Source organism: Anastrepha obliqua, chromosome 4 (genome assembly GCF_027943255.1).
Source record: "Anastrepha obliqua isolate idAnaObli1 chromosome 4, idAnaObli1_1.0, whole genome shotgun sequence".
Classification (NCBI taxonomy): domain Eukaryota; kingdom Metazoa; phylum Arthropoda; class Insecta; order Diptera; family Tephritidae; genus Anastrepha; species Anastrepha obliqua.
The window spans coordinates 21599800-21743978 of NC_072895.1; the positions used below are offsets into that span (position 1 = coordinate 21599800).

The 144179-nt window shown below is 36.8% G+C and overlaps 1 long non-coding RNA gene across 1 annotated transcript; it reads left to right on the forward strand.

The window, feature by feature from the left end:
* The first annotated feature begins 23764 nt into the window (after positions 1 to 23764).
* LOC129243623 (uncharacterized) lies at positions 23765 to 89081 on the forward strand. The gene is made up of 3 exons (XR_008582330.1): positions 23765 to 23840; positions 32467 to 33222; positions 86989 to 89081. It is a non-coding gene; the product is annotated as an uncharacterized LOC129243623 (long non-coding RNA).
* Positions 89082 to 144179: the final 55098 nt, after the last annotated feature.

Here is a 144179-nt window from a genome sequence, read left to right on the forward strand (position 1 = left end):
TTCGTCAAAAATCACTTTTTACTTCAAACGACTACCAAATGGCTGAAAATGAAAATAAATCGTCAAAATAAACGTTGGGGGGAAGTTTAACTCATACTTTAACTAAATTATTCGATTTTTTTGATTTCAGATGATTCTACGCTGAGATATGCTGACTACTGCAAAATGTATTTTTGAAAAGACGTCTACGTAAATGTGCTCTCATTCGCTCATTTTACAATATTTTTACATGAAAATTTTATCAAATATTCTTGAAATATTACTTTATAATATGCAATAACTTTTAATAAACTGACTTGAACCGTTTCGCTACAATAAATTCATGAAAAAAGTGTTTTTTTTTAGCGTTTATCCCTTACCCCCCCCTTAAATTAATGAATTAACAAGGTATTTTTAAAAAATTTCGAGTATGCAGTTTTAAAGCACATTAAATTTTTGTATATAAAGGCAAAGTTTAAGTGACTGAGAAATCTTCTTGATTTTTAAGAATGTTTTTTTCTCATGCGACATCACATCATCACATCGCCTGATCTGAATTCAATGAACTGAATTCTAGTTAACAAAAAAAAAAAAAACCTCATAGGCATTAATTCTCTGGTTAGAAGTAAAAAGTCGACTTAAGAAAGGATCTCGAGTTATATAAAGGGTTTTTCAGTAAGAGCGCTTCAACTTTTGAACTTTTTTGAATAAAACACAAACGGTTTGACTTTTAACTAATTTTTTTTTATTATCGAGTTTGAACATATACATTTAAGTATGAAATTCGATTTCTTTTGCATGACCACCGCGTGCACGTTTTACGAAGTCCAATCGTTGAACCCAATTTTCGACCACTCTTTTGCATAAATCGGCCGAAATTCCAGCAATTTCGCGTTCAATATTGGCTCTGAGCTCACAAATCGTCGCCGGCTTGTTACTGTAGACCAATGACTTCACATAACCCCAAAACGGAACGGCTTGTTAAATGGACCGTAAAATGGCCGTAATGCTCTTAAAGTAGCAGCAACAGAACGATTATTTTCATAAAAAATTTGCACGATTTGCAATCGTTGCTCAAGTGTGTAGCGTTCCATGATGACATGTATACTAATGAAGTGTACAAATGACAAGCGAAAAGCGGCTAAAGCGTTCGCCCTCCCTATCGGAAAAAAGTTGAAGCGCACCTATTGAACAACCCATTACAAAGCATTTAATAACTATAGCACAAATGCATTGATGAGGTTGACTCAATTGCTTTAGGCGAAAAGTATGGTAAGACTGACTCTTTTAACCGAATTCGGCATAAAGATTAAATTAGTTAAATTGTCATTGAAGAAAAAAAAATAACAATAAATCATGAGTAATAGATTTTCCTATCTTATCGATGAGAAATGTATGTAAATACATATATAAGTACGCTACATGCATACATATTTTATATATTTATTAATAAAACTTGATTGTCAGGCCGGTTTCTATTACATATGTGTGCACATGCACAGCATACATACATACATACATACATACATACGTGCATGGGTATCGAAGTGATTAGATGCAATTGATTGTAATAAATTTAATTATTTTTTACTTAGTTCACAGTATGTCGACTGCGATAAAATTTGCTGGCTGTTACTGAACGAAATAGAGAGATGCCACAAAGATACGAAAAAAATTAGAATTTCCACTGCCATGCACTACTATTTATTATTATTACACCCTTTCTGGGTGTTTCGCCGAGCTCCTCCTTTTATTTGTGGCTTGTTTCTTGATGTTGTTTCTCAAATGGAGGACCTACAGTTTTAAGGGGGGAAGCTGGTCTAGAATTTTGAAAAAATCGAAAATTTTTTTTTGTCTTAAAAGGTGCTTTAGGGTCTTAGAAATAATATACCAAATGAGGGATGCCAGCAAAAATGTCTAAATGCCCAAATTTTTCATTCGACGGCAGTGCCTCGCAGGTATGCCCCGAACGCTATTTACAACTTTAAACGCGTTTTTCTCGAAATCACTTTTTTTAAACTGGCCGAAGACATAACTCGAACAAATCTTTACCGATTCTTACGAAATTTTGACAATACATTCGAAATACCTTTCTCCGGAGACGTACGTAGGATTTTTTATTTATATTACATAGTTTTTTTTTTAATCAACAATTTTATGTCGTTCTTTATAGTGAAAATTGTAACTTTTTGTTCAAACGTGCACCATTTCGCGAAAAAACAAAATATCGAAAAAATCCTACGTACGTCTCTTTCTGTTGTTATATAGAAACTAAAACAAATTTATTTTTTGATCCAGGACAAAAATTAAGGAGTTTACGTCTTCGGCAATGGACCCACTAGAAAAAAAGGCGCCTTAGGAGAACTGCTGGACAGCGGCCATTTTGAAATTAATTCAGACGAAAAATTTTGTATTTGTACCATGAAAGCTATATTATTAAACCTATTTCACAGATTTTCGATTGATTCCTTTGTTGAGTCAAAATAAATTCATAAAATATGCCCATTTTTTGCGCTCTAGATCAGCTTCCCCCCTTAAGCCGCCTTCGAACGGCAGATATTTTTATGAGGAGCTTTTTTATGTCAGAAATACACTCGTCGGAGGTTTGTAATTGCCTGCCGAGGGGTGACCACTATTAGAAAAAAAACATTTTCTATTATTTAGCGTCGCGTGCTCGAATGGTAGTCACGCACCAACCCATTCGTTTACGGCGGCCGTCATTACCTTCGCTAAAATGATATTGTCGCGTCATTGGTCCACATTTTCCTGTGATAATCAACAATAATTTACGATCCATGGTAAGTGGGTCCATTGAATGAAGGTGATTGAGAATCGTTTTATGATCGCAGTTCCTTTTTTCCATTTCCGTGCTGTAGACTCGCCTATGAAAACTTCTCCATACACGTCGCAGATGTCCCGGGCTGCTTCGGTAGCTTTTTAACCTCGATGAAAAGCAAAGACGAGCAAGTTTCGAAAATGTTGATTTTTGTCTCCTGGGTATTCCACTTCTAAGCCTCAAAACTAATAAAAAATTAAATAATTCAAAAAACAATTAACATAGTTTTGCAGAGCAGAAAGAGCTCTATCGAATGAATACTTACCCTTTGCCAAACAGCAAAAAAATCGTTGTAAAATATGAGAAAATATAAAAACGCTATACAATACATATATACAGGGTCCGGCACTCGGAGTGTAACCAACTTCAGACCACTCGCGGGCATCAGCTGTCTTTTAGTTAGCAAAATGACAGCCCAGAGTATTGTTTACAAGCGCGCGGAAGCATTTTGCCGAGAGTAAACGCGAAAAAAGAAAATCAGTAATGGATTTTAAACGAAATCTCCAATGAAGTGCCAATCAAATTGCGAAAGAACTGAAAATATCTGACCGTAGCATCCGCTGCATACTGAAAAATGATCGCAAAGTCAAGCTTTACAAGATCCAAAAGGCGCATGATCTCACACCAAAGCAGCAACAAGTCAGACTTGAGAAAATTTTTCAAATTGACCAATTCGTAAACTCACAAAACGATAGCGTTTACTTGACCGACCGTTCATACGAGAATGTTTGTAATCGATTGGCCACCAGGAGGCAGCACCCGCCACAGGTAATGGTTTGGGTCGCTGTAACCGTAGATGAGCGCTCTCCAATCGTTTTCATCGAGCCGTCAAGGTAAATGCGAAATATTATCGGGAAAGTATTTTGGAGGTTGCTTTGAAGCCGTGGGCAGACAAACATTTCGATGGCAAACCATGGACGTTTCAACAGGACTCGGCACCATCTCACCAAGCTCGAGTGAACCAAGAATGGTTAAAAAACAACTCTTTGGGACATTTTGGGGAGCAAAGTCCGAACTAAAAGATGCACCAGTCTCGAGGCGCTGGGCCAAAATTCCTGCCAGTCATATTCGGGCAGCTTGCGATTCCTTTCTGGACCGTCTCAAGACAAAAGATGGTCATATCGAGTAAAAGTAAACTGATTCTTAATTTTGTATTATTTTCCATACATTTTTTGCCTTGAATTGAATAAAAGTAATTTTCCAAGCTAAATTTATGGCCTTTTTAATTGGTTACACTTCGAGTGCCGGACCCTGTAGAAAACATATCACCTTGACCACCAGCTGTGTGTAAAAAATTCAAGGTGGTATCTATCAAAAATATCTCTTTAGATGAAAATGGGTCTATGCCCATTTACTTGGTGAGGCAAACGAGAGATTTCTGATCTCTTTTCGTTAAGCTGTTAGAAATGAACGTTTCGTGAATTATCGGAGTATAGCAAAAATACTCTCCTATATTATTTTCAGCTTCAAAAAAATGTGCTATCGTTTTACTAGACTTCAAAAGCTGTTTTTTTTTACCATCTGGTAACTCTTGTACGATTACCGTTGCGTGTTGGTACTGTGCAGCTTTGGTTTGAGCTGAAGGAAGAAAGAAATTATTAATTGAATTACATGAATTATCTTTTTTTTGTGTAAATGCTCGCTGTTTATTTGTGTCGTGGCCGGTGTGATAAATGCGATAATTTCCAAGTAAACATTTCTATGCCATGAGAAAATATTGCGAATGTGCTTCATTCAATACTTGTGAAGCATACGAGAGCATTTACTTAACTTGCAATTTACAATGCTGACTGTTGTTTTCTCACGAGAAGTTCACATTTAACTACTAACTAGCGTGAGTTGCAAGACACACATAATTAAAACACTACAAATAAATAAATGCACACTCGCTATGTTATTTGACAAAAGAGGACAACAGACCTAACAGTGATTATATTATTACGATTTATTTTTACTGTACGCACTTGGATGTAGAAAAAATGGGGCGCTGGAATGGAGAAGTATTTGGTTTAAATTTGTTTTAGTAAATTGAATTGATTTTTCTTCACACAATTATACGCAAAACTAGTTAATGAACCAATTTATATTGATTTGAATTTATTGTATGGATAAAAAAAGAAGTAAACATTCGCACAGTGTCATGAAAACAAAAAGAAAAATCAAGTAATGTTCAATTCTACCAGACTAGGTTTACTGAATGTTTTTAGGGTGGCTGGAGAAATTTTTGGTATGCAGTGCTGAATTAATTTTGATTATTAAATTTTAGTACAATAAAGTCCAAGTTAGAAGTTGCTAAAATCTTTCCTTAATTTTTTATAATTTTTTAGCCAATGGTGTAATGCACTTTTTTATTTTGCGAATGATAAGGTTTAAAATGTCTACAGGGTCCGCCACTCGAAGTGTATCCAGTTAAAAAAACCATACATTTAGTTTGGAAAATTACTTTTATTCAATTCAAAGTAAAAAATGTGTGGAAAATATTACAAAATTAAGAATAAATTGGCTTTTGCTCGATATGACCACCTTTTGCCTTGACTATGGCCTTGAGACGGTCCAGCAACGAATCGCAAGCTGTCCGAATGAGACTTGCAAGTATTTTGGCTCACTCGCGGACAATAATGGCTTTTTTCAGCGCCTCGAGACTGGTGAATCTTTTAGTTCGCACCTTACTCCGCAAAATAGCCCAAAGAGAATAAACCATCGGACTCGCGTCCGGTGAATTTTAGAGCCATTGTGTGGACGTTATGAAGCTCGGAACGTTGCTTTAAGTCATTCTTGATTCACTCGAGCTTTGTGAGACGGTGCCGAGTCCTGTTGAAGCGTCCATGGTCTGCGACCGAAATGTTTGTCTACCCACGACTTCAATGCAACCTCCGAGTACTTTCCCGATAATATTTCTTATTTACCTTGACGCCAGGCTCAATAAAAACGATTGAGGCGCGCCCATCTGCGGTTACAGCGACCCAAACCATTACCTGTGGCGGGTGCTGCCTGCTAGTAGCCAATCGGTGACTCAAATTCTCGTATGAACGGTGGGTCAAATAAACCCTATCGTTTTGGGAGTTTACGAATTGGTCAATTTGAAATATTTTCTCGTCAGAAAACACAATGTTCGGCCTTCGCTCTCTCAAGTCTGCCTCGTTGATGCTTTTGTGTGAGATCATGCGCCTTTTGATTCTTGTAAGGCTTGACTTTGAGATCATTTTTCAGTATGCGGCGGATGCTACGGTCAGATATTTTCAGTTCTTTCACCATTTGATTAGCACTTCGTCGGGGATTTCGTTCAAGTCACTTCTTCACTTTTCCAACCATTTCACGTGACATTGCAATCTTTTGATGACCACCTCCATGACGTTTCGCGATACTACCAGTAGCGAGTGATGCCTGTGTATCAGCTGCGTGAGCGGTCTGAAGTTGGTTACACTTCGAGTGCCGGACTCTGTAATGCATCACCAAAGTTGCCGTCGTAGGAAAGGTATGGCCCTCTCGTGTGGGACCATCGCCAACCCTAGGATCGCTTTCGCATTACATCAGAGTGACGTTCCGTCTTCCCCATTGCTAAGCCTATGCTTGTGTGCCTGCGTCCAGGTCCCGCTTTTTCATCCGGAGAATTTTTTCTGCGACACCACTGATGATTTCCCACGTTTCCTCGCAGCTTAACATCCCTATTTTGAATAGGCATTTCTGGAAATACCGGTGCCTCGAAAGCGTTTGGGTTGTACAAGGATTTACTTCACCGCAGTTTCTACTGTTCTTTTCCCTGGGAGGGATTTTTAAGTGGCGGGTCCAAGTGAATGGCGATCAGTAACTTTCCCCATTTGTGCGGACTTCTACATATGGAGCATCCGTTTTCTCTGTGGCTAATTTGAGGCCACGTGAATCTAGCCACGTTTGTGCCCGTATCATGACTTGGTTAAGTTTTCTATGAGCTTCTTCAAGGTTTCGTGCTGTGATGACTGCGGCGATATCGTTTGCGTATCTGGTGTTATGCACTTTGAATACCCAAAATATTATTCTAATAATTCTATCACCTGCAAACCCGTATCCCAGATATGGTACACTGATGGATCGAAATTGGAAGATGGTAGAACACGGACGGGAATCAATAGACCTAAATTCGAGAAATAGATTGCAATAGGTCTTTACACAACAATTTTCAGGCAATACATGCCATTGAGATATGTGTGAGGGAATGTCTCCCTAGAAAAATAAGAGGAACTCACATTTATATACTTTCAGATGTCCGGACGGCCTTGAAAAGGCTTCTATCAACTACAATCACATCAAAAATGGTACATGACTACCTGAATCTTCTTAACATGCTAGGGAACTTCAACACAGTATTATTAGGTTCGGTTCCTGGACACGTGCGGAATGAAATATCGGATCATTTAGTTAAAAAAGGGCAAACATGCCCCTAATTGGTCTGAAACCTTTCTGTGGACTTACAAAGGGCCACACCAACGAACTTCTCATGAGGTGGGAGGTGAAGAAATTCGTTGAAATTTGGCGAAACTCTATTGGTCAGCGACAAGCAAAACAATTACTAACGCCGGACAAGGGGAATTCCTGATAAGCGTCTTTCTCTTAGCAGAGCAGACTTAAGCCCTTTAACAGGTTACTTTATACGCCACTGTAGCTTGAGATATAACTTAAACAAAATTGGCCGCTCTGAGACCATCATCGGCCGATTCTGTAAAATGCCCTCTGAAAATTTAGAATATATTCTTTGTAAATATCCTGCATTAGGCAGAAAACGGCTACAGCACCTTGGGAGTAGTGCCGTGCGTCCATGTAAAGTACGGAACAATAAACCCCAGAATGTGCTAAAATTTCTAAAAGTCTTTAAATATATGTAGGATACCTCAGCAGGCTTTGCACAATCGATATATTTTGGGCGCAGTGCGCAGTATCCAGCAATCGAGCAATAATAATCAGTCCTATTATAGAATCCGTCGTAGACTGTTTTTCGTAGAAACTAAGATATTGTAATTGTAAGGAGGATTGGTTCCATGTGTAGAAGTCCACGCAAGTGGGGAAAGTTACTGATCGCCATTCACTTGGGAGTGGCCAGGACGATTCTTCTACATATGGTTCAAGCAGCTCACAACGTCCGGGATTAGCCCACGTATCCTCTGGTTAGCTTCCGAACACCCGTTCGGGAGTGAGCTAAAGTGAGAAGGCGAAGCATCCCAGCATAGCTGGTTGTGCGCTGGGTTTGGGACCCGCCACTTAAAACGCCCCCCCAATGAAAACAGCAACAAAGCCTCGGATGAGAACTTCCAACACTGATGACGACCCCTGCAAACAAAATAAGGAATACGATTTGAGGGCATGCACCTGGAATGTCCGGTCCCTTAATGGGGAAGGTGCCTCTGCCCGGCTGGTTGATGTCCTCGTGAGAGTAAAGGCTGACATCACTGCCATCCAAGAGATGCGATGGACGGGGCAAGGTAAGAAAAACATAGGACCTTGCGACGTCTACTACAGCTGCCATGTAAAGGAGCGCAAATTTGGTGTCGGATTTGTTGTGGGAGAGAGACTTCGTCGCCAAGTACTGTCGTTCACTCCGGTGGACGAGCGTCTCGCAACAATCCGCATCAAAGCGCGATTTTTTAACATCTCGCTAATTTGCGCCCACGCCCCGACGGAAGAGAAGGACGATGCGACCAAGGATTCTTTCTATGAGCGCTTGGAACGTTCCTATGAGCGCTGCCCCCGCCACGACATAAAAATCGTGCTTGGCGACTTCAACGCCAGGGTGGGCAAGGAGGGAATTTTTGGTCCCACAGTCGGAAAATTCAGCCTGCACAACGAAACATCCGGCAACGGACAGAGGCTGATCGACTTCGCCGGGGCCCGAAACATGGTAGTCTGTAGCACCAGATTCCAGCATAAGAAGATTCACCAAGCTACCTGGCTGTCTCCAGATCGAAAAACGCGAAACCAGATCGATCATGTTGTGATAGATGGAAGACACGCTTCTAGTGTATTAGATGTACGTACGATCCGAGGACCCAACATCGACTCGGATCATTACCTTGTTGCAGCCAAACTGCGCACACGCCTCTGTGCAGCAAAAAACGTACATCTACCTACGCAAAGAATGTTCGACATCGAAAAGCTGCAATCACAACAGACAGCCAGAAGATTCGCCACTCGACTCTCACTCCTGCTCTCGGAGAGCACTGCCCAACACATCGGCATGCGCGAGCAATGGAGCAACATTTCTCGTTCCCTACGTACCGCCGCCGAAGAAGAAATCGGATTCCGGCGAGCCCGAAAAAACAATTGGTACGACGAGGAATGTCATGCTGCCGCCGAAAGAAAAGATGCCGCCTATAGAGCCACGCTGCGATCGGGCGCAACGCGAGCCATGTGGGATCGCTACAGAGAGCTAAAAAAGGAAGAGAGACGTATTATCCGACAGAAGAAACGAGAGGCCGAAATACGTGAGTGCGAGGAGCTTGAGATGCTGGCCAATAGGAACAACGCCCGAAAATTTTACCAGAAAGTTCGGCGGCTTACAGAAGGTTTTAAGACCGGGGCGTTGTCCTGTAAGAACAAAGACGGCGATCTGGTGACTGACGTACAGAGCAATCTTAAATTATGGAGAGAACACTTCTCGAACCTGTTAAACGGTGACAGCTGCGCATGTCATAGAGAATGTGAAGATCCCGATACCCCAATCGTTGACGACGGAATTGTCGTTCCGTTACCCGACCATGACGAGGTGAGAATAGCAATATCACGGCTAAAGAACAACAAAGCCGCGGGCGCCGACGGACTGCCGGCTGAGCTATTCAAACATGGCGGCGAGGAGCTGGTAAGGTGCATGCATCAGCTCCTATGCAGAATATGGTCGGATGAAAGCATGCCTGCCGATTGGAATTTAAGTGTGCTCTGCCCAATCCATAAGAAGGGCGACCCTGCAATTTGTGCCAATTACCGCGGGATTAGTCTTCTAAATATCGCCTATAAGGTTCTAGCGAGCGTATTGTGTGAAAGGCTGAAGCCCACCGTCAACCAACTGATTGGACTTTATCAGTGTGGCTTCAGACCTGGAAAGTCTACCATCGACCAAATATTCTCAATACGCCAAATCTTGGAAAAGACCCATGAAAGGAGAATCGACACACACCACCTTTTCGTCGACTTCAAAGCTGCATTCGACAGTACGGAAAGGAGTTACCTGTATGCCGCTATGTCTGAATTTGGTATCCCCGCAAAACTAATACGGCTATGTAAGATGACGTTGCTCAACACCAGCAGCGCCGTCAGAATTGGGAAGGACCTCTCCGAGCCGTTTGATACCAAACGAGGTTTCAGACAGGGTGACTCGCTGTCGTGTGACTTCTTTAACCTGATGTTGGAGAGCATCGTACGAGCCGCAGAACTGAATCGCTCAGGCACAATTTTTTATAAGAGCGTACAATTGCTGGCGTATGCCGATGATATTGACATCATCGGCCTTAACAACCGCGCTGTTAGTTCTGCCTTCTCCAAACTGGATAAAGAGGCAAAGCGAATGGGTTTGGTGGTGAACGAGGACAAAACGAAGTACCTCCTGTCTTCAAACAAACAGTCGGCGCACTCGCGTATCGGCACCCACGTCACTGTTGACAGTTATAATTTTGAGGTTGTAAAAGACTTCGTGTATTTAGGAACCAGCATTAACACCGATAACAATGTCAGCCTTGAAATCCAACGTAGAATCTCTCTTGCCAACAAGTGCTACTTTGGACTAAGTAGGCAATTGAGCAGTAAAGTCCTCTCTCGACGAACTAAACTAACACTCTACAAGGCTCTCATCATGCCCGTCCTAACGTATGGCGCAGAAGCTTGGACGATGACAACATCCGATGAAGCGACGCTTGGAGTGTTCGAGAGAAAGATTCTGCGTAAGATTTTTGGACCTTTGCACGTTGGCAACGGCGAATATCGCAGACGATGGAACGATGAGCTGTATGAGCTTTACGACGACATAGGCATAGCGCAGCGAATAAAGATCCAGCGGCTTCGTTGGCTGGGTCATGTCGTCCGAATGGATACAAACGCTCCGGCTTTGAAAGTATTCGATGGGGTACCAGCTGGTGGTAGCAGAGGAAGAGGAAGGCCTCCTCTGCGTTGGAAAGATCAGGTGGAGAAGGACTTGACTTCACTTGGTGTGTCCAATTGGCGTCGGTTAGCACGAGAAAGAAACGACTGGCGCGCTTTGTTAATCTCGGCCAAAATCGCGTAAGCGGTTATCGCGCCAATTAAGAAGAAGAAGAAGATATTGTAATCATACAATTCGAAAAGCTCAGAACGTAAATTCGGAGCTCGTAGCATTCACTGAATACACTCATAACGTCAAATCTTACAGTTTCCTACAATTTTTCTGCGACAACGTTAGACTAACGGACAAAACTTAGAACGAGTAATAAAAAGACGATTTAAAAGGAAACAAATAAAAAAGTTGTAAAATGTACGTCCTATATTAACTAAACTATAAATAAAAAGAAATTTTTTAAGTATATGTACTTTTATGTGACTTCCACGGGAGTAAAGTTGTAAAAGCACGGCAGCTGTATTGCCCCTTTGTTTGAGCTAATAAAGGAGAAATCAATCATGGCATTGATACTGTAGTAGCCCTTCCGGTTGTAGTAGAGGATTTTTTCTTTAGTAGAGGAAATAATTTTTATGTGCGTCCCATCCACACACAAAATGATGCCAGGATGCCGTTTTTCATTAGCACTCATGTCGAGATTTATCCACTGAGGACACAATCGTGTTTGTAGTGACACCAATACGTCTTTTAGTGCATACTGTGGGCAAAAAGTAAGGTGAATTTATTTGCCAAACTTCGCGGGATTAAAATTTCGCTCTAGTTATTTTTTTATGAGTTGGCAGCACTGTTAATAACATCTGGGCCAACTTTCATGTGAATGTCATTATCAGTAATATATTTACGCTTGTGTTTACCAAACGACCAAGAGTGCATTTTTCAATTTTTACAATGTCTGATTTGATTGAGCAGAGAAGTGCCATCAAATTTTGTTTGCGGAATGAAATTTCGGCTGCGGAAACGTTTAGCATGTTGCAGAAGGCATTTGGTGATTCGACCATGTCGCAGAAAAATGTTTATAAGTGGTACAAAGACTTCAAAGAGGGTCGAGAACGTGTTGATGACTTGGAGCGCTCCGGACGACCATCGACGTCAACAGATGACCAACACGTCAATAACGTGAAGGAGTTAGTGCTCAAAAATCGTCGGTTGACTGTTAAAGACCTTACTGATATGATCGGGATATCAGAAGGATCTGTGAAAAGCATTTTGAAAGACCATTTGGGCCTACGAAAAGTCAAATCTCTTTTGGTACCGAAAACTCTCAATTTCTTGGAAAAAAGTCGTCGCATTGATGTGTGTGAAACAATGCTTTCAGACTATCAGGACAAGCTCAAATGCATCATTACGGGAGATGAGACTTGGATTTATGCTTACGACCCTGAAACAACTGACCAATCAAGCGAATATCGTGCTAAAGGCGAGGCCAGACCGAAAAGTCGTACAAAAATAAAGGTCATGATGACAGTTTTTTTCGATTTTCGTGGTGTGGTGCACTATGAATTCCTTCCACCTGGCCAAACTGTTAATAAGGAATATTATTTGAGCGTTATGCGTCGTTTACGTGAAGCAATTCGTTTAAAAAGACCAGAATTATGGGCCAACAACTCTTGGTTTTTGCATCACGATAATGCACCGTCTCACACTGCACTTGTTCTTCGTGACCATTTCGCCAAAAATTCCACGCATATCGTTCCGCAGCCACCGTATTCGCCTGATTTGGCTCCGTGTGACTTCTGGCTATTCCCAAAACTCAAGAGACCACTCCGGGGAACGCATTTCGAGTCGATTGAGGACATAAAAGCTGAATCGGAGAAGGTGCTGATGGCTATACCGCAAACGGACTATTTGGCATGTTTCGGGATTGGAAAAATCGTTGGCATAAGTGTATTTCATCGAGAGGGGATTGTTTTGAAGGGGATGAAATTGATTTACAAGAATAAATAAAGATTTTTTATTTTACAACCAAATTCACCTTACTTTTTGCCCACAGTAGTATGTAGCTAAATGCCGACTGGCCCATTGACGTAACGAAATCTTTGCCAACTCCGTACTGATAGCTTCCCTCCGCAAGAAACCGTAAAACAGAGGATAGTCGGAGAACTGTAGTTTTGGACGACGACCTCGCTGAGCTTCCGCTGTCTTCAATGAAACTCAAAACGTATGTAAAAGCAACTTTATTTAACCGGTAATTTTTGATAAACCTATTTTAAGCCAAATTTAAGTAAACTTTTTCTTTAATAGAAAGGCAAGCACTCACAATGGTTCGTCCATATCGAGAGGGTGGCTTGCATCTTTCAATCTTTTTCGCTCAACTGCGTTTGCTTCTCTCACTTTCGTCCTCCTTAACACAACCGCGCATGTCAACGTATACATTTTACTATGAAAATTCAGGTAACTTGACCAAAAACTTAAAGATTATTTGCCAAATTGTGTTGTTTACATTGAAGTGAGTTGTTGTCGAAATATCAAAATTTGACATTTGAGTTTGGCAGCACTTTTTTCGTGCCCACGATTACAGTTTTTTCGTATTCGTAGTAGACATTCGTATTCGTAGGTTTTCTACGAAGGATTCTATGAAAGGGCTGAATAATAATGTGGAAGAAAATGCTTAAATATTTTCTTGAAATTCTAATTGAAAACCGTGGAATTGTTATGAACAGTTTGTCGAATTTTTTTAATTTTTGTTTGAAATTTTAACTTATATATTGTTTATAAAAAAAAATTACGAAAATTCAAAGCAATAAAATAAAAATTGTCAAATCTAGTCAAAATGATGAGGTGCTATTCCTTTGTCGCGTGCTGTATATACACCCACATTAGGGAATTACTCGTAGAAGTACGCTACTGTTCAATAAAAAAATTTGAACTTTTCATGTTATCGTTTATTGACTCAAAACTGTATGGCTAGCTAAAAATATAGCTTGAGTGCAAACAACCACACACACACACACGTAAGCACTTACATAGAAAAACTCTCACACCTTCATACAAATATGTATGTACTTATGAATATTATATACGCACACACAGACGCGCCTAGATTTTTATAAAAAAATGATTTGACTATTTAAGTATATCACTATTCATACACACATACATATGCATGAACATGTAAATAATGAACTGCTTTCTTTGCACACGCGTATATCGTCTTCATGGCTCCCTGTATCCAGAAATATACATTCTGTCAAAAAAATATCGGGAATTGTACATTTAAAAAGGGCGCGTTACACATACAAGTCTGTCTACATTTTTTTTGCTGGAATGTTGGCACAACTGACCTCTATAGTGTCGCAGAGTTTGAGCGCAAACTGTCAATTAGCTTGTTTTTGGCATTTAATTATATCAGCCAACCGCAGGTGTGCTCTGCGATTTCCAGTATGGATAAAAATGTCGAACAAAGAATTTGTCTTGAATTTTGTGTTTTGGCCGGGATTTCGTATGCCAAATTATTGAAAATGTTGCAGAAAGCCTATGGCGAGTGTGCTTTAGCAAAATACGGACCTACCCTATGATCAAAAAGTACCGGGAATGTTTAATTTAAACGAACCGCGCACGTGGAAACCGGTCCATATTTTTTTCTTATGTTGGTAGGACTGTAAATTAATAAAGAATATTATTGGCCCTTATTATGAGCAACATTCGATCTTCGACTGTAGTCGAAAGTTCTGATCGAACGAATTTTCATTTGGTATTATGGTGCTCATTCGTTGAAGAATAGGACTATTGTGAATTTCGATCGCTCGACGCATTTACAATAGATAATTTTTTCTCAGCTGATACAGCATATCAAAATAAAAGAAAAACCGATTGTGTTGAAATTCTTTGCTAACAACATTTTTAAAAGTTAAAAAAAGTATTTTTTGTGAAAATGAGTACAACGGAGTTGTGGTTCGACGATTTATCGGACGATGAAAGATTAGTGGAACTAGCGAGAAGTAGAAAACAGTTGAGGGGCGCATCCAACCCCCCTAGAAATGGCTTCCACTGAGTACGTTTAGAATTTTTAAAAAGTGTTGACGTACTTAATATTACACAAATTTCATTACAGATTTTGAAAGAACTTTATATTATCTAAAGAGGCGTTTATGAGCCTACTGTCCAGTACAGAAAACCAGTTGCAGCAGTGCACCCGAGCCAAATCCATTTCAAATATTTTAAAGCTAGCCACAGTTCTGCGATTTTGTGCTCAGGGATCGTACCAATTGAGTATTGGTAATGAAGGTATGCTAGGACTTGCTCAACCCACTGCGTCTGTTGTTCTATCGGAAATAATAGATGTCCAGGAAAATTATATTTGCCAAAGATGGATACAATTTAGTAGCACAGAGGCTGATCTGCAACAAAGAAAAGCACATTTTTATAGCAAATACAGCATAGGAAATGATATTCTTAGAATATTATAGAAAAATCTAAAAAGTATTAAATAGAAAACTTTACGCCACAGTTTCTGTTTTATTTTTGTTATAAATTTTCTTTATTCAATTATTCGTCATTCGAAAAAAATATATATTTCAGTTCCTCTACGTATTTCAGCCCATACTTGCCAAGGGAAAATAAAAATGTATTTCTATAAACATCACAAAAAACAAAACCATTATTAACCTTAATCCATTTTGCTGCCGTTCTAACTGGTGGTCCCAAGCAATTCAGCTCCGTTGTAAATTCCTTCCATTTTTTTGCTGCTTGAACTTTGGTGCAAATCCCTTTTGCGAATTGTGGATTCTCTTCCATTAATGAAACTAGCCTTTCTAATTGCTGTTTGGTACTCACGACTTTCGACCTGCATAAAATTAACAAAATTAGTATATATTTATTATTTGGTTACTATAAAACCATAAATAATCGCAAACAACTTACATTTTAACAAGTTTACCCACAATACGCAACACAATCGAAAGCAAAATTGCATTCGACTCTAAATTCGGTATTCAACGAAAATTTGGACAGGGCTGCACCGCTCATAATACCAAATTGACATTCGATTTTCGATCTTCGACAACCAACGAATATCGAAGATCGAATCTAACTCATAATAGGGGCCATTGTCAGTCAATAAAGAATATTATTTATTCGTTTTGAAGCGTTTGAGAGATGCTGTACGTCGCAAATGGGAGGAAATGTGGGCAAACAATTCTTGGATTTTGCATGATGATAACGCGCCATCGTACCGAGCCCAAATTGTGCTGGATTATTTGACCAAACACCAAGTAAATAGCATCGTGCAAGCACCGTATTCACCTGATATGACCCCGTTCTTTTTGTTTCCCAAGTTGAAGTTACCACTTTGTGGAAGGAGATTTCAGTCGATAGAGGAGATCAAAGAGAATGTGACGAAGGGGTGCATGGAGGGCTGGGTTAAATGTTAGCACATGTGTGTTGCTTTAGATGGGTCATATTTTGAAGGAGATAAAATAAATTTGCTTGAAATTTAACTCTGTTTTGTTTTATTTAAACATTCCCGGTACTTTTTGATCATAGGTTTTTGCAGAGGGCCGAGAGTCCGTGTAAGATTTGTCTGGATCTGGTCGCTCATCAACGTCGTCAACGAATGAAAACAAAGTCGTCGATAAAGTCAAGGAAATGGTACTGGAAAACCATCATTTAAGTTTGAGGGAGGTAGCCCGTGACCATAGCGCATCGCACGAATCAATTCGCAACATTTTATACTATTCATACACCATTTGGTTGATTTTTTTTTTTTCAAAAAATTCATCGGAAGAAGTTGGCTGAAGACGTGCTTGAGCAAGTGAATTCGGACCCCACGTTTATCCAGTGATAAGACATGGGTATATGAGTTTGACATGCAAATCAGTGAACATAAGCCGAATCCCAAAAAACCACGGTCAAAAGTGAGAGCCATGCTACTCGTTTTCTTTGATTGTCATGGTTCTGTGCACTCGGAATTCGTTCCAAATGGTTTTACGGTAAATAAAGAATATTATTTGGAAGTTATGCTACGTTTGAGAGAGAATGTGCGTAGGAAACGGCCCAATTTGTGGAAAGAAAACTCATGGATTTTGCACCATGATAACGCAACGTCTCACAAGGCTCATATTGTGAAACACTTTTTTGACCAAAAGCTTGACAAGTATCATCGAATAAGCATCGTTCACCGGATTTAGCCCCCTGTGATTGTTTTTTCCTTTTCCCAAAACTTAAATTGCCACTCCGCGGACGCCGCTTTGAGTCAATGGAGGCCAGTAAGGAGAATTCGCTGAAGGAGCTGAAGAAGATCTCTTGAAACGCGTTTAAAAGGTGCTTTGATGACTGGACTAATCATTGCAATAGGTGTATTGCTTCGAATGGAGCCCATTTCTAAGGCGAAAAAATAAATTTTGTTGATTAAACAATTTGCAATTAAATAATAAAACGCAAAATATTGAACTATTCCCGGTACCTTTTTTACAGAATGTATGTTCATTTATGCCAGTTGCTGAAGCTTGGCGAAAAGAAGAGACCTATTGCTTCTTACTTGATAATATGGAGCGGCTCTTAATGTTGAAATGCAGCTTTTTCCGAAATGTACCACAGACTACTGGTCCTTGCCACTCGCTTACTTCTTTTACTAATTTTTCTCAAGTTCTCAAAGCTTCTAACATTCATGGAGTAAATACATTGTATATATTTACCGCTTTGGTTAAAAAAAAAAATAAATAATTGGCGCGTACACTTCTGTTAGGTGTTTGGCCGAGCTCCTCCTCCTATTTGTGGTGTGCGTCTTAATGTTGTTCCACAAATGGAGGGACCTACAGTTTCAAGCCGACTCCGAACGGCAAATATTTTTATGAGGAGCTTTTTCATGGCAGAAAAACACTCGGAGGTTTGCCATTGCCTGCCGAGGGGCGACCGCTATTAGAAAAATGTTTTTATTAATTTTGCTTTCACCGAGATTCGAACCAACGACCTCTCTGTGAATTCCGAATGGTAATCACGCACCAACCCATTCGGCTACGGCGGCCGCTTTGGTTAGCAGAATTAGAAAAAAAAGACAAAAGCACCTACATACATACATATGTTGATGAACGTTTATGACTATGCAACTCCCTGTATAGGAATGTACAAATCATGTTTATGTACGCACAAAATATACAACGACAACCGTCTATAGGCACAGTGGAACAAATTTCAAATTTATTCTCACTCACTTCATTTTGGTTGGAAAGCGATTTAGTAGTTTTTATTTTGTCCCATTGTTGTTTTGTATTTTCATTTCTTCTTTGGTGCGCCGTTTGTTTTTGTCTGCAATGCAAGCGTCTTAGTTCTCGACAGCGCTCTTGACTAGACAACACAAGCACCACTGAGCTCCAATGCTATTTACGGCTGATATGGGTACATTCTCATTTTGCTGTTGTTGTTGTTTTATCTCTAGTTTCAACCGTATTTATGTTTTCATTTCTTGATTTTATTTGTTGTTTTCCTTCAAGTGCACACCTCAGCGTCTATGTACAGCAATAGGCGGGCGGAGAGACGGTGGTTCTAAACACCAGCTACACTCCCGCAACAATCATTTCCATAGTCGCTCAGAATTCATATCACTTCTAAATTAATTGTACGAGTATACGGCAGCAGGAGAAGATGTATGGAGACGAACTTTAAATCACAATATTTACATATTTACATATGTATGTATTTTGAATGCAATAGATAGAAAATCTGAGTTAAAGAGATAGACAGCCATACAAACAGCAGCGGAACTACCGAGCCGAGGTAGCAACAAAGCGAACCACTTGGCGGGAGCATAGGAATATATGTATGTATGTACATATGTATGTGTGCAGTAGGGGGATCGGCATGGGATTCTCTGGCCGGTTTAGGAATGTATGTATTTTTTAAAGTTTTATCGAAGTAATGCCATCTCGAAGTTTCTCTAGTTAAGCTTTCTTAGCCTTCAATGATCTTTTAATGATCTCCATCCATGTGTAACTCGAGTAAAAATTAAGTTACAAGTTATAATATGATGATGTCGGCTCACAAGTTTCTCTTTAAAATTGCTGAGCTTCATTTTTCACTCTACATTTATTTGCAACTAAGTTTTTAAGTCAAAAAAACTCAGCTCAACTTGATAGAAAAAAAGAGGTTGTCTGTAAAGTCGGTTTACTGACGATAGTTTAACGTGATAACGTCATAAGAAAATATTGATGGAATGGTTGCAATTTTCAAAACAAAATTTTAATTTTATTTGTTTGATAGATATTTTGTATGGATATAGAGGAGGAGGTAAATGGAATTGATATGGAATAGGTCAAGTTACATTTACACAAACGTGCAAAATGACGAAACATTTATCAAATTCATGAAAGATATCTTCGATTGTGCATCAGACGTTAATAAGTCAACAACACTAAGAGGCACCATCATCGATTTGCCTTCTTCAAGACACTTTATACTCGAAACACTCCCTTTCATTTCCTACTTTTTCTATCATCGTCCTATTCTGAACAGAGAAATGGTTCATTGCCATGCACACAGGAAGAAGGCATATGCAAACACAAGTATGTGAATTTATATACAAATGCGCATATAAATACATATACATACATATATAGGACAGAGCCAGATGTCGAACGTTGCCGAACGCGGGGGTCGATTGTGCTCTTTGTCGTTCGTTCCGCGCTCTCGCTTGCAGTTCAAGCACATTAGCATACATTTGCTTGCGTACGGAATAGATTTGTAGATTTGATATGTCCATATGACTTGTATGCATTTTTACATATAGATTTGTTCTTTTTGAAAATTGCGCGAAATTGTGTATGTATATGCATGTTTATATACATATATTAGTATACAACATATCTTATAAGGTATATGGTAAATATTACCATACATTTTTTCCTTCATATAATATATAATAAAAAAATTAATAATAATAACATTAAAACAACAGGTATTATTAACAAACTTGGTTTTATTTTAAATTCTTCAAGTAAATCAAATTAATAATAATCAATAAGAAGGCATATGCAAATACAAATACGTGAATTTATATATGTAAATATGCGCATATACATACATATATACGCTCACTTAAGTAGGAGAGAGCAAGATGTCGAACGTTGCCGTTTGTTTGCTTTGTCGTTCGATCCGCGCTTTCGCTTGCAGTTCATTCAAGGTAACGGCAATGAGCAAGGTAACGACAAATGAGCAAGGTAACACTAATGAGCAAGGTAACGACACATTTTTTCGTGCGTGCAGCCGGCTAAATCGAATTATAAGACGTTAGCACGTCAAAAAATGATAGAATACAACATTGAACAGATTGAAACGGCGATCAATTTAGAGGTACCATATTTTAAATTGAAATGAAAAACGAAAATTCAAATTGATTTGGGAATCTCTATTTTTTTTTTGTAAAACCACTCATGACATTTATTTTTTAAAGATAGTTCTTTTCAAATGTCGGGCATCCGTAAACACCTATTTCGAATGACTCGCGACTCGCTGGAGGACTTCGGTCGGTATCTCGTGAATAACTTTAGTAATGTTGGCTTCCAATGCCTCACTCAAAGCGGGCTTATCCACAAAGCATTTAGACTTTACCTATCCTCACAAATTAAAGCCCAAAGGTGTGATATCACACGATCTTTGTGACCAATCCACTGGTCCGAGACGAGAGATAAATTTCTCACCGAAACGGTGACGCAGTAGATTCATTGTTTTACGGGCTGTATGACAAGTAGCGCCATCCGCCATCTTTTTGGAACCAAATGTTGTGGAAATGTGGCCCGAGGATTCCTCCAAAGCAAAGGCAGCACTAAACGGTTATTTTCAATGGATTTAATGGCTGTTTGTTGGTTCTTGAATATCTTCGGGTTGCTCTTCAGCCCAAATACGGCATTGCTGCTTATTGACGTAGCGATTAAGCTAGAAATTGGATTGTACACCATAAGATGGCCTGAGCGCGTGAAATGATCGAGCAAAATTTGGCTGAATCTTCCAAGTGAAGTGAGCCGAAGTTTCCCTCATAATTTTTCTTTTCACCATAGTTAAAGTGCAAACCTGGTAAATTTATCTTCCTTGGGCTTTCACCGCGTATGCTGGTAATCAGGGTTTCGCTACTGTCTCTAGAACCTCGATATATGTAGGAGAATTCACTCGAAAACCTTGAGTAAAAAGTCTGGTGGCATGACATGCTCTTTGCTGCTCGTAACACCACTTTATCCTTGAAATTGATTTTGTTAAGCAGAAAATATTATATCCCAACATGATGCCGCCCCTTTTAACACATTTTCTATGACTTTCCGCAAGAGTTCCAGTGCTAACTGTTCACCCATCGCTCACTGAGTTGACGCGATATCCACATTTCTACACTCAGATCACAGGAAGCACCAATCTTCTCATTATCCAGGAAACTACCTACTCTCTATCTACCACATCCGTCCCACGGTTCCCGTAATATTCCTGAAACCAGCAGCCCAAATAAGCTTAATATCCAAGTATATTCGGATTCGTTTGAGAGAGAAGTCAAGCATTCCCCTGATAATTTCGTGCGCACCAACAAGGGCAAATCCCTAATTGCCGCTTGGTTGTCAGAGTAATTGCTACTAAATAAATAAAATAAAAAACACTATATTGAGAGTGAGTTTCCAATACTTATTATAATAATATATTATATAAACAAAAGATCGTCGTAAGTCCCTGAGTATTTTTGCAAGGTTTGCTGGTTGGTAGAGGTGGTGGCTGAGTGACAAATCCCAAACTCAATTAGCACCATCTTAGTTGTTTTGCAAATACATCCCAAGTGACGTCAGCCCATCAGCTGATTCAGTCAAATTCGCTCAGAGCCAAATAGCGGTCTACTGAAGAGTATACCTTTAAACATCTTTTCTCCATGGTGACAGCCTATGTATTGCCTTATAACACGATTACCGAATTTGTCGCGCAAAAGATCGACTGGGGCATGGTCTGTGTTCTATGGCGAGCCATCCTGCTTAAAGTAAAGATCATCGAAGTCTATGTATCCAATTTCCGGCCACACAATATCCTTCATCTGCATCTACATCTGTAGTGCTCACCGTTGACTGCTGTTGCGTATTCAGTAGCATTTACAAAGAAAAGCCAAGGGTGCCACATCTCCGAACTATCACTCTCTGCATTACCGATCACATGCAGGTTTTCCGATCCTCACATGCGCCAGTTTTGGTACAAAAGTGTCGGAGAGGAGTATTCGGACTCATTCTAAAATTCGCATCGAAAAACCTCTTTGATATTTTACAAAGGGTTGAAAATATGCCTTTAGGATCTTTTCATTCTTCTGGCCGGTTGCTCTTTAAGACTGAAGGTAGGTAGGTTTGGCAGCCGCATCGCACATAGAGACAACGATGCCACTTAGACCACGGAATGGGTCCGTTGTGAGCCGCGGGGGCTGGGCTACATTTCCCTTTCCATATTGAACCATCCTGAGCTTTTGACAAAGCTTAAAAGGTTGTTGATACCTAAAGTGTATAGATTATCTATATTCGTTAAGAAGTAGGATTTTAAAAATCGGTTTTTGCTTCTGGCTAGAGCCGGGCATGTGCAAAAAAGGTGTTGAATTGTTTCCAATTCCTCCTCATTTATGCAGCTACGACAGAAATCATGCGTGTATACGCCTAATCTCCTTGCATGATTTCCTATGAGACAATGTTTTTATTGATTCCGTTCAGGAATTTTAATGTTAAAAAAAATGTCGATAAAATCACAGAAATAATCGAAGTTGAATGGCAGATTAGTAGTTGTAGCAGCGCCAGGAGCTTAAGATCGACCATAAAACAGTTTTAAATCATTTGGGCAAGGCAAAAAGAAGCTCGGTGTTTACGTACCACTCCTATTACCACCAAAAATATGATGGATCAAATTTCCATCTGCGAAGCCTTGGCCGGAATGAAACGGAATGAAATCGACCCATTTCCTAAGCGGATGGTGACTGGGGATGAAAAATGGGTCACGTATGGCAATATCGTGCAAAAACGATCGTGGTCGAAGCGTGATGAAGCAGCTCAACCGGTGGCTAAACCAGGACTAATGACCAGGAAGGGTCGTTTCAATGGCAGCCGGTTCAACGTTACCGGAATGACTCGGGTTTTTTCCGAAAAAAAAGGGCTGCTGCCCTAGTAAACTAGCCCTGTCTAGTGTACCGTGCCCTGTACCCCACCAAGAAGGTTCTATTGCGTATTTGATGGGACTTGAAAGGAATCATTTATTATGCATTGCTTCCGTATGGCCAAACACTAGATTCAAACCTCTACTGTCAACAGCTTTAGTATTCGAAGCTAGCGATTGACCAGAAACGGCCATAATTGTTGTGCTCCAACGCAAGGCCACCCACGTCAGTAGTGAACCGCCAAAAACTCTGAGAGCTTGGTTGGGTTTTAATGTATTCACCAAATAGTCCGCATCCGGCACCAAGCGATTACCACCTCTTTCTCTCACTGCAAAACTTTCTAAGTGATAAGAAATTCGTATCAAGAGAATATAGTGAAAACCGATTACTAGAGTTTTTCGCAAATAAGGACCAAGACTTCTACGAGAGAGGTTTTATGAAGCTAATCTTAAAATAGCAACAAATTATGCAACAAAACGGTGCATCTTTGACCCCAATCGGACAATCCAAAACATCTTAAATAAAGTTTTAAATTTCACGCAAAAATAATGGATTTCTTTTTCGATCACCCTAGTAGTTACACGGAGGCAACATAGCAACATAGCAACAATGCCAGCAACAGCAATAGAGCAACAGTTTGCGTTTGCTTTTGTATCAACAGCTGAAGCAGACAGAATCAGCGGTGACAATAACAACAACAATGGTCTGCCTAGCTCAATCGACATCGAAATCAGCCGATGCGAATCAGTTGAAGTCTGGTTACGAACGGTAACGGTGTTGGTGTTGATGTCGCGTAAAGCTACACATTTGTATCGAAGCACTCAACGAAAATAGTACGTAAAATGAAGAAATAATAATTAAAATTACTAAACGAATAGCACAGCTCGTATTGCTAGAAATCTACACGGAAGAGGTCCTATCATACAAATGAAAAAAAAAATAATAATAATAATGGTTTCGCGGAGAACTTTTCGTTTTGACGATTCTTAAATGAGACGCTGTCTCGCGATGTTTTTTGTGTACCGGCAAAATGTTATTGAAAAACGGTGTCGCCGCATGAGAAACAGAATAATTTAAGATCATTTTAATAAATCCACAAATCCATGTTTACATACAAACAAAATTAAAATAAATAACGAAAAATCGTATTATAAGCGAGGGGTTGTGTGACGCCGAAAATGTGTTGGTTTAGTGGGAGGCTGTGTTCGCTGTGTAAATTTTAGTAAAAAGAAATCTAACGAAAAATAAAACACTTTTGGTAGTAAGGAATGTTTTAGCTGCATGGGTAGTATCCGGTTGCGAAGCACCGGGCATGAAATACCAAATCATAGTAAAGGGTTTTTCTAATAGCGGTCGCCCCTCGGCAGGCAATGCCATGAAAAAGCTCCTCATAAAAAACCAATTCAATTGCCATTCGAAGGCGGCATAAAATCTCGTTAGGTCCTTCCGTTGGTGGAAAAGTATCAAAACGCACACCACAAATAGAAGGAAGAACTCGGCCAAACAATCAATAACTAAGTATAAGCGCCAATTATATACATATATACATATGTATGCATGTATAAACTGCAGTGATTAAGGTTTGGTGTGCGGTGTTTAGTTACATCGCGGCTTTGTTGGTGTGGTCATTTCTGTTGCGCTGTTTTGGTATACTTTTTTCATATATTTTGTTTTCTTCTTTATTTGCGGATTCATTTGTTTGCTGTCTTTTGCTTTCTTCTTTTTTGTAGTTGCTTATATTTGCCTTTTGTTTTTCAAAGGTGGGAAAACGTGCATACAATAGGCGGAAAAAATGTGCGCCACTTCAGTTGGTATTTTATGTTGAAATTTTTTCGTAAATTTTTTTTTTATCAGAGTTCCTACTATATAAACCCGTGCAATTTTAAGTTTGAAAATTTCTTAAAAATTCCCAAAAATCAACAAAGTTTTAGGCCGAATTTTTATAAACTTTTTAGGTAAGCGGGTTTGCAGCTCAATCAATTGTTTTGTTTATTTTCATTTAAGTTTTTTTTAGGGGGCTTGGGGTGGTCAGAGACCCGAAAAAATGATGATTTTCAAAAAAAAAATGCTTGCTAGTCAATTGCTTTATTTTACAAAAATAAAAACATAGCATTAATACATCACGTTTCGACTTGACTTTAGCAAAATGTCAAAAAAAAAAAAAATTAATTAATAATTGTAAAAGTTATCGCTGTTTGTGTGGAGCTCGTTTCTCCAGAAGTCCCTTGCTGTGATCATCACAAGTCCTTGGAGATTCATCTAAATTAAATCGGACAGGAGAAATTAGTTTTATTAATTATTTATTAATTTTTTTGCTACTTAATTAATTTATTTAACAAAAATAAAAACATAGCATAAAAACATCATGTTTTAACTTGACTTCACCAAAATTTCAAAAAAAAAAAATTAATAATTGCAAAAGTTATCGCTGTTTGTGTGAAGCCCGTTTCTCCAGAAGTCCCTTGCGGTGAACATCACAAGTCCTTGCAGATTCATCTAAAACCAATCGGACAAGAAAAATTAGTTTTATTAATAGATAATCTTGTGCCTGATCGAAGCTTTTTTTTTTCAAAATGAACAAAATGGCGGCCTCAGAAAATTTTTTCCAGATTTTAGAAAAAAAAACCAACAGTTAATTGTTAAAAAAAAATCGAAATTTTTGAAAAAAAAAATCCTTCGATCAGGCACAAGTTTTTTATGTTTTTCAAAAGCTGTATAAATTTTATTGAAATCTACGTAGCGGTTTTTAAGTTACAGTGTTCACCAGTTTGAAAAACATAGTTTTGAGAAAAACGCATTTAAAGTTTTGCTATCGGCTCCGGATCGGCCGAGCGCCCTTTGTTAATTGTTGAATAACTTGAAAAGTATTTGTCGGATTCACTTCAAATTTTTATACAATATTTTTAAAACATTATACTTTAAGAAAATGCAAAAAAAAATCGATTTTTTGAAAATTCTGACTACCCCTAACCCCTTAATAGAAAATCTTGTGCCTGTCGAAGCTTTCTTTTTTAATTAACAATATGGCGGCCTCAGGAAATTTTTTCAGATTTTCGAGAAAAAAACCGACAATTAATTGTTTAAAAAAATTGAAATTTTGAAAAAAAACTTCCACCAGGCACGAGTTTTTTATGTTTTTCAAAAGCAGTATAAATTTTATTGAAATCTACCAAGCAGTTTTTAAGTTACAGTGATCACCGGTTCAAAAAACATAGTTTTGAGAAAAACGCATTTAAAGTTTTGCTATCGAGTTCCTAAGCGCCCGAGCGCCTTTTGTTAATTATTGAATAACTCGAAAAGTATTTGTCGGGTTCACTTCAAATTTTCACACAATATTTTTAAGATATTATACTTTAAGAAAATGAAAAAAATCGAGTTTTTTTAAAGTTCTGACTACTCCTAAACCCTTAGTTAATGCAAGTTTAAAGTGGCTAAAAATTCATAAAAATCTTTTGGAATACCATCCCTGCTATGACCTCATCATTTGATGGAAAACGCTTTCCACGCATGATTTTTTTAGTTCTGGAAACAGATAGAAGTCCCTGTGACACGGTACATTGTCCTGATAAAAAATAGCTTTTTTTCTTTTTTATGAAAAGCTTATTCCATAGCAAAAATACACTCGGAGGTGTTTCTGGTATGCAATTTTATAGCTCATTTAAATGTGCATGGAAAATATTAAAAATCAACGAGAGTTTTCAACAACTTCATATTTGCGCTTTACTATATTAGAATTAAACTACATATCAGAAAAAAATAAATTAAATTGAAAATTTTATGCAAGTTTGATACTTTTAAATAAATTTCTTCTATTGTGCTATAAATATTTTTCTCCAAAAAAAAAAAAAAATTAATAATGTTGAAAAAACTTACAGGGTCATTTTTTCACTCACTGTAGGTACATACAATTTTCAAACAATTTTTCAACTACAAAAATGTGATCGAGACACTCTACACAATAGAAAAAAATGCGCAAGCTGTATGCGTTTTGCTTTCGCCAAAGTTTAAACATTTCTTTTTTTTTTAAACGGAATTTCATTGAACAGCAAGAAAAAAGTGGGCCAAACAGTCAAATTTTTCAAGTTCCTTGCTGATCCCCGGTCGAGTAGCACAAATTCGTAATCTGCTGAAATCTGCTGCTTCATTCACAAAACAATCATATTTTTCGTACTGAGCTCGGCCTGAGAGATGCCGCATACTAAAGAACCCAAGAATGAGTTTGCAGCTGGCCATCGTGGGGGCGCTGTGTGATCGACATGAAGAGTCCAAGTTTGCCTCTCGCCCACTTAAGGTTGGTGTGGTGTTTCTGTGCACGTTAGAATCTTCTTAGACGGCGTGAACCTTAGAAGCTTCAAAAACCCTCAAAGCATTTACGGTACCAATTGGCAGTGTGGAATGGACACACTAACCACCTTGGTTGTCTAGGTTGATGCCTATCTAAACCTCTGCCGTACTATGAGTCCGCATTTGGCTCTACCCGAATTTGTGTGATGAAGCACAACCACCACGATACGCCACCACCAGAGGGGCTGTTCTCAAGAACAGGTCTGAGGGCGCCTGTTCCCCGTGGTAGCAGATTTAAGTCTCCGCTCAGACTTCGTAGCCACTACCAATTGAGCTTCCATACAGCTGTGTACTGGTGGCCGTACCCCAAATCCCACAACAGCACACAAAAGCTCCAACTAATCAACTGAACGCCTGAAAATTCCTTCGCCGTCTGCATAATTCACGCTCATACTGACTTAATACTTCGTGATTTCGTCAGGAATTTTTACAAAGTTCACTCGCTTTTACCAAAACTTTTAATTTCCAATTTTAAATTTCATAGCTTTTATTGCGGTAAACTTTCTTATTCTTTATTCTATGTTTATCGACCGTTAAAGCCGCCGAAACCGTCATGACCATCCTTGATCGCAAAAAGGATCATTTATGTGTCGAAAAAGGTTTTGCTCATTTGAAACTTTCAGAAACTTCATTTCGAGCTCGATTTTGTGTACTTGCTTCATTAAATTTTGTTAGTTAGCGGCCATTTGTCTTCCGAGGTGGCTCGACTTCCATTCAATTCGCGCCTTAATGCGCTATTTTTAATGCCTTTTAATGATTTTTATAAAACATCGACCAGACACAGCCAAGTGTTCCTGAAAATGACTTCTAATTGAAGTCGAAAGTAATAAATTAATTTGTTGTTTTAATGCGTAACCTACCTTGAGCTCACAGATTAGATTAGATTAGATTGGATTTGTGGGGGGTTGGACAAGTCTAAGCACTCAGTTAGGAGACCATTGTATTACACCCGGACAGATTTCAGTAGAAAGAATAGAGAGATAGGAAAGATAAAATGTGCGCGGTAAGACGGAAAATTTAGTTTGAGGTCACTGTTCCATAAATCTCTTGGATTCATTGATGAATCTTAAGAGATCCGGAAAAGGAAGAGTAAGAACCCTATCCGTACTCAGTATATCGCAACGTCTGATTCTGGACAACGCCGGACATCTACAGAGAAAATGCACTGCAGTGTCGTCATCCTCAAGACACGATAGGCATATTGGGCTGTCGACGACCCACATGGCAGCCATATGCGGACCACAGGCGTTGTGCCGTGGGATTACACCCACCAGTACTCTCAGGTCCTCTCTGCTGAGTTGTAGGAGAAAAGTCGTTATTTTTCTGTTTGGTTCTTTCACAAAACACTTGGCTACTCTACAGGAGTCCAACTAAGATCAATGACTTCTAAGGGTAGACCTCATGAAGTCGTCTATCCATAGTTTAATCGATGCAAAATTGATACCTAGAAAGGGTACACGGCCTAGTGGTATGCTTGCAGAGCCTTCATTAGCCAATTTATCAGCCATCTCGTTCCCTGTAACACCACAATGTCCAAGCACCCAAATAGAACTAACTTTGTTGTGTTTGGTAACACTGTTCAGTTTTGTCTTACATTTACCGACTAATTTCGAAGAGCAGCGTGAGTTAGCAAGGGCTTTCAGTGCAGCTTGACTCTCACTACAAATTCCAATACCGCGTTCAAGATGGCATAGACTTCCGTAAAGAATACAGTGGCCATCTGTCATGTGGCATATAAGTACTTAGTGTCTTCGTCCAGATCCGCTACCATCACTGGTTTGGGATCCGTCGTTGTAGAAAGTGTGCTGATATTCCTTTAATAGGTTCTCTGGACTTAACCATTGATCTCTATCTGGGATCAAAACATCAAACTTCCTACTGAAGCTAACGAAAGGCACCCGATTGTCCACTGACATCGAGAACAGTGTGCAACGCTCCGACAACTGGTGGTATATCTAATAGTGGCCAGTGCTTTCTTCATTTTCCCAGACTCCGTTTAATTTGAGCCTGTACGCCGCCTTCATCGCCTCTTTCGAATTTGAAGATCTAGAGGTTGCAAGTCGCACTCATAGCACCTGTGATACCCAAGCACACACTTCTCTGTAGTCTGTTTGGGAGTTTTACTCTGGAATTAACCATTGTAGCCTTCTACCATACTACAGAGGCGTAAGTAATAATGTTCGAGAGACCTTCTGCTCGACGTGCTTCTTCCAGGTAAGCTTACTATCTAGGATTATTTCTAAGTATTTAACTTCAGAAGACAGTTGCAGTGGTATCCCTTTCATCTCTTTCATGTGCGTAGTGACAGGCTTTTCATATTGCGCTCATGAAATAAAAAAACGAAACTTGAGCTCAAAAAATAAAAAGAACGAAAACTAAAACGTTTCTTCTTAAAACTTTAAGTCACTTTTAGGAATTAAAGAAGTTTACTCACGAAACAACTGACCTACATACATACATAGCCAATACAAATGATTTGTGGTACATTTTTATTTAAAATAAATTTGTTTTTATTTTTTTCCAAGTGTAGTCAGAAAGTTAGGTACTATATTCGTCATACAGGATGCTGAAAATTGGCTTCTAACTCGTTTGTTGTTTCGTGCACGAGAAAGTTCATGAGGAGTTCATTGTCAAAGAAGAAAAAATATTAACCATGACTTCTTTATTTCTTTTCCACTTCGTTTTTGATATCCGTATTTCGTTAATATAATATTAAAAGTAGACCTGGCTGGATTTCTGTGGCTTCTGACTTGGTTGTTTGGGCCAATAGCTGTTTTATGGCTATTTTATGGCTATTTAAATATTCATTCATTTCACTGGCTAAGGTTATATTTACAATACCAGTATTGCCTTGCATTGTGTTGTAGTTTTGATGAATATTTCAAGTTAACCATGCAAAGTCAATACCTACAAACCTGGCCGAGTCGTTACACATCTCTTAGGAACACTTTTATAATCCAAAGAAATAATTCTAATGAAGCACCTGTGGCTTATTGGAATGCGCGAATGAAGGCAAAGTCGTGAACAACAAGTTTTGTGTCTACTTTGCATTTTTTGTTATATGAAAATATATTTAGATTTTGCCCAAATATGTAGAAGCCTACTTTGTCTTTTTTACCAAACTATGCAAGATTTTAGTAGTAGGTGCATGATGGAGTGCTCCATCCCCACATGCAAAATAAACTTGATTTTAAAAAGAAAAACAATGAATTGGGGTCTTTTCATATATTTGCTATGTTTTTCACACGCATATGCATTTGCGCTTATAATTTTTATATAGCAGTAGGTGCACAATTTTATTTGCGCTTATGAAATACAAGGTGGCACCAAATTAGTCCCCCTAACGGTAAATTTTTAATTTCTGCCAATGGCGCTGTACGTCAATCGTACTTGACACTTGTGAACTAGGCAGCTGTCAAAATAAAGATGACCATCACTCAAAAAAAAATGTTTTATTCATAGCTACAAGGTGACGCAAAATTAATCATTTTATTTTTGCATAACCTTTTTACTCAATAGAAACATTTCGAAAAATTTCAAAAACAAAATATTAAAAAAAATATATTTTCAAAAAAATTCAAAAGAAGAATTTTATAAAAATATTTTTATATAAAAATATTAAAAAAATTATTTTCAGAAAAATTAAAAAAAAAATATTAAAAATATTAAAAATATTTTTTTATAAAAATATTAAAAAAAATTATGTTCAGAAAAATTAAAAAAAAAAAAATATTAAAAATATTTTTATATAAAAAAAGAAACATTTCGAAAAATTTCAAAAACAAAATATTAAAAAAAAAAATATTTTCAAAAAATTTCAAAAAAAATATAGTATATAAAAATATTTTTATATAAAAATATTAAAAACTAAAACATTTTCAGAAAAATTAAAAAAAAAAATATAAGAATTTTTTTGTATAAAAAAAGAAACATTTCGAAAATTTTCAAAAACAAGATATTAAAAAAAAGTATTTTCAAAAAGTTTCAAAAAATATATATAAAAATACTTTTATATAAATATAAATAATTTTTTTTATAAAAATATTTTCAGAAAAATTCAAAAAAAAAATATTCAAAATATTTTTATATAAAAAAAGAAACATTTCGAAAATTTTCAAAAACAAAACATTAAAAAAAATAATATTTTCAAAAAATTTCAAAAAAATATATAAAAATATTTTTATATAAAAAAAACAAAATATTTTCAGAAAAATTCAAAACAATATATAAGAATATTTTTAAATAAAAAAAGAAACATTTCGAAAATTTCAAAAACAAAATATTAAAAAAAAAATTTCAAAAAAAATATATATATAAAAATATTTTTATATAAAAATATTAAAAAAAAAAATATTTTCAGAAAAATTAAAAACAAAAAAATATTAGAGGTATTTTTATATAAAAAAAGAAACATTTCGAAAATTTTCAAAATCAAAATATTAAAAAAAAAAAAATGTTTTCAAAAATATAAAAATAATAAATATTTTTTTTCTTAATATTTTGTTTTTGAAATTTTTCGAAATGTTTCTTTTGAGTAAAAAAGTTATGCAAAAACAAAATAATTAATTTTGTGCCACCTTGTAGTTGTGAATAAAATCGGTGCTTCCAAGTACACATTATTCTATTGATTGAAAACTTAGAAGGTTCTTAATGGTACTTCGATGAAGCCTCGTTTTGAAGGGTGCCAGGCCAACATCAGCTGAAATTTTAAATTTAAAGTGAACTAACTTATTTTTTAGTAAAAACAAAGTATGTGTGCATCTATATATAAAAGCACAGCAGTTTTTGATAAACATTTTTTTAAAAAGCTCAAAATTTTCCGAAATTTTTTTTAAATTTATTATAAAATAACTGCATATTTAATATAAGGAAATAATTTACTAATAGATACTTCCATACGTAGAATATAATTGTGAATGTACAGTTATAATTTCAAGTCAATCGGCTAATATTAAAAAAAAAAAAATTAAAATTAAAGAAAAAAAATATGACAAAGTTTTTTTTATATTTATTATTTAAATTTTTTTTTCGTTATGATGGTCTTCCAGAAAACGAGCGATTTATGCATAAAATTTATTTTTTAACCATGTTTTCTTATTTTTATTTGATCCACAGAGTGTCAAAAAACCTCAGTAGGAGAAAATGGGCAAAAAATATTAAAAAAGTGTTAAGAAATCAATTAAATAATAAATCGCATAAACACACAACCAAACAAGTGGAAAACAAAAGAAACAAAGAAGAATAACTTCAAATAATTATTACAAAGTGAATCGCAAACAATTTAATTAAAAGAAAACTCGTTCAAACTGGTATGGGTAAGGTGTATTAATAATCCTTCAAAAAATAAATAAACATTTTTGTTAATGAAACTTAAAAATCATTTAATTTTAATCAAAGTGAATGCTAAAAGCGTCAGTGAGTGAAGAAACTTTTGAAAATATATACAAAAGCAGAAAAAACCAAAAACAAAACACAAGAGAACCAAAAAAAGAAAAATGTGAGCCGAAAATAAAAGCGAAATAAGAAGTAGAAAATTGTTAAAAATAAAAAAAAAAATCCAAACGCTAGCAGTCGCAAGCGAACTCTATTATCAGCTTATCAGCAAATAACAACAACAAAAACAACGCGACGAGTCAAAAAACGTGCATTCACAGCAATAAAAAAAGTAGGTACCCGGAGGCATAAACAACATCAACATTAAAAATGTATATATAAACACTCAGACACATACACATAAAAATCCAAAAATACCTACGTTTGTACATCAATTTTTTGGTGCACTGTTCCATTCTCATTTTGTACCCACATGCTGTGCACAGTGGCTCACAGTTGCATCAATTATAATCAAACAAGCTAAAGCACTGGGAAAAGGTAAGTTTCAGAATTGAATGCACATCTTTACATTTCGATCGAGCAAGTTTTTATTAAATTATCTACTTCTAAAAAAAAAAAAAGTTTTTAAAAGTGAATGGACTGTCTTTAGGTGCAGATCCACCTGCAAATAAGTGAGGACGAAGCGAGACATTTTCAAACATTCATACAATTTTTCACACTTCCTATTTAAGAATTTTTAGAAAATTTTCGGGCATGTAGTTTCACACTATTTAATTCTAGTAAATATGAAATTGAAATGAAATGAAACTTGAAAAAGGCGAGCCAAGAAGCACCGAGAGATTTGGTAACTCCTAAAACACTCAGGCTAAAAAGCCCTGGAAAGTAAAGAGTACTAGATAGTCAAGGAGGAGAGAAGATCAGTAGATTAGGTTAGGTTATGGTGGTTTAGTGGTTGTTGTTGTTGAAGTGGTTGAATATTTCCACTAAAATAATCCTAATTAGTGACTTTTCCAAGTCAGATCCATTTAGTGAGGTCCAAGTATAACAGCAAATCCTTCATTTCGATGTCTGAGATCTCATTAATTTGCTGTAAGAAGGAGCGAAGTCGTGAACTAGCTAGGATTGAAGGGGAGGTTGAGTCGGGCTGCATGCTCCCACCACTTTCCAATGACCTGTAACGGTTGCAGTGATGCGTGAGATGTTTGGTCGAGAACATCCTAACAGGTGGTTCGTCCTTTGGATTTTGTATGACGGCCATGTGATTTTTGTTTTAATGCATGTAGTTAATTGCTTCCATCTTCTTGGGGCTAAAGCATGATAGTGTGACATAATCGATACTTTTATTGTGTTCAGGAGGGTGGAGACTGCCACCGCCTCTGCTAAGTCTAGTGTGGAACCTTTTCTTGCTAGCTCATCCGCTATCTCATTACCCCGTATGTTCCTATGATCGGGAACCCATATCAGAGTGATTTCAAGCCAATGACTAAGCAATTCCAGCTCCTCTCTACACTGTAAGACAAGTTTGGATAATGGAGTTGGAGTCTAAGGCCTTTATAGCTGCTTGATTGTCTGAGAAGGTAGCTACTCTTGCAGCAACTTCCTTGTAGAGTTTTAGTGATTTGCATGATTCTCTGATCGCTGAAAGTTATGCCTGGAACACGCTGGCATAGTCAGGAAGACGAATTGACTGAAATAGGTTGAGTGGCTCCGAATGGAAGCCACCTCCCTACCACAGTTCATCTTAGAACCACCGGTATAGATCTCGATAAGGTATCTTCCAATCACCTTCCCTTTGCTCCATTCGGCTCTCGGTGGAAAATGTACCGTAAAGTATTTCTTGAAGTTAAGGTCGGGGACTGTCTGATCTGTTTTTGATCAGCGAGGGTCCCTGTAAGAGGATCTTACGATCTTGTTGTCCAGCTGCCTATGTCTCTGAGTCTCCCCGCGCTGCAAGTAGAGATTGTTTTAATGTTTTAGCAGATGAGTTAGTACATTGAGCGCTTCAGTAGGACTGGTGCTAAGCGCTCCTGTAGTTAAGATACACGCTGTTCTTTATGTCTTGTTCAGCTTAGTTTTGTTGTATCTCTTTTCTGTTGCAGGCCACCAAACTAGTGCCGCATAAGTCAGTATTGGCCTTACAATGGCTGTGTAGGACCAATTGGATAGTTTTGGTTAGAGACCCAATTTTTTACCCAACATTCTCTTACACGTGTAAAGAGCTATATTCGCTTTCTTTACCCTGTACTCTACGTTGGACTTCCAGCTGAGTTTGGGGTCTAGGATAACACCTTGGTATTTTGCCCGTTGGGTTAGCGGGAGACTAACGACGTTTAGCTTTGGGGGATTATGGTGGTAGTCGGTTCGTATGATCAACTCACTTAGATCTTGCAGGTCCGTTGTGATAACTCTGTGTGACACGGGAACCTTGTTTATTTATCTTCATGACACCATTTTGAGGCTCTTATGAAGTGTAGGATAGGTATAATTTACAGTTCTGTGAGAGAATTGAAAAAGTGTTTACCTAGACAACCTGCTCTGATTTTAATTGCAAAGGAAGTACCCAACTGTTTCTTCCTCTTCCTCATCTCTACAACTTCTACAATATTCATTGGAGTATAATAGTGGTCTCAAGGAATGCCTGCCAAATAGCCAATGACTGGTGACACAAGCCTCGACCTTCGAGAAGTCCGAACTAAAATATTCACCAGTCTCGAAGCGCTGAAAAAAGCCATTGTCAGCGAGTGGGCCAAAATACCTGCAAGTCACATTCGGGCAGTTTGCGGTTCGTTTCTGGACCGTCTCAAGGCCATAGTCAAGGTACAAGGTGGTCATATCGGGAAAAGTAAATTGATTCTTAATTTTGTATTATTTTCACATAACTTTTACTTTGAATTGAATAAAAGTAGTTCTTCCAAACTAAATTTATGGTTGTTGTTGTTGTTGTATCAGCATAAACATTCCCTATACGTATGTATGTATATGGGGAATGCTGCTGAAGTGACAGTCCTTGGCCGGATATAAATCCGGGTCGTTCCGGTAACGTAGAACCGACTGTCGTGGGAACGAATTTAAATTTATGGTCTTTTTAATTGGTTACACTGCGAGTGCTGGACTCTGTAAAAGCAAAAATACAAGCATTGCGTTATGTCATCATTTCCGAAAAAAATACCGACTTCAAAAATGCATATCAATTACTTCCCTGAAGTCCCTTCTGGTGTGGGCTTTCATCAAAAGTGTTTAGTTTTATTCCACATGCAGTCAACTTCAACTTCTCATTTTTATTTCCCCTTGCTTGCCTTGCGGCAATAAACACAATTTTGATATGCCAGCTTTTGCGTTTATTTTCTTTTCATTTTTAATTGTCTCCATTATTCGTCATTTGCTTTTGCTCACTTATTTGTTTATGAAAAACAACAGAATCAGCTGATATCGCGGCAATAGTAAAAAATCAAAAGGTATGTAGGTGAAATGTATGCGAGAAAAGGTACAAGCAAACACACTCGTATATACGTATGTGTGTGTGTGTGCATTTGTGAAACGTGTTCATTATTAGAGGAATCTCAATGCATTTGAATTTACAGTGCGGGGTTAAATTATTATGTCCATTTAAAATACTATAAATTTATTAGATACCCACGACACCGTTTCGATTACTATATTTATAGGTTTATTAAATAACGGGTGATTTTTTAGCTATTATCTTTTTAAACAGTTGGCTTAAACAGGTGACCTACGTTTCGTGTTTTGTTTCACTGTCAAACATCTTCAGTTTGGTCTACAATTTAACCATGAATCGTCTTACAAACGAACAACGCTTGCAAATCATTGAAATTTATTATAAAAATGCGTCTTCTGTTAAGAAAGTTTATCGCGCGAAAAATTATGTTCAGCAACGAAGCTCATTTTTGGATCAATGGGTATGTAAATAAGCAGAATTGTCGATTTTTGGAGTGAAGATTAGCCAGAAGAATTGCAAGAGCTACCAACGTATCCAGAAAAGGTCGCAGATTGGTGCGGTTTATGGGATGGAGGTATCATTGGACCGTACTTCTTCAAAGATGCTGTGAAGGCAGTTGGCCACACAGATCTTGCGATATAACGCCTTTAGATTATTTTTTGTGGGACTATGCTAACGCTCAAGTCTATTCAGACAAGCCGGCCGAAACATTGGAAAAAGTATGCCAAAATTGTACTAAGCGGATGAACCATTTGAAGCGCAGTCGCGGTCAACATTTGTATGAAATAATATTCAAACATTAAATTATATCGACTGTACTATCGATTTAAATAAAAATTTCATACATTTTTTTGAATTTTACGTGTGTTTTTTTGAAAAACTTTTCTATAGCTCTTAAAAAATCCCCCTTTATTACGTAAGTAAATCCTACCTTTCGAGCAATACCAGGCATGTTATGTAGAGGCAAACCATTTTTTAGCAATTTTTTGTAGTGCAAGTTCTCAGTGTCTGTTTTCTTATATTAGTAATAATTTGGATATTTCGATTTTTCCACCGAATTTAAAGGCCATTCCTAAAGCGCAATTTCATTGTCCTTCAATAATTACACAACTTTTTTTCCTTTATAACAAGGCGCCGAGTCTTGCATAAAGAAGTTGTTATCATCTGGACACCATTCTGTAATTTATGGAAACAATCGGGTTACCAAACATTGGTCTTGACACATAAATATGTATATACATATATATATAATTGGCGCGTATACCCTTTTTGGGTGTTTGGCCGAGCTCCTCCTCCTATTTGTGGCGTGCGCGTCTTGATGTTGTTCCACAAACGAAGGGACTTACAGTTTCAAGCCGACTCCGAACGGCAGATATTTTTTATGAGGAGCTTTTTCATGGCAGAAATACACTGGAAGGCTTGCCATTGCTAGCCGAGGGGCGACCGCTAATAGAAAAAACTTTTTTTTCATTCTGGTGTTCCACTCAGATTCGAACCTACGTTGTCTCTGAATTCCGAATGATATTCACGCACCAACCCATTCGGCTACGGCGGATGCCTTTAAAAAAAATGCAGTTGACCGTTCCCCATAAATCTAAACACGTCCATTAACAGGAGCAATTCCACTCTTTCCGCCACGCAACTTTCGTAACGTCTGCGATGAGTAAAATGGGAATAGTTTTGGGGAATTTGAGTAGATGATTCAATGGAAAAATATGCTTGAAACATCAAAAGTCAAGAATAGAAGCATTAGAAATATTGTGGTTTCTTATATTATTTTCCAGCACTGACCACAAATTCTCAATAACGTTGAGATCTGGACGCTGTGTAGGTGTTTGTACTACATGTGGGCAGTTCCAGATAAGCCAAGTTTTGACAATACCAGACGTATGCTTGCGATCGTTGGATCGTTGAGATCTAAACGAATCCCTAATGCCCATTTTATCCACACTTAGTACTAAATTTTCTTTTAGCAGACACAGATAAATCTCTTTATTCATGTTTCTTTCGATAAATGTTAAATTTCCGACGCCTGAATAGGACATGCAACCCCATACCATCACACTGCCCCCGCCGTGTTTAACTGTAGAGCGCAAATTACATGGTTGGTTTTCTCTAAACGCATGACTTCTCACTAAACCTGAAAAGGTTAAATTTGCATTCATCCGCAAAAACAACGGACTTCCAGAACGATATGTCTTTGTTCAAATGTTGTCTGCAAAACTATATTCTTTGTTTTCTATTACGCGCATTAATTACACAGGCCTGCGAAATTTAACTTTTTTCAGTTTCTAGAATGGCTGTACTTGTTTCTTGTAGTTTTTTATGCGCTGAAAACGAATCTGACCTTCAAAATGCTCCATCACGTCAGGATTTTTGGTAAATGAAGCCTAAAAGGTCAAAAAATGGCCATTTTAGCAAATAGACGTTAGCCAATAGACGTTATACCCAACGTATACGTAACTGAAACTGTTAATTTCAAAATGTCATAACTTTTTTTTTTAAAATCGTACAATAATTTAAAAAAATGGGTTTTAAAGCTAAAGAGTTGTACTATGCGACCTTTTCGTCGAAAATTGAAAAAAAATTTTTTCTATCCCAAAAAAAATTATCAAAAATGGCTAAAATGGCCATTTTTTGACCTTTTAGGCTTCATTTACCAAAAATCCTGATGTGATGGAGCATTTTGAAGGTCAGATTCGTTTTCAGCGCATAAAAAACTACAAGAAACAAGTACAGCCATTCTAGAAACTCACCCTCGCAGGACTGTGTTATCGGCTTATTTCGGGCAGTCCTTCCGTGGAAATTTTCTTCGCCCAGAACTCCACGAACAGTTGTATAAGTATTTTTCGACTCCTTTAATTTTGGAGCGCTTAAATCGGATTTTTCTTTAACTTTGCGACCAATCCACCTCTTATCTGCGTCCTTAAATATTTTATTTGGCGCTGATCTGCTCTTATCTTCTATCCTGTTTTCGTGGCGAAACCTTTTTCTATAATGTGCTGGACAGTTGAGGAACTAATAGCAACAATTTCGGCAATTTTTCGTTGACTTTCGCCCTCTTTGTAATGGCGAACAACGCCTTCCCTTTTTTCGAGTGAGGTTCGTTTTCCCATTTAAAAATATTTAAATTTTTTAAACTTTTCTTTACAAAAATTTTTTAAGAATGACTTAAGCTAAACGGAAATAAATTTCATCGTTATTGCATTCTCAGAGAAAATATAAAATAACTTACACTACATCATTTAAGCTATGAGCATATTTTGATGAGAAAACTATATTTTCAGCAAGCTTTGTTTTTGTTATTGGTCTTTCTGCAATGGTAAACAGTACATACATATCTCATTACAAGTCGTATATATTTTTTTTATTATTGGGAGGTTGAATTAGTTTTAAAGGTTTTTTTCGAAGATTTGGGGCTTTATGGTGAAAAAACGGTACAAAATATTTTATTCGAAGTATTGGCCATCGCTAGCTACAACTTTCGCCCATCTTTCGGGCAATTTCCGGATGCCGTTTCTCCAAAATTCTGGCCGCTGCTTGGCTATCCATGACTCAACCCATATTTTGGTAGCCTCGGAACAAATGATAATCGGAGGGAGCTATGTCTGGACTATACGGCGGGTGGGGTAACACTTCCCAGCCAAGCGTTCCAAGGTATTTTTTGACAGGTTGAGCAACATGCGGTCGAGCGTTGTCATGTTGCAAAATAACCTTGTCGTGCCTTTTTACCGTTTCCGGCCGTTTTTCTTTCAATGCCCGGCTTAAACGCATCAATTGCAGTCGGTAACGATCCCCCGTGATTGTTTCGCCCGGTTGGAGCAGCTCAAAATATACGACGCCGACCTGATCCCACCAAATGCAGAGCATGATTTTCTTGCCGTGAATATTCTGCTTGGCCGTCGATGTTGATGCGTGGCCAGGCAAACCCCATGATTTTTTGCGTTTTGGGTTATCGTAGTGGATCCATTTTTCGTCGCCAGTCACCACCCGATGCAAAAAACCCTTCCGATTTTTTCGCTCGATCAGCAATTCGCACGTAAAAAATCGCCGTTCGACGTCGCGCAGCTTCAACTCGTACGGGACCCAATGTCCTTGCTTTTGGATCATTCCCATCGCTTTTAGACGCTTGCAAACGGTTGATTTATCAACGCCCAATGATTCAGCAAGCTCTTCTTGGGTTTGGCACGAGTCCTCGTTTGCCAATTCCCCCAATTCCGCGTCCTCGAACTTTTTGGGCTGGCCAAGACGCTCCTTGTCTTCGGTGTGAAAATCACCACTTTTGAATCGTCGAAACCAGTACTCACATGTTGAAATCGACGGAGTATGGTCTGGATAGGCCTCCTGCAGCAATTCACGGGCTTGGGCAGTATTTTTTTTCAAATTGAAGCAGAAAAGCAAAGCTTCCCGCAAATTGCGTTTCGACGGCACGAAAGTTGACATACAGCGAAATGACAGATACTGATAAACAAAGCCTAGGGATGAGGCTTTGTCATGAATATATATTTAGTATTGCCAACGCGATAAAGTGATAAATAGCGCCATCTGTGTGTCACCTTTAAAACTAATTCAACCTTAATAAACATCGAGTCATTTTCTTTTTTCTAAAAAAATATTATCTGCATCAAATAAGCTGTGTGTCACTGTATGTATATCAGACCAAGGACTTTCAGTTCAGTGGAGTTCCCAAAATATTTGCTTCAATAACAACCAAAACAAGGCTTTTGTAACTTTATGCGGGTTTCCTCGTTCTTTTATTTTTCTACCTTACTTCGAGACGTTATGAGGCGTGTGAGGCACATTTAGCTTTTATATTTCGCACCGTAGACTGCGAAATGCCTACCACTTCTGCTATTTCCATTTGGGAATGAGTTCTTCAGTTTTTTTTTCTCTTTTTTTTCTTAGGGTAAATGTTTGAAGGCTTCCTTATGGCTAAAATTAAATATAATTTTGGGAAAGGATGTCAAAATTATAAAAAATAAATAAAAAATATCACTTATTTGAAATAAAGATAAAGATTAAGATGAAATAATGCACCTCCAATCAACAGTTTTTACGATAGAAATCTTTACCTCAAGTCAAATACAGAAAAAATACATACTTACAAAATAGTCACTTTATATAGCATCGCAATACCTAAATTATTAGTTATTAAAAATGCTACCAGCTTATAAATGCTAAAAAAATTACTTGTTAACAAACAATTGCGAGAAAAAAGTTTGAAGTTTGAAAATTTGTCAATAAAACAAATTGAAGTGAAAAATAAATCTTATGAGTATATTAATGTGGCCTCGACTGTATACTTGCACACTCCGCCTGTTTATATTTTTTGTTTGTTTTTAAGAAATATTTCTCACAGTTATTGTTTGTTGTTCTCTGAGAAGTGGTTGGGTGCGTGTTTGCTACCTGTTTGGCTGGTTGGTCGGCTGCCTGTTTTGGTCTACATTGCGGATTGATGTTGTTTGAAGCTGATTTGGTGTGGTTGGTTGCTTGAATGTGTTATTGCTCTAGATGTGAATGTATGTATGTGTGTGTGTGCATGCATAAGTGATGCAGTGATAACTAATAGAATTTTCTTTCTTCAGAGAAAATATTACTTTTATTCTGCCCTGCTCTGGTGTAAATGATTGAAATAATTGTAAATTTTTCGAATATTCAAAATAGCCTGATTCTTTGAGTTTAATGACCATCGCCAAGCAGCTGTTACTTTTCTATTATTTTATATTCTAGTAAAGATATTTTGTGCAAAAACTGGGGTACCATTTGAGGGTGTGAATGCATCATACAGAAGTAGTTTTTATTTTAAAATTTATTTAATGATTCTATCGGGAAAATTTTTTAGTAAAATCTTTTTTTTTGTATATAGCATGTTTTTTAAAAAACTATAGGCAACAAAAACGACCGAAATTATAGGGCATCATTTAATTTTAAACCAGTTTAATTTAATTTAACAACATTCTATTTATGTGAAGTGCATACCCTCGTTAATTAGGGGCAAAAGGCAAGAACGCGGTATAGCAATTAGGAAAGAGGAAGAGCTGTGGAATATTGGATCACTTGCCGTTTGGTCGTTAAACGCTGGGTCGCATTATCTTCAAGGCAGAAGGCATTAATGTAATGATGTACTTTTGTCCGTTATAGCACACTACAGCAATCTTTTGTTTGTAGAATTTTTAACCCTCCATCGGCCTTAAAATTTTTCATTTACTTTTATCATTTTTCAGGTTTAAAAAAATAAGGGTAAAAATTACTTCCACATGTAAGAAATATTGGGCTAAAATATTCCACAAAAATAAGCGCCATGAAATTTTATTGCATGTACTCGTATAAGTAGTTTTGTAAGAGCGTTTTAATGATTTGAATCAGCATATTATGAAAATTTCAAAATACCGTAAAATAAAAATTGTGCCCCTTAGGGGCAATAACAGTTGCGGTGTTAGAGTCAACTCTGACAAAACGGAGCATCAAATTCACTAGAAAATACAAACCTCCACCTTTTAGACTTCTCAAATTAAACAACCACGTTCTCCCGCTTTCATAGGAAGTTAGATATCTTGGAGTGATCTTGACTCCAAACACCATTGGAAGCTACGCATTGAGAATCGGGTAAAGAAGGCCAGTATAGCTTTCTTCTTCTGCAAATCTATGTTCGGCAAAAGATGGGGACGGTGCAAGGAGATTGGTCTCTAAAGAGCATTTTGAGACAGATTTCTCCCTCCTTCTCTGTACTTCGTACAGGGCTCTCCATCCGCAAACTGGGTTTTGAGGGTTGTGCTAGGCCTATATTTCCAAGAAGGCAGGATTATAAGGAGGAGAGTGTACGGACGTAGGTACCTCTGCTTTCACCAACGGATCCAAGAGGGAATCCGAAGTTGGAGCTGGGGGTTTTTCTAAATCAGCCAATATTTTAGTATCCTTTAAACTGCAGAAAACTAGTAGGGTTTTTCAAGCAGACGTCTTCGTGATCCTGCAGGCATGCAAAATGCTTAGGGATCGCTGTCGGGAGGGACACATAAGTATCTTTTCCGATATTTAGCTGCGATCAATGTCCTGTCGTTGCCATGTTGCAGATCTCTTCTGGTCAACTCCTGTAAGAAGGATATCAAAAGTCTTGAATGTGCAGGAGACATTTGTCTTATCTGGGTTTTAGGGTATAGGAGCAAATGAAATTGCCCATGAGCTTGCCAGGAAAGAGTCGATAGAGCCGGTTTCAGTTGTCTCCATCTCATACGTCAGTGTCCCCTTGACCGTTTTTAAAGAGAAACTGCACAATTTCTTTCTTAAAAAAGCGTAAGACTAATGTAGTTCTATCTTATCGTGTGTTATCTAAAAAATACTTTGGTCTCAGTACGACAAAAGCAGGACGCTTAAAGTGTTGGGGATCCCCGCCATTCAATTTTCAAACTTCACCGGTCAATGGGTGATCGGAATTCATGCGGAGAAGCTTGGACTTCCGTACACCCCTCATTGCAGAAATTGTGTGGGGACTCGGCAGAGAAAAATGCTGTTGAACACTTTCTCTGCAAATATCCGGGTCTGACGGCTAGACCCTTGAAGTTCCTTGAGGTGTATATAGGGGATAATCTCGGGGGAGTTCTCCGGCCTAGATCCCTTTTCTCTTCTGCACTACATTAACTCGCTGGCTGTAGATGGCTTATCTTCCCTTTTCGCAGGTATTGGTCTACATTATGGTATCAAAACGGCACTCTAGTGCTACCTGTGGTACTCTTGCTATCTAACCTCCCTACTTACCTAGTGTCAAAACAGCAAGTTATTTAATATTCTATAGATGTTCTGTTAATTTCTATAGCATTCTTGTCCTTTTCCTATTTGTCGTACTATTACAAATAAAGAGGAAAATCCATTGCTCAAATAATGAACCTAGGATATATAGTATGGCCTGTGGTATGCTCTCGCCTACTGTTATACTGCTCGTAATTCAATTAAAAATAGGAAACGCTTATTGAAAACCTCCTTGAAACCTCAATATTAGTTCTGTAAGAGTAGGCTGTCTGTTGCGATTGCATGTAGCCAAAGTCCTATCTTTACAAAAGACGCGTGTTTGGATCCTAGCTGCCAGAATAGTAGATACATAGGTAGACAGAAAGTTTTGCCAAGCGACTGCTATTTGTGAACTTGAGCATTTTCGTGCGATGGTTTTCCGAATTCAATCGTGATCGCACCACACTACAGAACAAATTTTATGAGAGTCTTCCAAAATCGTTTGTTGTGCTTGGAAAAATCAATGCAGTGAGATTGAAGCATCCTTCGACTCAAGTTCCATTCACATACCTTCAATATTGCATTGGCAGTCAAAAACTTTGTTCGCGTTGGATGCCATATAACTTGGCGATTGCTCAAGAAAACTTGGTATCGATTGGTGCAAAGAAATGTTGACAAATTTTAATCACGGATCATCCGAAAATGCACGACAATTGACTGGCGAGTCGAATCCAACAAAAATCAGTCGCTCACGAAGCACTCCGAATCACTTCGATGCAAATGGTTCGCTTCATTATTGCATGTAGCCAAAGTGATCATCAATTGTTTTCAAGAAGTGTTACTAAAAATGAGGAACGCCAATCGCAGAAGGTGAATAATTCTCTACCATTGCAATGCAAGCACTCTCTATGAGCATTCCAAACAAGGTAATAATGGGTCATTCGAAGATCAGTTCTGAGGCGAATTTTTCTGGGTGTATAGAAGAAAGACTAGAAGTGGTTTTCAAAAAATCCATTTAATACTTATTGATGTATGAAAAATAGTTTTTGACTTTTTGATGCAAAGTGACGGCCCAAACTTGGTATTTGGCTTTTTCTTAACTCTTCTCAGGCGGACGAATTTCTCGTAACATGTTTTTTTTTGGGGGGAAAAATCGCGATCGACTGTTTGAACACATCTATACTATATTATCGGTTAGTTGTTTAATTAAAAAAGAGGTTGTCTGTAAAGTCGGTTTACTGACGATAGTTTAACGTGACAACGTCATAAGAAAATATTGATGGAATGGTTGCAATTTTCAAAACAAAATTTTAATTTTATTTGTTTGATAGATATTTTGTATGGATATAGAGGAGGAGGTAAATGGAATTGCAATAGAATAAGTCAAGTTACATTTACACAAACGTGAAAAATGACGAAACATTTATCAAATTCACGAAAGATATCTTCAATTTCGATTGTGCATCAGACGTTAATAAGTCAACAACACTAAGAGGCACCATCATCGATTTGCCTTCTTCAAGACACTTTATACTCGAAACACTCCCTTTCATTTCCTACTTTTTCTATCATCGTCCTATTCTCAACAGAGAAATGGTTCATTACCATGCACACAGGAAGAAGGCATATGCAAATACAAGTATGTGAATTTATATACCTACATATGCGCATATACATACATATATATGCTCACTCAAGTAGGACAGAGCCAGATGTCGAACGTTGCCGAACGCGGGGCCCTATTGTGCTCTTTGTCGTTCGTTCCGCGCTCTCGCTTGCAGTTCATTCAAGGTAACGGCAAATGAGCAAGGTAACGACAAATGAGCAAGGTAACGACAAATGAGCAAGGTAACACTAATGAGCAAGGTAACGACACATTTTTTCGTGCAGCCTGTTAAATCGAATTATAAGACGTTATCACGTCAAAAAATAGTAGTTTTTATTTAATAATAAAAAATAACAAAAATAAAATGTAATGGTGAAACTTCTGGCAAATTGATCCATGTAACAGTATTTTAGTAATCTGTTTGGCCTCTTTGGAAAAGGTGGTTTTAGAAAAAAAGTGTTTAAAATTTTACGAGCTCTTACGAACAACTCCGAGGCGAGTGACAAAGAGAGTTTAACCTTGTAAGCAATCTTTCCAATAAAGGATCAACTGAACATTGGTTTTAAGCTAAGAAAACTCGATTTTGTCAAAATCCTTGAGTGGTGTTGTGCCTTAAATGAGAAATGTCGGGAACTTTTTGAACAGAAGTCTTACTAGTTATACTAGTTATAAGAATTCAGAAGGTCTCGGAGAATTGTGCTCCAAAAGACTCATTGAATTTATCTATAAATTAAAGCTAATTAAAATTAAAATGGATATTTGAATAGAAAATATTAATTATATTATATTTTTTTTCCATGTTCACTCCACTCGGGAGCATAGGGCCTCGACAAGACTAAGTCTTGCATTGATTTCGTTATCTATTTTGCTTTCTGGTAGGGTAGGTGATTATACATATAATATATATACTTTTTATACTCTTTGCAAAAGAACCAAACAGAAATACTAATCAATGAATTGATCAACTAAAGAATATTTTCAAAATAATCCAATTACTGCTATATGCATCATAATTTACAGAGTTTATAGAGCAAGACTTAAGCCCACTTGGGTATATTTTGCGTATATTTTGGGTATATTTGACGTGTGAGACACGCCATGCACCTGTTTGCCCGTGAAGCAGATGACGCCTTTACAATTTCAGTTACTTGAAGGCACCTACCTTGATATTTACTAGATATGTCACTAATATTTTGGAAATAAATAAATTCTTACGTAAAATATACTGCTTTTACATACTACTCCAGTAACCAAAAATTAAACTCGCTCCACATGCAAATAGATATTTTCTCAAATAAATTCGTCCCCAAGGGGTTAATCATCTCAACTCAGTAATAAAAGTCATGCAGAACATGAATTGTTCTCGCTTACTTGAATTAATCGCTTTATGTATTCTCTCAAAAAATTTGGTGCATATTAATTTTTACTACATTCTCATGTAAATACGTAATTAATTATGTTAACTTTTCAAATTCGTAAATTTTCGTTCGGTAAATCAATCGGTAAACTTTAGTGGACGTCGTGGGGGCGACAGAGAAAATTTTCATATGGCAGTCGTACCTGTTCGTACCAGAGCATCAGGTGTGATTTGTAGCTTTTTTTGTAGAGATAGTGATTTACGAGTAGAATTACATGCTTTATTAACCACTGAATGAAATTATAAAAGCAATTAAGTGGGTAAACAAGTAATAAAATTAAGATTTTAATAGTAAAAGTTTAATGATAACATTTTGTTATTAAATTACTCTTGTATTTGTATCAAGCATATTCACGTAATTGTTGTTGCTAATACAGAGAGAGAGGAGTAGCGGTCATGCAAACACCTGCATTCATTTGCAGAGAACACAGAATTTTATTGCCCTTTATCCGCTTGTTTGTGGGCTATTCTCTTCAAGTGGCCATGAATCAAATGTGTAAACACAACCACTAAAAGTATACATAATTTCAGATCCCAGATCCCAATAAAAATTTGAAAGCTTCACCAGAGAACGTAAATGCAATAATAAAAATTTCTTAGCCGGGTTTTGTTAGCATTTGACAACAAATCGTATGTAATAAGTGAAGTTAGAAAGACAAAACAAAAATTAGTCTCTATTATATAATTTTACACACGTAGATATATACAAGGTGGCGTAAAATTAATCACACTATCGGAAGATTTGTAATTTTTGCACGTGGCGACGTACGTCAATGGCACTTGTGAACTAGACACTTGTGAACTACATACAAAAAAGCAAGCAATGAATCGCGTAAAGTTCAAATAGTTGATAATAAAAGTCCATCAATCAAAAACATTTTTTTTTATTTAGTAAAAATAGTACAATATTTATTTTTTTTATTTAGTAAAAATATTATTATTTATTTAAAACTTTTTATTTAGTAAAAATATTATTATATTTTTTTTATTTAGTAAAAATATTACAATATTTGTTTTTTTTATTTGGTAAGAAATGTTTTATTTTTGTTATTTAGTAAAAATACTATTTTTTTATTTAGTAAAAATTTTATATTTATTTTAGTTTTTTTATTTAGTAAAAATATATTATATATTTTTGTTTTTTTTAGTGTTTTTATTTAGTGTCAATATTTCTTTTTTTTATTTAGTAAAAATATTTTTGTGTTTTTAGTGTTTTTATTTAGTGTCAATATTTATTTTTTTTATTTAGCAAATATATTACAATATTTATTTATTTTTTTTTTTTGTAAGACATTTTTTATTTAGTAAAAATACTATTTTTTTATTTAGTAAAAATATAATTTTAAAAAATTTTTTATTTAGTAAAACTACTATTTTTGTTATGTTTTTTAGTAAAAATATTATTATTTTTTAATTATTTTTCTTCAGTAAAAAAATTTTTAAAAGCAAAAATCGATGATTAATTTTGCACCACTCTATATATATGCACATATGTGTTTGCAATTATGATATATCTTATTAGTGAGAAATATAAAAATTTAATGAAAAAATAAAAAATTAATTAATTAATTAACAGCTACAAAGTTTATATGATATAGCAAATTTCTTTTTAAATGACGCTTTGGGCCGACTTCAAGAATGGGCGTCAGCCGTTTTTTCTTTCGTGGCTTTCGAGAAATAAGATTGCAGGACATTCGCAACAGATCAGCTTAGACCAAAGTGGGAATTATTACTTATTGCCAGGTATTCTGAATCTCCTTCTTGTCAATGCCTCTCCATATTTGTGAATGAATGATTGGTCAACGGGCGTACGTGAGAACTCGTTCGTCACCTATTTATGCTTACGTGAGATCTGGTAGCGAGCGTAATCTTCTACTTATAACTTAGTCTCAATATTTAAGTGCAATTCACTCTGGTAGTCCTAGAGACAATAAGAATAGTGGGACGTAATTGGCGGGAGAAAACAAACAAGAACAACAATTATTGATAAGAATTCTTAATTAAATGAATTGAGCAGAAAAGTATAAAAAAAGCAATAACTTATTTTATGATAACAATTTAAAGTTGTATTTTAAAAATACAACAACAGTAAAATAGTATATTTACATTTATGTATGTACATTAGGGTGCCTCCCGAAAAAAAAATGTTGCAGTTTTTCCAGCGGATTTATAAAACTTATGATATGCCTCTTCTATTCGCCATTTCTCCGCTCGCTATCTCTATGCTCGATTAACTCACCAAAAAAAAAAAAATTGCATGCGAAAGCAACAACAAAGTTATATAGCAAGATTCGCCGCTGCAAGTGAGTATGGCTATAGCTCATTAGACTGGTATAGCGCATTGCCTTACGGTTATTTAAGGCAGCTCTCTTCCCGCGTTCCCAATATATGTTCATTTGTACCAGTTGCTTCATCTATTCACCACTTGTTAACTCTTGGCGAAAAGAAGAGGCCTAATATTATAAATATAATTATCTTTGTCTTTCATTTTCGATTTGATCCGTGGTGCTGTTCGGACGTGCCTGTTGGTCTCTCAAAATTTCTTTATGCTCAAAATGCTCCTGCTACTAGCGCCTTAATTGAGTTTAATGAAATCCCTAAATTTGTTGAGATAAATTTTTCATTTTCAAAAGATCGCCAATTGAAATTTTTGAATATTTCTTTTAAATTGTTGAATTTTACTTTATTTTTTTTAATGCTTATTAACCTTAAAATAAAAAACTATGACTCACAAAAATGGTACACAGATGCTTCCAAAACGCTCCAAGGAGTAGGAGCAAGAATAGTGGGGCCAAGAGCGGTCAAATTCCTAACACTAACCACAATTTTCCATGCGGAGTTCTTCGCAATAATGGAAACAGTGGAAATTATATCCGAAAGAGGGTTCGAGAAAGTAAAAATTAAAATACTTTCGAACAGCCAATCGGTTCTCAAAGCCTTGAATAGCTTCACATTCAAGTCAAAAGTCCTAATAGAGTGTAACAATGCACTCAACAAACTGGCTACTCATAATCAGACCACACTGAATTTGGTACCAAGACATGAGTGACACGAATGAAACGAGAAAGCAGACTTTTATGCCAAAAAAGGGGCAGAAGGTCTATTTATGGGACCAACCCCATTTTTCGGCTTTAAGAAAAATAATATAAAACAGGAAACCAAAAAATGGATCCAATCTAAAATCAGGGAACACTGGAACGGCACAAGCGGCCTTAATCACTCCAAAAAGTTTTCGAACTTCAATGCCAACAGAGCAAAATCTGCTCTAATTGTAGATAAAAAGGGCCTCACATTACTCTGTGGAGCACTTACAGCACTGTAATGAACACTTAAACATAATAGGATTATCTAATACAAGTATATGCAGGTTCTGCTGTGGTGAAAAGGAGTCTATGGAACACTTAATCACCAACTGTGAGGCATTAGGCCACAGGAGACACAGAATCCTGGGCTCGTACCTACTAGAGGAGGAAAACCTACAATTTCTCCCTCCTAAGGAGCTGGTTCGGTACTAAATAATTAAAATTAAGTAATAGATCACAATAGATCAATCTGGTCGCAGTGCATAAAGGCCTTAGCCTAATCCGTACGACCAATACCAACCTTTAAATATGTCTATATCAGTTAGTACTAACCTTGAAAAAACGGCTCTTTAAATGTCATGATATTCTATTCATTAGTTCGTGAGTTATTGTGCTAAGAGTGACGCTATTTTTGTTATTTTCAAATCAATGGATAGAAAAGAATTTCGTGTTTAATTTTACACTGCCTCTTGATGAGAAAAAAATATCGTTCAAGCGAAGCAATGATGAGAAAAGTGTTATGGGGACTCTGCTTCATCAGAAACAACAATAAAATGATAGTTTGCTGACTTCAAACGTGGTCGTAGAGACACCGATGATGCACAACACAGTGGACGCCCAAATGACGCGGTAACACCAGGAAGCATTAAAAAAGTCCACAAAATCGTTTTGAATGATCGAAAAGTGAAGTTGCGTGAGTTGCTGACATCGTAAAGATATCAAAAGGACCTGTTGGTTTTATATTGCACGAGCATTTGACTATGAGAAAGCTCAGTCCAAAGTGGGTGTTTGCTCACAGTGACAGATGAAGTGGTGTTCAGAGCCTTGAAGCCTCTTCTTCGTTTCTGCAGTAGCTACATACGTTTTGTCAGTCTAGATTGATGAAGGAACTAGTCCTGTTATCATTTCTAATCTGTCTACTTACCTCACAAGTGGGCCCGCTTGCGTAAGAGACGCGTCACTCATATTTGTACGCTGGTTACATGTCATGCTAAAAGTTTTGAAACATTACCAAAATTGGAAATTGGCTTGGTGCGCAATGTTTTAAAAAGCCTACATAAAATGTTCAAAATATATATCAATACGATCAAAATTATGAGATTTACGGAAGTACTTTCAAATTGGTCCAACTCTCCTAAATCTTACAATTTTATTTCGAAATATTTTGCCGGAAGTCTAAAAATATGATACATTTTATAATTCCGCTAGAAATATAGTGGTATGTAGTTTCCATAGTGACAGGGCATTTGTTACTCTCAACTGCACTCACATAGCAGTCTGAAAAAGTTAACTCTACAAACAACTCTCGCGGTGTCGACGCTATTACTATGCCAACTGAGAAATTGCTACTCATATGCAGGTTACCAGTAAAATGAGGTTATGTGAAAAATAATGCAGGCTATAAGCTATAAGAAAGAGGTTAGGTGTAAACTAATGGGAATGCATATTGGGAGTATCGAAATTTTATGAGAAAGGAAGTAAAATTGTAGATCTTTATTGCTTATAAATCATAAAACCATTTTCATATGAATTTTTTCTCAATATGGGATTGAATTATTTTGTATATAAATCTGACAGTTCATTTGTTTGTTTGTTGTTTATGGATTTCTAATGTGCTAGGGGTCACTGTGGACGAAGTACCACAAGAAATCGTTTTTAAATATGGTCGTATTTGTTCAAACTCAAAATAGACAGATTGAGTTCATACTCGGGATATATCTGAACGACTTAATAGGAAACGTTTGTGGAAAGAAAATGGATCCACTAGGGGGTGCTACAAACGAAATTTTCCAAAAAATCGTATTTGTTTGGGTTGTGATTGAGATATTATTATTATTATTATAATCCTACGCAACTCTTCCCCCCGTTATGTTATGTTATGTTATGTTATGTTATGTTATGTTATGTTATGTTATGTTATGCTATGTTATGTTATGTTATGTTATGCTATGTTATGTTATGTTATGTTATGTTATGTTATGTTATGTTATGTTATGTTATGTTATGTTATGTTATGTTATGTTATGTTATGTTATGTTATGTTATGTTATGTTATGTTATGTTATGTTATGTTATGTTATGTTATGTTATGTTATGTTATGTTATGTTATGTTATGTTATGTTATGTTATGTTATGTTATGTTATGTTATGTTATGTTATGTTATGTTATGTTATGTTATGTTATGTTATGTTATGTTATGTTATGTTATGTTATGTTATGTTATGTTATGTTATGTTATGTTATGTTATGTTATGTTATGTTATGTTATGTTATGTTATGTTATGTTATGTTATGTTATGTTATGTTATGTTATGTTATGTTATGTTATGTTATGTTATGTTATGTTATGTTATGTTATGTTATGTTATGTTATGTTATGTTATGTTATGTTATGTTATGTTATGTTATGTTATGTTATGTTATGTTATGTTATGTTATGTTATGTTATGTTATGTTATGTTATGTTATGTTATGTTATGTTATGTTATGTTATGTTATGTTATGTTATGTTATGTTATGTTATGTTATGTTATGTTATGTTATGTTATGTTATGTTATGTTATGTTATGTTATGTTATGTTATGTTATGTTATGTTATGTTATGTTATGTTAAAGTATATTATGTTAATATATGTTAATGTTAACTCATTTTCTATATCCATACAAAATATCTATCAAACAAATAAAATTAAAATTTTCTTTTGAAAAATGCAACCATTCAATTAGTATTTTCTTATGACGTTATCACGTTAAACTATCGTCAGTAAACCGACTTTACAGACAACCTCTTTTTCTTGTTCTTTTTGGAAATTAAATTAAATTAAATTATTATCATTAGGGACTGCAACATCAATCAGATATGTTCCTTTTTGTTTTTTTTTTGTTTTGTTTATAAGTGTGATGTCTGTTCTATTGCTTGTAACTGTTGTAACGGTTCCTGCAAGTATTGAGCATCCACTTATGATAGGCTCTACTGTCTCTCTTTGCTGATAGAATTTTCTGCAAAGATCGGAATCTAAGTTCTCTTTAAGGATATATAATATTTTCTGTAGTTCTTCGTTGCAATTATTCCGTCTTGAATTGCTAGCAGAAACCCTTCAGTTTCCGGAAACAGACGGCCTTGCGTTAACCATTTGTAAGATAGTTCTGTGTTTATTCTATTGTTAATCATTATGTTGATATGTTTTCCATGTATTGGTTTCGTTTCCACGTTTGTTTCTTTGACTCACTTGTTATTATTTGTGTGGTGATGTTTTCTTGTTTTAAGTTTAGTGGGGTGAAATCATCATCTGCCTTGGCTATTGCTTTGTGTAGTTGTGTTTGTTGGTTGTGAAAGTATGCTCTTAGATTTTTTATTTGTGTATTGTGTAGTGCATGTATATCAATAAGTCCTCTTCCACCCTCCTTCCGTTTGATGGTGACCCGCTCTGTACACGAATTCGGGTGCAGGTAGCGATGTTTTGTTAGGGTTGTTCTTGATAATCTATTGAGATCTTCGAGATCCGTATCTGTCCATTTAATTATTCCGAATGAATATGATAATATGGGTATCGCGAATGTGTTTATAGATAGCTTTAAATGTATAATATTAAGTGCGTTCAGCTCGGTTTTAAGTATAAGTTTGAGCCTGTGTCTGTATATATTTTTTGTTCAAAACCAAGGTATTTGTATGTTTTGTCAGCCTTCATATTACTGAGGATTTCACCATCCAGTGTCTCGTTCTGTTGTTGAAGCGTTAATTTTCCACGTTCTATGTGTACAAGTTTGCATTTTTCAATTCCGAATTCCATACCAATGATTGCCGTGATTTTTTCAACTTTATTATTATTATTATTATTCCCACGCCACTCTCCGCCACACTGTATTTGAGACTATGAGTGGTGTATACCAAGGCGAATTTATTACAGGTGACAGCAAACACATATAAGTAAAACCCTACATGTATTTGTTGTTGCGTTTGGTGCAAGCATCATGTCAAAATCAGCAAGCAAATGTAAACATACGAATGTAAACATACCAATACATACAAACAAAGCATATCATTTTGACGTAAGCCATCACTACGGCGAAAAATTCAGCTGGGTGAATGCTGTCACCTTATTAAATCCACCTTGGGTGTATACTCACTTCGTTTTTTTTCCATATCTGTTTTATTTGCGCTGCTAAATCTGTGTATTTTTCTATTTTTTCAATGTACATATTTGCTGTGTATGTTGGTATCATTTGGTATGCTTATTTCAAGTAATTGGGTGGTACTGTCTTTTTTATTGATTATTGTAATATCTGGTTTATTGCATGCTAATGTTTTGTCAGAGTAAATCGTTCCATCCCAGTATATTTTGTATGTATCGTTTTCGACTATTGTGTTGTCTCGCGTGTATTTAGAGTAAGGTAGAGTTTTTTCTTGAATATTTAGATTTTTAAATATTTCTTAGTGAATAATTTTAGTTACTATGTTGTATATTGGGCAACCTGATGTTATATGGTCTATTGTTTCAACAAGTATATTGCATTTTCGGCACTTATCGGATATAACAGTCGTATCTTTTATTATACATACATATATCTACGATAATTTCTGGTAGATATTATTTGATCCTGTATTGCTACAATATAATAAACCCTTCTGTTTCTGGTTGTAATTCACCTTGGGTTAGCCAAGTATAACTAACTATTAGGTTTGTCAATATTGCTGTTTTCAATTATGTGTGTGTGTTTTCCATGGAGTTGTTTTTGTTTCCATATATCTTTAATTTCTTCTATTGTCGATGTATGTCTGATGTGGTTGCGATTAAGTAAATTACGAGGAGTTAGGTTGTTGTCTTCCTGGGCTATTGTTGTGTGAAGGGTTGTAGTTTGTGAGTAAAAATATGTTCTTAGATTTTGTATTTGGATGAATTGGATAGAGGGATGAGAACTGCCTTGAGAACAGATTTGCTGTCGGTGCATATGAGAGTTTTACGGTCATTTTCCAAGGCCATGTTTATAGCATGACAAACGTCAACTGCTTCTGCAGTAAAAACAGATGCACAGTCCGGCAAAGTTTGCACCGTACAGTGTCTCCGTTTGTGTCAACCACTACAAAGCTGGCTGGTATGTTATCAGATTTTGAGCCATCTGTGAACCACAAAGCCCAATTGTCAGTTTCATAGTATCAGGTGCGCAACTAAGTTCCCGCTGTTTGTCAATAGATGCCGCCAGCTTTGTGTGCTAGTCGATTTTAACATAACCCAAACGTCATAAACCAAGCTTAGACATATGGTAAACATATTCTCCAGATACTGCGTCGTCCGATCGATAGCACATGGTCTAGCTAGCCAGCATTTCCATTTATATGAAGACATCAAAAAATGGCTTGATCCGTGGATAGCCTCGAAAGATGAACAGCTTTGCAGAAAGATGGGAAAAAGTAATTGTCAGCGATGGGCAATACTTTCAATGATTCACTTGTAGCCATTTTTTTCAGAATAAAGTTGTATTTTCATCAGAACTTAGTTGCGCACCTAATATTTCTTTCATTGTGACCTCTGAAGGGAAGTTTTTAGATTTAGATTTATTGAAGGTTTTCATTTCGACTGACTGGTCCGACCGAGTTCCCTTATTAACCTTTCTTCTGGCTGCAAATGACTGAGATGTCTCAACCTTTATCGTGCTATAGCACAGCATTCAAGGAGAAGGTGTATTGGAGTTTCCGAGGATTTTTTAGAGAAACGACAAGAGTCAGTGGACCATATCCGATTTACGCAGTCTGCAATGAGCTGTGAGAATGCCCGTGAGCATTTTCGGTTTATTCTTGGGAAAATTATGCGATTTTTAAACCTCTTTTGGTTGTACCCCCCCAGTAAGGATTTCGCCTGGCGTCTTGGGCCAAAATTAGCCGGATGCGATTGTGCATACCTAGCAAATTCAGTTTCTTGATACACTCAAGGGTCAGTGAGGATTTAATCTCACAGGATGATAGAGCCTTGAGTGTCGCTCAGTTAATCTCTGTAAGTGGGAGCTGAGAAGTGCTGGCAAAAAAAAATTGTTTCCAAAAAATTTTGAGCAAACAAACTATGCCTTGTTTGAAAAAAAAAAAAAAAAATTAAAAACAAAAAAAGTATAAAAAAATTAAAATAATTAAAAGAAAAATTTTATTAAATGTTTGAAAAAAAAATTGTTTTCAATTTAATAACATTTTTTTTTCAAAAATTTATAGTTAAAAAATTATTACAAAAAAATTTTTTTTTCTAAATTAAAAAAAAAAGTGAGCAATAAATTTTCAAACTTTTTAAAAATTTAATTTAATTAAAAAATGTAAACTAATTTTTTAATACAATTTTTACAAGTTTAAAATTTCAACAAATTTTAAAATTTTTTTTTTAAATTTAGTTAAATTTTTAAAAAATTAAAAAAAAAGAAAATTTAATAACTGTTTTTGAAATTATATTGTTTTATATATTAAAATTTTTTAATAATATATTTTTTTAAACATATTATTAATAAATATTATTATAATATAAAAACAAAAAAAGTATAAAAAAATTAAAATAATTAAAAGAATAATTTTATAAAATGTTTGAAAAAAAAATTGTTTTCAATTTAATAACATTTTTTTCAAAAATTTGAAGTTAAAAAATTATTACAAACAAAATTTTTTTCTAAATTAAAAAAAAAGTGAGCAATAAATTTTCAAACTTTTTAAAAATTTAATTTAATTAAAAAATGTAAACTAATTTTATAATACAATTTTTACAAGTTTAAAATTTCAACAAATTTTTTAAATTGAGTTAAATTTTTAAAAAATTAAAAAAAAAAGAAATTTTAATAACTGTTTTGGAAATTATATTGTTTTATATATTAAAATTTTTTAATATTAAATTTTTTTTAAATATTAATATATTATTAATATTAATAATAAAAATTTTTTGAACCACAGTTTTTTGCTAAAAATATTTGGGAAACAGTTTTTGTTTGTTTTGTCATTTATAGAAAGCATCCCCCTTGAACTTAACTTTGATACAATTTTTGAAAAAAAAAAAATAGTTTTAAGTTTAATAAAATTTTAAATTATTTAAAATCATATTCTTAGATGATATCACTTCTTCTTTAACGAAGCTTTCCTTAGTAATATTTAAGAGAGTACGCTTGTCTGATTGCTGGGAAGTATACTTAGCATTAATCTATTTTTTTATAGTCTGTAGGAAATACTGTATTTATAGATTACTATTAATTACTTAAAAAAAATGCAAATCCACTGGAACGAAATTGACAAAGTTGTGAGTATTTGAGTGCTCGTTGCTCCCAACCGGGTTTCTATAATATACCTGTTCGACTCTAAAGCATTTTCTAAAACTTGTTATTTTTGAACTCTGTGTACGCCATAACTCAAACCATACTGGCATAATTCTTTTGAAAATTTGCACAACACTTCTTCACCAAGTATCCTTGGAAGCTTTTTTTGTTTTTACACTTAACTTATACTTTGTTTACTTACAATACACAAATAAGTAAAGTTTTTAGCGGAAATCGGGTTTTGGATTCCATGTTCTACGAAAAATGAAAAAAATTAAAAAAAATCCTACTAGGGATAACAAGAAAGAGACTGAATTGAGGATTGTTGATGAAGCTATGGTTCTCCACAGACTGTGAAGTTAAGAGAGAGAGAGAGAGGGATAACTTGGATATGCGACATTTGTGCGTACATAATTAAGCCACTTCAGCTTTTCACAATATTCGTAATCATGCTAAATTCTTTTCGTAAAGCTTTTATAAAAATATAGTTCACTGCAAACAAATACGGCTTCTTACGTCATATCGCCATGTAAAATTCAACAATCGTTCATATGGAAAGGAGAATAAATGTAAATTATGTTAGTTATTTGGTTTCTCTACAGAGCATTGTTAAGTACATTACAGCTTGAACTCTCCACTGTTTGCTAGTACTCGATGTTATCTACTGTAAGCTGGTCGAAGGTGATTGAAACATTTATTGCAACAACTGAAAGTTAGCCCCCCATATACTTGTATGCACATACCTACATACATTTTCACTCGCTTGCTATTCAATACAGCAGCGAAAAATAATTGTGTACATGTGTATGTATGCACGTACTGCTACATTTTTTTGCAAGACAGACTGGCGTCACACGTTATCAATCAATGGCTTACCACGCTAAAAAAAAAAAAATAATAATAATTCTTCAGACATAACAATCTTATGAAATCTAAATATGTACATAGACTCATACAGATAACGGCAGAATTTCGGACGCTGTTTTAGAAAAAATTTCCATTGTCGCACACATATTTGATTGTGAAATATTTGCTTGAGGCTAAATTCGGCGCCGTCTTGAACACCGGCATTTGATGGAAAACAATTATTGAAGGTCGCTGTGATAGTCTCTTTTACTTTATTTTAAGGCATAAACAAAAGTGACAATAAATTATTGAAACAAGGAAAAGAAAACAAATTTTATTGCCCCTTTGATAAGCGAGTCGTTAGTAGAGCAGCGAAAATATTGATTGTGTTCAAAAATGTTTCATATACAGCAACGGTCAATTATATAAGAACGGCATGCGGATAGTAATTTCTGTTGGTCAGTTTAAGTTTTAAAAATATCAAAAGAATTGAAATATTTTATCAAATATTTTTATAAAGGGTGGTTAAATTTCAAGGGCCGATGTTGAATATGAACCACACCTAAACGTCAAGTTTTTTCTGCATTTCGTTCGACATTTTTCAATTCCAGACTAACTCAATTTGAACCATGGAAAGATACACAATCGAGTGTTAAAGTTATTCAGGCTTATTATGAAAACGGGCGTTCAAATCAAAATGCATATCAAAGAAAATCATCTTCAGTGATGAGGCACATTTTCACTTCAGTGGATTCGTCAATAAGCAGAACTGCCGCATTTGGGCGAATGATAATCCAAGAGTGATAGCTGAAACAATGGCTCTTTTGCACGAAAAATTTGATGGCCGAATAATCTCACGTCGCGGCGATGTCAATTGGCCGCCAAGATCATGTGATTTGATACCGTTGCACTTCAATCTTTGGGGTTATTTGAAAGAAAAGGTGTACGTCGATAAGCCAGCAACAATTCAAGAGCTAAAGGATGAGATAATTCGGCACATGAACGGCATAGAACCTCAATTATGGCTCAGCGTCATGGAAAATTTAGACCATCGGATGGAGGTGTGCCGCCAAGGCCGCGGCGGCCATTTGGCCGATTTTTTGTTCCATACGTAATGGAGCTATACCAATATTATCATAATGAAGAGAAATGACAATAATTTCCTAAAAAAATTGTTTTTTTTTCAAAATCAACACCCTTGTCCTTGAAACTTAACCATCCTTTATATCTAAATATTCTAAATATTGAAAAGTGGAAGCATTCATTTTTGTTTTCAAAACATCGATAATTTGGAACAATTTGACATCGTTATCTAGCAGCTTCACACAACTTCAGATAATTGTAAGCAGGTTGATTTCAGTTATTTTGAGTTTTCTCATTAACACTTCCACTTCTTCTATGGTGGCAAATTTCTAGTTTGTTTATGTATACAAAAAATTAACGATTCATATTAACATTGCGTGACGAAGTAATTTACGTACGTAATCGGTTTTATATATTTTCTATAATGATTGAGATCTAATTGATGTTGCACGTCTTATTTTACACCCAGTTCAGTCCCCACTACTCTCCCGCTCTATAACTTTGTTGACCCATTAGTGGTTTGCAATGAGTTCTATGGATTCGATTAAGTCCTATGGCTATAAAAATATCCACAATGGTCAGTTGTATTGTAATTGGTCCCATCTAAGTATGCGTTGAAAACCAAGGCAATTAGACACTCATAGAAGCTTTAAACGAGGTAAAGGGTGTCGCAGTTATTAGAAATAAAAAATAAAAATTTGACATCGCTGTAGGCGAGTGTTTTTCTGAATGACATGCTGAAGAGGATCCTGAATTGGATTGGAAGGGGAGATCTGGGTAAACTAGGGGCGGAACCGACCTTATTGGATTTATCTATAAAATGCTTAGTGACAGAATAGTCGCACCAGAGTGGGGCGGCATCTCCATCCGCCGGCAGGTGAGAAGAGGCACTCCGCAAAGTGGTGTTCTCTCACCATTTCTTTGGTGTTGTTGTTGTGAATGACTTGCTGGAGGAGCTGGTGAAAGAGGGCTGAGGGTAATTGCCTACGCGGATGACTTGGCTCTAATTGTTAGAGGAAAGTTTGTGGATACTTTGCACAACTTCATGCAGGGATATCTGAACGTAGTTGTTAGATGGGCAACGCAATGCGGCTTGTAGGTGAATCCTCTTAAGACGGAGCTCGTCCTATTTACGAGGAAATATAAAATACCCAGAGCTCAACGTCCTTGGTGAAGTACCTAGGTATTATCCTGGACAGCAAGCCTACATGGAAGCTCAATATTGAGGAAAGAGTGAGGGAGGCAACAATCGCCTTGTATGGGTGCAAGGGTGCAATTGGAAAAAGATGGGGCCTTTCGCCTAGAGTTGTTTTTGGGCTATATAATACCATTGTAAAACCTATCTTGTTATATGGAGTCATAGTGTGGTGGAACTCACTAGAGAGGACGACATTGCTGAAGAAGCTGGAGAGAGTTCAGAGGTCGGCACTCATTGGAATCATTAGGGCGCTTCGAACGACTCCTACTCTGGCGCTCAACGCAATGTTAAATATGGTAAACGTAGACATCGCAGGCAGAATTGCCGCTGCACGTACCGCAATCAGACTGAGGGGTTCGGGCTATAAGCTCAGCCTCACTTATGGGCACTCAAGCATCCTTAGAAACTTCGAGTTCATCCCTCTGTCAACGGATGAATGTATGGCCTCGCTCAGTTCAACCGGAACTTTCTCCACTCATATTCCATCAAGGGAAGAGTTGCCGGGGGGCCACACTTGGGGACAGGGCCTGGTGAACTTGTTCATGGTTGGAAGAAAGGGTTGGCGGAGGAGTTTTGTGCGCGGAGCTCCCCGTCAGACTCAAATTCAGGTTACCGGACCACTGCATTGTGTTCCAGAGAGGCTTACACGCGTACTAGCAGTGAAGAAAGTAACTAATTTACTTCCACAGCCAAGCGGCAATAAGGGCCCTAGGCTCTATTATGGTGCATTCAAAACTGGTCAGGGAATGCCTGGCCTCACTTTCGACTGCGCCGGAATTCTCTGACATAAGCCTCATCTGGGTTCCTGATCACAGTGAGGTGATTTCCCCGCGAATGGAGAGAATTGGGATCCCCTGACTCCCTGCGGTCTGCTCCTGGAAAGATGGGGTTCGCGCCAATCCAGCGTGAGTTGGGAAAAATGTAAGGTCGCGAAATCCTTCTGGTCACGTGTGGATCAGGGGCGCTCGAGTGCGCTTCTGAGGTTGACAAAATATCAACCCTCAAATCTCGTGGGTTTTCTCACAGGTCACTATGCGCGAGGAATGCATGCTGTGAGACTTGGAATTACTTCGAGTCTTTTTGCGTTGAATGCACGGAGGATAAAGTGGAATCATCTCAGCACTTTCTCCTTAGCTGCCCTGCTCTGGCGGGGCTAAGATCCAGGCCTCTTGGGACTGGAGACGCTCCACGCAATGTAACTTTGTGATGATTTTATTTGCTACATTGAAAACAAACCAGTTTTATTTTGACTCAAGCATAATATCAACCAGGTTCTTAACCTTTATTGGTTTCCCTACTTCATTTCTCAAGTCAACCCTCTCAGTTTCAAACTGCGGAGGACTACAATAGTTATGTCGTCTGCAAAGCTAGTAACCTTTGCACGTTTAGGGGACAGATCCTTGTGGCACCCCTCCAGAGACTTTATATTCCTTGACACCTTCCTTCGTATTGTATACCGGCACTCTCGGCTTCTAAGTAGCTGCTCAAGTACGTTGAAATTTCAAAACCACGCAGAGCGTCGGCAATTTGCCGTATTGAACGTGTTTTTACGTCTAAGGAAATCGTTACGCAGTACTCTTTTGCGTTCCCTTTCCATCGAACTGCGCTTATCGACTCCTTTGGCGTATTGAAATATTAGTTGTATCGATAACTAAGACGTAGTTTGCGTTAATAAAAAAGGCAAAGTGCAGACAATCAACGTGGAATAAATTGAAAGAAGTGCAAAATTGATGCCAGACATGTATTGTCCAGATTGCTTTGTGAGAACAGGGAAATTAGCAAATCGCAATTTAGTGTTAGTTAATGGTTTGCAAAAGTAAAAGTAAAAATAAAATATAAATAAAAGTGATAATAGCAAAGAATATGAATGCGTCAGAATCTTTTTTAAAAGATGAATAAGATAATCGCTCAAATAATGTAGATGATAAATGTAAAGAAGGCTACATAGGAGTATATCCGAGAAATCCAGTATTTCATCGTTAGATGGATAGATCTCTGTAGTGATCGATAACTCGTAAAGTATCGATCCAACAATTTAAAGGTTATGTTCGTTGTCAAGGTGACATTTCACACTAAAAAAAAATTCATTTGTTTCATGCAGTTGCGAGTTACAGGGTGTTAACAATGGAAGTCAATAAAGAGAAAATTCGGTACATTTTACAACTTTTCTTTGACAAAAGTGAAAATGCAGGCCAAGCTGCTGAAATTGCGCGCGGTGTCTATGATGCCGATACTGTAACAGCTAATTACGTGCAATCTTGGTTTCGTCGATTCCGCACAGACATTTTTGATGTTAAAGAAAAAGTCGATAAAATCACAGAAATACTCGAAGTAGACCGGCACGTTAGTATTGGGCTGGGGAATAAATTCGTGGCGGTTTTATCGAAGACTTTTATTTAAACAAAAAAACAATAAGTATATCAAGAAATTAATCAATTATACATATATTCGCGGTTGCTGTTTACAACCTCTTCCCACCACTCGACCAATGTGTTGATGCCGGTTCGCTAAAAATTGCCTGCTCTGGTGTTGAGAATAAGCTGTTGAGCCAGTCTTTAAGCACCTCCTTGTTACAGAAGGTGACGCCCTTCATATGGTTTGACTGGGAGCGGAAAAGATGGTAATCGGACGGTGCAAGTGGCGGAGAATACGGTAGATACTGAAGGACTTCACATTCGAGAATTTGGAGTGCGGCTCTTACGACTTGTGCGACATTAGGCCTGGCCAATAAATCTGAGTCGCTAGGGCCAATATCAAAAGTCGCCAGAAAGTCGCTAACTCCATCAGGGGCGGATCCTAAATTTTATTCTGAGAGGTGCACAAGAGGCCAGCTGCGGACTTAAAATTTTTAGATGAATAATAATTAAACCAGTAATACCAACTCTACTGAAATTTGAGATCAACGGAAGTTAGTTTCAATCTCCTGAAATACTGTTTTTTTTTTATTATGATTCGATAAATCTACTAAATTTTCTAACGCTTTGTTAATTCAGTCTGAGTGATTCAAGCAATGTTGAAAAAGTTATTTACGAAGTTGATCCAGTACTGGATTCAAATGGAAATTTGAAAATTTATAAAATTAATAATATTAACTATTACGCTTTTATAATAAAACCAGGCAAATCATATAACAATTTACTATATTATTATTAATTAAAGTCTTGAAATGGATTTATAAAATATATTTAAGCATAGTAAAGAAAAAGTGGCATAAAAAAGCTACGCTTTAAGGGGGAACACCACTGTGACAGCCAAAGAAATAAGTGATTTTTTTTAGGGGGAAAATGAAGGAATTTGTGGATCGGATTTTTTTATTTTATTAAATGTCCATTAAAGACTGTCATCCTAAATTTTTATGGAAAAATATTAGTTTATAAAAAAAGTTATAAACAATCTCGTGGAGTATTTCCTCCTCCATGGTCGCATCGATTACTCAAAATCAAAACGGATCATCTGGAATTAAAAATTGAAACTGCTTGTTAATTTGTATAAATGTAGTTATCGTTGTGGCGGCCGCCGTAGCCGAATGGGTTGGTGCGTGATTATCATTCGGAATTCACAGAGAGGTCGTTGGTTCGAATCTCGGTGAAAGCAAAATTAATAAAAACATTTTTCTAATAGCGGTCGCCCCTCGGCAGGCAATGGCAAACCTCCGAGTGTTTTTCTGCCATGAAAAAGCTCCTCATAAAAATATTTGCCGTTCGGAGTCGGCTTGAAACTGTAGGTCCCTCCATTTGTGGAACAACATCAAGACGCACACCACAAATAGGAGGAGGAGCTCGGTCAAACACATAACAGAAGTGTACGCCCCAATTATATATATATATATATAGTTATCGTTGTACGTACGGAATTTCGAAAATTTTCATATGAAAAAAATGGCGACGGATTGCGTTATTTTATCTATAGTCAGTAAATTGTTACTCTAGAGTATGGAAGGTAAAGGGCATTTACGGGTAATCAAGTTGACAGAAAAGTATCTATTGCCTAAAACGGTTTTGATTTGCTCTCCAAAAGTCGCCAGATAAGTCGCTAAATAATTTTTGTCGTCAAAACTTTTTTTTTGTCGCCAAGACTCAAGCAAAAGTCGTCAATTCCAGCGACAAAGTCGCTAAATTGGCAACACTGGGCCTGGCGTCGCCGTGAAGGAGTATGGTTTGACAATGTCGATCAGGTATATGCAGTCAAATAGTTTCATTCATGCGGTGTAGCTGGGCAATGTGGAGCTCCTTGTTGACCGCGGCTTACTTTTCGAGCATTTTCCAGTGCATCATGCGCTCCCAGTCCCACCAAACTTATATTATGATCTACTTTGGATGAAGATCCGGCTTCACTCTCGGCTTTGGCGTATATAGTCGAGTATAGGCTCCATTTCTCATCTCCCGTGACGATTCGGTACAAAAAGCGCTGTTTATGACCGCGTTTTCCTTCAAAAGTGATTTGAGATATCCTCATCGAATTCAGAAGGCCTTTCGCTGCAGGACATGTCATCGACGTCAAAGTCGCCATTTTTGAACTTTGCAAACCATTTCCGTGCTGTACATAGACTCGCCTATGACAACTTCTCCATACACGTCGCAAATGTCCCGGGCTGCTTCGACAGTTTTTTGACCTCGATGAAAAGCAATGAAGTGCAGGTGCCGAAAATGTTGATTTGTGCCTGCTGGGTATTCCATTTCTAAACTTCAAAACTAATAAAAAATAAATAATTCTAAAATAGAATGAACATAGTTTTGTAGAGCAGAAAGAGTTCTGTCGAATTAATGTTTACCCTTTGCCAAATAGCAAACAAATTGTTGTAAAATAAAAGAAAATACAAAAGGGCTCTGAACTTATTCCCCAACTTAAAGTTGCAGCATCGCCCAGGCGTTAGAGATCGACTATCAAACCGTTTGAAATCAATTGCTCAAAAATTTTACGCAAAAATAATGGATTTTTTTTCCCCAAACTAATATTTATAATTATTTGAACAAACATTTTTTGCATCTTATTTTACTTCTGTGACTTTATTCTTTTTTATTTAGGAACGAAGATTTAAACTATGTGGTAAACTCTATTTCAATAGCAGAAAGAATAACAAAACCCGACAAAAAAATCAAGACCAATGCCTGAAATAAATATATAATCAACTATGTTTGCATTTGGTATCTTGTTGTGGGTTAGTGTCTTCTGAAGTTGCATAGGTTGAATGGAAAATTTTCAAGTTTCTTCCACGCCCCCGCCTTCGCATTTTAAATTCGCGTGCGCTGAGCATTTCGCTGGTGAGCGCGTATTCATAAATAAGCTAATGAACAAATAAAATGTGGGTAAAACCCTGCTTTATATACCCGGCGCATGTTTTCAGCGAAATATTATGGTTATATCCACACGAGGGGCACATTTTATTTATTTAGAAATACTAATATGCAATAACAATATTTTAGTTAATTGCACAACCAGCTTGCACGAGTTGAACAAAGTATGTCTACTACGGTAGAAATCTTAACTCAAGTTAAAGCTTGTCCATAAACAGTTTTCGAGTTCTATTAAATCCTAAATCTTCAATTTGGTCTTCAAGTTCAATCTATGCTGCTACGAACGCTATTAGGATGAACGAGGTTGGCCTCTGGAGGAAATCTGCTGTAGAACATAGTAGCATTTTGAGGCAGATTTCTCGTCCCTCTCTGTATTTCGTACAGTTCCATCCATCCGCAAACTGGGTTTTAAGATTTGGGCTAGGGCTATATCTCCAAGCAGGCCAGATTGGAAGGAGGGGGAGAGTCTGCACGGACATAGGTACCTCTGTTTTTACCGACGAATCTAAGATGGAATCCGGAGTTGAAGCGGGAGTTTCGTATAAATCTGCCAATATTTCAGTCTCCTTTAAACTGCCTGCTAAACTAGTAATGGTTTTCAAGCAGAGATCTTTTTTTGTCGGGACAGACCAGCAAGTACGCCACTCAGACAAAATTAAGTCCTTTGTACTGCACTCTGATTCCCTTTTTAATTTTCTTTAAATCTGTTCGACCCTCGAAGAGATCTGAATAGATCTTGTGGTGCCAAGGAGCCAAGGGGTCGCTTCTTAATACATCAGTGCTAAAGACCTCAAACCTGATTCATACGAAGGCAGGGTAGACGCACAGAAAGTGATCCGCCGTCTCATCCTCCTCTCCACATGCTGGACAGAGTGCACTGTCTGAGATGTCCACCATTTTTATGTGCTTTGCCCATAGAAAGTGGCCCGTCATCAGTGCAACCAGGTGTCTACAGTCCCTCTGCTTAGTGACAGCAGGAACTGCGACAGTCGGTCGCACATGACAGGTAACATCAGTTTTGTCCATCTGCAGCCTCTCTCAGCCTGCCAAGCTCGCTTGTGAGTTAGAGTAACCCGTTTGCTAACCGTGGCTTTGATGGCTGCAGAAAGGAGTGGCAGAACGGGCTCCGGACCAAGGAAGTTGGCCTCAGAGCTTATTTTGGCTTAAGAGTCAGAGATCTCGTTACCCGAGATCTTATTGATCCTGTATGCAAGCAAAGTACTTAGAGATCGCTATGGGAAGGGAGACATAAATGTCTTTTCCTATAGTTAGCTGCAATCAGGTGGCAGATCTCTGGTGGTTAACTCCTTTAAGGGAGAACAACAAACCTCTCGAATGTGTAGGAAACAATTCTCTTATCTGGGTTCCAGGGCATAGGAACATAGATGGAACTGTAATTGCTGACGAGCTTGTCAAGAAGCGGTCGACAGCACAGGTTTGACTTGTCCTCATCTCAGACATCGGTGTCCGCTTGATCGTTGTTAAAGGGAAAGTGTACAATTCCTTTCTTAAAAAAGCGCAAGGCAGATGTAGTTGAGTTGCTTTCCATTTCAATTCAACCAGGCTATTCGGGTCATGTTCTTCGATTTCGATGTAACTCAAATATGTTGCTCTCTGGTCAAAATAATGAGACACGTATTTTTTTGTTCGCCTGAAAAAAATTTTTTTCAAGAGTTATCGGCAATTTTATTTTTCGGGTCAAACTCGATTTTTTTTAATTATATAAGAAAAAATTGTTTGTAAATGCCCATAACTTAGTCAAAAATGAACCGATTTTAGCAATTCTGGGTTCAAAATGATCGTAATTACTTACACGAGCGACTTCATGTAGAAACAATTGCAAAAAAGTAGTTGAAAATTTTTTATTTAGCAAAAAAGAAAAAAAATTGAAATTTTTTCGAAATTCAATAATTCAAAAAGTGTATTTTTTTTTTATAACTTTTTCCAAATCAAGAGGACACCTCAAACTTCAATTAACTGAATGCCCAGTAGCTAAAATGAGTTGTTTTTGAGTAATGAATTTTTGAGTAAAAAACCTGTTTCGCACTTTTTGTTTTCTGCAAAATAAAAAATTTTCAACTACTTTTTTGCAACTGTTTCTGCATGAAATCGCTCGTGTAAGTAATGGCGATCTTTTTTAACCCAAAATTATTAAAATCGGTTCATTTTTGACTATGTTATGAGCATTTAAAAAAAAAATTTTCTTATATTATTAAAAAAAAATCGATTTTGAGTCGAAAAACAAAATTGCCGATAAAGCTTGAAAAAAAATTTTTTCGGGCGAACAAAAAAATACGTGTCTCATTATTTTGACCAGAGAGCAACATATTTGAGTTACATCGAAATCGAAGAACATGACCCGAATAGCCCGGTTGAATTGAAATGGAAAGCATCAGTTTTAAAGTGATGGGGATCTCCCGCCATTTGATTTCCAAACTCATAGCGGTGTTCAGCGGCCACTGGGTGAACGGACATCATGCGCAGAAACTTGGACTTCCATGCAAACCCCATTGCAGAAGTTTTGAGGATCTTGCATAGAAAGAACACTTTTTCGGGGAGGCAGCCCAAAACATGAACCTTAATTCCTTGCCGTGCTTTAACAAGTCTGACTCGTGATGAAAATTTTGGTCCCAACATAAACATGACGAGCCAGGCTCGTGAATAGATCGTCGGGCCAAACGTAAATATAACGAGTCGAGGTCGTGTTTGAATTTTAGTTTCTATCTGTACGCCATCAGAGTTAGTCATGAGTCTGATAATTGTTGTTACAAAGTAGTTTATATTATTCTGATCTGTTTACAACGCGTTGACGTGTAACACTTGGGCCCGAGTTTCGTCGCGCTAAATGGCACGGCAAGGAGTTAAGTGAATATTTGAGTTCGTTGAAATGCCGATTATCAGCAGTACACACCAGGCCCGATGTGTGCAATTATTCGCCTAAAACGAAGTTTCATGTTTGCCCATTGATATGCAATAAAGAACCTGAAAAAAATCTGGGAAATTTAGACTTATTCGCCTCCTAAAAGTTAGTAGTACCTTAAGTGAAAGCATACACATTTGTATTATCGAAAACAATGCTGGCTATACTTGAATCAATACAACCAACTTTTCATTCGCCACTCATTTGCTCACCAATCTTTTAGGTATGTAAATATGCTCGATGCGTCATGAGAGTACCGAAGAGATCACGTGTTTTGCGTACCATCGCTTACTTTGCTAAAAATGTCAAACATTTCAGTAGTTGTAAAAATAGCACGAAATGGCAAATATTGCAAATGTAAAAACGTAAAAATGTAAAAATGTCTTGCTCAAATTAAAAGTTCACACGCAAACAGTCAACAACAAAAAGGAAGCGCAAAGAATTCGAACAGATGTGAGTTTTACAGAAAACGATAGAAAATGCAGTCAATGCACATAAATATCTACGTTTCGTTTATTTTCAAGCGCTACAGCTACAGATGTCGCAAAACCAGAAGCAAAACAAAATAAGTAACAAAACAAAAACAGGCAAAAGTTAAATAAATTGAATAAATAATCAAGAAACCAAATACTTTGCGAATAGCTGCCAATATCTCACCACGCCGTGCAACCAAAACTCGAATGATTCTCAGCTGCACACGCATCCCTCCGCCTTGCTTGCGGCCTTTTGCCAAAATGCCAACTGTTGCAGCCTTTGTGCCAAATGTGCCTGCTGTTGACGCATAACTGTTGGCAACAACAAGCTGTTTGGCATGTCATGCGTTGCATTCCGTTGAGCTGAGTTGCGTGACATGGCAATCAATCGGTACCGATTGCATCACCCCAATTGGTGGTAGAGCAGTGAACTGACTCTTAGGAGGCAAGCGAATTGAAATGTTTAGAGTTAAAGTTTTTTTTTTTTTGAAAATATTTAGTCAATTGCATTGCCAGAATCACTGAGCGCATTTGAGTTGACGGTCGTGAGGAGGATTTGCTTATTCTCCAATTTGTTGCACAGAAAGGAATGATAAGCGCGGTTACCATAAAGAGACATATTCCGAAATTTAATATAACAAAAAAAAAAATCGATGCTTATTGGCTCCACTATTAATAATCTGAAAGACAAAAAACTCTTTTATGAATTTACTATTTTCTATCACTAAATACACAAAAGTAAATACACTTATAGTCTGAACTGTTGACGGCGTTAATCAGGATCACCAGCGCAGTTACAGGGCCCGGCACTCGAAGTGTAACCAACTAAAAAGGCCATCAATTTAGTTTGGAAAATTACTTTTATTCAGTTCAAAGTAAAAAATGTGTGAGAATAATATAAAATTAGGAATCAATTTACTTTTGCTCGATATTACCACCTTTTGCCTTGACTATGGCCTTGAGATGGTCAAGAAACGAATTTGCGAATGTGACTTTCAGGTATTTCGGTTCACTCTTGCGGGCAATGACTTTTTTCAGCGCTTCGAGACTGGGGAATCTTTTAGTTTGGACTTTGCTCTCCAAAATGGCCCAAATAAAGGTTGTCAAAAAAGTCTTGCGGTATTTCCGCAAGCTTGTCTTTGCAAGCGCGTAGTTCTAGTTGTATTCGTCGCATCGGTTCACGCTAGAGCTTTTTGGAAAGCCCTTTTCACGTGCTAACACGTGTTTGATTAATTGTTGTTTGCTTTTAGTCGTTCGTGAGTTATAGCGTCGCAAACATGGAGCAAAATAAAGAGAAAATACGGCATATTTTACAGTACTGATACGATAAAGGCAAAAATGCATCTCATGCTGCCAATAAAATTTGTGCAGTTTATGGACCCGATACAGTTTCCATTTCCACCGCACAACGATGGTTTCAACGTTTTCGTTCTGGTGCAGAGGTGATCGAAGGTGCGCCACGGTCCGGAAGGCCTGTCGTCAAAAATTGCGATAAAATCGCTGAATTGATCGAAAGAGACCGGCATAGTAGCAGCCGTAGCATCGGCCAAGAGCTGGGCATGAGTCATCAAACCGTTATAAACCATTTGAAGAAGCTTGGATTCAAAAAGAAGCTCGATGTATGGGTGCCACACGACTTGACGCAAAACAACATTTTTGCCCGTATGGATGCATGCGAATCGCTTCTGAATCGCAACAAAATCGACCCGTTTTTGAAGCGGATGGTGATTGGCGATGAAAAGTGGGTCACTTACGACAACGTGAAGCGCAAACGGTCGTGGTCGAAAAGCGGTGAAGCTGCCCAGACGGTGACCAAGCCTGGATTGACGGCCAGGAAGGTTCTTCTGTGTGTTTGGTGGGATTGGCAGGGAATCATCCACTATGAGCTGCTCCCCTATGACCAAACGCTCAATTCGGGCCTGTACTGCCAACAACTGGACCGCTTGAATGCAGAACTCATGCAGAAGAGGCCATCTTTGGTCAACAGAGGCCGAATTGTTTTCCATCAGGACAACGCCAGGCCACACACATCTTTGGTGACGCGCCAGAAGCTCCGGGAGCTCGGATGGGAGGTTCTTTTGCATCCACCGTATAGTTCGGATCTCGCACCAAGTGATTACCACCTATTTCTGTCCATGGCGAACGAGCTTGGTAGTCGGAAGTTGTCCACAAGAGAGTCCTGTGAAAATTGGCTCTCTGAGTTTTTTGACAATAGGGAAGCGAGCTTCTATAAGAGGGGCATTATGAAGTTGGCATCTCGTTGGGAACTCGTCATCGAACAAAACGGCGCATATTTGACTTAAATCGCATTATTATAACCAATTTTATGAACAATTGAAAATTCAATAAAAATACCTCAAGACTTTTTTGACAACCTTTATATATAGAATAATCCATCGGATTCGCGTCTGGTGAATTTGAGAGCCATTGTGTGGACGTTCTGAAGTTTGGAATGTTGTTTTTTAGCCATTCTTGGTTCACTTGAGCTTTGTGAGACGGTAGCCGAGTCCTATTGAAACGTCCATGGCCTGCCACCGAAATGTTTGTCTGCCCACGGCTTCAAAAAGCTACCTCCAGAATATTTTCCCCGCAATATTTCTTAATTACCTTAACGCCAGGCCATCTACGGTTACAGCGGCCCAAACCATTACCTGTGGCGGGTGCTGCCTCCTGGTGGCTAATCGATGACTCAAATTCTCGTATGAACGGTCGGTCAAATAAACTCTATCGGTGTGGCAGTTTACGAATTGTTAAAGAAGAAAAATTTTCTCGTCAGAAAACACAATGTTCGGAAATTGACCGCTTTCGACCAAGTGAAGCAACTTTTTCGCTCTCTCAAGTCTGACTTGTTGCTGCTTTATTGTGAGATCATGCGCCTTTTGGATCTTGTAAGGCTTGACTTTGAGATCATTTTTCAATATGCAGCGGATGCTACGGTCAGATATTTCAGTTTTTTTGCTATTTGATTGGTACTTCGTCGAGGATTTTTCTCATGTCGCTTCTTCACTTTTTGAACCATTTCACGTGACGTTGCAGTTTCACCAGTGTCATTGTAATGAGTAATGATGCGATAAACAAAAACTTTATTTACCTTAAGGTGCTCGAGCTCACGAACAATCGCTGGTTGTGGTTCTCCAGCCAAATATAATGCAATCGCACTATTAAGTTTGAAATGCCGCACTAATTTTCTTTTTCCTGGTTTACTCTCGGCAAAATGCTTCCGCTCCCTTGTAAACAATACTCTGGCCTGTGTTTTAGCCATCTAATAGACAGCTGATGACCATGAGTGACTTGCGCGAGCAGTTTGAAGTTGGTTACACTCCGAATGCCGGGCCCTGTATTCGTATCCAGCACAAGAACAATGTAAGCAACATACAACAGCTGATTTGTTTGTATACGGCAGCCCTTTTAATGCATTTTTTGATTGGAAAGCGTAAATTTTGCTAGTAAAAATGAAACACAATTTCATTCAAAGCATTGAAAAAATACCCAGTTTGTAAAAGAAAAAATTATTTTTCATCAGGACAATGCACCGAGTCACTAGAGCATTTTGACGATGGCTAAAATCCATGAATTAAAGTTCGAATTGTTGACGCATCCGCCGCATGCACCAGATTTGGCCACTAGTGACTTCCATCTGTTTCCATACCTAAAAAATGCATGCGTCGAAAGCATTTTTCATCAAATGAGGGGGTGATAACAGCTTTGAAAGCGTATTTTGCAGCCCTTCCAGATTCTCACTTGAGGGATGGAATTTATAAATTGGAATCTCGTTGGAATAAATGTGTTGATGTACTAAATAATATAGTGTATTTTAAATTATTAAATTTTTTTTTATAGAACCGTAACCGTTTCTCCCCTTATTGATTTTATATTTGCCCAGGTCCTGCCACTCCGTTCGTAAAGGGTGAGCCATATAGCGTTTGCTTTTTGAACCACCTATTTTTTTGAGAACGGTAACACAAATGGCATGTCAAATGTGTTCATAATTTACTTAAAGGTTTGACATTTACGAAATGGGACGCTATACGCTTGAACAAAATTGGGAAATATTGAAAACCTATTTTCAAAGAGATGAGTCTTCTTCTTCTTTTCTGATTTTCACATCGGTGGTTACGTCAATAAGCAAAATTGTCGAATTTGAGACTCAGAAAATCCACAAGTTACAGTAGAGAAGCAAAATGAGCGAGGAGCAGCGGTTACAGTAAATGGCGAGCGTTACCGTGACATGCTCAACGAGTTGTTTCCAAAAATTGAAGAGGATGACATGGACGACATTTGGTTTCAACAGGACGCTGCAACTTGTCACACTGCCAAAGTTACACTCGAACTTTCGGCTACCGTTTTTGAAAACCGAATAATCAGCCCAAATTCCGGTATCAATTGGTCGCCTCGGAGCTGTGATTTAAGCCCGTTGGACTATTTTTTGTGGGGAGCCGTTAAGGACAAATGCTATGCGAACCATCCAGAGACAATTGATGCTTTAAAACACGAAATCGAAGTTGCCATTCATGAAATTGGAGCCCAAACAATCGAAAATGTGCTTAAAAATTATTATTTTTCATTCATAAATGACAATGTTCAATCTTCAAAATAAAAAAAAAATGTTTGAAAAAATATTGACTAGTTTTTTTTTATAGCCGATTCAAAAAGCAAATTTTACATGGCCCACCCTATATGAGATAATTTGTATGGTGTTACAAAAACAACAAAAGCGAAATAGTGTTAAATTCAGAGCAGATGTAATGCTTATAACTACCTATATGTATAGTTATTTATATACTAATAACAAAAAAAGTGAAATTGCGCGCCTTCTGATTGGTCCTTTTTGGCTCAAGAGGCAGCAGCACCACAACATACTCCCAAATATGAGTGGTGACAACTATCAAATGGCTGATCGTGAATACTTCTATAATTTTTTAAGCATTTTTCTGACTTAATATTGAGTTGCTTTGATTTCCTGGTACATACCGCCATATACAGTTAGATACGTATACATACAAATTTTGATATTCTCTGGGGTGGCATGTGCAGATTGTGGCTTAGTTTTCCACGCGCCATTCAATTTGCGTCAATGCACAAAAATTTTATTTACATTTCGCTTTTAAATTAAGCAAAAGTTGAAAACAAGCAGATAAATAACATTTTTACAACAAATTGATTAAAGTGCAATGTGTGCTCCGCTGCACTGTGTGTGTGTGTGTGTGTGTGTGTGTGTGTGGATGTGAGTGTGCAGTCACTAATGTACTGCTATTTGTGCCAAAATCAATTTGATTTTATAGTCTTGCCCATTAGCTTTTCAACAGCGGTTGATTATAAAATTTTTGAGCACAATCTCTGGGGGTCTAAGAAATTTATTGAAATATTTTGGGGTGCGCTGCATAAATAATTTATGATTTTATTTGTCAAAGTAATTTAAATGAATAAATTTCGGCAATTGCTTGACATTTTTGGTTGAATTAAGCATCAAAGTGCAGCTTCAAGCTCGGAGGGTATGGGCGTATAGTAATAAGTAGACTGAAATCTGGTTAGGCGTAGTCGACATTAGTACTGCAACGATTGGTTGAATAGTAGAAGACCCTGAATTCTGGTACACAGAGTTTGGTAACTAGAATAATACTTCAAATCTGCCCACTGTAAGTACAGTTTTTGAACCTGGCGAAACTACTAAATGAAGATCACAACTCCGCAGGCGTAAATCAGCTTGATTTTATTCTACATAATTTTTTAAGTTACTAAATTCACTTTGCAGTTGATTTAATTGAACCATCTAATCTGAAAAACAATGTTTTGAGGGGGTTTTAATTTTTCTTATGGCATACCACATGTTCAAACTACCAATTTGGAGATTCTCCTTTTTGTCAACAAGCATCAAAATGAAAATTTTGAACTCCAATGTACGGCTGTGAGTCGTGGCACATGGCTGCTAGCGATATAAAAAGAGTACAAGTACTGGACAGAAGTCGTCTCGAATAACAGACTATGGGAGATAACGCAACAAGATGCCATTACAGTTGAAGTTAGGAGAAGAAAATGGCGAGGGATTGGCCTGCGTAGGTCAGTGGGCGACGTAAGGAATATGGCCATCGAATTTAATCCGCAGCGCAGCCGTAGGCCAGCACGCCCAGTACATACTTGGAGAAGGCAGACCGAGCTCGAAATTGCAATCCCTAACAAGAGCTGGAGAGAGATACCTTCAGATAGAGAAAATTGGAATATTTTTATATTTCCATGTAGAAATAATGGGAAAATGTATGTACTATATATTATATAACACACAACATGAGCACTTTCAGAGATGAATCGTTTGAAAATTTGAATTTTTACAAGTTGGCACAAAATTAATAAAAAAAATTAAAATTATTTTGAATGATGGAAATCTTTATTTTGACCTTTGCACGCTCCATTGCGCTCCTCAGTATATACTTATATATTTTCTTGGCATTCCTATAAATTAATACTATTTATTTATTTATTTATTAAACCAATGAATATAAAGATTCCTACAGGCTAAGTGGCAATAAAAAACAAAATACAATTAAACTATTAATAATAAATACTCAAAGTTTTTAATAGGTGATCTTTTGAAAATGAAAGATCTATCTCACCAAATTTAGAGATTTTATTAAACTCAATTAAGGTTATAGTAATAGGAGCCTTTCGAGCATAAAGGGATTTTGAAAGACCAACATAGAAGAACTCCGATCTAGGCAGAGCTCTGGCTGCAATATTGAAGAAAATCTTTTCAAGAAGCACCGGACAGTCAACAGCAAAAATGAAAGATAAAGATAGGATTATGCAATGATTTAAGTTGATCAATATGTAGGGATAGGATCCAAAAAGCGTAAATTACGCAACGCGAAATGTACTATAAGAATACTTTTTGGAATCGTTCAATTCTAGCAGCATGTCACGTATAATTAGGAGACCAAATGAAGGATGCATACTCCAGTTTGGAACGCCAAACGCCGTATACAAAAGCTTCAGCGCATAAGGGTTGGAGAAATCGGAGCTACGACGTCTAACAAAAGGAAGCATAGCGTAAGATTTGACAATAGTTAAATTTACATCACTAGTAAAAGTAAGCTTCGAATCCACTATTACACCGAAGTCTTTAAATTCAATTACCTACACGTGACATGTGATAAGAGGAGGCAAGAACAGTGGCACGCTTGGGAAAGGTAATTTGGAAGCACTTATTTATGTTGAGCGATAGACGATTTTTGATACACCAGTTCCTGAAATGATCTAAATTAATGTGTATCAATTCAGAGTGGAGGGAGCTAGTAATTGTCGAATAAATCTTAACGTCGTCTGCATAACGCAGGAATCTTTCTGACTAGAAGCAAGAGTGAATATCATTGATAAACAGAACAAAAAGAATTGAACAGAGAATACTACCTTGTGGAACCCCAAGACAAGCTACGAAAGTAAGAGACCTGACATTGTCGACGACGACAAAACAATGGCGATTATGCAAGTTAGATGAGATCCAGCTTAAGAAGGCTGAGTGGAAGCCAATGCAGGCTAATTTTTTATTAGTATTATATGGAAAACCCGATCAAAGGTCTTAGAGAAGTCGGTATAAACGTTGTCAACCTGGTGCCTTGATTGGAAGGCAGCGATACAATCATCCGAAAATACAGCTAAAATAGACACTATTGAGCGGCCCGGAAAGAAGCCAGCATGGCACGGACGCACTAGGTTCTTGACAGCAAAAATCAATTTGTGCTGGATGATGTATTGAAAAAGCTTGACAATGGCGGAAAGCTTTGAAATAGACCTGTTGTTACTAATATCGTTTTTATTACCGCTCTTGAAAATGGGTGAAATGAAAGTCAATTTCCAGGCAAAGATTAACAACAAAGGGTGTAGTAAAGAATCACACTGCTGGAATAACACCGCAGACAGACCATCAACAATAGTGTTTGAAGAAGATTTAAGTCGAGTAATGCCTCTAAAGACATCTTCAGTGGCCAATACTAGCTTGCCGAAGATCTATTGACTATTTCTATATCGAAGAAAACATTTTCCTCACTGTCGGAGGCCGATGCAAAATTTGACTTAAAGAACTCCGGGAAGAGATTAGCGGCATCAGCTGGAGTATTAGCAGCTTTGTCAACGAAAAAAAGAGCGGATGGAGTATTGGGAACACATTTTTTCAAACTTTCAAAATTCCAAAACGCTTTCAATCAGCAAAAGATTGTTCAGTTTCAAAAATCTTTCGATGCTTCATTTCGATACTTCAATAATACCAAAAGTCCGGGATCCCGGGAGGAGCGACTGTAGTATGCACGCATTAAAAATTTTCTACTAATTTTCACTGTAATGACAGAAATACACCTACTATATACACACGCATACAGGTGTAGTGACGTTGCTAATAACTTTTTCGGTTGCTAATAACTAAGTTCGAGCTTTACGTTTTCGCACTCTGCAAGTACTAAATGACGTCTTTAGCGTATTATGGCAAGAGGCAGTGATAAGATGATAAGCACGAAAAGTCACACAGATTTATAACTGGTGTGCCATCTTTTTATTTTCCATTCTTCAAAGTTGGTACTGTCAGAATTCGGATACTAAAAATGGAGCAATACTTACAGTGGGCCCATTGCTACCGGATTTTGTTTATACTTGCATGATCAATCCTTTGTACTGGCTTAAATTTGAAATGGCTTAAATTGCTTTAAATACTTTCAATAAATACAATTGAAGCCTTTTTAAAATCCCATTTAAAGTTTAATGCAAATGACAACTAAAAATTTTTTATATTAAGACTTCAAGGAGTAAGCCAAGACAAATTTAAAATTAAATGAGTTGACACTAATTAGTGCTTTCAGTTTTATTATAACATTTTTTCCGAGTTTACTTGTTCCTGCCTCTACGTTGCTCCTACATCTGCCTCATTGCTTTTCGTCTGAATTAGCGTCGGAATTGTGTGGGAATTTTTGAAGTGCTGCTACAGTGGCCACTGCAATGCACGTTGACTCCACATAGCTTTTGCCCGCAAATTGTTTGATTCCAATATTTCGTGTTGTTGGTATGCATAATGTTTGTTGTTGCCCGGTAGGAGTTCGAGCCCCATTCTTCATCTTTAGTCTCGCCTCTGGGTAGCAGATAAATCGTAGCGGATGTTTGGTTCATCACCCATAAATCGTGAATTTTTGTTATGTTGCGGCAGCAATAAAAAATATAAAATATTAAATAATTGCAAATTCATCGCTTAAGTGCACGCAAACAAATGTGTGAGATTTTAATGCGGCTAAGTTAAATACTAATACACACACACACACCTACGTATGCATTAGCGAGTGCATAAATAAGACATTAATGTGTTAAAGCTTTTTGTTTTGAATGCTGGTGAACAAAAAAATTGATGTGTAAGTACATACGAGGGGGGCTCAATAAGTACCCGTGCTAGAAATGAAGACATAATTTTTTTAAGAATTTTTTTTTTATTTTTCAACATAATCCCCTTTTAGAAAGATGCACTTCACCATACGCTCCGGCCAATTTTTTAACCGCTCCAAAAATAGGATTTGTTGAACTCTCCAAAATGCGCCTCTGTCTCGGCGATGACTTCCTCGTTTGAACTTAATTTGTTTCCCGCGAGCCATTTCTTCATCTTAGGGAACAAATAAAAGTCGCAGGGAGCGAAATCGGGTGAATCCCGGGCGGTGCGGCTGCAATTCATAACGCAATTCATGCAGTTGGGCGGTGACAACTCCGGATGTATGTGCAGGTGTGCAATTGTGGTGAAACAGCATCGTCTTTTTCGCCAAATGTGGCCGTGTCTCCTTCAAGTTTTTGTGAAAGCGATCCAATAACTCACTGTAGTATTGCCGCATTCCAAAAAACGTCACCATGACCTTTCCAGCCGATGGGACTGTCATCGTCTTCTTTGGGGCAAATTAACCAAGAGAAGACCATTGTTTTGATTGTTGCTTAGTTTCTGGTGTGTAATAATGAATCCTGGTTTGAAAAATGCAGGTCCTCGATGCAAAAATTCCTTCAGACCTCGCTTAAGTTGCTCCAAATACTGCTTCGAAGTTAACAGCCGCATTCGCTTGTTGTCCACCGTGAGCAATCGCGGCTGCTATCGGGCCGACAATTCTTTCATCGCTAACTTATCATGTAAGACATTAGTTGATGTTCCGGTCGACAAACCTATGGCATCTGTTACTTCGCGCACTTTCGTTCGTTAATCAGCGAGACTCATTTCGTGGACTTTTTTGAATGATATCCTAGGTGGCCCCGTCTGCCGAGTGTCCTGGTCGCTCCTTATCAAAAACGGGTGTCCGCCCACGTTTAAGTTCGTTGCCCCAATATCTAACTGTGGTCATAGATGGCAAAGCGTCCCCATAGACAGCGTCCAACTTTGCTTTTATCTCCTCGTATTTTTCCCATCCAAATCCGAACTAACCTGTCAATCAGCCTGAAATTTGTTTTGTCGCTAAGACTAACTTCCCTCAAGATCGCCCTCTATCATCAAACACGGGCACTTTTTGAACCACCCTCGTACATGGTGGCTATATAAGGAGGTTAGGAAAAGAAATTAAAAAAAAACTCAGCAATCGTGTGAGATGTCAAATTGATGCTGACTTTATTTTGAAGCAACATTTAACTTTAGCGTAATCATTCTCATGGCCTTCTTGGATTCCACGTCAAAGGATTGTCATTCGTAATATTTCATCTTTTATCATCCCCCTGACGACGGATCAGTGTACACCCTCGCTTAGTCCAAGCGGAACATTCTCCACCCACATTCCATCAAGGGAGGAGTGGACTGGGTGCAACATTTTGAGACAGGGCTTGGTGAGTCTGTTCACGGATGGCTCGAAGTTGGAAGGAAGGGTTGGCGGAGGAGTATTTTGCGACGAAGAGCTCCCCATCACACTCATATTCAGGTTACCGGATCACTGCAGTGTGTTCCAAGCACAGGTAGTCGCCATCAAAGAAGCAGCTGATTGGCTACTCACTTGCAGAATAACTGTCAAGAATGCAAATATTTACGGAAATTAGGGCAATGGGTTCAATGACGGAGCATTCGAAACTGGTTGGGCAATGTCTGGCCTCTCTTTCGATCGCATCCGAATTCTTTGATTTAAGGTTCATTTGGGTACCTGGTCATAGCGATATTATGGGAAACTGCGGGGCGGATGAGCTGGCCAGACAAGGGACCTGTGAGGTAGTTTCCTCGCGAAAGGAGAGGAGGAACGATGGGCTTCGCGTCAACTCAGCGAGCGCTGGGCAAATACACAAACTTGTAAGCTGACGAAAATCTTTTGGCCACGTGTGGATTGGAGGCCTTCGACGGATCTTCCATGAGACTTGTAATCACTTCGAGTCCTTTTTGCGTCAGCTGTATGGAGGATGAGGTGGAATCATCTCAGCACCTGCTTCTTAGCTGCCCTGCTCTTGCGGGATTAAGAATTAAGCATCTTTGCTCTCACTTCTTTTCCCCGTCTGCTGATATAGCAGGCCTTGATATAAAAAATCTGATGAACTTCATCAACAGCATAAAGCAGTTAACACAACTGTAACTCAGTTATCGTCCGTCATTTCAATACCCAATCTTCTTCCTCCCTCCTTCCCCCGAACCCTTTCCTATGTCTTCTTTCATTCTAACAGTTTCCTTCACCTTCATCCTTCACAATGGATGCATTTGATTTCTTCGTCCAAATGTGCCCACTCTTTGGGCAAATGGATATTTTCTTTTAATGCTGAGATGGTCGCTCGGTTTGTTTTCATAGACTTTACTTTTGAGCTACCCAAATAGAAAAAAGCTTACAGCCACCTGTCCACTGCCTCAGCCACATCGTGCCTAAATGACCCGTCCGAATAACGAAGCTAACGCGGTCCCCTCCCGGCTAATACTCTCAATGGTTAAGGAGAAACCAGACAAGTATATAAACATTTCAAGTTTTGTTTTAATTAAATATGTAATGATTTCGAATTAAGCGTGGGAATAACTATTTGTATGCAAATTTTGTTGAACTTGATTAAAAACTTATGCGAAAACATTTATGTATATACAGGGTCCGGTACTCGAAGTGTAACTAACTTGGAGGTAGTCATCAAAAGACTGCAACGTCACGTGACATGGTTCAAAAAGTGAATAAGCTTGAGCGAAATCTCCGACGAAGTGCCAATCAAATGGCGAAAGAACTGAAAATATCTGACCGTAGCATCCGCCGCATATTGAAAAATTATTTCAAAGTCAAGCCTTACAAGATCCAAAAGGCGCATGATCTCTCACCAAAACAGCAACATGTCAGACTTGAGAGAGCGCGAAGGGGTTGCTGCGCTTGGCCTAAAGCAGTCCATTTCCGAACATTGTGTTTTCTGACGAGAAAATTTTTCAACTTGAGCAATTCGTAAACTACCAAAATGATAGGGTTTATTTGACCGATCGTTCGTACGAGAATTTGAGTCGTCGATTGATCACCAGGAGGCAGCACCCGCCACAGGTAATGGTTTAAGCGGCTGTAACCGCAGATGGGCGCTCTCCAAGCGTTTTCATCGAGCCTGGCGTCAAGGTAAATGCGAAATATTATCGGGAAAGTATTCTGGAGGTTGCTTTGAAACCGTGGCCAGACAAACAAGACCATGGACGTTTCAACAAGACTCGGCACCGTATCACAAAGCTCGAGTGAACGAAGAATGGCTAAAAAACAACGTTCCGAACTTCATAAAACGCGAGTCCGATGGATTATTCTCTTTAGGCCATTTTGGAGAGTCCGAACCAAAAGATTCACCAGTCTCGAGGTGCTGAAAAAAGCCAATGTCCGCGAGGGGGCCAAAATACCTGCAAGGCCATAGTCAAGGCAAAAGGTGATCATATCGAGCAAAAGTAAATTGATTCTTAATTTTGTACCATTTCCACACAGATTTTTTACTTTCAATTGAATAAATTGAAATTGAATTGGTTACACTACGAGTGCCGGACCCTGTATGTACGTATGTATGTCGCTTATAGCAGCGTCTATCGGTGAGCTCATAGCGTTTGACAAGCGAGCTACATAACATAATTCGTTTTCAAAAACAAAAGAACACACCTACATACACACATACTTATGTACACATGTATAGTACATATACAAATTTAAATGTTAAGTATACAGACTATGGTGTGATATTATGGCTCGAATCGATATTCAATAGCACTCAATAAGGTAGAAGATTTGCTCTTTTTTTGAATTCGGTAAAAAAATATGGTCAGAATTTTTATTGATTTAGTTTGGTTTGAAAACAAAAATTGTATGAAAAGGCCTACTTTTAAATACAATTTTATGGTTTTTCTTTGTGACTTGGTCGGTAAAATGGGCAGATTTGGAGGCACGCAATAATTTTTCATTAGGTGTCCAATAGTGTTTTTCTGCATTTTAGGAGTCTCAATTACTTGGAATTGAGTAAACCCTTTTGAGTAGGAAATTTTTGATTACACGTGGATTATAAACTCCAGTTTACGAATAGAGAGATCTGTCCGCAGTTCAGAGAAATACGGTATTAACTGCACAAAAAAGCTTCCATGTCACTTAAGTAATTGCCTCCAGAGGCCAACCTCCAACCTTTAACCTGATTGCACTTTGAGCAGCGATGGAAATAACGCAAAAGTCGATGGGAAGTAAATGCAAACCGACATTCAGGGCAGCACTGGGGCAATTTCTACATGCTACGGTCCCATACATACAGTCCTTTGCACCCTCCTCAGTTTGGTGATATTATAGCCATTCCGAAGAGCTTCCCACAAAACGAGGCACACATACGCTTGAGCTCCCATTTTTTGCCGAACATAGATTCGCAGGCGAAGAAAGCTATACTGGACATTTTTACCCGGTTTTCATTGTGTAGCTTCCAATGGAGTTTTGGAGTCAAGTATCGCTCTAAGATACCTAACTTGCGATGAAAGCGGGAGGACGTTGCTGTTTAATTTGGGAAGTCTAAAGTGTGGAGGTTTATATTTTCTGGTACATAGCACCAGCTCCGTTTTGTCAGAGTTGATTCTTAGTTACAATTTAGAGTACGTTTTGATTTTTGAAGTATGTTGGATACGGCTTCCGAAATTTGAGGCCAAATAAAATATCTGCTACACTTTGCTAACAGAGAAACACGAAAATGACGCTGTTTTTGTCTATTTAGTGACGGAAAACGTTGAGCAAAACTCAGCAGGATTGTACGTATTCTTAGTGGTCGTACCAATTGAAGGAGATCGTCAAAACTCAAAGATATGATGTTTGATTTCAATCCAAATAAAAAGCTTTAACAACTCGAAATAGATCCAGATATTCTAAACCATTTTCAAAACACTGTTTTGCATTCAGGTAGCAGTCACTAGTCACTGGGAAGGCACAGAATTCATACGACACTGGATGCGAGTTCTAGGTGAAACAGTTTATTATTCCTTCTTAAATAGCGCCTTGTAGGCTTCTAAACATAGATAACAAAAAAAGATAGAACTCTCACCGGATACTATACGGGACATTGTAGTCTTCCTTATCATATCAGGATACTTCATGACTAGTAGAAACAAGCGTCTTCCTATCTCGCGATTTGTACGAGGAAACGTCAGAGCATATCCTCTGTGAATGTGTAGCTCTCGCATAGACTCGACATAGACTCGCACACCCAGATGGTGTAACTCTAAACCCTGTGGGCTGAATCAATCGAATGATTGGCCCATCCAAACTTAGTCGGCCACGGTTGCACTGGTTTAAAAATAATGATTTATTTACCCATAGTTTGGTTCATCCAATTTCTATGTAACATCGGCCGCTGATTCTGAAAATTCACATACTTTTATTTCTGTCATGTTTTAGAGTAGGAAAAAAGGTAGATCGTAAAAATGTCTAATATTTGGAGAATTCGTTGATCGATCAAACAAGTGATATAAAAAATTAAAGGTAATGAATTTGCCAGCTTTCATTGGCACTTAACTTTTGAGTAAAGTTAAATGTTTCCAAGATATTTACAAAGTTTTCCAAAAAAAAAGGAAAAAGTTTTTGTTAGAAAATTATGAAAATCTTCAATTTGTATAATAAAAAAAATATATAATATATATAATATATATAAATTGTGATTCAAAAGTGATGCCGATCATGGACAGCAGGTGTTGCTGACATGTTAATTTCTTTAAAATTAGACAATTGATATAACGGGCTTGGCAAACTTAATTACGGATCTATACTCAATTGAAAGATCCAAACATTTTATGAAAATTATCGTTCTGCAAGAAGGCACTTCGCATTTTCACCTAAACGGCTGTTAACCAGCAAAACTGCCGCAATTGGGTTAATAAAAACCCAAATATCATTCAAGAAAAAATATATATGTATGTACACCTACACGGAGTCACTATTTGTTATGGGTTTTGGGTTGGCAGCGTCATCCGACCGTAATTCTTTGAAAATGATGCTCCCAGGACGCACTATTTCAGGAAACAACGAATTCAAATGGCCGTCGAAATGTCACGATTTGACACCACTGGACTACGTTCACTGTGGCTACGTTAAAATTTTAGATTTCAGAGCTGGAGAACAAGTCACTACAGGCCGAGCTAAGCGAAAAAGTCATGGGCAATTATACGCGCATCTGGTTTTGTCAGCATAGTTGAGGTGCGCATTTAACGAATGTTGCATTTCATACAAGAATGGCATAGACTATAAAGAGCGTTGTGAAATAAGAAAATTATTTGATTTTATTATTATTCTAAAAATTAAAAAAATCATTATTTCTAAAAATTTTGTTGTGTTTTATTTATAAAATATGATCTGCGGTCTTCTTTCTTGTCATCTTTTTTAAACTTAAAGTATATAAAAAAAAAAATTAAAACAAATATGAAAAAATTGTTTTCTTATATACTTAGGCTTGCCATAAGTTCTGTTACAAGTTAAGCCCGTTATAGACTTGAAATTATAATACTTTTTTTAACACGTTGGCTGCCACGTCGCACGTTTTCGTGCGACACTTAAATGTTACCCTGAGGCCACGTCGCACATTTTCGTGCGACACCTAAATGTTACCCTGAGGCCACGTCGCACATTTTCGTGCGACACGTAAATGTTACCCTGAGGCCACGTCACACATTTTTGTACATTTTAATATGAAATTTTACATAGAATTTGGATTCTCTGGCCTGTGGTGAACATTTTGGTGTATTTCCCATGGCCGTTGTGTATTTTTAATGGTATTTTTTTGGATAATAAAAAAGTTGTAAATTAAAATTTGTCTTTTTATTAATTCTTTTAAAAATTAATTCATTTATGAACAAAACAAATATAAAAATATATATGTATGTAAATTCAAATGGAAGTCAGTAGAAAAACAATAAACTTAAAATTAAAAATTCTATTTTTTAATGGAGATAAGTGCAAAAATTAATTTTTCTGGTGGGAATATTTAGGAAAACATTCTACACATAGTTGCTAGTTCAAGCTCTTTCTGGCTGTTACTCTCTCAGCAGATTTTTTTGACATGGCATAACACAATACACAAGCACGCCTTATTGTTTTTCCGTTGTCGTCCTTTCTTTTTTCTATAAAATGTTTTCCTTTTGTTATGGATTCTGGAGACATGAAGTCCTTTTTATATATTATAAAAGCATTTACGACAGACATTCCTAGTAACAGTTCAAAAGCCACTTTGCGGTACCACTTAACACCTCTTCTGAGAGTGGTGGCGTAGGCGGTCATTTGATCGGATATATCAACACCTAATTTGGCTTTGTTGTAATCAATAACAGCAAGAGGTTTTTCAAAAGCTCGTTGCCTTCGCTTCCTGGTAGAAAACTAAGTAAAATAAACTAAAAATATCAAATACAACTCGAAAACTACAAAAAATTACTGTCGCACATTTTCGTGCGACGTGGCCCCACAACATGTTTTATGATCTCCCAGGCCATGTCGCACGAAAATGTGCGACACAAAAAAACCATTATAACTGCAAAATTAGCGACCAAAATAAAGTCGCGAGTAGTCAAAACTTATTTTTAGGCACTAAGAAACAAAAAAGAACATAAATAAGTTGTTGGCCTCAGGTGACCAAAATTGTTAAATGACACTGCTACTGAACGATCAAAATTCTAAAAAGGCTTTGGCAGCCAACGTGTTAATGAAATTAGTTTCAATTAATTATGTAAATAGTAAAAAAAAAAATTAAATTTTCATTCCATTTGCTCTTACAAAAGCCTTCAAACGATTAGGCCATTCAGCCATGCAACGCACGGTTTCCCTGGATATTGAAATCGCTGCTCGAACCAAATATTATTTGAGACTCTCCGAAATTCTGTGGGCTCTTCGACAGGTCATGTTCTTCAATTCTCACTGGAAACTGTAGTCCAATGGATTCAGATCTGGACTGCCAATATAAATTCTTCTTAGAATTTATGTAAATTTAAAATCCTAATGTACAAAAAACATCTTCATTCGAAAAATCTTTAAGAGCAGCCAGCATACATATTTATATATTTTAATTTCAATATGAGCATATTTAACCACAAACAAAAAAAGAGTCCCATCAAATTCCCCCATCCCCAAATGAAAAAAAATCTCTCTCCAAATGCTCTTAGAAATCTCCAAAATGGGTCGAACTCTCCATATTTGGCACCACTGAGGGTTATGGTTAGTCGAACACACAACGAGTTTATTCCAATTAGTTTTATGTTGTTTTTGACCATTCTAACCTTTTCTTTTTTATTTTATTTATTTCAGATAAAACAACAGTAAATACCAGAGGTGTGTGATGCGAACATAGTTAATAATTCCGAACATAGTTAATAATTCAAAGATATCTAAAGTAATAAAGTCAAAAACTCCACGCAACGAGAATAAGGGAATTTAAAAATCATAATTTTTTCATATATTCTTGAGCAGCGAATTACCGTTACAAGCACAAAATAAAACCTGTAAAGTCGTAGACTTTTTCTTGACGATTTGACGCAGCAAAAGCCGCGCTTCCATCCGTCACGTTGTTGCATATACAAATGAATAGCAAAATCAAAAACAGAACCAGTAAAGCTAACCCATTACAAAAATACCAACAACAACTGCAACAATTACAACAACGCAGCGAAGAGTTAAGCTTCATCAATATACGACGTGAAATCTTCACCTTCAAGCGCCTCAATCACAACCCAGATAGTAACAATCGGGGCAGCATAACGAGCGGCATAAGGCTGAAACACTTGACAACAATAACAACAACAACAACAAACGATTTGGCAACATTATACGATAGCAAACGGTGTCAACAACACTAACAAAACGTGAAACACCAGCAAAACAGCTGAGTTGAAAAAGTAAGCACAGCAGCAGAGCAGCAACAAAGCAAGAAGCAGCTAAATTGCAATCGATTGCTGCAGCGCAGCAAAGAGAAATCAGTGCAACGACAACAAGCGGTGCAAGTCGAGCGCTTGGGCACAAACCAGTTGCCGATTTGCAAATGAGCGACGTCTGGTGACAGTTGTTGCCGAAATATCAAGTGAACAAAAGAACCAAAACAAAAAATAAGGGGAAGGAGCAGCGCCAAAGAAAAGCGTTAAGGAAAAGCTGAGGAAAAGGAGTAAAAAAAAACATACAGAAAAAACAAAAAAAACCCACAAAAAAAAAGAAAGAAAACTGTGCATAAAGGGCGTACAGCAAAAAGGCACAGAGCGGAATAAACGACTCCAACCGGTTGCTAGTAGTGAGCAACAACAGCGCCGATAAGGTAAATAAATACGCCGTTGCAACGGTTGAGTGCAAGCGAAGAGCAAAAAATAAACGAAAGCAGCACGAATAGAGAACCGCAAGTTTGAGAGTGAGCAGAGGTGAGAGGTGAGAAAATCGATAAGTGCGATCGATTGCAATCGAAGTGAGTGTAAGTGTGTGTTAAAAGCTCGTAAAAATTCAACGAATTGAGTTAGTGAAGAAAATTACACTTACTACTAGAAAAAAAAAATAGCAACAACAATAAGACGCAGCATACAGCAGAAACAGAAAAGCCAAACCAAGCATATAAAAAAGGCACAAGGCACATGGCGCAAGGCACAAAAGGTGCGCCCCCGTTGACCCCATCTGTAAGGCAAAAGCATTGTTTATGAAAAACCAAACCTAAATAAATTAAAAACAAAGTTGATTATACTCGTATAAAGTAAAAAAAATAATAATAATAAAAAAACCAGCGGAGAAATTCGATCGCGCGCGAAACAGTAAAAACAAAAAAATATTGTTCAAAAAAATACAGAAAAAACGAAAAGAAAAACAATAAAAAAGGCGCAAGTCTAAAAATATCACACTACGCTACAAAAGCAACAGAAGTACATTGTCAACAAAAGCAAAAACAATCACCAAAAGATCGCGCACGCTCCATTTTCATATACATATGTACGCAGTGGTCGCGTGCAACAGTTTGCAGCAACGCAGGCGTAGCTCTGCCAGCCGCGAGTAGGCTCGCCCGATTTGGCTGATTTTTGGTGTGTGTGCGCTTCGCTGTACAGCTGTTCGGCTTTTCAGCTCTTAGTTGTTGCTCAACCTGAACCTGATTTTTGTTGCCTGCCATTAGCAACAAGTCATTGTGCGCCTCAGTTGTTGTTAAGGTTAACTGCTGATTGCTGATTGCAGTACAACAGCACGAAACAGTTGTTGTTGTTATTGGTAGCGTTCAACTATAGTTTTTGGTGGTGCTTGCTGATTTCGAGTTTTTGATTTTTATTTATTTTTGTTTGCTTGCTTTTGGCCACTGACGACTTCTTTCGAGCAACGAAATTGTAATTTTCTTCTTATTCTCGATGGTTGATTACTACGCGGATATGGGACAAATCGGTCAAGATGTAAGTAAATGCATTTTTATAATTAAATATTTATTTTTGTATATGCATTTTCATAATTTTTTATAAGTTTATTTTTTTGACTAAGAGTAGAATTTTTACAAATGCAAAGCGCTGCATCTTAGAATGAATTGCGCTGTTAGTATCTTTTATCCATCTTTTATTTGCTAATTTTCTAATTTTATTGTTCTAACCAAATATGTATTTTAAACCAGTTATATTTTTCAGGTTCAAAAGTATATAAATCAGAAATAAGCGTAGTGCACTAAATTTTAAGTACCACTGAAATTTTTTTCTAATCCCACTAAAGTGTAATTTTTTTTCACCAACACAAAATGCGTATAGTGATATTGGAAACTATAAATAATGGTATCATAATTATTAAAAAAAATATATTTTTTTTTTCACTAAATAAAGGGTCGTTAAATTTCAAAGGCCGATGCTGAATGTGAACCACATTCCTTTTGAAAGAAAAGGCATACGTCGATAAGCCAGCAACAATTCAAGAGCTAAAGGATGAGATAATTCGGCACATTAACGGCATGGAACCTCAAATATGGTGCATCGTCATCGAAAATTTGGACCATCGGATGGAGATGTGGGGTCGAGGCCATTTGGCCGATATTTTGTTCCATACGTAATTGAGCCATACCAATATTATCAACAAAGAGAAATCACAATAATTTTCTAAACAAATTGTATTTTATTCAGAATTAACACCGGCCCTTGAAACTTAACCACCCTTTAGATAAGGAACTATTTGCATTTTGTGGTCTATGGAGGTGTGATGCCAAGGCCGCGACAGTCATTTGGCCGATATTTTGTCCCATACGTAATTGAGCCATACCAATATTATCATAATGAAGAGTAATGACAATAATTTCCTAAAAAAATTTTATTCAAAATCAACACCGGCCCTTGAAACTTAACCACCCTTTATAATGAGTAAAGTACTAATGTAAAAAGTTTTCATTAATTTCAAAGATATTGTAATCAAAAAATATTCCACAAAACCAAACATTTTCAAGAGAAAATTTCAAATATTTACAATTTATTGGTGCGCAACTAAGTTCTCGCTGTTTTTTTGATGAAATTACAACTTTATTCTGAAAAAATGGTTACAAGTGAATCATTGAAAGTAATACCCATCGCTGGTTACTTCTTTTTCCCATCTTTCTGGTAGATCTCGTATACCGTCGAGGTAAAACTGTTCATCTTTTGGGGCTATCCAAGGAACAAGCCAATTTTTGAATTAAAAAAAAAAAATGGTCGATAACCATTTCAATTTCTCATATTTGTATGAAACTAAAAATATTATCCCACCTCAATAAATTAAAAATATTGTCATTCGCAAATCTACCATCAATTATTTATAATTTGAATTGGAACAATCATTTTTCACGCACCAAAGCAGTAACTACGTTGAAAATGTTTAATTACCCACCAAAACATTAACTACGTACATATTCAAATGTTTGGCTTATATGTATGTATATTATGTATGTAAACATTCAAATTAAGCAAATATTCTTACACGCTCTAGTGTTGTTGCAAATGTGTTCTTTCATAATATTTATTTTTAGAAAACCACAGCTGGAATTGCAAACAAAATAAAAAATATCAGAAAGCAAAAATATTGCAATGTCATATGGGTTTATATAATCGAATATTTACATAGTGAGAAATATGGCTTTAGAACCGCTGCCCCTACTATAGGGGGAGTGTGCCTAAGTGTGTGTGTGTGTGTAAATGTGTGTTGTTTCTCTGTATTAATTAGAAGTCGCCAACAACCTTCACATCTACCTCACCTTTCTGTTTTGTATTGCATATATGTATGTACATATACAGTGCACTCTCTCCTAACGGACACCTCTCTTAAGCAAACACCTCCCATAAGCGGACACTTATTCAGTACTTACCACAAATATGTAAGAATTTTTTTTTACATTTTTTTCTCTTGAGCGGACAACGCTCTCATAACACGTTAACTTCCCCCCATAATATATTACAAACTTTTTTTACAGTTTTCTCATTAGCGGAGAAATTGTTCAGCCCCTTGGGTGCCCGTTTGGGAGATAGTGCACTGTATATATGTACATATGCATATGTATTTCAGAATTTGGAAAATTCAAAAACTTTTTGGAATTCGAAAAGAAAGGAATTTTAATGACGAATGAGCGAATACAAACATTAAATATTTTTTTTTATTTTTGGATTCCATAGTTGACAACTATAAATTTCACAAAATAAAAGACGCAAAAGTTATGCAATTCAATTAATTCAACATTTTTATTTCTTTTGAAAACATTTAATAAATAAAAAATGGAGACCAAAACATATTTTTAATCTTTTTTTGTATGTTATAATATTTGTTCGATGATATGTGGTAATGTCGGCGTGACATGCTTCACATTCTGGATAGAGGTACAAAATAATTCATAGAAATGAAAATGTCGTAACTTTACTTTTTTACTATTTAAAAAAAATTTTGAAATCATATTTAAATACAAAAAATTTTATCTGATTTGTGCGAGAATATTTTTGTTTTTCTACGCTTCAATTCATTTTACAGCCTCTATTAAAAATAAAAAAAAAAAACAAACAAAAATTATAAAAAAAAATACTTTATGGTGCGATCTTTTGAAACAAATTTTTAGCAAAATTCTAGCAATTAAAATTTTTAGATTGAAATGCCACATTTGAATGCAATAAAATTTATTTTCTAAAAAACTTTAGTCATTGCGCCATCTTTGTTAGTATATTTTTACTGCGTTCTCAAAATGAACTTAAAACTGAATGCTGGGATTGCCATTTTTATTAAAATTGCCTTAATTTAAATGTCCGTCGAGCCTAAGCGCAGTGGCTCCAAATTTCCAAAATCTCTAAATCACAGCAGCACAGATTCGGCCTAGATTATGTGGATTTTGAGGGCATCAGCGTCTTCAAAAAAACCTAAAAGAAAAAGTCTAGCGCTGTCAATCGTGTGATCGCACTATCGCACGTCACACAATGTTGCGAGTGCGGTCAAAATAGGAAAAAGCTTATGGGGCACCGTAGACGTAGACCTAGACGAACAACCATTCAGAAGTGCGTAGGTTCGAGTTTCCGTGCATGAAACAGCATAGTGATAGAAAAAAGTTTTTTCGTCCCCCAGCAGGCAATGACCAACTTCTGTGGGTATGCAGCCATGCAAAAGCTCCTCATTTGCCGTACGGATTTGGCTTAAAACTGTAGGTTCCTCTTTAAAGAACACACCTGGTAAATCTATTACCCTTGGGCTAAACCTGGTAATCTATCCACCTTGCTAAGCTTCAACGATATCGGAGGATGTTTCCTCTTTTTGACCACAGATTTCATGGCGACTTTACACTGTGTATCACCTCTGCGAGACTGGGTCATACACGCAAATCGTACATTAAAAATTAAACATAAAATTTTGTTATTGAATAACTTTTTTACTACATAAAAGTTAGGTTAGGTTGTATTGGCTGCCCAGAAAGTGGATCCACTTGGCCGAAAGAAGTTTGGTTCATCCTTTGTGATACCATTGCAAGGGGGGGAAAAGAGGTGAATGAAAACGATAGAAGAAAAGGAGAGGGGTGAAGGGGGGTTGAATATTTGTGGACTTTGAACGGTAACTAATTTGCGGCTGTGTTAGCCGTTTTATGCTGCTGATGAAGTTCATCAAATTTTTGATATCACGACTTGTTATTTCAGCAGGCGCAGAAAAGAAGTGAGAACCAAGATGCTTAAATTTTAGTCCCGCGAGAGCGGCGCAACTAAGGAGCAGGTGCTGAGATGATTTCACCTCATCCTCCATACAGCTGACGCAAAAAGGACTCGAAAGAGCTGAGATTTTGTCATCCTCAGAATATCCCTCGAACGCCTCCAAACCAAACGTGGCCAGAAGGATTTCGCGACCTTACTTGTCCGTGTACTTGGCGCAAAGCCCATCTTTCCAAGGGAATCCCGATACTTTCCTTTCACGGGCACATTACCTCACAGATCCTTTGTCTGGCCACCTCGCCGGCTTCGTAGTTTCCCGCAATGTCGCTATGACCAGGTACCCAGATTATCCTTATGTCGAAGAATTCTGATGCAATCGAATGTACCATAATAGAGCCTAGGGCCCTAATTGCCGTTTGACTATCGGAGTAAATATAGGGTTTTTCAATAAGGGCGGATAGATGTTGAAATGGAATAAAATGGCGTTCGCTGTGTGGCACGTAGCGCCGTCCTGCTGGAACCACATGTCGTCTAGGCCCATATGGTTCAATATGGGCCATAAGAAATTGGAAGGGTCACCACGTCTACCGAAAAATGGGCGCAATGCGCGCAACGTTTGCGTTAATGAACACTCATTTTGATAATAAAGTTTTATAATTTGAACGTGCTGTTCAATCGTGTAACTTGCCATGATGATTTGGCATAAACAACTGAATAATAAACAAAAGATTTGACAGATGTCACCAAAACAAAATGGCTGCCACAGGGCACCAAAATCGACCCGCGCCAATTGAAAAACCCTTCTTAACAGTTATTACGCAAGTGAGTAGCCAGTCAGCTGCTTCTTTGATTACGGTCACCTCTGCTTGGAACACACTGCAGTGATCCGGTAACCTGAGTATGAGGCTGATGGGGAACTCTTCGTCGCAGCATAATCCTCCTCCAACCCTACCGTTCAACTTCGAGCCATCCGTGAACAGGTTAACCGGGCTCTGTCTCCAGGTGTTGCCTCCGGTCCACTCCACCCTTGATGGAATATGGCTGGAGAAAGTTTCGCTTAGATTAAACGCGGGTACACACTGATCCGTCGACGGGGTGATGAACTCAAAGTTTCTAAGGACGCTTGAGTGCCCATACTTGAGATTGAGACTATAGCCCAAACCTCTCAGTCTGATTGCGGTACGTGCTGCGGCAATTTTGACCTTTACGCGCTCAACTGTCAAATATGATTGACGTATGAAACCATTTGTAAAAATTATAAATGGTCCAATAGCGTGATTAATTTTACGCCACCTTTTGTCATTCATACGCGCTGCTCAATTTTGCAATCTGCCATGGTAGTTTGGCATCAGTGACCGAAGAAGAAGACCCCAAGTCACCAAAACAAAAAAAAAAAAAAAAAACATGAGGCCTACTGGCAAGCGACATCAGCCCTTCTATATTAGGAACTCCTATATATCCAATCCAAACCTATATTGGTGGTTTAGCCGAGATCCTTGTCAAATTTATGGTGTGCGTCTGGATATTCTTTCCGCAAATGGAGCAACGTCTAAGACGACTTCAAACGGCAGATATTTTTTATGAGCACCCTATACTTAGAAGTAATTACAGAAAATAGGTAATCTTGAATGATAACAGAGTTTATACACCCTACTATTGTTCAGTACATTTAAATCTAATCAGTTTTGACCTACATATGTACATCACACCAATCGCTAGTCGCCATTTCAGCCATCATTCATATCATCACTCACACGCATCCATATTTTCTTAGAGAACTATGAAAGTGTATAAATTTGCCATATGAACGCAATTAAGCTCTGTTATCAACAGTTTGCATGTTGTAATTTTTTTTGGAATGTACGCCTTTTCATCATTACAGAATGTCTGGCACATCGTACAAACTCGTAAATATGTATATATGTACACATCTGCATAGTCAAATAGCTCATAGCAGATTTTGCCTTGCACTATTGATAAGAAAATTTACGCATAAAAGGCCACAATTTAATTTGCCTTTGTTATTTTATTAGTTATTGAATATTTTCTGTGCTGTTTTGTTTTTTGTTTTTGTTCTCATTGTGGCAGCAATCAGTGAACGCCAATCAAGCACTGCCGCTTTGTGTGGCTTATCTTATCTCGACTTGTATTTGTTGTCCGAAGTCCGAGTTTAATGGCTCTAATATTGTAGTTATAATCAATTATAACAAAGTTTTTATTCAATAAAGGAATTGATTTGGAAGTTGATTGATTAGACATGCAATTTATTCAATTTTACGGGATAAATAAAATTCGAAAATGGCGGAAAAGCGACATGCAACCAATACTCGAAACACTTTTCGGAGTCTTTTCACTGTCATTTAAATGCCTCCCTGCCGCCAATGTCAACATATGTAGATCACCTGTAAAGTTTAATATACAGGGTGTTACAAAAATGTAAAATATTTAAGGAGGTAATACAAGATGGCGGCGGTCACCGTAGTGGAATGGGTTGGTGCGTGACTACCATTCGAAATTCAGAGAGATTCGAATCTCGGTAAAGCACCAAAATGAAGAAAAAGTTTTTTCTAATAGCGGTCGCCCCTTGGTAGGCAATGGCAAACCTCCGAGTGTATTTCTGCCATGAAAAAGCTCCTCAAAAAAAAAAAAAAACATCTGTCGTTCGGAGTCGACTTCAAACTATAGGTCCCTCCATTTGTGGAACAACATCAAGATTCACGCCACATATAGCAGGAGGAGCTCGACCAAAAATCCAAAAGGGTGTACGCACCAATTATATATATACAAGGTACAAATACAAGTCCAAAATAAACAAGACTGAGCCAAAATGGAAACGACAGGAGCCTTGTTCTGATAACTTCGAGTTCATTTATTCCAACTAGTTCCCTCTGGCCTCGATACACTGTTTTGCGCGATCTAAAAGCTTTTCGAAAGAGTGCTTCAGGTCATTGACCGGAATCCGGAATGTCCTTCAGGATGTCTGGTCGTCGAGCCATTGGATGGCAAAACGTTTTTCTTTCATGGCCAAATGCAATTTTCCGAATAGGTAGAAGTAACAGGGAGCCATATCAGGTGAATACGTTGAGTGATTGATGGTTAAAATGTGATTTCTAGTCAACAAATCAGTCTCAAGAGTGCATCGATGAGAGGGTGGATTATCATGTAATAAGCGTCAGCTTCCTCCTTCGCGGTATTCAGAGCGAATTCGACGAATGCGATGCAACAAATGCTTCAAAACGCCAAGATAGGAAATTGCATTGACGGTTTGGCCCGTAGTCACGAGCTCTTTGTGAACAATTCCCTTGGATTCGTAAAAACAAATGAGCATCGACTTGTTTTTTGACTTCTGCAAACGTGATTTTTTGCTCGTCTGGGGCCTTTCCATTCGGTACTTTGATGCTTAGTTTCAGGTTTCTGTTGGACACACCACGTTTCATCACCAGCTACAATGTTGTAAAGGAAGTTCTCGTCTTTTCTCGCCTCTTTAATGAGACCTTTAGAATGTTGGATTCTGAGCAATTTTTAGACCTTTCGTCAGTCCAAATGATTAATTAAAATGCGATAAATCGATGTTTTGGAGATATTCAACTCCGATTCCGTGAATTTCAACTACGATTTCGGTTAATTTTTGATAAATTTACGAACAATTTCGATGGAGTTTTTGGTGATTGCTGATTTTAGACAGCTCGGCCCGTATGTTGATTGTCATTTATGTCCTCACAACCTTCTCTGAAACGTGTAAACCACTCATGAACTCTGGCACGATATAGACAATAATCGCCATAAACTTTTTTCATCAATTCAAATGTTTCGGTAAACGTTTTACCGATTTTAAAACAAAATTTGATATTAGCTCTTTGTTCGAAACCCATTTTTGTACCAATGACTCAAACATACTGACACTTTAGACGCAATAACTTCGCTTCCACTGAACTGAGTGTTACCAAGCTTTCACTGGAAGTCAGCTAGGGATGTACTCATTAAAAAGATGGCGCCATCAAAAACATTTTTATGACGCCAGTTTTGTTTATTTTGGACTTCACCTTGACGCGAAATTAATCACCCTAATGGTAGATTTAAAATTTTTGAAAATGGCGTCACACCTGTGAATTTGCCAGCTACAGCATACACAAATACAAGCAATGGAGTGCGTAAAACAAAAAGTATTTCGTGTGCCGAATCGTTGAAAATGTTGCAGCAAGCCTGTGGCAAGTCAAAAACACGGTTCTACGAGTGGTAAAATGCTTTTGCAGAGGGCCGAGAAGTCGTGGAAGATTTGACCCGATCTGCTGGACTAATCGTTGGTGTATGTGAACTGCTTTAAGTGGAGCCTATTTTGAAGGCGGCAGAATAAATTTTGATGATTAAACAATCTATTTGCGTTTTATTGAACAATTCCCGGTACTTTTATGACAGAATGTACACTCGAAGCTTTGCTATTGCCTGTAGATGAGCGACCGCTATTAGAAAAATATGTTTCTATCATTTGAAGTTTCGAGCTGGGGCACTACGGAATGGTGATCACGCACCAAGCCATGCGGCTACGGCGGCCGCTAGTCAAATGGTTAACTTGGCTTCAAAACTAATGAACTAATTTAAATATTCTACAAAAAAAAAGAAACTAAGCAGAGTTATGCTCTTCACTTTGATGGCTCAGTAAGCTGCAGATGAAGTACTCATTTACACGAGCACCTACTTAGTCCCAATATCTACTCGTAATTGTTCAACAAGTTCGTAAAATTAAGAAGTGCACTCGACATTTTTAATGCGAAATAATGCGGCGAAAAGACTACTTTTACTGGCCGTCAGGCGCCAGTGATCACTAGTTTGTGCCACTTAGGCCATAAAAAACACTTCCGCAAGTGACGAGCGTCGGCAGCGAGGCCGCCGCTATTAGCTAATCAGTCGGCACCAACGTAAGATCCAAAACTCAAAACATGACCTACGTCAAGCGCATTTTTAGTGCCGCACCATTAATTGCCAACCCAACGACCATTAACCACAATTGGTATTTGTGAGGCAAAAATGTATAAACAGGGTCTTTCAGGTTACGGCTTTTTTTCTGGCAGTGATTTCGTTTTGTTTTTTGCTGGCAGTTGTCACAGTTCGATGGTCACAGTTTTGATAGATGTTGAATTGACTGATATGAAAAGTATAAAAGAATTTAAATCCACTTCGAAAGTTGTGAATCTGTGAAAACTCGAATTTTTGCGTAGTTGTGTAGATTTTCAGTCCTTATTAGTGTCTGCCAGGGCTCGTCACAAAAAAGCCAATCGAAAATTTGAGACTCGCTCGGTAGGAACCATAGAAATGTTGTTGCTTGTTGTAAGCGAAAATAAGTAAGAAGAGCTAGAAAGAGCTTAGTGCCAAGGGATTGCGATATTGAGATACAAGATTTGTTAAAAAGTGAGACTTCAAATCTTTTTGGCTGGACAATTTAAAATTTTTTTTATTATGTTATAATAGTACACATGACCCCACACATCTTTAAATTATCGGGTATTTAGCATTTTTAGTTTGTTTTTGACAGCTACTATATAACGGGCCAAGATGTTGTAAGTGGGGGAGCAGCTGTCATATTGCGATCCACTGAAGAGATCCACTTTTGCTTAATGATTCGTGTTTTCCGATAGTCAAACCGCGATCAAGGCCCTAATGACGCCATGCTGCAGATCAAAACTAGTTAACTCCTGTAAGGAGGAGATCAAATCTCTTGGGTGCGCAGGTAACATTTCTCTTATCTGGGTTCCAGGAGATATGAACATAAAGGGACACGAAACTGCTGATGAGCTTGCCGGTAAGGGGACTAAATTGGTCTCAAAGACCTCTTACTCGGATATCGCCATCTCCCTGACTTAAAGAGGAATTGCACAATTTATTTCTCAGGGAAACACAGAAAAGATTAAGTCCCATTTCTGCATGTGCTATTTCGAAAACCCTTTGCTATCGAACAAAATTTATAGAAAAAATTGGTATTTTTTGGTCAAAACCTACATCAAAATCATACCTCAGCCCGTATTTACCAATTTGAAGTCACTGAGATTTTTTCCTTTAGTTTTCAGTTTAGGTTTTCAAAGCTACAAATTGAGAAGATAAAAACCGCAGAGCCTCATACCTTCGTGGCATGGAAGAAGCGGTGACCCAAGTGTATTATAGCTGGATCTACCTCCTATGGAGGATGGATGGACTACTTTGAAGAAAGTCAACTAGATACTGATGAATAAGTCAAAAATTTTCGAAAATCAAAAATAAAAAAGTCACCTTTTTATTTAGAACAACGAGTGTATTTCTGCCATGAGAAATGGGGCCGGGTTACAGAGACTTAGTAGACAACTGCAAAGCAGATGAACTAGCGAGATTGGGTATTACATTACCGATCCAACCAGACAAAGCAAACATACCTATAGCTTTAGCAACTTCATGAAGATGGTTATAGACAAACACACTATCAGAGCTGCGAACAGGCTATGGACTCAGTCCCTGACCTGTGCAACAAGTAGAATTATGTGGCCAGAATGGAACATGGGACAACACTGGTGGTATCACAATGGGCCTACAGCAGGCCCAGTGATATGTTTTTTTTTTTGGGGTGTCAACTGACAACCACTACCTAACCTAATCTACAATACCAATTATCTTACAGACTAGGCACAAAATGTAAAGAAAAACAATCCAAATTTGGCAACTATCAGGTCAGTCCATAAGTTCGTGCATATTTTACCCATAATTTCACTTTTTTACGATTTTTGCATACAAAAAATTATTCGCGGAATATAAAGGAACTATTTATATTTTCTTTGATATATTATGCATTCAACAAGTGATTTTAATCGCGAATAGAAGCACGTATTGTTAAAAAATAAAATGGAATATTCGAACACGTATAAGAGGCATATTTTGTATTTGTTTTATAAAAGTGGTAAAAATGCAACTGCTGCCTGCAGAAATAAACACTGGTCGTGGAGAGGACTGCGCAAAAGAGGTTTTCAAAGTTCCGAAGTGGTAACTGCGACGTGGAGGATGCACCGCGCGCTGGTCGTCCTGCGGTCTTTAACTCCGACGCCTTGCTCGAACTCGTGGAACCTGAGCCAAATATGACAGTCGATATGATAGCTCTGAGGTTAAATTCATCGCATGGAACAGTTCACAGGCACCTGGTTTAGTTGGGAAAGGTTTCAAAGCTGGGAAAATAGGTTTCGCATAGACTTTCCGTCGCCAGCCTTTAGCAGAGAGTGAATGTGAGTTCTCAGCTGCTGCAGCGGCTTGAAAATGAAAGTTTTTTGAACCGTATCGTTACTGGTGATGAAAAATGGGTCCTTTACAATAATCCTGTTTGCAAACGCCAATGGTTGGATAAAGATGAAACACCAGAACCAACCCCTAGTGATGGCCTTCAGCCCAAGAGGATTCTTCTGTCTATTTGGTGGGATATGACCGGTATTGTTTATTATGAACTTTTGGAACCACACCAGACGATAACTGCTGACTATTATTCCCATCAGCTATCAAACCTGAAAGAGACACTTAACAAAAATCGGCCGTCTTTAGTGAATAGACGCAAAGTTTTGTTTCACCACGACATCGCAAGACCTCATACCGGAAGGCAAACATTAGGCACGCTGAACGCGCTCGGATGGGAGCTAATGCCGCATCCTCCATACTCTCCGGATATTGCACCTTGTGATTATCACCTTTTCCGTGGACTTCAATCCCATATAAGTAACAAGAACTACTCCTCAAAAGAAGCTATAAAGAGGAATTTTGGGAATTAAAAATTTGCCTAACGTTGGGAAGACATTGTAAATAATGAAGGAAAATATATTATTGATTAATAAATAATTTAAACATCTTTTTTATTAATTTTAAAACCACCTTTAAAAAACGCACGAACTTATGGACTGACCTGACAAATTCAAATTTTTTACATAATTAGATAAGTAGTTAAAGCGCAATCAAGCAGGCTGGAGTTCGATAATGATTTATAGTCTCGAAGTGCGCGGACAAAAGATGCATTGCTCGCAAATTTAGCCTTAAAATTTGCCCCTTAAAAAGGGTAAAAATTGCAAGGATTTCTTTGTGGAACATTAAAGTTGCTTATCCGCTCAAGTAGTTCTGGACAGCCGACGATGCCATTAACAACCCTGAAAATAAACGAAATTGAAAGCTATCAGTCTTATCAGTTATCAGTTATTGTGGACCACCTACTATAAAGTGTAAGTGTAACATTTAAAATGCGTTTATAATTCGAATGAAAAGAAGAAATTCGAGCTTTAAATACCCTGTGCATGCACACCGCCTTTGCTGCCACATTTTCGCTGTCTGATTTTAATGCCTCCTGCATTTTTTTTTTCAATGCTTTCTTTGAATATTTCTCAGCTATAAACATATTAATTATTCGTTCATGGCGTAGTGCGAGTCTGCGACGCAAAATATATAATGCCGCGGTGTGATGCTGTTGTTATGGCTTTTTGCGATATTCTATTTGCTAATTCTAAGCACACCCATATACATATATTTACATACATCCACACAGGCATAGGCAAGTAACTCATACGCCACCGCGCTAGTCTTACAGAGCTGCATTATTCTAGTGAATTACAGCGCGACGATCATAAATGTTTTACCTCATTAAAAGTTTGTTGTTGCATTCGGAGCACGATTTTTTTATTGTTTTTATAAGTAGCACGAAATGCCACTCTATACAGGCATTTTAAAGTGTCTGAAGGAGAAAAAATGAATAAAGAAATGGCACAAACCCTGACCAACTTTCAAGTTTGCGTAGCGCTGCTTTTCACGCTGCTCAACTAGCACTAAACCTGCTACGTAGAATAAATATAATACGATACAATAAGTGAAAAAAAGTTCAAGTCTAAGCAAAATAAAATCTTAGTCGAAAAGGATAAGAGGTTACAGGTAGTCAGAGGCCCGAAAAAATGATGATTTTCAATAATTTTTGTTTTTTCTAGAGACAAGAAAAATTAGTTTTATTAATAGATAATCTTGTGCCTGATCGAAGTTTTTCTTTTGAAAAAATTAGCAATATGGCGGCCTCAGGAAATATTTTTCAGATTTCCGATAAGAAAACCGACAATTAATTATTTAAAAACAAATGAAATTTTTGAAAAAAAAAAATCCTTCGATCAAGCACGAGTTCTTTAAGTTTTTCAGAAGCAGTACGCATTTTATAGAAATCTACCAAGCGGTTTTTAAGTTACCCTAACCCCTTAAGAACATTAATGTCCTGAGGCACATTTGGGCTACATTCAAAACTGGCTGGATTAACTTAAATATTCACACACACACACACATATGGAAATATATGAGTACATAAATACATGCATATGTACACATAACTGATTACCACATAAGCGCACAAACGATTTTATTTTAGCTGTTGTTCATGTTTTTAGTCTAATTTTAATGCATAATTTTTACGATCCCATTTTTACGAGCCACTTTGACACAGACGGTTTGCTCAAATATGCAACCGCAATATTTTTCTATTGTTGTGCATTTTATTGCTTTTGTTGCTGCTGCTATGGCATTTTGTTCAAGAGAATACGACTTGCACGAGGTCAGGCACGCCTTTCCGCATTGTTAGTTTATTACGCCTTAAAAATATATACATACATACACACATACATGCATATGTACTCATAATACATTCACAACTTTTTGGTTATTTGTAGTGGTCAGAGTTTTCAGTGCATTTCGAGGCTACTCAAATTACCTGTAAATATATTTCTGTGACAGTTAAATAATCAAAAGTAAAAAAATGAAAACTTGAAAGAATCTAAGTTCGGAGGGCTGGCGCACGTTTTTACTTCGAATAAAAAATAATTGTTTTGTTCATTCCATGTAGTGGGGGGAAACTCAATATGTTTGTCTAGTTTAGAATAACTTGGATGGATATGGTGTTTATGGGAAGTGGATATGGTCTTTCGCTGGTTTCAAAATTATGCCCGGCATTCTTTGCTGTGCCTCAAAGTTACTTTGGGTGTGCAGGGCTTTAGCATATAAATATTATACAATTTTTTTTGCGCAAATGGTTTAAAATTGTTTTATGATAGATCTTTAGCTCCTGGGCGATGCTGCGACTACTTACGTGCCGGTCTACTTCGATTATTTCAATGGTTTTATCGACATTTTCTTTAAAGTCAAAAATGCCTGAACGGAAACCAAAATTGCACATAATTAGCTTTTACATTATGGGCACCATTAACAGCGTTCACAATTTCAGCGACCTGATTTACGTTTTCGCCTTTATCTAAGAAAATCTGTGAAATGTACCGAATTTTCTCTTTGTTGACTTCCGTTGTTAACACCCTATAACTCACAACTGAATGGAACAAACAAAAAACAGGAAAATTTAATTAATTTTTTAAGTGTGAAATGTCACCTTGACAACAAGCATAAACTGTAAATTGTTTGATCGATACCTTACGAGATATCAATCACTACAGCCATCTACCGAAAAATTAGTATCCATGTCGCCAGACGGTTTTTTATGAGAAGATTCATTCATCTATTCACCTATCTCGGGACTTATTACCTAGGCTCTTTTGCTATAGCTTTTAAGAATTATTGTACTAAGCGTTGTTCTTCGCTGAGATCCTGCAACATTAAAGGACAAAGATTTCTCTTAGTTGAGTCAAATCTCAAATTTATTTGATCTATGTTGCCACTCTCCATTAGGGGCGGGATATCTTTGTGAAACCTTGTACTACCTCGTATTTGGACTTAAGTCTCCCCCATTAATTCACAAAGCTCCAGGTGTTCGCCTCTCTTATGAAATATGAAATATTGCGAATGGCTGCAAGCCATCCAAGGACGTAAGGGTTTACCCAGTGACGTAACGAAAGCCGGACAGTGGGAGAGAAAATTTTCAGTATTCTCCATTTCCTTTCCACTCCACGTTATAGACCATTAGAGAAGCTGTGAGAACCTTTTAGAGAAGGAAATGTTTGAGCACTTTCTCAGTAAATGTTCAGGCTTGGCAGCCAGACGATTCAGGCCACTGGGTACTCCTCTCTTCGACAGCCTGGGGCTGTGCGCCAACCGAAATCCCATCAATCATCTCTTTACATCAACAGCTCTGGCTGGCTGTATCAAAACGGCGCTTTAGTGCTACTTGGGTAGTGCCAGTTTGTACATCAAACATTTCACATACCTACCTACCTATACCAGACTTGTTTGTTACCCCACAAATGTGTTCCGCGCTCCATACATTGTTGGCCTGCGTGATATAGAGTGCCCTAATCTAGAGTTTGTTTGGTGAGAAAGGCTGACTGGGAACATTTGACTGATTTAAGATCAATTCCCGTCGCAGCCAGCAGCTTATCTGCGATGCGATTTCCAAGTATGTCTTTATGTCCAGAGACTCAGAATAGTTCAACATTAAAGATAACTATTTATCATAGTAAGAAGTTTAATTCAGCTATGCAGAAAAAGATTCATACGTTAAAGTTGCAACTGTAGCTCAAATATTCATTGCTTGTCTTATTTTTTATTTAGAAATTTCACAGCTTTTCCGGTATGCATTTCTCAAATATAGGAATGTGTGTGCGTGCCTACTTTTCAATTCAGCCGCATTCAAAAATCTGAGAAATAGAAGAAATGATGATAATCTTAAACGCCAATTGTTCACTTTTGCCAGTTTGTTTATTTCAAAAAACGAAAAACAAAAATGTGTTTACTTGAAATGAATAGGTGAATGACCAATTGATGGGATATACAATTTTTGGTGGAGAAATAAGTTAAGCAAAACGTGATCACATGACCCAGTTGGTGGTGTTGAAAGGCGGATGCAGTTTTCTTTCGATTAAACAAATTCGTTTTTTTTTTGTTAAGATTTTGAAATAAGAAAATGTGGAAATCGAATTTATAAATAAATTCGGAATAATATTGCACAGTGTGTTAAGAATTTCTAAAATAATTAAAAACCTTTTGGAAGGCAAAATCTTAAATTTTAACAAACAAGCCGGAAGAAGTTATTATACTCGTACGAGGGAATAACAGATGAAATTTATACCAGAAAAAAGATCATCATCGTCATCTGGTGCGTTTTTTTTGTCGGGACAGAGTAGCAAGTACAGCACTTAGACACAATTAAGTCGTACAATACACTCGGGTTCCCTTTTTAATTTTCTTTAAATCTACTCCACCTCCGAAGAGACCTGAGTAGATCTTGTGGTGCCAAGGAGCCAAGGGGGTCGTTTTTAACACATCAGTGCCAAAGACCTCAAGCCTGATTCGAGCGAAGGCGGAGCAGACGCACAGAAAGTGGTCCGCCGTCTCATCCCCCTCTCCACATGTTGGGCAGATTGCACTGTCTGAGATGCTCACCTTTTCCATGTGTTTTGGTCATAGAAAGTGGCCTGTCATCAGTCAAGGATGCGCGCACTTGAAAACCATACTCTGGATTGTCATTTAGCCAACCAACAGACAGCTGATGCATGGGCATCAGCTGCGCGAGCGGTCTGAAGTTGGTTACACTTCGAGTGCCGGTTCCTGTAATTAAAAGTTGTCCTGCTTTGATTACGCCTTTAAAGCACATTTTTAGAATGTAACTTTCTGCTGAAGTCTTCGTTGAAGATTTGAAATTAACTTTTATTATGCCCATCCTTAGAAGCGACAATAAAAATAATACGGAAAATTACAGGCCTCCACAATTTCTAAATTATTTGAGTATATAGTCAAACACAAAATATACTTTACCATTTAGCATTTGTTGAGCCGCAATCGACATGGGTTTGTTCCGGTCAGTTCTACGTTAACGAATTTAGCTGCCACAAATCAGCCAATTCTCAGAACAATTTAAGATCACTTCGAAAATACTTTGCATCACTTGACCTGGATTCAGCTTTCACACTGATTTTCTAATTTTCAAATTTGCATTAGGAGTATTAAATCTCGAAAAGTCTTTCATATGAAAACTAACTCATATTCCCAATGGGCATAAAAAGTTTAGTTTACTCCTGCCGATTCCCATTCAGTTGCTTTAATTAATATTTCAGTACGTAAGTACACACTTATATGCACATATAAATTAATATAATGTAATTATGTGTTCAAGTACTAACAGACAGCTGCGAGAAAATAATTGAACTGTATTTTATTTTATTATTACCAATTGGTTTTTTTTCTAAGTTTTATCTCTCACTGAATGCGACATTTTGTAATCGCAAGGCAACAAACAAAGTCTCTTATCAGGCAATTACTTAGCCGCACACCCTACATACCGCACTGAAGTTCGAGTTTGTGCGCTTGTGTTTTTTATATTTTTTTGCATTTACAATTGTGCTTACTAATTTTTTTTGTTTTTGGTTTTTGTTACTCTAATAAAAAATTAAGCCCACAGTCAAGAATATAAATATATTCTGAACCAAGGAATCTCTGTTCGTTCGCCAATATAACTGGTTTGCTTTTTTATTTATTTTCAATGTTAGCAACTGCCGAAATTGTGTAACATGGTCTCTCCTATGAATTGTTAATTACCTTGGCATTCTTATTTCACTAGTTACGAACTAGTTGCTAGCGGACTAGTTCCAACTACTGGCTACTACTGTATCATGGTAATCTCCTATGAATTGTTAATTACCTTGGCATCCTTATTTCACTAGTTACGAACTAGTTGTTAGCGGCCTAGTTCCAACTACTGGCTAAATTTATTCTTAACTAGCGTACCCTCGCCCGCTTCGCTAGACGATAAATTCAATGATTTGCTGAAAGAGAATAAAATTAATACGAAACAAAGCAAATTCTTTGATACAATTTCATTCGAACTTTATTGTAACACTTTTTGGTAGACAACGTTTTTGGTTTTTTCATCTTTCGCGTGAATAATGACGATGGTTTGCCAACTCGTGAGCAAGCTACATACAATTGTCCATGAGAAAAAATTGGGTATTCTAAATTAATACCGCACATTTGTAGATACTGTCCTTGCGCCTTATTAATTCTCATAGCGAAGGCAAGGCGAATAGGGAACTGCAAACGTTTGAAATCGAATGGTAAATCCGCCGGAATCAGTGGAATTCAGGGTATCAAAATGTCTTCTCCTTTGTACTTCCCTTTCAAAATTGTTGCTTCGATAACGTTACCCATTAGCTTCTTCACAGCGAGTCTGGTACCGTTGCAAAGTCGGGGCACATTACTATTGCGCAGCATAATAATCGGTGCTCCAATTTTTAATCGTAAATTATGAGGTGGTAAGCCTGGCAAATCGAGTGAGTTTAAGAATTCAGTTGGATAATTTACGACCTCATCTTGATCAGTAATAGTGTCTATTGACTTATACGCAACTATGTCAATAGGTATTTGATCTAAAATAGCTGAATTTATATCATTGACGTCCTTATTTTTCCCAGCTAAAATTGCTCTTTCGCTGAGTCAATCATGGTTTTTGTAATGTTGAACTATGTTTGGAAATACACTCTGTATCAATGCCTTTTTAGACTGTGCAAAAGTGCAGAAATTGTTAGGCAATGTTATCATTCCTGTTGTTTTTGAAAAAAGGTTTATTTTTTTTGGTTAAAAAGTGTTTTTTGAAGTTTTGAAAAACACTTCGCTCTAACAAATTTCTTCTCAGTTAATTGCTGAAAATTAAATATTTTGAAAAAACTATTTTTTTTAATTTAACGTTTTTGAGAAAATTTTGTTCTTGAAAAAATTTCATACTTTTGTAAAAGTTTAAATTGATTTGTTAAAAAAAATTTTTTCCGCTTTGAAAAACACCCCCTCGAAAAAATGTATTCTCTATTAATAGTGGAATATGAAATGCTTTGAAAACACCATTTTTTTTTTAATTTTGTTTGGTTTTCAGAAAATTTTGTTTTGAAAAAATTTCATACCCTTGAAAAAGTTTTATTTTATTTTATTTGTTTAAAATTTTTTTTTTTTGTAATTTTAGAAAAACACCTCTTCGAAGAAATTTCTTTTATCTTTTTGAGGAAAATTTGGTTTTGAAAAAATTTCATGCTTTCGAAATTTTTTTATTTTACTTTATTTCTTCAAAATTTTTGAAAACAATTTTTTTTATAATTTTCGAAAAACACCCCTTTGAAAAAATGTTTTCTATGTGTCATAGTGGTATTCCATTAACTTTTAGGATTATAGTCAAATACTTACAAATATCTACGCTTTCACAAATAGCAACAATAAACAAATTTCCTCAAAACCAAAAAATTTACTTTTTTTCTAAAAAAATTCTAAACAAACAACGTAATAAATTTAGAATTTTGTGTTCACGAAAAATAGTATTGTTTTTATTGTATTAACTGAAAACCAAAATGTTGCAAAAAATCAAAACAAAACTAAATTATTTTTTTGTGTTCATTCGGTCCATATGTTCCATAAAAAGTTGATATGGTAAATAATATGCAGGGTCTGATACACGCAAATTTCCATTGACCATTATAGTGACAAAATTATCGATCACCAATTCCAACAGGATTTCAAAATCAGAGTTGGAATGAGTTGTTGTGTGGTGTACTTCTGAAAAAAATGAGAAATAAACAAAATAAATCTAAAAATTCGAATTCTAACTTTATCTTGTGTATGTTCTTATTACCTTTGAATTTTTCCAATGAAGCACCATTCATTTTAAATTTTCCAAGAATTTTTTTTATCATTTCGCGTTTCTTTCCTTTTTCATTCGATTCCAACATTTGTTCATAGCCGAAAACATCGTTTGCAAACGCATTCATTTCCATATAGAATTGGTCAAAGAAAGCATTGCTCAATTGAATTGAAACATTATTTTCATAAATACTTAGGACCTTAACTAATGCACCTTGGTACATACCTAACGCAGATATTCATCGCGACCTTGACATCGATACTATTGATGAAACAATACAAAGCGCTAGCAGAAGACACATAAATAGACTATTAAGGCATACAAATCCTATGATGAGAAGACTACCAAATAAAGAAAAATCTACCCAAAGTCGGCTTAACCGTCAAACACCAACAGATCTTGCAAAATCCTTGTAATCAATTGCCATATATGTCATTGTTTGTTAACCACTTGTTTTTAAATAATATGTATATATTTCTTCTAAATGAGCTTGGGGGCATTGGCCCTTCAATATCACTCTCATTCCATCTTTTTGTAAATCAAATTACTTATTGTCTAACGACAGGTGTAATATTTTATGGAAGAAATAAAAAAAAAAAAAAAAAATTTTCATTCGAATCATTTGAAATTTCTGTATACAATACATTTCTGTATCACAATACAAATACAAAAAATTCAAAAAAAGTTGTACACATAAAATGAATGTCGATTCGAAACTTACTTTAATCTAACAATCGAGCAAGTTTTGTTTTGGACAATATTTTGATTTTTTCTTTTTTTTATATGAAGAAAATATTTAAAAGAAATTTTTTTTTGCTAAAAACCTTCCCCTAGTGGATCCCTATAATATGAAAAAAGAACGAATAAAATTGGCCTCGTATCGGCCGAAAAAAATGCGGACGAACGAACATCATTTCATTTTTATATATATAGATAATAGAGTGAGCAGATACAGAATAATATTTTGAAAAATACCTTTAAAAAAAAATTTCTTAAAATTTCAATGGCATGCAGGAAATTTAAATTTTTCGGTTTGTAACTTACTTGTTATTTTTTTCTTTTTTTTAATGACTCCATTATGTATAGCTTCTGTTAATTAACATTTACAACATTTCAAAACATATTTAAAAGGATATTAATTCAATCCTAATATAAATAAAAAAAGATACATAAAGAATGGACACGAAAAATATTCGTCGGGCGAAAGTCTCTCTCTCTCTCTCTCTTAGCTTCACAGTCTATGGTGGACCATAGGTTCATCAATAATCTTCCTTCAATTCAGTCTCTTTCCCTTGCCTCATTTCTCCAATGACGAACGTTCATCGCTTTTAAGTCTGCCTCGATGTCATCAAGCCATCTCTTTCTTGGTCGGCCTCTCTTTCTTCCTCCAATTGGACGCAAAGTGAACACTCTTTTTTGGATTCTTTCGATGGGCATTCTTATTATGTGGCCATTCTATGTAATCCACTGCGCTTTAATAAAACGTGTTACAATTTCACCACCACGGACGAAAATCATGGTAACATAAAATTTTTATAAGCTATCGAAACAATATTTATTTAATTTTTTGTATCATTAAGCGTACTATGTTAAACAAAAAACTCACATCAAATCTCTTTATTATAAATAAGATGGCGCAATTTAGATTTTGACTTCTCTCATTAGGCGATGGACAAAGTTTTTGTTACGGTACCTGCCACTCTCTGCCCATTTATTTTAAACTGCTGCTTATTTTTTTTTTTTAGCAATTTGAATTTAACAATTGCGCAATATTTTTCAATTTGCCGCAATTGTGGACAGTTTGGTGGGTTGTGGTCCTTTCAAACAATATTTACCTCGTAATTTTCCTACCAGTTCATGGCAAGACGCCTATAATGATACGACGCTAAATCGTTCCAGAAAAGATCTGGGTCTGTATGTTGCTTTATGAATGGCAGCAAACGTTTTTGCAAACACTCCTTCATATGCAGGGTCCAGCACTCGAAGTGTAAACAACCTCAGACCGCTCGCGCAGCTGCTGCTAGTCTGCTAGTTGACTAAATGACAGTCCAGAGTATTGTTCACAAGCGCGCGGAAGCATTTTACCGAGAGTAAACGCAAAAAAAGGAAATCAGTAATGGATTTCAAACGTTATAGGGTGATTGCATTAGATTTGGCTGGAAAATCACAACCAGATTTTGTTTATCGCACTATTACTCATTACAATGATACTGGAGGTGGACTGCAACGTCACGTCAAATGCTTAAAAAAAGTGGAGCAGCGACTTGTCCCAATCAAATGGCGAAAGAACTGAAAACATCTGACCATAGCATCCGCCGCATACTTAAAAATGATTTCAAAGTCAAGCCTTAGAAGATCCAAAAGGTGCATGATCTCACACTAAAGCAGGAACAAGTTAGACTTGAGAGACCGAAGGAGTTGCTTCGCTTGGCCTATGAAAAAGTTCTCATTCTACAGGGTGCCGAAATGTTTTCTTTTTATGTCTCTCATATTTTGGGGCTATCCAGAGGTACATATATATCGCGGAAAGCTCTATGATTGATTGCTATGCACTTGGGCATGGCCAGAAGGGATTCTTTCCTTCTTCTTCTATCCAGCTTCTTGACAACCAATGAATGTGAGAAGGCAACAACCCAATGATTGTAAGGTGAGCGTGGACACTTCAAAGTCCACCACTTTCCTGCTTTCGTAAAGCAGGTTGCAATGGGCTAGTGACCCAACCGGAAAAATTAAATTATTAAACAACGGAAACATACGCGCTATGTTCCGACTAGGAGCGATATTATATGGATTATGATGTTGTTCTTAATTAGTTTGTTTATTTTCAATTGCGAATTGCATCTATTGTACATGTATAATTCAGCAAGGAATAAAAAAATTGAAAATAAAAAAATAGAATTAAAAAAAAATAAAAAAAATTTTTTAGAAAAAATAAATAAATTAAGAAATAATCATAGAAAATTTTCAAAATCGACTTGTTTTTGTGTTACGATCTAGAAAGTTTATATGTAAACTACTTTGGCTATTCTCTGCAGATCACTTTTGAGTGCGTCAGTTCTTGTGTATGTCTGTGTGTGCTAAATTAATTAAGTGGACTTTATAGTAATGATTTGTTATTTGTACGCCACGCGTTGAATTATTTGTGGAGCGGCGAATAAAAGGCAAAGAACCTCTAGTAAAAATTGTCATATATTCAAAGGAATGTCGCACAAAACCACAGTTTTATGGCCATTGCCATATGCCCTATATATTTTTCTATCAACTATAAGTATGGCAATACTCAACTGCACATGTGTGTGTGTGTATCTGCGTCTATAAACGTTTTTTTCTTTTTGTACTTATGTATAGATGTATGTGTGTATACTTTGTATAAAATGAGCAATTTGTGTGTTCCATAACTAAATCACCCGCACACTATGACGGCTGATTATTTTTAGGATATAACACACATGCGAACATAAAAATGTTTATGCATCTTTTGCTTTGTTTTGAAATTCCTATGATGCCTCCTCGATGGACATCAACAACAGGCTTTCAACACCCAAAAGTCATAGTGATGCGATATAAATTTGCCAACAGCAGCGGGAATTCGAATAACTAAATATATATATTTTTATTTATTTTTTCTTTTAAATTTAAGATTTCTACTACTTATATCGGACGTGTGCGATTTGCGTAGTTTGGCTACGCACACGCATTAAATGAATGCACATATGTATGTATGTATGCAAATAAGTACACACCCTGTAGGTAGGCCCGCTAATGCAGAAAATGTGCGCTACTGTGAGTTTTCCTCATAGTTTTCTCAAGCACTAGGCATAAAAAAATATTTTTGTACTATATATAAATAAATGTATATGTACTTCGAAAAAAAAAAAAAATATTTTGTACTTTTAAAAAAAAATTTTTTAAATAATATATTAAAAAATAAAAAAATAAATAAAAAAAATTTCCAATGAGTTGTTCTATAAAATATAAATAAAACTGGAAAAATTTCAAAATTGTTAACTGCTATGACTTCTCATGCCTTTGTTTTGTTCTTTTTGATAAAAAAAAATATTTAAAAACATTAAAAAAATAAATAATGAAAATTTATAATGAGTTGTTCTATAAAATATAAAAAAAATATAAACTTTTCCAAATTTTTAACTATTATGATTTCTTTTGCCTTTGTTTTGATAGGCTCTTAAAACTGACGCCTAGATGTCATCTTCTTCTTGATTGGCGCGATAACCTATTACGCGATTTTGGCTGAGTTTCTTTCTTGTTCTAACCGACGCCAGTTGGACACACCAAGTGAAGCCAAGTCCTTCTCCACCTGATCTTTCCAACGCAGAGACCTTCCTCTTCCTCTGCTACCATGCATTCGGACCGAGACGTCGAAACCGCTGGATCTTTAATCGCTGCACTAAGTTTATGTCGTCTTAAAGCTCATGTAGCTCATCGTACCATCACTTACGATACTCGAAGTTGCTTAAGGTGCAAAGATCCAAAAATCTTCCGCAGAATATTTCTCTCAAACACTCCAAGAGACGACTCAACGAATGTTGTCATTGTCCCAGCTTCTGTGCTTTAGGGTAGGAGGGGCATGATGAGATCCTTATAAAGTGTTAGTTTTGTTCGTCTGGATGTCAGTAGTAAATACTTCCTAAACGGTACCTTCTATATCATCATTGACATTTGTCAAGTAGAGAGACGCTTAATTTTATACGAAAGTGCAACGTTTTCAAATTATTGAAACCTATTATGAAAATGGTCGATCTTTGCGCACACCCTATCGCGAAATTCGTGATTTTTTTGGTGGAGGTAATAGTCCGAATGAGCCGACAATTCAAAGGTTGATGAAAAAATTTTATGAAACTGATTCCGTCGAGGATAGAAAAAGGATTGGCAGAACGACTGGAGGTTCTGTTGAGAATATTGCAGCTCTAGCGTAAAATGTTGCTGAACAACTTTCAATATCGATATCTCAACCATCTCAAAGCATTCATGAATCGGCGAATTTTACCTGTAAATGTGTAAATAGTGAAACCTGAAAGATTCCAGGAGAATTTTTATTTATTTCATTTTAAAACAAAATTTAGTCGCGCCCTTTGAAAGATAGAGAAAATCTTTAGTTCTGTTCCTATCATTTCTCGAAACCGAAGGAGTACCTATGCTATGTGCCACGTACATCAAACAGCCTGTACAGGAATAACTGGATCTTTGAAATCGTTTCCAGCCGAGGCACTTAATGCCATGCTCTACATGTTACCAATAGACTTATAACTACGGCTAATAGCAACGTGTACCGCCTTCAGAATAAAAGAAGGTGGTTTTCGGAATGCGACGATGTTTGGTCATAATGGGCCTTTTCTTTTCGCCAAGCCAACTGGTACAAACGAGCATATATTGGCGACGCGGGAATAGAGCTGCCTTAATTAAGGCAGTGCGCTTTACCAGTCTAATGAGCTATAGCCATACTCGCTAGCGACGAATCTTGCTTGATAACTTTGTTGTTGCTTTCGCATACAAATTTTTCGTTAAGTTAGTCGAGCATAGAGATAGCGAGCGGGGAAATGGCGAATAAAAGAGGCCTAGTGTTATCTTAGACACCAAAAGGCTTGCTAGCAACTCATCAGATTTCACTATCGCTACCCTAGACTTTAGAGTTTAAGGTAAAGTTCCCCACGCGAAAGGAATGGGATTTGAATTCAGTATTCAAAGAAAATAAAACTACCCTTTATACTGACGAATCCAAAATGGGTTGCTGCGTCGACGACGGTGTATATTCGAAAGTCCTTGAAACTTCCAATCCTTGTCGGCTGGGGAATTGGAATACGATCTTTCAAGCAAAAGTTCTCGGGATAAGGGAAGCTGGCAGTATAATTAGAAACCATCCAAAACAACTATCGGAAGTATGTTTTTTTTCATACAGTCAAGCAGCCATCTTAGCTTTAGCTTTAAAGACACCTGTAATCAATTTAAAAATCGTCAGCCAATGCAAAGAAGAACTTAATGCTTTAGCGCGTACGACAGACATGACTCTCATTTGAGTACCGAGCCATAGGAACATATAGACGGAGAGCTCATGACCAAAAAACCCAACATATTTTCTACTTCTTGAAATTTTGTGTGAGATTAGTTTTTTAATACTAGAATCGATATCCGGCGGGCTGGCTGCTCAATAGCGGTCTTAATTATGCGTTTTTATTTTTTAAAATTGTTAATAAAAAACATTTACTCAACATATTTTATACCACTTGAAATTTTAACAGAATTTCATTTACGGTCTGTATAAAATGAAACGATGGTTGCCAGCCCATTCTCATGGTCCCAAAGTACTGCCAGCCCATGTTGAAAGTGCGTTGATGGAAGCACAAGTCAACATATTTTATACCGGCTGTCTTTTTTACACGACATTGGCAATACAATAAATTGATGAAATGTGTAGAGCCAGCCCATTCTGATGGTCCCATCGCATGGAAAATTTGGAAAATTTCATTCCTGTGAGTGCGAGCGAGACCGACTTACGTGAATGTGGGCGCGCGAGAGAGAGCGTATATTGTTCACATTCTGTCTCTCCGTACAGTCTTGCAAAAATGGGAAGGATGAAAGGTTTGTTCATTAACAAATTAGAGAATGGGATTTTTTTTTTCTTTTTCTTAAAAAAGTTTTTATTTCTAATTTTTTACTCCTTTATTTATTTATTTAATTTATTAAATGAATAGAAAAAAAAACAAAATTAAATTTTTAATTTTCTATGTCAGAAATAGATTCCGAGTCTGAACTGAAATAGTCATTTTCTATTTCTTCAGAGTCTCGCTTTTTTTGTGTACGGTGTAAGTTCTGTGGAGATTGCATCAAATGTGCGTCGTCTTTTTGATGGATCTGCAGCAGTTGTGTCACGTTGACATTCATCATCAGCAGCATTGCTATCCTTATTAATTACATTTTGATAGATGATACCAACCGTATCATGTAGGGTATCTTTCCCGCTGGTTGTTTCGACAAATCTGTCGAAATTATCGGAAGCCACCCCAGTATTTAAATTTGATGCCAACGTAATAGACGGAGAGCTCATGACCAAAAAACCCAACATATTTTATACTTCTTGAAATTTTGTGTGAGATTAGTTTTTTAATACTAGAATCGATATCCGGCGGGCTGGCTGCTCAATAGCGGTCTTAATTATGCGTTTTTATTTTTTAAAATTGTTAATAAAAAACATTTACTCAACATATTTTATACCACTTGAAATTTTAACAGAATTTCATTTACGGTCTGTATAAAATGAAACGATGGTTGCCAGCCCATTCTCATGGTCCCAAAGTACTGCCAGCCCATGTTGAAAGTGCGTTGATGGAAGCACAAGTCAACATATTTTATACCGGCTGTCTTTTTTACACGACATTGGCAATACAATAAATTGATGAAATGTGTAGAGCCAGCCCATTCTGATGGTCCCATCGCATGGAAAATTTGGAAAATTTCATTCCTGTGAGTGCGAGCGAGACCGACTTACGTGAATGTGGGCGCGCGAGAGAGAGCGTATATTGTTCACATTCTGTCTCTCCGTACAGTCTTGTAAAAATGGGAAGGATGAAAGGTTTGTTCATTAAAAAATTAGAGAATGGGATTTTTTTTTCTTTTTCTTAAAAAAGTTTTTATTTCTAATTTTTTACTCCTTTATTTATTTAGTTAATTTATTAAATGAATAGAAAAAAAAACAAAATTAAATTTTTAATTTTCTATGTCAGAAATAGATTCCGAGTCTGAACTGAAATAGTCATTTTCTATTTCTTCAGAGTCTCGCTTTTTTTGTGTACGGTGTAAGTTCTGTGGAGATTGCATCAAATGTGCGTCGTCTTTTTGATGGACCTGCAGCAGTTGTGTCACGTTGACATTCATCATCAGCAGCATTGCTATCCTTATTAATTACATTTTGATAGATGATACCAACCGTATCATGTAGGGTATCTTTCCCGCTGGTTGTTTCGACAAATCTGTCGAAATTATCGGAAGCCACCCCAGTATTTAAATTTGATGCCAACGTAATACCTTCAGGACATTCCTGAGTCCTTTCTATAGGAGAAAAGGCAGCTTCGGTTTCCAGTTCTTCGAGAACATGATAGCTGCAGCAGTGACCGTATTTGTTGAGAATATCGATAACTTTACGGCTGCTGGTTAAACTTTTCATAGCCATTCCCAAGGTAATATGCTTTCCAGGCTTCATATTTCCATTCGTAACCGCGTAGATTGTGTCGGCCGCAATTGAATTGACTTTTCTATATAAGTCTGGGGTATTCTTACGTCGATTTCGGGCACCGCTCAACAACATCACGTAAAAATTTATCAAATCACGGTCGATCATACATTCTCCAGCCAGCAATTCAACTTTACATTCGATGATAAAGGCTTCTTTTCAATATTTAAAATTCTTCTTCGTAAAATGAATGCTGCTTTTTGGAGTATTTCATATTCTTGTAACAGCGAAAAAAGGCCATCATATATTAATTTATTTTTCGGTAAAATTACGTTTTTATTTCTGAAAGCTGAGACTTTAATTTCATCACTGAATTTATCAAGAATTTTATTCAGCAAATGTTGAAGGTTGCATGAACCATCATAACTATAGCCACGGTCTTCGTACAATTTCTTCAATATATCATCGTATATTTCACCCGAGATATTAAAAAGAAGCAACTGCCACGAGCAATGATGTTTTTTTGGATGAACTGATCAATTTCATCATCAGCTTCCTTGTGTAGTTCCCGATTCAGATTAAATTTTGTGTCTGCAGTTGGATTGCTTTTGAATTTATTAAAATATTCAACCGGACAGATTTTGTGATAAAATAAGTGCGGAGGCTCGTTAGAAAGTGACTTAAATAATTCACTATCTCTCACAACATCCAAATATTCTGCCAAGGCTTCAATGAGAATTTTTTTTTCTCCTCTGACAAGTGGTGCCTTACGTCCTTTGGATTTTTTATATTTTTTATTACAAAATGCACAAATATCCTGCTCCACACTTAATGCTGCCTCGGTTAATTTTTCACCTGAAGGTTCTTGTATGGCAGATTGACCTTCCTGATGTGTTTGTTCTATTTCGTGAGCAGAGGAAGTGCTTGATGTCGGTTCATCTGTGAAAATATATTTGAATACAAAAAAAAATTATAATCGGAACTAGTATTATATTCCTTCCCTTATTACAGTAAAATAAATATTTTCATACCTGTTTGAACTGAAATACCCGATGATCTAAGTGCCTTTTTTCATAATACTTTTTCATGACTGATAAGAACATTTTATGGAATTTTATATGATAGCCGTCATCACATTCTGATGCTAGTAAAATAACATCTTTATATTTTAAATTAAATTTTTTCCGAATGTCCAATACTTCCCGGCACTTTTTTAAAGTATGCACGGTACAAGCAAGGAGTTTATCATTTGTACTTTTACTGTTACAAAAAATGCACTTGATGGAAGATTCTATTTTAAATAACAAGTAAGAAAATCGAACGAAACGTTAAAATTTACGTCTTTACTAGCCAACACTGTGGAAAGAACTAACTATACATGACGTCGTACTTTGGGTCCGGAAACTGTTGTCTTTGAATACCGCCCCTATTGTATTGCAGGCAGATGGCGACTTATGAATCACCATTCAAAATTCCTAGTGAAAAAGTAGAGCCAGCGCGTGCGAGAGAGACAGTATATAAACGATATACGCTCTCTCTCGCGCGCCCACATTCACGCAAGTCGGTCTCGCTCGCACTCACAGGAATGGAATTTTCCAAATTTTCCATGTGATGGGACCATCAGAATGGGCTGGCTCTACACATTTCATCAATTTATTGTATTGCCAATGTCGTGTAAAAAAGACAGCCGGTATAAAATATGTTGACTTGTGCTTCCATCAACGCACTTTCAACATGGGCTGGCAGTACTTTGGGACCATGAGAATGGGCTGGCAACCATCGTTTCATTTTATACAGACCGTAAATGAAATTCTGTTAAAATTTCAAGTGGTATAAAATATGTTGAGTAAATGTTTTTTATTAACAATTTTAAAAAATAAAAACGCATAATTAAGACCGCTATTGAGCAGCCAGCCCGCCGGATATCGATTCTAGTATTAAAAAACTAGTCTCACACAAAATTTCAAGAAGTATAAAATATGTTGGGTTTTTTGGTCATGAGCTCCTAGACTATTAGGCACTAATCCAGTGAAAGATATAATTATTGGAATTATGTTCACTTCCCTCGCTTTGTTTTTTTTTCCTTGTTCACTCCTCTCGGGAGCATAGGGCCTCGTCAAGACTCTTCCATCGTATATGGTTCTGTGCTGTTGTTTTTACACCGTCCCTTGAGATGTCTGCATCTGCTAGTTCGCCCAGCATCGACCTTCTCCAAGTGTTTGGTCGGCCGCGACCTCTGCTCCCTTGCGGGTTCCAGTCTGATTCCATTCTCGTGATGCTATCTGGAGGTTTTCTCAATGTGTGCCCTATCCATCGCCACATTCTGCATTTGATTTGCCTCGCATATGGCTAAAACTGTATACTTTGATATTTTAGTGGAGTACGCGTTTTGGATGTTGCGATTAAGAGGCGGCACCGCTGTATCAAGTACTTCGATTGTTTTATTTGCCTTTTCGAACAAGTTGATGTCAGGTTTGTTGGCAGCTGCGGTTTGATCTGTGGATATAAATCTCTTCCAGTAGCGTTTAAAATTTTCATTTTCCAATATTGCCTTTGGTTCATATTTAAAATATAAGACTTGTTCTTGTAAGAGACCATGTTTTAACGCAAGTTATTGGTGGAGGATCTTTGCTACACTGTTATGTTTCATGACATATTCAAGGGGGGCAAGTAAGCACTTGAGACTTCTTATGGTTAAGAGTTAGTGCATTGTTAATGGGGCATAAATTTTGGTGTATTTTAAGAATACAGTCATCTATTTCATTGAGTTTGCAAGATCGATAAATCTGGACAACATCTGCATGCATCTGAGAATGAATTTCGTTTAAGGTTGCTGGTAAGTCGTTAATGTCCAAAGAGAAGAAGATAACCAAGTATTGATCCATGCGGAACTTCCCTATGCAATTCTAAAAGAGGTGATGTCAGTGGCCCACTATAGACAGCTTTTGACCTATTTTTTAGAAAAGTGGCAATTAACTGCATAGAAGTAGGGGAAAGCTCAAAAATTTTGTCAAGTTTTTTTCAATAAGATACTGTGCTTAACTGAGCCGATTGCCTCTGTGCGGCCGAGTAGGGTAAGAAAAGTGACTTTTTCTTCGTCAATGAACTCACGAATATCTCCGTAGTTATACATTTATGTCTTTTTCGAAAACCGTTTGCCGTTTGTGTAACAAAGAGTTTTAGGAAAGAAAAGCGTCATTACTCTGTCTAGTTGCATTAAATCTTGCCCGCCAACGTTCATCCAGAACTGCTCATATTATCTAATATATGCGCTTTTGAGGCCAACACTAAGTTTCCTGTGATTTCAGAGCGAGTCTCGGGCAAAATGAACTCAATACGCTGAAGCTGTTCAGATTACTTCATTTGCTCTTCCTTCCTCCTCAAATTGTGAAAACTATTGAAATGGTACTAGTTTTTTTATTATTTATTCTATTTTTGCTGGTTTCATTTTTCCCGCAAGGTATTCATGGACTCACGTATGTATGCATTTGTGTACACAAAATATGGCTTTACTCCCACTCTTTTATTTTTCATGTCAGCAAACAAGAGCTGATAAGCTAATTTTATGCCTATAGATTTTATTTCAGTTTAAACTGGCCTACACGTGTGGTTGTACTTGAATAGAAACAATAAATTGGCAATGAACTTAAGTTTTTCTTGCACTACATTCGCTAGACAAAAAGGGTGGTTCATACTAGGCATGTGAGTGTTACTAGCAGATGAAATTTTGATTAAGCACTCAATTTTATAAGTACACTAGCGTACCCTCGCCCGCTTCGCTAGACGATAAATTCAATGATTTGCTGAAAGAGAATAAAATTAATACGAAACAAAGCAAATTCTTTGATACAATTTCATTCGAACTTTATTGTAACACTTTTTGGTAGACAACGTTTTTGGTTTTTTCATCTTTCGCGTGAATAATGACGATGGTTTGCCAACTCGTGAGCAAGCTACATACAATTGTCCATGAGAAAAAATTGGGTATTCTAAATTAATACCGCACATTTGTAGATACTGTCCTTGCGCCTTATTAATTCTCATAGCGAAGGCAAGGCGAATAGGGAACTGCAAACGTTTGAAATCGAATGGTAAATCCGCCGGAATCAGTGGAATTCAGGGTATCAAAATGTCTTCTCCTTTGTACTTCCCTTTCAAAATTGTTGCTTCGATAACGTTACCCATTAGCTTCTTCACAGCGAGTCTGGTACCGTTGCAAAGTCGGGGCACATTACTATTGCGCAGCATAATAATCGGTGCTCCAATTTTTAATCGTAAATTATGAGGTGGTAAGCCTGGCAAATCGAGTGAGTTTAAGAATTCAGTTGGATAATTTACGACCTCATCTTGATCAGTAATAGTGTCTATTGACTTATACGCAACTATGTCAATAGGTATTTGATCTAAAATAGCTGAATTTATATCATTGACGTCCTTATTTTTCCCAGCTAAAATTGCTCTTTCGCTGAGTCAATCATGGTTTTTGTAATGTTGAACTATGTTTGGAAATACACTCTGTATCAATGCCTTTTTAGACTGTGCAAAAGTGCAGAAATTGTTAGGCAATGTTATCATTCCTGTTGTTTTTGAAAAAAGGTTTATTTTTTTTGGTTAAAAAGTGTTTTTTGAAGTTTTGAAAAACACTTCGCTCTAACAAATTTCTTCTCAGTTAATTGCTGAAAATTAAATATTTTGAAAAAACTATTTTTTTTAATTTAACGTTTTTGAGAAAATTTTGTTCTTGAAAAAATTTCATACTTTTGTAAAAGTTTAAATTGATTTGTTAAAAAAAATTTTTTCCGCTTTGAAAAACACCCCCTCGAAAAAATGTATTCTCTATTAATAGTGGAATATGAAATGCTTTGAAAACACCATTTTTTTTTTAATTTTGTTTGGTTTTCAGAAAATTTTGTTTTGAAAAAATTTCATACCCTTGAAAAAGTTTTATTTTATTTTATTTGTTTAAAATTTTTTTTTTTTGTAATTTTAGAAAAACACCTCTTCGAAGAAATTTCTTTTATCTTTTTGAGGAAAATTTGGTTTTAAAAAATTTCATGCTTTCGAAATTTTTTTATTTTACTTTATTTCTTCAAAATTTTTGAAAACAATTTTTTTTATAATTTTCGAAAAACACCCCTTTGAAAAAATGTTTTCTATGTGTCATAGTGGTATTCCATTAACTTTTAGGATTATAGTCAAATACTTACAAATATCTACGCTTTCACAAATAGCAACAATAAACAAATTTCCTCAAAACCAAAAAATTTACTTTTTTTCTAAAAAAATTCTAAACAAACAACGTAATAAATTTAGAATTTTGTGTTCACGAAAAATAGTATTGTTTTTATTGTATTAACTGAAAACCAAAATGTTGCAAAAAATCAAAACAAAACTAAATTATTTTTTTGTGTTCATTCGGTCCATATGTTCCATAAAAAGTTGATATGGTAAATAATATGCAGGGTCTGATACACGCAAATTTCCATTGACCATTATAGTGACAAAATTATCGATCACCAATTCCAACAGGATTTCAAAATCAGAGTTGGAATGAGTTGTTGTGTGGTGTACTTCTGAAAAAAATGAGAAATAAACAAAATAAATCTAAAAATTCGAATTCTAACTTTATCTTGTGTATGTTCTTATTACCTTTGAATTTTTCCAATGAAGCACCATTCATTTTAAATTTTCCAAGAATTTTTTTTATCATTTCGCGTTTCTTTCCTTTTTCATTCGATTCCAACATTTGTTCATAGCCGAAAACATCGTTTGCAAACGCATTCATTTCCATATAGAATTGGTCAAAGAAAGCATTGCTCAATTGAATTGAAACATTATTTTCATAAATACTTAGGACCTTAACTAATGCACCTTGGTACATACCTAACGCAGATATTCATCGCGACCTTGACATCGATACTATTGATGAAACAATACAAAGCGCTAGCAGAAGACACATAAATAGACTATTAAGGCATACAAATCCTATGATGAGAAGACTACCAAATAAAGAAAAATCTACCCAAAGTCGGCTTAACCGTCAAACACCAACAGATCTTGCAAAATCCTTGTAATCAATTGCCATATATGTCATTGTTTGTTAACCACTTGTTTTTAAATAATATGTATATATTTCTTCTAAATGAGCTTGGGGGCATTGGCCCTTCAATATCACTCTCATTCCATCTTTTTGTAAATCAAATTACTTATTGTCTAACGACAGGTGTAATATTTTATGGAAGAAATAAAAAAAAAAAAAAAAAATTTTCATTCGAATCATTTGAAATTTCTGTATACAATACATTTCTGTATCACAATACAAATACAAAAAATTCAAAAAAAGTTGTACACATAAAATGAATGTCGATTCGAAACTTACTTTAATCTAACAATCGAGCAAGTTTTGTTTTGGACAATATTTTGATTTTTTCTTTTTTTTATATGAAGAAAATATTTAAAAGAAATTTTTTTTTGCTAAAAACCTTCCCCTAGTGGATCCCTATAATATGAAAAAAGAACGAATAAAATTGGCCTCGTATCGGCCGAAAAAAATGCGGACGAACGAACATCATTTCATTTTTATATATATAGATATATACTTAAGATAAAATAATTTTGATATACGAGTATTCAACTGGAATATGAGGTTAGTTTGAATCGATTTCGCATTCTTGCGCACCAAATGTAAAATTCTCATTTGAGCTATTTAGAGCTGAAAAATTAAGTTTATGAGTCGAAAATTTGGAAAGTATAATATTTGAAAATATCGGAAAAGTCTTTCAGATCCAATTAACTTAATCTGAAAAATTAGCTTATACAAGCCAATTAATACTGCACGTAAACTATTGAATACTTCACAATTGCAGATTATTTCGCTTTGGTTATCGGATCACTTATGGTAAATAGGCCGATACTCCTTAAAGCCACTTATAAATAAACCTTTAAAGATAAGCAATATTTTTCAATTTTTTGGCTTCAGCGTACGGCCCTTGTGCACAGCAGTCAGTCATCGTAATCGAAGATTGCCTGCTGTTCCAAAGAAATGGATTCGATTCCGATTTCCCAACAAACCAAAAAAAAAAAAAAAAACAAAAGAAAAAATGTTTTCTTAAGAGTTGTTATGCAGTCATTCTACGATCAGCTCCTCGATCGTTTTATAAAAATTATCTGGTGTTTGGTAAGGTAGAAATAGCCAAAGTACTCGTTTTATTGTGCGTTGGCGAAAGAATTAGCGTATTAATTTTTTCGAGTTTAAATTCGGTATATTTTTAAATTTGATGGTAAAAAGTAACTAATAAGAAATTAAAAAAATTTTTTAAATTAATTTTTATATAAAAAAGTAAAATTTTATTAAAGTGTATATTAAACTTTAATTAAATAAATTTTTATTAAAAAAAAAAAGTTTTTTAATGAATTTTTATTTTTTAGTTTTACTATAAAATAACTTTTTTTGTCAACAATTTTACTTGAACGTAAATAATAAATAGTTAAAAATAAAAAAGAAAAATAAAGAATGATTCACCATTTTTTGTTCAATAATCACATTGGAATTACTCTTTCAAAGAATTTGGGTTACAAGTTTTTGTGATTGAAAAGTTTAATGAATATTTTTTGATTTTTATTTTTTTTTTATTTTTTTTTATTGAAAACTAGCTGACCCGTCAGACTTCGTTCTGTTAAATAGATTTTGAATGTGGTAGTTTATATTTCGACCTTAAGACGTTTTTACTCTGCTGACCCTCACACACCGCCCTATCATCATGGTGACAGTTCTGTTCAGGAAAATTAAAGGAAAGGGTCAGTTCGGGTGACCTAAGTATCTTCGCTTCTACGAACTTTGGCCACCCTTTTGGGACCCACTAAAAACCCCGACTGGGATGTTTGCCAGAGGGCTTCAAATTAAGAGGAGAACTTAAGGTTCAAACCTGATTGAAAAATAATCTAAAGGGATAGTGGGAACCTAAAGGTGACAAATATTTATAAAGTGGGTGCTTCAATGATAACACATAGAGATAATTGATTATTTATTATTATTATTATTAACATAGGGTTAATAACCGATATAATAAATAATAATGAAATAAAACGTATATAAGTATTTACGGCGGCCGCCGTAGCCGAATGGGTTGGTGCGTGATTACCATTCGGAATTCACAGAGAGGTCGTTGGTTCGAATCTCGGTGAAAGCAAAAGTTAATAAAAACATTTTTCTAATACCGGTCGCCCCTCGGCAGGCAATGGCAAACCTCCGAGTGTATTTCTGCCATGAAAAAACTCCTCATAAAAATATCTGCCGCTCGGAGTCGGTTTGAAACTGTAGATCCCTCCATTTGTGGAATAACATCAAGACGCACACCACAAATAGGAGGAGGAGCTCGGCCAAACACCTAACAGAAGTGTACGCGCCAATTATTTATTTTTATTTTTAAGTATTTTCAGTAATCGCTTAATTGTAAATCAAGTGAATCATAATTATTAACAAAAATCTGTTTTATTTTTATTGTAGTGCTTTATGATATACAATGTTTTTTGTTTGATTACCTGGTGAATATGCAAACAATCGAGCACATACAATTGACCATGTGAGAAACATGGGTTTTCTAGATTAATTAATAATGTTTATCTTCTGTTCTTCTTAAAATATGTTTATCTTATTTTATTCTTAAAATAAGTTTGGATTTGTTCAGTCTTGCATGATTATTCTTAGAATTTACTTACCTATTTTTATTTATTATTTGTGAATGAAATCATTCTTTAACTCGTTCTGAAACATAAACAAAAGAAATAATATTGCGAGACCTATCAAATCTTACATTTTTTGCCTTTTCAATTTGATCGGGTTCACGATATTATCACTTTTGTGTGAACGCATTAGATTCTCCAACGCAAACACGCACACACACACGAACGCGCAATATTTGTATGGGAAAAAGAAAAGGGCTGTTTTAGGGTTTTGCCGGAAATTATTCGAACTTTTCTCGCCGTAAAAACTATCCTTGGACTTTAAGGAATATTAAAAAAAAAGAATTGTTAAGATTGGTCCATGCGTTGTTGATTTGTGAATAAAATACAATTTTTTAGGAAATTTTAGGCCTCGGCGGCACACCTCCATCCGATGGTCCAAATCTTCGATGGCGCTAAGGCATAATTAGCTCTTGAATTGTGGCTGGCTTATCGACGTACACCTTTTCTTTCAAATAACCCCAAAGAAAGAAGTCCAACGGTGTCAAATCACATGATCTTGGCGGCCAATTGACATCGCCGCGACGTGAGATTATTCGCCCATCAAATTTTTCGCGCAAAAGAGCCATTGTTTCGTTAGCTGTGTGACAAGTGGCACCGTCCTGCTGAAACCACATATCGTCCACATCCATATCTTCCAATTCGGACCATAAAAAGTTCGTTATCATCTCACGATAGGGAACACTATTCACAATAACTGCCTGACGGGCCTCATTTTGGAAAAAATACGGCCGAATGATACCGTCCGCCCATAAACCGCACCAAAAAGTGACTCTTTGTCGGTGCACTGGTTTTTCGGCAATCACTCTTGGATTATCATTCGCCCAAATGCGGCAATTCTGCTTATTGACGAATCCACTGATTTGAAAATGTGCCTCATCACTGAAGATGATTTTCTTCGAAAATTGGTCATTCACTGTTGCCATTTCCTGCCACTATTCTGACCATTGACGACGCTTGAAATGTTCAAAAGGTTTTAGTTCATGAGTCAATTGCACCTTGTAAGCGTGTAAATGCAAGTCTTTATGCATAATGATCATCAACGACGAGCGTGAGAGGTGGAATTGTTGGGCACGACGACGAGTTGAGGTGGACGGCTCCTCAACCACACTATCGCGAACAGCAGCAATATTTTCTGCAGTACGAGCTGTACGAGCATGGACTAGTGTTTTCACATCTCCTACATACCCCGTTTGCTCAAACTTTTGCACAATTTTTCCGATTGTACGCACATTTGGACAATTTTGATTTGAACGCCCGTTTTCATAATAAGCCTGAATAACTTTAACACGTTGCTCGATTGTGTATCTTTCCATGTTTCAAATTGAGTTAGTCTGAAATTGAAAAATGTCAAATGAAATGTAAGAAAAAGCTTGACGTTTAGGTGTGGTTTACATTCAATATCGGCAGAGCTACGCTGCGATCGGGCGCAACGCGAGCCATGTGGGATCGATACAGAGAGCTGAAAAAGGAAGAGAGACGTATTATCCGACAGAAGAAACGAGAGGCCGAAATACGTGAGTGCGAAGAGCTTGAGATGCTGGCCAACAGGAACAACGCCCGAAAATTCTACCAGAAAGTTCGGCGGCTTACAGAAGGTTTTAAGACCGGGGCGTTTTCCTGTAAGAACAAAGACGGCGATCTGGTGACTGACGTACAGAGCAATCTTAAATTATGGAGGGAACACTTCTCGAACCTGTTAAACAGTGACAGCTGCGCATGTCGTAGAGAATGTGAAGATCCCGATATCCCAATCGATGACGACGGAATTGTAGTTCCGTTACCCGACCATGACGAGGTGAGAATAGCAATATCACGGCTAAAGAACAACAAAGCCGCGGGCGCCGACGGACTGCCGGCTGAGCTATTCAAACATGGCGGCGAGGAGCTGGTAAGGTGCATGCATCAGCTCCTATGCAAAATATGGTCGGATGAAAGTATGCCTGCCGATTGGAATTTAAGTGTGCTCTGCCCAATCCATAAGAAGGGCGATCCTGCAATTTGTGCCAATTACCGCGGGATAAGTCTTCTAAATATCGCCTATAAGGTTCTAGCGAGCGTATTGTGTGAAAGGCTGAAGCCCACCGTCAACCAACTGATTGGACCTTATCAGTGTGGCTTCAGACCTGGAAAGTCTACCATCGACCAAATATTCTCAATACGCCAAATCTTGGAAAAGGCCCATGAAAGGAGAATCGACACACACCACCTTTTCGTCGACTTCAAAGCTGCATTCGACAGTACGGAAAGGAGTTACTTGTATGCCGCGATGTCTGAATTTGGTATCCCCGCAAAACTAATACGGCTATGTAAGATGACGTTGCTCAACACCAGCAGCGCCGTCAGAATTGGGAAGGACCTCTCCGAGCCGTTTGATACCAAACGAGGTTTCAGACAGGGTGACTCGCTGTCGTGTGACTTCTTTAACCTGATGTTGGAGAGCATCGTACGAGCCGCAGAACTTAATCGCTCAGGCACAATTTTTTATAAGAGCGTACAATTGTTGGCGTATGCCGATGATATTGACATCATCGGCCTTAACAATCGCGCTGTTAGTTCTGCCTTCTCCAAACTGGATAAAGAGGCAAAGCGAATGGGTTTGGTGGTGAACGAGGACAAAACGAAGTACCTCCTGTCTTCAAACAAACAGTCGGCGCACTCGCGTATCGGCTCCCACGTCACTGTAGACAGTTATAATTTCGAGGTTGTAAAAGACTTCGTTTATTTAGGAACCAGCATTAACACCGATAACAATGTCAGCCTTGAAATCCAACGTAGAATCTCTCTTGCCAACAAGTGCTACTTCGGACTAAGTAGGCAACTGAGCAGTAAAGTCCTCTCTCGACGAACAAAACTAACACTCTACAAGACTCTCATCATGCCCGTCCTGACGTATGGCGCAGAAGCTTGGACGATGACAACATCCGATGAAGCGACGCTTGGAGTGTTCGAGAGAAAGATTCTGCGTAAGATTTTTGGACCTTTGCACGTTGGCAACGGTGAATATCGCAGACGATGGAACGATGAGCTGTATGAGCTTTACGACGACATAGGCATAGCGCAGCGAATAAAGATCCAGCGGCTACGTTGGCTAGGTCATGTCGTCCGAATGGATACAAACGCTCCGGCTTTGAAAGTATTCGATGCGGTACCAGCTGGTGGTAGCAGAGGAAGAGGAAGGCCTCCTCTGCGTTGGAAAGATCAGGTGGAGAAGGACTTGGCTTCACTTGGTGTGTCCAATTGGCGCCGGTTAGCACGAGAAAGAAACGACTGGCGCGCTTTGTTAAACTCGGCCAAAATCGCGTAAGCGGTTATCGCGCCAATTAAGAAGAACTTCATTAAGGGCGCCAGCGTCCAGCAGCGCCAAAAATGCGCTAAAAGAAAAAGTGTTTGATAACAACAGAAATAAATATAAAAAAATTTTATACATTCTTTATTAGTACTTAGACTTTATAAAAAGATTTATTTTAATATTCCTTTACAAAAATTAGAATATAAAAAATCACGTGACTCAAAGTACAATGAAAAAAGTTGCTCCATGATCTGCATCATTTCTCCTTCAAATGTTGATGGATCTGTAAGAAAATAAAAAAATGTTTGTAAAATAAAGTTGTAGTTATAGACTGTCGAGCCGGATTTTTGAATTTCGAAAAATTTTGAAATTTACGGCATTTAAAAAAAAAAGTATGCATCATAAATGTCTCACTTCATTAATGTTTATAAAATTTTTTAATAAAAATATCAAAAATCATATTTATAGAGAAAACACTTTCGAATATTTAAAAACAACCACATCAAAAAATATTAAAAACTGTATGAGTTATCATGCAGATCGTGCCGGAAACAGTAGATTCGAGAAAAACGAGTTTAAAGTTGCCTAGTTAATGTTAAGTTAAGTTACCAAGTTAATGGGCTGTAGTAGCTATAATATTAGGAATTTCCACATAAAAATTTCACAGTATATTTTTAAGATACTACACTTTCGAAGTATCGAAAAAAATCGATTTTTTTAATTCTGGACGTATGTAACCGCTTAAAAAAAGTATTATAATTTCATACCTATAAAGACTTAACTTGTAACAGAACTTACGGCAATACTTAGTGTATATATATACATGTATTTATATACATATACACGAAAAATTAACATCCTGCTTCTTAGTTTTAAATAAATATATATTTGCTATAAATATATGCATGTATGATACATTTGAACATTGCATATTGTTGTTACGAGTATGAAAATAAGCAGCAGCTGCCTTAAGTCTTAGTTAGAACGTATTTTTGAATTGCCTTATTTGTTTTAATTAATGGAATTTAAATAAACAAAGCAATTTATAGAAATTCGAGGCTTCCATCGTCACATGCATTTTCAAACAAATTATTTTTAACTCAAAATATTACTTGAGTCGTAGTTTTTTGCTTAAAAATAGCCAACCCAAAATAAAATCAAATACCGCAAGTTATTTTGATTGTTTTTATGCGAAAAAAAAGAACAAAGAAAAAACGAATGATTGACTTTGATGCTAATTTATGTATTTTTCATCATTTTTTCACATCAATTGTTTCCAACCATAAAATTAATGATTTTTCATGTTGAAACCGCAGCCACATTCAAAACAAAAATAAGTACTGGCTCATTTTATTTATTTAGCCGAATTGGGCGATGAACTTTTTGAAATTGGTAAACAAGAGTACGCATATATGAAATTGGGCTTAGTCAGATATTCGACCGAGGCGGTTTTACAAGAATATTTACTAAAGTTGCTTTGCACTGATAGGAAAAAACACGGAAAAGTATGTAAAGCCATTTGAAATTGTGGTAAACAAATTAAATAAAAATTAAATATAAAGTAGTCTTTAGTTCACAACTTCAACCGCTACTGAGTGATCGTCTATTACCATTTGCTCTAACAGTCAAGCTGCTATAAAAGATCTATTATTATCAAAATTTTTTTTTTCCCCTTGTTCACTCATCTCGGGAGCATAAGCAAGACAAGACTCTTCCATCGTACACGGTTCTGTGCTGTTGTTTTTGCACCTTCCCATGAGATTTCGGCATCTGCTAGTTCGCGCAGCATCGACCTTCTTCAAGCCTTTTTTGGTTGATCGCGATGTCTGCTCCCAATCGGGTTTCAGTCCAGTGCCATTCTCGTGATGCTATCTGGTGCTTTTCTCAACATAGGACCTATTCTTCGCCACTTTTTGTGTTTAATTTGCCTAAGGATGGGTTCTCCATTCGTTAATCTCCACAGGGCGTCGTTACTGATGGTGTTTGGCCAGAATATTCTACAGATGATGCGAAGGCATATGTTGATGAAGGATTGTAGCCTCTGTCTGATGGTGTTAGAGACCACCCATGTTTCGCTTCCATACACCAATAATGCCTATACGCATGAGCCGAATATTCGTAGTTTAGTGCACGAATAGCACAATCTAAAATATCTGCTATTAAATATTAAAAGGCACCACATCGTACGGTGGTAACCATTGAATGTAGGAGAGTTTTGAACGAGTTGGCTTCGCAATATGAAATACCTACACGTAAAATGGGGCTTTCTTACAGCGACATCTCTGGCAAGTGCGAAGGGGAGGATACACTTTACAAAGGTACAGAAGAATTTGTGGCAAATTCTGGCTAAAAAGATATGCATCCAAGTACTTTTTTTCTAAGAATCAGCTCGTTCGTTTTCATCGAAAAAATAACAAGGCAAATTTGTTTTAAAGTTAATAAAAAGATGTACTTCATCTGTCATGAAATTTATGTGTAAGGTAATAAGGAAAATCTGGCCTAAAGCTGATAAAGTGCCAAATGGCTGACGAACCAGGGAAGCTATCTGTCAGTTAACAAAGCAAATCTGGTATAATATTAAAAAAGAGGCGAATAATAGAAACTATGTATAGCTAACAAGGCGAATCTGGTATAAAATTAATAAAAAGGGAAAAGGATATCTGCCACGAAAGCTACCTGTCAGACAAAACAAGAAAAATCTGGCCTAAAGTTGATGAAGTTCCAAATAGCTGACAAACCACGGAAGCTATCTGTCAGTTAAGAAGTCAGTTAGAAGTTTCAGCCTGTTAATACATCTCGATCGGTTCTAGCCATAATAATATGACATAAACTCAGCACAACATAACATTATTGTTCAATGGATAGTACGTCAATGAGGGACTTTCCACACAGCTCCAGAGCGAGAAGAACGCGAAGAGCTGCGGTGGAGACAAAGATGATTACAAGATTTGACCATCTGAAGTAAAATTGTGAGAGTAAGATTGCTGTTACGTCATGGAGATTGGATATAGAGAGAGAGAGAGAGGTGCATGAAGTGAAAACAAAATGTGTAAAGTGAGGTTAGTTAGATCAGTCTTCAATCAGCTATTGTTCAAACAGCAACGAAGTAAAATGAGTAGTGCCTGCGTGAATGTTTTCGTATATTATCATTATAATTTCAGGTTTTGCCGACCTCTGTTATAAACGTTAGCAAATCTGTTGATTCCTTCAAAATTGCTGGGAACCGGTTAAAAGTTTGAGGTTGGTCACATCTTCTGTGCGTGTTATTACCAATGTTTTCATAAGTATTTTATCGAATTTCGGCCTTAACAACCGCACTGTTAGTTATCCAAACTGGATAAATAAGCAAACCGAATGGGTCTGGTGGTGAACAAAATGAAGTACCTGCTGTCACCAAGCAAACAGTCGGCGGAATCGCGTATCGGCACCAACGTCACGTTGACAGTTATGATTTCGAGGTTGTAAAAGACTTCGTTTAACCAGGAACCAGCATTAACACTGATAGCAAAGTCAGCCTGGAAATCCAATTGAGAATCTCTCTTACCAATAAGTGCTACTTTGAACTAAGTAGGTAATTGAGTAGTAGAGTTCTTTCTCGACGAACGAACAGAACTAACACTCTACAAGACTCTCATCATGCCCATCCTAATGTATGGCGCAGAGTCTTGGACAATGACAGTATCCGATAAGGCGTCCCTTGGAGTGTTTGAGAGAAATATTATACGGAATATTTTTGGACCTTTGCACGTTGGCAACGGCGAATACGACGAACTTTATGCGTTTTACGACGACATAGACATAGCGCAGCGAATAAAGAGCCAGCGGATACGCTGACTGTTGTCCGAATGTATACAAACGCTCCGGCTCTGAAAGTATTCGAAGCGGTATCAGCTGGTGGTAGTAGAGGAAGAGAAAGGCCACCTTTGCATCGGAAAGATCAGGTGGAAAGAAATAAACTCGGCCAAAATCGCGTGTGCAGTTATCGAGCCAATCAAGAAGATTTCAAATGATTAGACACCTTGAGTAAGCGAATATCATAAGCAAACTCAATGGCTCAATTTTAGGGTGAGGTAAAAATTACCAAGAGTTTTGCCTTCAGTGTCCATAAAATGAACTAAACAACCTAGATTAGCCTCCGTACATTCTGTATTCGCTGGCAGTTTAAGCCTTTTCTAATCTATTCTACTATTTTGGGTTGGCTGAAAACTATTTAAGGTTACTACCAAATATATATCCTTGTTTTTATTTCGATTTACTGTTGTCAATGTTTTGATTTGTCTTAAACGACTATCTTATAAGGTTTACTCCGGAAAATGGTTACTTCATACGCAAAATGAGACTAGTCTTAGGAGCTCCCGCTAGTTTGTATAATTAAAAATTTTCTTAAATAAATTATATCGTAAGACTAAGCGGAAGCATAATTATTTTTATATCGAGCTATGTGCCTGTATGTTCCCCGGTGGCACAAAATTAATCATCCAATTTTGTTTTTGAATGACTTTTTTACCAAAAACAAAAATAAAAAAAATTATTTTCAGTGATGGAAATCTTTTTTTTGACTTTTACTGCTTGTCTGTTTGTATACCGCAGCCGTCTACTGAAAAAGTGTCAAATATGACTACAGCCTACAGTCACTTACACTCTTTTTGGGTGTTTGGCCGATCTCCTTCTCCTATTTGTAGTGTGCGTCTTGATGTTGAGGGGCGGGCCTACAGCTTTAAGCTTACTCTGAATGGTAGATGAATTTTATGACGAGCTTTTTCATGGCAGTAATACACTCGGTGGTTTGCCACTGCCCTCCAAGGGGGGCTCCCGCAAATAGAAAAAAAAATCTTTTTGTATTATTTGGTATTTCATGCACGGAGACTTGACCTGTGCGCTCCCGAATGGTTTGTCACACACCAACTCATTAGGCTACGGCGCCCGTCGTCGTGACTCATATAATTGACTAAATTATAAATCTTCCGATAGGGTGAATAATTTTGCGCCACCTTGTATATACATATACAAATTCCTGCAAAGTTCGCTAATCGTGCATATTTGTATTTTATTGTTTTCGTAACACAGAAAAGTACAATAATTAGGAAATTCCTAAACTATCGACCTTGCCAAGAATACTCAAACAAATATTTTATTAAAAAGAAAGAAGTTTTTGTTTTGCAAACTCAAATACTTTGTAAAATGTTATTAACTTATCTATTTTTAAAACGTTTTTGATCTAATAAATAGTTGATGGAAATCAAGCGAAGAACACACAGCGCTTAGATTGCAGCCCCCACTCAGATTTCAAAAGCCGTTGCGTTAATTTAGTTTAATTTGGCTGAGCTTCTGGTGACTTTCTTATTATTGGCTGAATTTTTCTATGTATGTAAGTATGTATATAATCGAGTGTACGTATAAAAATAATTTCGTATTATTTATTTTATGAGTGTGGGTGTGTGCGTTTGCCTCAAAAGTTCAATGGCCTCACTGCTGCGACAGTCGTTTAATTGCTAGTTTATTGCACTGTTGTTGTCGACGGCTTAGACGTCGTGCGATTGTGTGGTTGGCCATACGTACATATGTATGTACAGATAATAAATATCAGACTAGTGATTTTTGTTTAGCAAAAAACTATAGTTCCATTTTTAATATTCGCTAAATAGTCCGCTATAAAATACGAATTTGCAAAAATGAGAAAAAAAGGCGAGTGATAAGCGAAACGCTTTGGGACTGCAAACGTCAATCGGTTGAGTGCTAGGAAATTCATATTTGGTTGCTTATGTGCTTAGTAAATCTTGACACATAATGTACATATGTACATACGTACAGATACTATTTACATACACATACAAACAAACATGCTCGTACGGTGCCTTAAAACTTAGTATCTGCATTATTTGTCGTGCAATAATTTGAATTGCACAGGTCGACAAGAAATTTTACCAGAAAGCAGGGTATAATTTTCAAAAGGTTTTCAACATACTGAATCCCAATCAGAGATCATAATAGTAGAAGAGCCAGTGACATTTTTTCGATATTATTTAGTTAACGCCAACTTTGACAGAGCGTTACCGGAGGTATGTTGAGTGGTCAGCCGAGAGATGAGACTCTGATCACTGATCTATTCACTGAGTCTCTAATAGCCAACAACTATCAGGAAAGTATTTGCATATCAAACAGTCGCTACCAAAAAGGGGTGGCAGAACACCCCTAATGTGTTGTGGGAACAATGCAATTTGTATTCCGACATACTTCCTGTTCTTTATAGGTTTGATACACTATTTCCCAAGCCCATTCTAGAACTCTCAAGTTCTTACTAACGAAAGTACGGTCTGGAAAAATAATTCAATCACCTTCAAATCTGGAGTCCAGGTATGGTATACTGATGAGATATGTGTGAGGGAATATCTCCGACATGACAAATTAGAGGGACCCATATTTACATACTTTCAGATAGTCAGGCGGCTTTGAAAGCTCTTCTATCAGCTGTAATCACCTCAAAAACGTTATATGACTGCCTGAACCTTCTCAATATGTTAGGGAACTTCAACACAGTATTATTAGGCTGGGTTCCTGGACACGAGCAACATGAGAGAAATGAAATAGCGGACCATCTAGCTAACGTTCCAACGAAAGTCGGTTTTACGTTACCGGAACGACCTGGATTTATATCCGGTCAAGGACTGTCACTCCAGCAGCATTCCCCGTACATGTATGGGGAATGTTTATGCTGTTACAACAACAACAACAACAACCATCTAGCTAAAACTGGGGCAAACATGCCTCTAATTGTGGTCTTACAAAGGCCATATTAATTGTTTTTTTTTTGCGGTGAGGTTGGGTGAAAAATGCCTACGCACCATATAATAACCGTCGCTACTACGTTTGTGGTGATTCCACTAAAAATATACCTTCTATACTCTTGAATTTTTTCCTTCACCCCGGGACTGCTTCCGCATTGCTTCGAGGTAGAGAGCCAAGACGGCGTCCTAAGAAAGACACTTACTTACTCACCCTGTGTCCAGGGTCGCCTGTTTTAAGAAACCTATGCTCAATGCTCTTCAGCAAAAGTTTCCATTTCATGCTTCTTTTTTCGGATAATATCCTCTACAAAGTTTGCGACACCATTCCATTTTCGACGATCATCATTTTCTCGATTACTTCTTCAGGTATAAATACACCAATAGCTCGTGGCAGAGCTGTTCTCTCTGTGTTCGACCTCACGCATAGGGAAGAAGATATGCTCTGCATCATCGTATTCAGTATCTCCATAAATGCAATTTGGTGGGCTCACCACAAATACTTGGGAAAGGACCCGTGTCCGTAAAAAAATTGTCTGAGGTAAAAGTTAACTTTACCGCGCTTTCTTTCTACCCACTTTTTTAAATCGGGTATTAGTCTCGCTGTCCATCTACCGTACCATTCAGAGTTCCATCTTTCCTGCCAAAGTGTGAGCGTTTGAATTCTAATATCGGAAAAGCGTGATACTGGGATTCCTGTTCTGTATGAAGAAGCGCGCAGATGCGTTGCACAGGTTGTAGAGTTTTCCGCCGGCATTGCACTCTAAGCGAATCTGCCATATTTCGCATCCGTATAAGAGAACCGAGTTCGTCGTGTGCATTAAAAGTTTTCGCTTGTTCTGCGTTGGACCTCCAAGGTTTGCCATGAGCTTACTTAACATGCCGCTTACTTTGGTAGCTCTTGTGGCAGCATGTTTTATGTGCGCCCAGTAAGTTAGCCTCGTGTCTAGTTGCACTTCTTGGTATTTGACCACTCTTTTTGTTGATAAAGTGGCATCGAGTACTTGTCTGTTGGTTAGAAGGATTAGCTCTGATTTCTCTGTGGCCAGCTTTAAGCCATAGTCTTCTAGCCATGTCTCGGACTCGGATCATCACCTGATTTACCTTCCTTTCGGCTTCCGAGTATTGATCCTTGGGCCGCACCTGCTGTTATTTGTTTAGTCTTGCATCCTTCTCGCGTTTCGTATAAGAACACGCGATTGCTTAGATAGCTACGAATAATCTTCAATAGATCAATAGATTCAATAGGGACCTTGAATTTTACCGGCAGTAGCCTAATAATAATAATTATTATTATTTAATAATAGTTTTAAAGGTTCAATTTTTCGAACATTACTCGACAATACATACAACACATTTCAATGCAATTAATCATTTCGATACATCGATACATCTTCGGTTGCGTCCCAATCGGTGTCATCTGCATCAGCGTCTGGTGAATTTAGATTACGAGATGCTTTTTAATTCATGTCTGCAAAATTAAAACACTTTGTTTAGAAATTTTAATACTTAAAGATATAAAAGCAAAACAAAGATTAAAAATATATGCTCTCTGATTTTTGTATCTGTTACGCATATGGAATATGGAATATTGATATTGATTGATATTAGAGTATTAATTCTTGTATTATTTAGTTTGAAAATACTTCACAATACTAAATCCAACAAATTCTCATATCTAATTCAGGCAAAATATTGCGAAATAACAAGCGCGTAAGAGAAACAGTGTACACATTTTCAAACGCTCAAAATTATCAGTTAATATTATAAACGTAATATTTGTCGTACCAAATAAAAACCTTTGGAAATCAGCATAGGAATCAGCATAGCAACGTCGGTACCAGAGCTGCGCAAATTTGTTTCACCTCACACAGCTGTGTTTACAGTTGCTATGAGGGATTTTGTATGTACATTAGCAATATTGTTTGAGCAACAGTTTCAATGAATAACGGTAACTTATCATAGTTTTAAATCCAGTAGAAGCTCATCCATTGAGTGCTCGAGCATTTCCCTGCAGGGAAAAATTAAGTATTTCACTGTTTTCGTAGTTTCACGTGTATTGTCTTACTGTCTACCTAATATTTCACTGCACCTGAGACCTCTTCCTGTGACGGTCAGTTATATGTGCATACACACATAAATACATATGTATGTATGCACATACATACATTTGTTTTGTTCGCCTTCCTCTTTATTGCCTATCTGCGACGGTCTTTCCGACTTGGCTCACCTTACTTCACTTGAAATTTATCTGAAGATATCGATGTAGACTGGCAGTTGCTCATTCTGTGAAACTGTTCTTTGTCAACCAAACGCCAGTAAATATTATCACTTCCTAAGTGCACGTGTTTTAAGTGAATAATAAATATTTTCATCTTCATTTCATAATCTCCTTAATTCGTTTAACAATTCAGATCCAGTCTTACATATTTCCTACGGTTATTTGGTTGGCGGCCGATGACTAATGTGCATAGATTCGTATTTTGGGGCATGAAACATCAAACGATAGAAAAAGCTTTTTCTAATAGCTGGCGACCCTCGGCAGGCAATGGCAAACCTCCGAGTGTATTTCTGCCATGAAAAAGCTCCTCATAAAAAACCATTTGCCGTTTGGAGTCGGCTTGAAACTGTAGGTCCCTACATTTGTGGAATAACAGCAACACGCACACCATAAGTAGGAGGACGAGCTCGGCCAAACACCCATTGTCGCGTATGATCGAAACGAAGGCAAAATTCGCAGACATGAGGCAAAATAAACTAATTAATATTAATATAATTATTATTTGATGCCTTTTTATTATAAATTGTTTTTAAAACCGACCTCCATCTCTGACATCTAAGTGCACCGTTGGCTTCCGCAGCAGTCACTTCGACCTAACCTCATATATATATACAAGGTGAAGTCCAAAATAAACAAGATTGAGCTAAAATAGAAACAACAGGAGCTTTGTTCTGATAACTGCGAGTTTATTGATTCAAAATAGTCCCCACTGGCCTCGATATACTGTTTTGTGCGATCTAAAAGCTTTCCGAAAGAGTGTTTCAGGTCATTGACCGGAATCCGGATAGTCCTTCAGGATGCCGGTACAAGCCTTTTGGGTGGCCTCTATGGATGCAAAACGTTTTTCTTTCATAAATAAATGCAATTTTCCGAATAGGTAGAAGTCACAGGAAGCCATATCAGGCGAATGCGGTGAGTAATTGATGGTTAAAATCCGATTTATAGTCAAAAAATCAGACACAAGAATGGGTCGATGAGATGGTGTATTATCATGCAATAAGTGCCAGCTTTCTCCAGCGCGGTACATTGCACGAAAGCGATTCAACAAATGCTTCAAAACACCAAGATAGAAAATTGCATTGACGGTTTGGCCCGTTGGCACGAACTCCTTGTGAAAAATTCCCATGGAATCGTAAAAACAAATGAACATCGACTTGATTTTTGACTTCTGCAAAGGTGATTTTTTGGGTGGTGGCTTGTCTGGGGCCTTCCATGCGGCACTTTGACGTTTAGTTTCAGGTTCATCATGGAACACCACGTTTCAGCAACAGTTCCAATGTTGTAAAGGAAGTTCTCGTCCTTTCTCGCCTCTTTAATGAGGCCTTTCGAATGTTGGATTCTGAGCAATTTTTGGTCCTCAGTTAACTTGTGCGGAATGAAACGTGCACAGACCTTTCATAAGCGCAAATTATCAGTTAAAATGCGATAAATCGATGTTTTGGAGATATTCAACACCGATTTCATGAATTTCAACGATGATTTCGGTTCATTTTTGATAAATTTACGAACAATTTTGATGGAGTTTTCGGTGATTACTGATTTTCGGCGGCCCGGCCCGTACGTTCATTGTCATTTATGTCCTCACAACCATCTCTGAAACGTGTAAACCACTCATGAACTCTGGCACGAGATAGACAATCTTTTCAATAAACTTTTTTAATCAATTCAAATGTTTTGGTAAAAGTTGTATCCATTTTAAAACAAAATTTGATATTAGCTCTTTGTTCGAAACTCATTTTTGTACCGATGACACAAACATACTGACACTTTAGACGCAATAACTTCGCTTCCACTGAACCGAATGTCACCAACTTTTCACTGGAAGTCAGCTAGGGATGTAACTTCCAACGCATTAAATCATTAAAAAGATGGCGCCATCAAAAACATTTTTATAACGCCAGTCTTGTTTATTTTGGACTTCACCTTATATATAAAATGTACACACACATTGAGAGACCATACTCATACTCGTATTCCTGACCACAGATGTAGTTTGTAGTCAGGCGCATTGAAATTTTGAATGTCTATTTTTAATGGCTACAAAGATATTTGTTGAAATCGTAGGCGCGTGCAATAGATAACGGATTTGTGCTTTGTTCCCATAAGTCACTTACAATCTTATCGCACTTCGTATGATATATCGTACAGCGGTGTGAGTTTTCTAAACAATTTCTACCTCGTATATCAATTACTATTATGAGTTTGTGTGCCCACGTTTTTCGATCAAAATCTTACAAGTATTCTGTAGCTATTAAATATTGTGGTTTGAAGTTTACATAAGGCCTCTTCTTTTCGCCAAGCGCTAGCAATTGCCGAATAGATGAAGCAACTGGTAAAAATAAATATATCTCAAAAACAAAACAAAAAAAAAAAAAATACTCTATGACATCCTTATTTAAGCCGTATGTCAGGATGTGTTCCATATCATTTTGGCGCTGAACATACCGAGAAAGTTGTTGCTCAAAAGCACACCCTTTTAAAAACGAAACATTTTTCCTACAAATTTTGCTTTTTCTACACTTTCACTCAAAATTTGTAGAGTTAGCAACCCAGTGTCTTGCTAAGGGATCCGATTTGTCTAGAGGGCACGAGAAAGCTGCTTACTGAGCAAACCTTCTGTTATTGAATCATGGTTTATGTGTACTTTTGACGAAATAAATAACTTGGCTTGGCTGTAATCTACTTTTAAGCCCTAAATTACTGGGTTCAAATGCAATGTTCAAACCATCAATCACTCTTAGCTCTCGCTCACGAATCTGTAATAAGAAAAGTTGAACAAAAATGCATTAAAAATATTTCGTTTTTATTTACGAAATCATGATTTATATATTGGCCTAAATGGAAATCTTCCAAAAACAGATAAGTTGTTTAGTAAGCGCCCTCAGATATGCTTGCGTACACAAGACTGAAGTGAGAAAAGAGTTTTGGGCGAATGCCAGAATATCGAAAGCGCTGGTCGGTGTGTGTGTACTAATTTTTTTGTTAAACTTCTGAATGTCTATATGTATTAAATATTTGTAATGCAAGGATTTGTTTGTTGAATTATGAAGATAACAGGTTGTAAGTGTGCTCATACATATATTTTTTTTTACCACTTTCCATTAGACTATCGATGACCCTTTTGCTTTGAAGGTAAATAAAGACTTTATTTCATAAATCATTTCAAATTTATCATTTTGAACGCAAACAAACACGAAATTACTTGTGTTACTTAAAAAAGAAAAGAATTCTATGTGTTTTGTTTTTTTGGTTTTTTTGCTTTCCTCAACTATTGATAAATGCCTACTTTATAAGAGGAACATTGCGTCACTTATTTATATCAACTCTTCGCGCCATTATGGCACAATCAAATGCCAGCAACGGGAAGCTGCACGCGTAGATAATTAATTGTAAGTTTAATAGACGCTCATTAAATGAGATTCTCCGCATCACACGTGTACGGAGCTCGTATTCTCATGAAGTGGAACTCAAATGAAAAATGGGGAAGAAAAATATTCAATTGATTCATAGCAACTAAAGTAATTTCTATTTGAAGCAATTCTTGATTGCAAAATACTGTTGAGGGTTAAATTTATTATAGAAAAGGGCACATAAATAAATGAGTTAAATGACAAGACTATTTTGGCTACTTTTGGCTTGATTGTGTTTCATTAAGACCATTCGGTCTCTCCAATTTTTTAGCATTTTAACTTGTAAAGTCGACTTCAATTTGCTAATAAGCGCCGAATATTGGCTTCCAAGCTCTGAAGTGTAGTTGGTTCATCTGCACTCTCTGAGTCCCTTTTATATGATATTCGCGAAATCGTAAAACGCCTTTATACAGATTTATAATATTTAAAAAAATCAGTACATTTCTGTTAAGGGGTTAGGCGTAGTCAGAGGCCCGAAAAAATGAGTATTTTCAATAATTTTTTTTTGCTAGTCAATTGCTTTATTTTACAAAAATAAAAACACAGCATTAATATTTCATGTTTCGACTTGACTTTAGCAAAATATCAACAAATTTATAATTGTAAAAATTATCGCTGTTTGTGTGGAGCCCGTTTCTCCAGAAGTCCTTTGCGGTGATCATCACAAGTCCTTGGAGATTTATCTAAAATCAATCGGACAAGAGTAATTAGTTTTATTAGTAGATAATCTTTTGCCTGATCGAAGCTTTGTTTTGTAAATTAACAATATGGCGGCCTCAGGAATTATTTTTCAGATTTTCGAGAAATAAACCGATAATTAATTGTTTAAAAAAAAATCGAAATTAAAAAAAAATCCTTAGATTTTTTTATGTTTTTTAAAAGGAGTATACATTTTATTGAAATCTACCAAGCAGTTTTTAAGTTACACCAGGTTACAAGTTGATCACCAGTTCAAAAAACATAGTTTTGAGAAAAACGCATTTAAAGTGTTGCTATCTGCTCCGGAGCGCCCTTTGTTAATTGTTGAATAACTCGAAAAGTATTTGTCGGATTCATTTCAAATTTTCACACAATATTTTTAATATAACTATTATACTTTTAGAAAAAAATTTAGGAAAAACAAAATTCGTCTTGGTTCCTGTTTGTGTATATATTCGCCGTATGCAAAACTCCACTAAGCATTTTTCGTAGTGCAGTTATATATTCTCACACATATCATTCGCCTGAGCATGGGGGAAATCCTTGAGTTTTAAGATTTCCGGCACTGAATGTTGGTTGAATTCCTGACAAAATTTGGAAAGCTTAGGTAAATGTATGTCAGTCTCGATGTGCAAGAAATCTCTGTAAACTGTAATTTCGCAAAACTCACCTACAATCGACAAGATGGACGAGTATACTTATACGAGTATATTGATAATATAAAACCAACTCTTTTTTTAAGACTATTTAAATTCTTTAGAAAAAGAAATCGTGTAAAAAAATACATACGACATATGGTAAATTTAGAGATTGTTCCACAATCTTGAAAAATCATCATAAAATCGACGACACAACTGTAAATATTTTTCCAAAAAATGTATTTAACCCAAATAATAATGAAATCCTTATTCCATAAGTGTTTATAAAATATTCCATAAAAATTAAAAAATAAGTGTTCAGTAAAAATTCAATCCATAAGTACAAAACATATAAAACTTCAAGTTGAGATTAGAAAAAAAAATCTATTTTGCAACTATTCATCGCTACTTGATCACAAAAGTGCACGTTTACGGACTGGATCAAAAACCGCTAGCAGCAGTAGATACCAATAAGACGTTATATACAGTTAGAAGGCCGAAAGAAGCGAATTTTCTAGAATTTTTGCTGAGAAAACTTTTAAATTTATTGATCTAATTTGTACGCATACTCGTCTAATGGAGGAAAGGAGCTACAGGGGATTTCCGGGAGCTCCTCTCAAAAAAGACGTTTTGCGGTGACCACTATATCTCTGAACTGGATCCTCTGGAATTAAAAAACCAAACAGATTTCGTTAAAGTAATGTTAATGTCTAATGTCTAATGTCTAGTGTCGAAGGAATAAGCTAAATAAAGAAAGAAAAAAGAAAATCGATTTTTGACTAAAATTTCGATCTTAAATTATTAAAAAAATATTTATCGGTGAGAAAAAATCTTCAATTAATTACTAACAAATATATTTAAGGGCTCGTGTAAAAATTTGAGACTAATCGGTTTAGCCATTTTCGAGCAATGTTGGTCACCGACTTTGAAAACACCATTTTGAGAAAATCTCGTCTAAAGTTTGAAAATCACTTTCAAGCACTCTGAAACGTCTTTTCAAATTCGCGTGTAACTTCGAAAATATTCACCGGAATGATATTAAATTTTCTGCGTGTATTCTTAAATATTTGTAAAGCGTTTTTCAGTAAGAGCGTTTAAACTTTTTTTTGAATAAAACACAAACGGTTTGACTTTTTTAACTAATTTTTTTTTATTATCGAGTTTGAACATATACATTTAAGTATGAAATTCGATTTCTTTTGCATGACCACCGCGTGCACGTTTTACGAAGTCCAATCGTTGAACCCAATTTTCGACCACTCTTTTGCATAAATCGGCCGAAATTCCAGCAATTTCGCGTTCAATATTGGCTCTGAGCTCACAAATCGTCGCCGGCTTGTTACTGTAGACCAATGACTTCACATAACCCCAAAGAAAATAGTCTAGAGGCGTCAAATCACACGAGCGCGGCGGCCATTCGACCGGTCCATTTCTGGAAATAATGCGCTCATCGAACTTACTCTTCAACAAATCAATTGTAGCGTGTGCTGTGTGGCTTGTGGCCCCGTCCTGTTGAAACCACATGTCGTCTAAGTCCATACCATTCAATTGCGGTCAAAAATAATCGTTTATCATGTCGCGGTATCGATTTCCATTCACAGTAACGTGGCGATCGTTCTCGTCAACGAAAAAATATGGGCCAATTACGCCGCCGGCATGTAAACCGCACCAAACAGTGATTTTTTCGGGATGCAACGGTGCCTCATGAATCACGTGTGGATTGCTTTCTGCCCAGTAACGCATATTTTGCTTGTTGACAA